This window comes from Nelumbo lutea, chromosome 1, assembly GCF_056320005.1.
Source record: "Nelumbo lutea isolate HS-2025 chromosome 1, American lotus-T2T, whole genome shotgun sequence".
Lineage (NCBI taxonomy): Eukaryota > Viridiplantae > Streptophyta > Magnoliopsida > Proteales > Nelumbonaceae > Nelumbo > Nelumbo lutea.
In genome coordinates this window covers 147,932,134-148,071,799 of record NC_142684.1, presented here as the reverse complement: position 1 = coordinate 148,071,799, position 139,666 = coordinate 147,932,134, and the positions used below count along the sequence as shown (strand labels likewise).

Here is a 139,666-nt window from a genome sequence, read left to right as displayed (position 1 = left end):
TCGACCCATACCCTTGAACATTTTTCACTTAGTTTAGGGATATTTTTGGAATAAACAATCATGGGTTCATGCCCTTCAACATTTTCCACTTAGTTTAGGTGATCATGATACTATTTTCAGATGGCAAAACAAATAGTTCTTAATTAAAGATCAGTTAAGTAAATAGGTTCAAGGTTCAAAATTTCGATATGTTGGTATGGGCGTATTTGGTGAATCGATTCAGCTTTTTAGTGTTTTTTTTTTCACAATTGGTTTAGGGGAGCCGGTTTAGGCCTCCTCCACACCTTGAACCAGTCAGACCCCCAATACACCCATTGTAGGGGTGTATCAGAGGGGTCTCGGAACGATACGTATCGGCCGATACGGGCCGATACATGTCGATACTTTGAACCTTGAATAGGTTGCACACTATAATGGGTGTTTTAGTAAAATGCAAAATATAGGGTTGGTTTAAGTAAATCTACAAAACTATAGGGGATGTTCTAGTAAATGACCCTATTATTTTTTTAAGAGAACTAATATTATATTTCATGAAAAGAGAAACTAAGGGGATATTCGAAAGCATGGCTTTGTTTTGTTTTTATTTCAAAACAAAACCAAGCACCCCCCTAAAATGATAACTCTATCGAATCAACATGCATAGGATCAGGCAAAACCAAGGTTTAAAATTTTGTCACGTATTGGCTGATATGTATCGGTTTTTCAACTTACCGGCATGAGAGAGTCCTAAATTGAAGGTACCATCTCTTTTCGTCGTGCTAAAACAGTATCGGCCCGTTTTGGTATGTTTCGGCCAATACGCAATGATTTCACTATTACAAATAGAATAGCCTTCGAAAAGGGACTACTAAACCCATTTCGGAAGTCCTCTTTTTTCCCCAAACCCTCCAGAAACTTTCTTTACATTCTAAGAGACTCAAATCTAGAAAAAACTCATTTCAAGGTTGTTTAAAAAGTAGAGAAAATATGATGTTTTTTCAAAATTTTTTACAATTTCAGCCAATGTTTTTGGGTTCTTTTTAGTTTGGATGCTTGAAAACGTCTTTATGTATATTGATCTACTATTCTTGTGCAAAAAGTCCCACTTGTTTTGCTGCTATATGTAAATCTTTGTAAATATTTGAAGAAATTTCAGAATAATAAAAAATCTGAAAAATAATGAAATTTTTAGGTTTTTCTTTTGATCTACCTCTAAAAGTTGATTATGTTGTAGATCTATGAACAATCTACCATGTCGATAGATCAATTGAATTTTTTCTAAATAATTGATTTTTTATTTTTAAAATTTTCAAAATAAATAAAATATATATAATTTTAATTTCTTCAATTTTATGTGATCTTATAGGCTGAGTATCTTGTAGAACTATGGATGATCCACCATGTCCATAGATCAATTGGATTTTTTTATAAATAATTAATTTTTATATATTTTTTATTTTTGGAATAAAAAATATTTATAATATCTTTAATTTTATGTAATTTAACCTTATAGGTTGAGTATGTTGTAAATCTATGGATGATCTACCATGTCCATAGATCAAATTCATTCAATTTTTCTGTTACATATTTACTTTTCTTAATTCTAATTTAAATTTTAAAATAAAACATAAAAAATAATTATTTGAATAAAAATAAATAATTTTTTAGTTTTTATAAAATTAGAATGAAACATGCAAAATAATTATTTGATCTATTATGTCCATAAATCCATTCAATTTTTTTTATTACATATTTACTTTTCCTGATTTTAATTTAATTTTTAGAATAAAACAAGCAAAATAATTATTTGAATAAAAATAAATAACTATTCAGTTTTTAGAAAATAGAACATACAAAATAATTACTTGATATATTATGTCCATACATCCATTCAATTTTTCTGTTACATATTTATTTTTCTTAATTATAAGTTAATATTTAGAATAAAACATCCAAAATAATTATTTGAATCAAAATAAATAATTATTCAGTTCTTAGAAAATTAGAATGAAACATGAAAAATAATTACTTGATCTATTATTATGTCCATAAATCCATTCAAATTTTCTGTTACATATTTACTTTTCTTAATTTTAAGTTAATATTTAGAATAAAACATCTAAAATAATTATTTGAATAAAATAAAATAATTATTCAGTTTTTAGAAAATTATAATGAAACATGCAAAATAGTTTGATCTATTATGTCCATAAATCCATTCAATTTTTCTATTACATATTTACTTTTCTTAATTTTAATTTAGTATTTAAAATAAAACATCCAAAACAATTATTTGAATAAAAATAAATAATTATTTAGTTTTTAGAAAATTAGAATGAAACATGCAAAATAATTACTCCATAAAAACCCATTCAGTTTTGCTATTAATATTTACTTTTCTTAATTTATTTTTATTTTTAGAATAAAACAAGCAAACACATTAGAACTGAATTGAGTACTCTATTAAATAGTATGTTTTTGTTCCTGTATACTGATTATAATATGTTTTTGTCATAAAACCCACTAAAACGCATTATTTTTATGCATAAATAGCCCATTTATGCCTTATATTTAGTGATATTGATGCTTATTTATGATTAATTAGAATATTTATAACATTTCCATATGTTTCCATGCATATCTTAATTTTTCATTCATATCCATATGTACCCAAGGCATATTTCAATAAGTTTCTTAAATTTGCCTTTCTAATACTTCAAACCTTGGGCAGAACATCAATTAACCAAGGAAACTTCAGAGACCCACTCTTCTAGGACAATGTTAAGTAGCTTAAGATATACAAGAAAATTGTCAAATTCAAAATCTTATTCCTCTAGGACAATGTTACGTAACTTTTCAGATTCTAAACATAACAAGTTGATACATGGATTACAATTGTATTTGTACCAAGAAATTACATAGAATAGGTGATTAAGTGCAAAATGGAAAGTTCTGCATAAAAACCTAACAAAAAAATCTGTGAAATAGATTAGGCTTACATGTGAAAATGACATTTTATATATGTGGGATTTATTAAAATTAGTTTACATATAAATATAAACATATTTAATATTATAAAGTATACTCAAAATTAAGAAATCTTATATATTAACAATCTTTTTAAGTCATTTTATTTTATAATCCATATATCACTAAAGTATACTTCAGCACTCCCAAGTTCCAACTGTTTAATTACCCCTGAAAAGTTGGCCTAAAGCGTAATTTTAATTTTTAGCTAAGAGAACCTTATTAAATGATCAGAAGAAAAAATACAAGGAAAATAACTTTAGTGGCCAAAATCATTTTGATTGTAAGGCACTTATGCTATAAAGTATAACCTTTTGATGTGTTATGGCTTTCCAACTTTTTTTTTCCTTTAGGCTGCAATTGTGAACTTCATGTTCCACCTCTTCTACTTTGCTTTGTTTTGATGTTAATGCTTAAAAGGAGATAAAATATCTCAAATATTTCTGTCTGAAAGGTTTTATGCCCACTTTGCATTAGAAAAAATGGAGCCTTGAGGATTGCTATTGTCGACCTTTCTCTGCAATTACATTTCTATCTCCTGTCACCATAGGTTGAGAGATACTGGAGGTACACCATGGATTCTCTACTTCATTCATAGACAAGTACATAGAAGAACACGTGGCAAGGGTTTTATGGTTAAAAATTTCCCTACTCCATCTGCATGCAATGGAGATCCTTAAAAAGGGCAAGTTACTAAGCCACCCTTCTGCAAAGCCATCGTTGATTAGAAGTTAAAGAAACATGAATGGAAATGAATCAGCCAAAATAAGAATACTCTTTTCTGATTTAGAAAAGTAGAACGAGAATAGTCTTTTGTTTTAGTTGCTTGTGTCAATGCATGTGCATGAGTGCAAGAAGCAGAGGGGCTTTACAGTAGTTTTCACCAGTTAGAATAGAAAGCACAATACGTTCAGATTGCTGTTTGTCCAACATCCACTCAAGAAAACACAGGATGAGAAGCATGGAGATGATTGGGGGTTCACGAAGAAAAAAATGCATTGGTTAAGTATACTAATTCTAAACCAACCCGCAAACAGAAAAATTATCAATCCATCAGTAATTCAAAGACCAATATTAAATCTTATACAAATCATCAAATAGATGTTCTAGCAAAACCTCATTTTCAACATCACAACAAAACCCAACCTGAAGGAAATTATGTATAAATCAATAACCCAAAGACCAACATGAGGCCTTATTCAATTAATTAAATTGCACATATACAAACCATCCAACAGACGTTCTAGCAAACCCTCAGTTTCAACATCACAACCGAACCCAACATGAAGGAAATTATGTATAAACCAATAACCCAATGACCAACATGAGACCTTATTCAATTCATTCAATTGCACATACAGAGAAATAAAAAATTTCATAATTATTATATATAATCAATAAGTTAGTATACTATATACCAGTCTGATGCATAGCAATTAATAAATAGACAACTTAATAAGTTCTATTCATATCCATCCAGCCAATAAAACACCATTCCATCTACCTAATTATTAATCACGGACAGTACATATTAATTTGTTACCAATTGCAATTAGACCATGAACAAAAAGCTGGAATTAGTCAAGTCAACTCAGAGTAGAAAAGGGCAGTAGGATCTAATGGAGTTTAACACCTAGAAGCAAGAGTAATTATATCCAAGACAAACACCTCAAATAGAATTAAGCTTGGCTAACTAATCTCAACAAACAGAAGAGTTGAACGAAGCCCAAGTCAAAAAGATAGAATTTTATTTTCACTGAAGTAGGGCCTTTAACTCCAACAGATGAATCTTGTTTGTAAAACCTAATTCAATTAATAAGGTCTTTGTTGGAAAACCTAGTTCAATTAAAAGGCCCTTTTTCCAAAAGACCAACTCATCAGCAGAACAAAAAGGTCTACGAGGAAATTGCAAATGAAAGTATGAAACGCAACAACCAACCATCAAATTGATGGTTGGTGACAAGGGAAAAAATTAAAATCCTTATTTTTGTAACAACTAATGAGTGGAGTTCGCATCGGATCTATAAAAGAAGGATTCACTTCAAAGTGTTTAATTCTTAATTACAGATTTAACCTAACCATGGCTTCCCATAGAAAACCCAAATAAAGAATAAAAGAATTGCAAGGAAAACTAAAAGGGAAAAAGGAACAAACACAATTTCTATTCAAGGCAGGAAACTGAAACCGGACTATTTTTACCTCCATCGTTCAGATAGAGCCTAGTATCAACAATTCAACACGGGAACAAAATGTTGTGATATAAACAGAAGGTTTCAAGAAATCAAACACCAAACTGAAAGCTTGAGTAGAACTAGAAAGAGTTTCCAGGCTAAAGAAAATTTTAGTACAAAACCGATCTTACAGTATACAACTTCTAATCTGAATACAGAAAGGCCGAATGTTAGGTTATTCATTTCAGATGTACTTGTTATTTTTGTTTTTTCTTTTATGCGCATGTCAATCGTTTAAAAGAATATGATTTATTGCAGCAATCCTTCAATGGAGGCGAATCTACAGAAAAAATGGGATTCATTGCACATTTTTAACTATTTATTTAATGAACAACAAGGAGATCAGTACTCAATACATCCATTAGAGGATCGAGCGAGTCTGACACCGGACTAGAAGGATTCGAGCTCAAAAAGAAAATAGACTTAGCAGCAACAAGCTTCTTCCTCTGCGGACACCTAGGACTGTGTATTCTCCTACCGAAACAAGGGAAGCCATCGATCGTCGAGATCTGAGCTTGGATGCTGCTTCCAGTCGACACCGACGACGATAAAGACGAAGTGAATCGGTAGGTAGAGATTTGAGCTTGTAAATCGAGTCGTTGGCATCTGGCACTTATTCTAGAATCCCTGATTTGAGCGAGTGCTCCTGGTTTTAGGTATCTATAGAAACCCTCGTCTCCCTTCGCTGCTGATCTGGAGAGGCTTCGAACCCTCCGATTCATGACGACTGAGATGTGCCAGAGAAGAGCAGACTGGGAAAAAGGAGAGAAAGCCGCGCAGGAGAGAGAGAGAGAGAGAGAGAGAGAGGAATGCAAGATCAGATTGCGGATGGGTTTTTAAGGACGAAGATAGAGGCGGGAAAGAAATGGAGGGAAGAGAGAGAGGGAGAGGGAGAAATAAATAAGAAATGGAATATATGAATTTCAAAAGAAATAAAGACTTTGGATTTTAGAAGGCGGGATTGTTAGGGCTTGAACACGTGACACCTCTCTTCTCCTACTTGTGTGTTGGGGGAGGGGGACACGAGTCACGTGATTCTTTCAGGTGAGAGTAGATTAACTTTTAGGGCGTACTGGCTTATTACTTAATAAATAAAATACTTACCGTTCGATCATAATCCCGTGCAATACGAACCGCAGAGATCAATTAACTTTTAGGGCGTACTGGCTTTCTTTCGATCCGGTGCTTTTGCATACAGCCATACACTAGCGGGGCCCGTGCGATGCACGGGATGTATCAAATAAAGTGAAATAATAAATATTTTTAAAATAATTAAATATCAATAAATATATAAAATTAGGTTATAATTATAATTAAATTAGTCTTAGTTAACTTTTTTAGTCATTAACTAAATTAATGCAAGTCCAAACTCAGGGTTTAAGACTTCGGATTAGGCTTAGATTGATCCTCATTCTAATTCAATTGACCGAAGTTGCATGCATTCTAATATTCGTAATTAGATTGGACCAAGGTCATCAAACCAAGTGCAACTCATGTATGTATTATTTTTAAGTTTTTTTAACTATTTTAAGATAATATTGAAACCAAAGGAACTATGAGGGATGGACCACCCATATTGTATAACACGATGAACCAAAAAATTATAAATTTCGGGCTAAATTTTTTATAGTGTATTAGTAGTTTTTAAGATTATTTGGCCTAGCCTAGCTGACACCTTAAGTGTAATAATATTTGTATAGGCTTACATGATTGACCATGTTAATTATAAAACTATGAAGTTTTTACAAATTAAAAATTTTATTTAATTCTAGTCTAATATAAATATATATAAATAAATATATATATATATATATATAAAATTTGTTATCCACATATTATATAATAATATTTACCATACATGTATATAACTTCCAAGTTGAGCTTATTAGATGTTGTTTAGCTTGGGCCCTATCTGCTAAATCCATTATTAGATTCCAAAAGTTCGATACCTAATTAGACTTCAAATCTGATTATCCCTATAATGTGTGGGCTTGGTTTACATCTAAGCTAAACCTAAATAAAAAAATAATAATTGCTTGAGCCTGAAAATTTATAAATCTAATTGGATTAGGTTAAGTTATAACCGATTTGTTACTTTTTTATTATTAATTTCAATTATCATATCAATACTACTTTTCAATAGTTGTTAGATAAAACCTAGGGGTTAGCATTTGGTTTATTCAGTTAAAAATCGAACCGAATAAACTGAAATTTTAAAAATTGAACTAAAAAAATAAAACCAAAGCTGAAACTGAAAACTTTGGTTATTTCGATTAAAACTGAATTTTAATTATACTCTATTATATATAATAAAATATAATATATATATTATGATATCAAATATCATTATATTATAAATTAATATGTATAATATATATTATATTATATGTTACATATTATATATAATATATTACATATAATAATAGAAAGTTTGACTAAATTGGTTAACCAAATTTCTAATTATAAAAACTAAAACCAAAAACTGATTTAACCAAAAATCAAAAAATCAAACCGAAAAAAAAGAAACCAAAATTTTTTATTTGGTTTTTAGTTTTAACCGAATGGTGCTCACCCCTAATAAAACCTATTAAAATTTAATTATCCTATCAATAATATATACTTGGATGTGGTGTAGATCTAAGCTAAACTTAACTTAGAAGAAAATATTTGCTTGAGCCAAGGTTGAACTAAGTTATAAATGGTCATCCCTAAGTAGCAGGAGTCTTATGACATTATACAAATGGTTTAATTTTTATTTTTTATAATATTTTACATTTTATATTTATTTTAATTATACTACTTAACTATATTTCATTTTTTTAATTTATGAACTACTAATTAATTTTTATTAATTTCACAACTTTTAATAATTGTTAGATAAAAAATGTTGAATTTTAATATTTTTATTAATTCTAGTAATTTTATTAATTATAGTTATTAGGCTTCAAATTATATATAGATTGCATGTTATATGTTTCTAGATGAACCAGGATCATTTTAATATTGTATTATTAATAAATAAAATATTTTAATAAATATAGTTAATTATATAAAGATACTATAACCATTATTAATATTCTAATAAAATACTGTTTTGAAAAATAATGTATTTATTAAAATAATGCTAATTATTAAAATATTGTAATTATTAAAATACTATATTTATTGAATATATGGATAATTAATTAAATACTATTAATTAGTAAGTACTGCAATTAGTTAAGTAATATTAATTAATAAATATTGTAATTAACTAAATACTATTAATTATTAAATATTGTATTTGTTAAAATACTATTAATTCACGGTTAATTAATAAATACAAGTGATTAATTAATAAATGCATTACTTATTAATGTAATTATTAATACTATTTTAATAGAAATTGAATTTGATGTTGCATGATCTAACACTCCTAACTGGCTGAAACCTGGCTCCTAGTTGTGACAGACGATACCTGAGATGAAGAGGAACGTGAAGGATTCCCGGGGAGCTCTCCCGCGGGAACACTCCGATGGCTAAGTTAGAATTATGAGGAAAACTCAAGGAAAGAACAGAGAGAGTTAAGAGTGCTGAAAGTGCTAGCTTCAATACCTTTGCTTCGCGAGGGTCGGGATCCTCTTATACCGGAGCTCAGTCACATCAAGCGTAACCGCCACTGCCCTAGTCGTTACTGCTAGTTGAGATGGCGGGTGCAGGCTGCTGCTACAGGGTATGGACCCATCAGGTGTGCCATGCTTTTCAGAGATGGCAGGCATGACGCCGCCTGGTGAGAGACGTGGGCGTTGCCACTAGATCCGGTAGGTATGGATGTCAGGCGGATCTTCCTTACAAGTTGTCGAGCTACTTTGCATCGAACCGCCTAGGGTTGAGTTACCTTGCACCGAGGTGCCGAGGTACCCCGAGGTGCTCACATTGGAGGTGAACCTTAAGCAAGTAAGAACAAGAGTGTCGTCGGTGTTGTCTTGAGGCGTTTCTCCCTCGGGACACTTAGCCAAAAGTCGGGGTGCTCCCTTCTTAGGAAGGAAGAGCTCAGAACCTCTTAGGAGGAGCTCGGGTCTCAAGGGTAGCTTGGGTCCCTTTGCACGGAAAGAGCTCGGGGCGCTCCACCCTTAGGGCTTGGGGTGAGTTGGGCCTTGCTTCTCGACGAGTTGTCACACCCGTTGAGTCATTCGGCCAGGCTTTGGCGAGCTTGCTACGCCGAGTTGCGGCTAAGCTGTCGTGCTGAGTTGCCACTTATGCCAGGTCATGTCCACGTGTCCTCGTGCTATGAGGTTAGGCCAAATCACCCTACATCAGAATTCATTAAAATGCTATTAATTATTAAAAATACTATAATTATTAAAATACTATTACCTACTAAAATATTGTATTTATTTAAAATATAGTAAATTTTTGGAAACTATCATATTTTCAGAAATATTGGTAATTTATTGGCTAAAACTAATTAAATGTAATTTTTTGGTAATTTAATATAACTTTTTGGTAATTAAATGTGATTTTATGCTATGTATAGCTTAAATTATAATTACTATTAATTACATTTTAAAAATAATTATTGCTATTTATATTATTGTTAATAATTAAAAAGAATTATTTTTCATTATTATTCAATATTTTTTACAATAAAATACAATTAATTTAATTAAGTTTTAGGTTTTTCATAATTTTTGGAATTTTTAATTAATTTTTGGTATTTTCTTCATTGCTATTCAGTATTTTTTGCATAAGAGTATTTTTTTTAATAATTCTCAGTATTTTTAGCATTTACTTTTGCATATTAGTCACTACAAAATTAATTTGCGTTTGCTTTTAGTAAAAATAAATTAAATAACTAAATAAATAAATACAATAGTTAATAAAAAATACAGTTAGTTTTCAATAATTTATGGCTTGGGTATTTTTTAATAATAAAATCCTATTATTTGTACTTTGAAATTAATTTTTAGTAAGTACCCTTATTAATATAAAATACTGTTAACTTTTAATAATTTTTAATTATTTTCAGTATTTTAATTACGTTTATTTATTTTTTAATTTTCCGTATTTTTAATTCATTGTTGGTATTTTTTCATTATTATTCAGTAATTTTTTGCAATAAAGTATTAATAAAATGGGTTCTACATTTTAAAATTTCATTAATTTTTATCATTTTTAATGATTTCATTAGGCAAAATAATGGTCTCAAATCATAAAAGTTATTAATTAATTAAAAATGAAATAATACAAAGTTATCTAATAATATTATTAAATTTCTTATTTTTATTTGTGTTTATTAAGTTTGGTTTTTAAGTGGAATTGAAACACATTTTTAATATTTACTAAGTTTTTTTAATATTTATTTTAAGTGAAAGTCTAGTGGATTTTTAAATTAATAATTTTTTTATTGTTTAACCTCAAGCTATTTATATTGTTAGTATTTTGTGTTTTTTAAATTTAATAATGGCATACATTAAAATAAGAGGCTTTGGAAAACCCAAAGCCCTCTCTCTCTCTCTCTCTCTCTCTCTCTCTTTCTTAAATGTAATAATAACATGTATTAAAATAAGTGGCCATAGAAAACCCAAATCTCTCTCTCTAATAGTGTATAGTTTTATTGATCAAATCAAAATAGACAATGATTATTTTTTTATATTTTTAAACATAAAAATAAAATATATATATCAATTCCCATCATCATCTAGGTTTGGAGTTTCAGGTATGGAGGCAGGTGAAATCCCGTTAGGGCAAAATATATTATATGATATTAACATTACTAAAACTAAAAATAGATTTTCCCTTGATGGATCCAACTACTAATGGTTTGAACTTAGTTTGGATAAATAACTTTGTTGGAGTCTTGAAACTGAGCAGGTTGATGTACAAGTTTTGATGAATATTAATGGATGTTAATGCTAAGAGTAGAGGTAGTCAGTTGTTAGAAACAATAGGGGTAGCGCTAGACAATAGTCAAACAGTAAGGGCATATACTTAGTCGATTAGCTAAACCATAAGGTAGTTTAAGAAATTTATCCTATAACTTTTGATATTCTAGTGTCAGCATAATTAAAATTTGTTTAGTGTATGAAATATTGTATGGATGCATCATCCTGAGGTTTATCATACTCATATATCAAAAATTCACTACAGTTGTAAGAGTGCTTACAAAAAATCTTACAACTGTTAGAAATGCACATTAAATGCATTCCGTTTTATTTCTACAACCATTAAACTTCTAAAGAAACAATAACACATTTATTCTTGTTAGATTGTTGATATATCAACCTCCCACACAACACATCATAATTGCGCATTACAAAGATCTTTCATACTTTCATATTGTCATTCATGGGGAGATGTTCCCAAGGAATGACTACAATGTATTTTAGCATTGATGTGGGGAGCAAATCCAAATTAATTTGAACTATTAGCTAAGTAATGCTCGTCCAAAAAATGCCTTGTGAGTACAAGGCTTTTAGAACTGACCCGAACAACGAACCAGTCAAGGGTCCGGTTCCTGGGTCAAACGGTTTGACCCATTCGAATCGAATGGTCAGCCTATTCTTGTAAAAAAATAAAAATAAATAGCGGTTCGAATGCCCGATTCAGTGGTTTGCTGACCAAATCAAGGTTTTTTTTTGTTTTTTTGGAAAAATTCTGGTTTTGGGGAAAATGAAAGCCTGACCAGTTTTCGTTTTTTCGGTCCAACCGTTTGGTCCGGTCCAGTTTTGAAAACCATGTGTGAATATGTAGTGCCATTCGATGGATATGATTTTGTTTATGAAATTTCATCATAGACCATTCATTTGTTTACTTTCAACATTTCATGAGAAAATAGTAACTTTGTCTTCTATGAACACATCATTCCTTATATATAAATAAGAAAAAGAGGAATTGTTAGCATAATTAATGTCGTTATCAGTTATTTTTAGGGGCATTCTTGATTCGAACTAAAATTAAAATGTTGAACATAACGAAGTCATAAACATTAATGCAACACGCCAACACCTCTTACCCTTAAAGAAGTTTTCCACTTATTGTATTGAATGGGATGAATGTTTTCATTCACCTTGAAATAGAAATTAAATCGAATTACATAGAACGTGGTGAAGTTTATTTTATCCAATACATTTAATGCGGTAAAAGATATACTAATTATATATTTATGTTTATTAAGCTTTTCAATTAAATAATTCGGATTAACATTTTGGCAATGTTAATCCCATTAATATTTTCGATGATTTTAGTTGTTAAGTTTTCATGATTAAAATTTATGCAAATCCAAAATTAACCCCGAACTCACCATAAATCAAAGTGATGTAGTAAACCTCAAATTGGTTTCATAACTCATCTTTAATCTATTTAATTACCTTTTGTCTCTCTTCTTCATTTTCATTGTCTTTTCCAAAAGAGGGGCATCTAGAAACATAAAAGTTTAGTAATAAAAATTAACAATGAGATACTAATTAAATACTATAGGTATATTTTTATTTAACTTTTAATAATTTAGTAACAGAACAAAAACTAATGTTTGTTTAATGATAAATCTCAATTTGTTATTATTCATAGTGTATGGATATATGCATCATCATGAGGTTTATCATACTCATATTTCAGAAACTAAGTGCAGTTGTAAAAGTGTTCATAAATAAATAAAGAAAGAAAATACCTACTAACTTATAAGAGGATGTACATTATATGTATTCCATTTTATTTCTATAACTATTAAACATCCAAATAATTTACTAACTTATTTTTTCTTGTTAAATCATTGAAAAAATACCTATAATTATTTTTTCTTGTCAAATCACGGTCCACGAATGGGGTGGATCCTTTAAGAATGCACACACACAACAATGACAATATTGGTATTACTATACCTGATATAAATTGTGTTGGATCCCAAGGCTGGAAGATGTATAAAGTTTTTTAAACCCAATTTTACCCTTCCCCCCTCTCCTCCTCCTTCTCCTTCTTCTTCTTCCTTTAAGCAGTGGCAAACCAAGATGACTTGGTCCTTAACCAATGGCGGTGATAGATCCCTCCACCTCTGACCCCTCACTCACTCACTCACTCATCCTTCTCTCTCTCTCTCTCTCTCTCTCCCCCTTGTTTCATCACCACCGCTGCAACTCGAGTTGCAATAGCGAACCCCTCCACCTACGGCCCCTCTCTTACTCACTCTTTCTCACACACTCTCACTCACTCACCCTTATCAATCAAAATCACCATCATCACTGCAATTTCTAGCAGTGGTGATAATCTTCTTCCTCCACCCTTTCACTTCTTTGTTCTCCCTCTCCACCTCCTCTGTATTCAATCCCATCTCAGATCTAAGAGATAAGTTACTTGATTTGATCATGCAATATCTACATCTAGGGTAACTGAATCATGAGACTTTTTTGTAACCGAACCAGTACTATCAGTTTTTGAAAAATTGGTAACCGAAACTGAACCGAAGCCAATCGGTTAACCAATTGACCGGTTTGATTCATCAGTTTTTTGGTTTTTAATTTTTATAATATATTAAAAAATATATAATAAAAATTATAAATATATATAATATACATAATATATAGAATATATAGAAATATATGTATACCGGTCGATTCGCTTAACCACCGATTTTCTATATTGGTTAACTGAAATCGAACAGATACGTTCGGTTTTTTAAAAACACCAAACTGATCGGTTTAGTTAACCGATTTTTCAGTTCGATTTTGGTCATTTTTTTTGTTCACCCCTATCTACCTCGGAGAAAGGGATCGATAGAGAAGAGCTTCATCGTTATCTTTGGATTCCATTCTTATATCTCCAGGATAACTGAAGTTCAACAAGAATTTATACACATTCGTTTATCTCTAGGATCCACTGGTTAGAAGAATTTTGAGCAGCCCAAACCATTTGACCTTGTAAAAAAATCATACACGTGTTAGCTAAGGCATTTGAGTCAAACTAAGTGGGTATGAAAAGCCTAATTTTTTTCATGTGTACAAATTTTGGATCATGAAGATAACACAATGATACATCCATTGCAATTGGTTCAATTAATAGAACGAAAATCACACCCATTTTCGAATCTAGGGGCGAAGAAGGCAGAGAGGGTGAAGGGGGCTTTCTCTTGGGAGGTGATGGAGTCATTAGACGTGGTGGTGGTGACGGTGGTTGAGGAGGTGGAAGTAAAGTTGCAACAAGGTCTGGCAATTTCGATTTTAAGCTTCTTAAGCTTAAGCTAATTACTGAAGGACTATTAGACATAGATGGAGTATGTGAGGTCGAACCCGAAGATGAATATGATGGCGTACTCAAATTTGAGCTTCCGCTCCCAAAATCCCCACCGACCGGCTTTCTCTTGGGAGATGGATCAATAGTTAATCATCGGTTTCCAAGTGGTCGACCTAAAAAAGGCTAATTGATTTGGTTGTGCAATACCCACCTCGGAGAAAGGGATTTCATTTGCTAGAGGACGGTGAGTCTGAGCCACGTAGACATAGAAAATGAGGTGGCTAGCCTATCGGGACCCAACAGTGTCAGTATTGGAGGCGGGGTGATTAGACCTGGCGGTGAAGATCAGATTGAGGAACTTCCAATTGGACTTAAGGGCAAAATGGACATTTCAACCCTTTCATCAATATTTTAACAACAATAGTAATTTTCCGAAATAATAAGGATAGCTTTAGACAATAGTGAAACGGTAAGGTGATATTTAGTCAATTAACTAAACCATAAGGGTAGTTTAAGAAATTTACCCAAAATTTATACGAAGATAAGACCATAAGAGAAAAAAAATAATTCTCTAGGTACAACTAAAGTTTCACTGCAAAACATGTTTTGGAGTCAGATGGGCCTGTTGTATGCAGGCTTGGGAGGAATTTTGTTTCACTAAAAACCAAACCAAGAACTCAAGAAGCATCCATCTATTTTAACCATGTTACATCATGGAATGCATATTAGTTTAGCCTACCATATACTCCAAATCACTACTATATAAGTGGTACAAAATCATCTGGCATTTTCTAACAATCTTCATCACATTTTGATAAAAAAAATCATGAGAATTAAATCAAATTCTAACAAGGATTCTATATAAAATTGAGAGTTGAAGAATGTTGAACTATTAACATATGACTCAAGGAGTCCATGAAGCAAAGAACTCCAATATGATACAAGCATTATGAATATAAGAAATAACACAATATGTAATGGTACATCCTTTTGCCTTCTATGAATATAAAGTCATTATCCAAGTATGAATCACTTAAATTAAACTAATTGCAAATTAGATAATCACAAATTAAAGATGATAAGATTTGGATTTTGAAATTGAATAATATAAATCTTATAACATTGAAACATTTTCATGGTAATCATTTTATCGAATCATAGTATTCAAATAACAAAATTATGTTGTAGTAGAATTTTATAATCGACATGAGATATAGAATATACATATATAATCAAAATTAAATGTTGTACATTTTCGCTAGCATCCCATTCTGGACAAAATATAAATTAGCACAAAATTTTTTCCCTAAATTATGAATAACAAAATTATGTAATAAATACTTTAGTGGAGAATGTGAAGAAAATGAAAAGGCCTTCGAAACAACACAAAATCTACTCTATATATGTTATGCCAAAGTGTAGAGTCTAAATAAACTAGAAACTATGTAACATCATTTTAATAAAAGGTGGAAAATGTAACATCATTTTAATAAACTAGAATGTCAAAAGTTATATAGGAATATACTTAAAATATTTAATTAGTATCTGAATATTCATTTATATTTTCATACTTTGTGTTTATATTTTCAAATTTTCATACTTTATGTCGAGTTTAAGCCTAATTTTGGATTCACGTAAATTCATATCATGAAAATATAATATCTAAAACCACTTAAAGTATTAACGGAATTGACATAGGCAAGTAGTTAATCAAAATAATTTAACACAAGAATGTAATAAATGCAAACACATAATTAATAGATCACTTGCTACATCAAATTTACTGGGTCATTACTTTACCATATTTTCCATTTTTGGATTTTGTTTCTATTTTTAGTGCAATGAGTGAAAACAAATCTCTTTTTTGATACAATAACTCGAGAACTTCTATAAGAGTAAGGGATGTTATATTGTTGTTTGTGTGTGTGTTTTTTTTTTTTTTTTTTTATATTCAATATTGTAACTATAACTTGAATTAATCGCTCTTAAAAAACAAATTAGTAGTAAGACTAATTGTGCCAATAACTCTGTTTTTTGATATGGAACGAAACATTCATATAAGACAAAATTAGTCATTCTTATGAATCGTCAAAGTAAATGATGAATGGTCTATAATGAAATTTAAGAACCATAATCAAATTACCTTTCAATGATATCATCTTTCTCCTCAAGGCATTTTTTGGAGGTGTAAGACTTATTTAATTTCCAAAGACAAACTCGAATTTGCTCCCCACATCACAATACAATCATGCATTTAAAACTTTTCCCCATGACTGACAACATAAGTGCATGAGAGAAATACATAGTTGCAAATGTGTTGTGGAATTGGTGTGGGGATCACTTCATTAGGAGAAAATCCAAGTTTCCCTAAAACTAATTATGGATTGTAGTTACTCAAATTTGTAATCAAAATAGCTATTTTTCATTTTTGAGTTACAAAATCTTTTTTAAAGTATGAATCATCACCTAAATCAAAAGTAATTGCAAATTAGATAACCATAAAACTAGGATTCTAAGATATGGGTTTTATAATTCAACATTGCAAGTCCTATGACATTGGGACATTTTGGTTGCAATCATTTTACCAAATCACAAAATTAGGTTGTTGTGAAATTTTAAAATCAATATAAGATAGAATATGCATGCGCAGTCCAAGTTAAATGTTTTATATTTTCTTGAGCATCCCATTTACAATTTCAAAACAGCATAATATTTTTGCAACTATGTTATGCTAAATTTTGAGTCTAAATAGGCTAGAAAATGTAAATGATAAGTTTTATTTTTGCAATTTTTTGAAATTGCAAAGATTAATACTATCCTGGGATTATAATGCTTTGATAATTTGGTGAAATTGATTTTGTTATATGGTAAATTTTACATAACTGGATCCAATTGATAAATTCTACAAAAAATCCAATTGGTAGAGTTGATGCAATAATAGCCATCACAAGTCATAGCATAAATTTCCTGTGATTGCTAAAAGTCACTTATCTATCACCTACAAGATTTAGTTTATCAAGCAAGATTTGATAAAAAGGTAGGTACTGTGCATTTTTTAGGGATGCATAAAAATCACCGATACAGTTAAATGTGGAGGTGTTGAAATAATAAGAAAAATGTAAAATTTCTTAAAGAATGACTAAAAATTTTAAAATTTACATTACTTCATATGTTGTATCAGAGAAGAAATGTATGGTAAGGTGAAGTTCAATTTTAATTCCACAGTAACCTCTTGAACTTTAGGTTTGAGGTTTCTTCTCCCATGATTCGACCTATCCGCTTTTCTACTTCATTTTTTATCTAATAAAAGATAATTATACGGAATAATCTTAATTGCCACAGTGACAAGCCTTATAGCAATGATAAAGTACAAAAAGAATATTAGTGCACAAAGGTTTTGGACCAAGTTTTCTTCGTGGATCTAGCAAGAATAAATATATTATTGTTTCTCTGGAGGTTTAATGGTTGTAGAAATAAAACGGAATGCATTTAATGTTCATTTTCTTATAATTGTATGCTTTTTTATGGGCACTCTTACAACTATAGTGAATTTTTGATGTACGAGTATGATAAACCTCAGGATGATGCATTCATACAATATTTCATACACTAACAACAATAATGGGAGATATGCTGTTAAACAAATGTTAGTTCTGTTGACACCGGAACATCAAAAGTTGTATATAAATATACTTAAAATATTTAATTAGTATTTTAATGTTTATTTCTATTGCCAAACTTTTGTGTTTCTAAATGCCTCCTTTCCTTAAGAACGCAATGAAAATGAAGAAGTGAGACACAAGTAGTTAAACAGACTAATTATGAGTCAAGGAACCCATTTCAGCTTTACCATATTATTTGATTTATGCCGAGTTTGAGCCTAATTTTGGATTCACATAAATTCTTATAATGAAAATATGATACCTAAATCCACTTAAAATATTAATGGGATTTACATTAACAAGAAGTTAATGTTTATCTACAACTATACACATTACATTAGGAGGTCACCAAGGACAACTGAATTAGTTTCAGAGCCGACTTTTCTGCAAGTACACTACAACCAGATCTTGGTATCACAAATATTTTAAATTATATATTTTTCTACTTAAGTTGTTATATTATATATATCGAGATAAGACCATCAGAGAAAAAAATGAGTTCTCTGGTTACAACTAAAGCTTCATTTTGAAACATGTTATGGAGCCATATGAGCCTGTTGTATATAGGCTTAGGAAGAATTTTGTTTTATTGAAAAATCAAACGAAGAAGCATCCATCTAACTTAACTATGTTGCATCATGGACTGCATATCAGTTTTGCCTAACATATACCCAAAACACTGCTACATGAGTAGAACAAAATCATCTGGCATTTTCTAACATTCCTATGTTCTTGTAGATAGAATGATTATGATTCTAGGAAACAAGAATCCTCGTCACATTTTGATAAAAAAAATCATGAGAATTACATCAAATTCCAACAAGGATTCTATATAAAATTGAGATTGAACAATGCCGAACTATTATTTCCACCCAAATATTAACAGATAACTTTAGTAGTCCATGGAGCAAAGAACTCCAATATGATACAAGTATTATGAATATAAGAACACAATTTGACATGGAACATCCTTTTGATCCAAATCCACATTGTGATTCTCATTATAAGGGAAGCATGCACACAGCCGTGGATTAAAACTAAGAAGCTGTCTATTCTAAATAAGTCTTCTTAAACAGGCATATCTGAATGAATTAGAAAATAACCACAAAAATATAGGGATAACAGAAGAGTAAAAGAGAATAACAATGAAGGGAAGGGGTCGAAGAACCAGACTCAAATCAAACTACGCAAGGGCTTCAGCTCCTGCAACAATCTCCAATATCTCACCCGTGATTTTGGCCTGGCGTTCCCGATTGTAGGCAATTGAGAGATTCTTCTTCAACTCGACTGCATTGTCAGTGGCATTGCTCATTGCACTCATCCTCGCTGCAAGCTCACTTGCCAATGATTCTTGCAACGCCCTCAAAATCTGGCTGTTTAGATAGAGAGGCAGAAGTGCATCAAGGATCTGAACTGGGTCCTGCTCGAATTGCAGAATGGGTGAGAATTCCGGAGTTGGGGTTCGCACAACGTCCCTCTCCACTGTCAGTTTTCCTTCCTTGGTTGTCAATCTGAACAATTCATCCTCCGCAGCATCCACACAATTACCATTAATATCACAAATCTCTCCCTTGGGTGAAAGAGGAAGCAATGTGTGGATCACAGGATCAGACTTGACCAAGGACACGAATTTGGTGTATAAGAGCTCCACCTTATCGACCTCCTCACTTATAAAGAGTGAGAAAACATCATCGGCGATGGCCTGAGCTTCCTTCGCCGTAGGAAGGCTCCCACCTTCAAGAAACCTATCAACAGGAATATAGGGCCTGCGGAGGAAATAGGAGTTACCCTTTTTACCCACACTTATAACAGTGTAATCTAGGCCGAGATCCTTCAATTGTGCAATCCGGGACTCTGCCTTTTTGATAATTGCGTTGTTGAAGCCACCACAGAGACCCCGATCGCCGGTGACAACAACCAATGCGACCTTTTTAACAGTGCGGACCTTAGTTAGAGGAACATCGATGTCTTCAGTCTGGAGTTGCTCGTTTATGTTGTACAGAACCTCAACGAGTGTCTCGGAGAAAGGCCGGCCATTGACGACGGCTTCTTGGGCTCTTCGGACCTTAGCGGCAGCGACAAGCTTCATTGCCTCTGTGATCTTTTGTGTGTTCTTCACGGAATCAATACGCTCGCGAAGCTCGCGGAGACCACATTGGATTGGGTTCGTCGACGATGAGCGAGAGGGGATACTGGTTGCTGAATTGTGTGAAGGGAGACGAAATGGGTTGAGAAGAGATCGAAAGGAGATTGAGGAAGGGTCGGAGAGTGAGGGCTTGGAGGAGACCCACATCGTTAGATTGGAGCAAGACATGGTCAGGATGAATTTTCTTAGCTCTGCAGAGATCTATCTACAGAGGGAAGAGGGAAGAGAGAGAAGAAGTTCTGTGGGTGTTGTATGTTTATTTCTTCTATTTCTTTTCGTTTTGGGGGGCGAAAAAAGGTGTGGAGGGAAACGGTAGATTGAGGGATTGGGCGAGGTTTGGATTGGGTTTGGGGATAAGGATTTTGACCGTTGGAGATTGTGGTGTGAAGCGTCTCAACTCAAAGGCCATATATATATGATGAAATGATGAATTGTGGCTTTCTCCGTTTTATGTTTCTGCTGAAGGGAGAGATTAGGACTAGGGCAAATTTCGACCAACTGATGGAGGCTGAGTTGCAATTTGCAAACTCTCTTCGCTGATTGTGTGATTATGGTAAAAAACAAACGAAAAGGGAGTGGGGGTTACGAGTATGGGAGAAAAACGATCAGATACATTACTGAAATGGCAAACCCTTCAAGTCAAATACACAGGGATATTTTTTACTTTTAACACCTGTAAATACGGCCGCCAATCAACTAGGAATCCAATCATCCAATTAATAATCAACTAATGGTGTGGTGGCTGAGTCGGTAAGATCTCATGACTCATTCTAACAGTAGAGACTTGATCAAATCCCACTCCAACCTGGGTAGGTCTATCAATCATATCCGAAAATTTGAGGCCAGATCCGACATTCGATCTAATTATTTTGAATTTGGATTGGATGATATATTTATCTAATCACATTGGATTCGGATTTGACTTCCTCCTATCCAATTAAAATTTGAATCGGATTATATTTTAATATTTATTGATTTTAATATATAAAATTTATATAACTATATTATTTGAATCTAAGGTTTTTAAATTTGATAAGATTTCTAATTGGATAGGGATATAGATTTTCAATAATCTGATCGAATTCGGATTTTGCTGCATTTGATTCGATTACAGCCCTAGTTGGGGGTTTAAGAGGATGAGGGATGGGGTACCCCCCCCTCCCTTGTATAGTTCCCTGAAAAAAAAACTGATTATCTCGAATTAGGATGATGTATTTATATAATTGGATTAGATTTGGATTTGATTCACTCCTATCCAATTAAAATTCGAATTTGATTATATTCTAATATTTATTGAATTTAATATATAAATTTTATATAATTATATTATTTGAATTTGAGGTCTTCAAATTTGATCAAATTTTGGATCTTACATTGGATTCGGGTGTAGGTTTTCAATAATTGGATTGGGTTTGGATTTTTCTGCATTTGATCCAATACAACCCTAGTTGGGGGGTTAGGAGGATGGGGGATGGGTTACCCCTCCTGTTGTGTAGCCCCATGAAGCAAAAAAAAAAAAAAAAAAAAAAAAACCATCTGACTAATAATTCCATCGATCTCACTAAAATCCAAGTCTAATAAGAAATATATAGATATTAATAATTGATAAATTTAACATTTGAATTTTGTACATTTGTTATACATATATAAGTTAAAATTTATTATTATTTTTAAAATTTTGGTCATTTTAAACATGATAAGATTCCATATATTGAATTTGGGTTGGATGCATATCTTAAGGTTTATCATTCAGGTGCAAATGCACTTGGGTTTGATTCGAACATGATCCATGATGTAGGGTGATTTGGCCCGACCTAATAATAGGGGGATACGTGGACACGACCTAACTAGCAGGATGACATCTCAGTTCGATGCACCAAGTCTGCAATGGATCGAGCTTGAATAACCAAACCACCTTGGGGAAAGTCCACCTCGGGACGAGTTCACCTTGGTGCACGGTCGCATCAGGACCACCTCGGTCCCAAGGCACTTCGGCATTCGTACCAAGTCGGATCCAAAGGGCACTAGCTCGGGTAATACTGGCCGACCACTGCATGGCAACCCCGAAGATCTCGCCACCAGATTTTGCGCCTCACGAGATCACGCCTCGTAACATCTAACATTATCTCCCCCGTCCGATTCGGGCGGAAGTGATGAATCTTATCAGTTGGCAATGTTTGAAAGAATGGTAGGATCCATCTAATGGACGCCAAGAAAGGTGCGGAATGGGGGGCGAATTTCAAAAAAAATTTCCTACCTTCTTCCAACTGGGAATCATATTCCCTAAATTTAGAATACATTATTCAATGATCCTACTTGAACCATTAACAAACCAGATCTGAACCAAAAGAAAACATGAAGGATTATACCTGATCCGGAGAAATAATATCTCCCAAAGTTGGTGTTCACGCCCAAAGAAGTAACCAAGATCCGCTCCTGTTGAAGATGACACAGCTGTAGGTGGAACGGAACCAGCAGGGTGCGTTCTACACATTGGATTCTTCACAAGAACCCTCTGGAAACCTTGAACACCGAATCCTAGTGTCTTTCTTGCAAGACTATTGTCAAAAACTACTTTCTTGACATCCTGTTGCTGCAAAGATCCAATCTTCCAACAGGTAGTGGTGGCGGCTGAAGGAGGAGAAGTCCAGAGACGAAGATGGCAGAACTATCTCTTCTCCCTGGAGTCTGTGAGAGATCAAATCTCATATTGCAGGATGAGTTTCTTGCTTACTCAAACCCCCTAGTTCGAAATCTGATATTTCTGCTAGGGTTTTCTCCTCTTTCTTCTTGATTAAGAAACCTCCCAATATTTTGGGAGTTATCCCAATCCAAATCAGTATTTGGATAGAGGTTAATCTTAATCCTATCTGTAGATTAAGTTAATTAACTCTTGATCTTATCAGGAGGTTACTATATTCAAATCTAATTTGAATTTGGTCTCTTAGAGTGGATAAGGTCAAAGACCCAATCCTTTTACTAACACTAATCTCATATTCGCCCCATGAACTGGTGATCATATCAGCCCAGTTCAAAATGGGCTTTTGGTCCATTAAGTGTTCAGTGTTTAACTAGTTTCCAGCCTGCTACCCAGTTGGGCTTCTTTGTATGGCGTGGGACCCAAGCATTGATCTACACACTAGCCACATGGGTTCGGCCCAGCCTTTATTACAAGGCCCAGCCGAATTCACTGAAAGACTCAGTGACCCCCTTGAGCCCATCACATGGACGAGTTCACCTGGGACGAGCTCGAATAACCAAACCACCTCGGGGCAAGTCCACCTTGGGACGAGTTCACCTCGGTGCACAATTGCATCAGGACCACCTCGGTCCCAAGGCACTTCGGCATTCGTACCAGGTTGGATCCAAAGGGCACTAGCTCGGGTAATACTGACTGACCACTGGATGGCAACCCCGAAGATCTTGCCACCAGATTCTACGCCTCACGAGATCACGCCTCGTAATAGCTAACATTATCTCCCCCGTTCAATTCGGGCGGAAGTGATGAATCTTATCATTTGGCAGCGTTATCCCCAATTAACGTGGAAACGGATCTCATCGTGACGAGAATCCCGTAACCGCTCCTCGAAACCCGCAAAGGCTCCACCTCCCGGGGGTGAAAGGCACACGTAATCTCTGCTCTCTAGCTCTCTTGCATTCTAAGCTATTATCAACTCGCAACCAAGTACTAACTTAAGCATCGAAGCGACCTCACCGGGTAAGCAACCCCGGGTTCTCTGATTCACTTTTTGCAGATCAACCGAGTCCGTCGTCTATTGGAAGCTAGATCACCTCCAGTTGGGAGCAGTCGGATTACGCTACATCAATCCAATTACAACCTTACTTGTAAAGTAGCAATAGACTTGTTCATTGGTCGGGTCAGGCCAGTTTTAGGTTTGGCTTTATCTTTATATTAACGTAAAACATTCAGGCCTAAGCCCGAGCTCGACCCTCATATAAGGGCCAAAGCCCAACTAGAAAATTGGGAAATCGATTTTTTTTCTTTTTTTCTTAATAAGAAACTAACTTATTTAAATTAAAAAGTTTAAAAATAATGAAAAATCTCATTACAACTTGAACAAAAGAGAAGAGAAACAAAGAATATAATATAGAATAAATTTCGTAAAATACCCTTATGGTTTAGTTTATTGACTAGGTATACCCCTACTGTTTGACTATTTTCTAATGCTACCTCTATTGTTTCGGAAAATTATAGTTGTCATTACAATATTGAAGAAAGGGCTGAAATGTCCATTTTGCCCTTAAGTCAAATTGGAAGTTCCTTTCTTCTCATGGAATAAGCTCCCGTAGAGAGGGAGAGAGAGAGAGGCCTGGCTTGAAGAAGCTCCCCCGATACATCTTCAAGGTTCTGGGCAGGTTCACACCAATCTGAGTATCTACATCAAAGTGGCACTCGGTTCCTTGCAGATCTAAGCATCTCGGAGAGTACCAGTAGGTCAACGGAGAGTACCTACATCGAAGTGACGGATGACGGATACACTTCGATGTGGGTTCCTTACAGATCTGATAGATACTCAACAGATATGGGTTTCCTGCTAAAAATCTCATGGTTGCGTGGTCGTAGGAAGAGACAATAAAGGAAAAGGAAGCTTTTGTTCTCTACTGCTGCAACGAGTTGCAGGGCAAGAGAGGGACCCATGATTTCGAAAGAGTAGCAAGAGATTGTTGGTTACTTGAACGAATCTGGAAACTTCTCACATAGGTGGAGGATCTCCATCTTCTTATGGATCTGGGTGATTTTCTATGCTTGAAGAACCAACTCGGAATCAAAACATCGGCAGAATCTGAAGCCTTTTGCTTCTGGTCCAAGGCACTTATTGAAATCACCAAATCTTTGGAGGATCTGAAACACAAGGTCCGACGATCTTAGACGTGGAGGATGGAGAGCTTTGGAGGATTTGAGGCACATGCTTGGACCGTCAACTATGGAAAATAGGTTAAGGTTAACTTGCTTACCTCTAGTCAGTGGTTCATGGCTCACAACCGTCGAATGTTGCAATGGTCACCGGCGTTCGAAGAGCTTTAGCAAGACGGAGAGAATGGTCATTTCCTAAATCGTATGAATTTTAATTTCTCACGTTATCCTGGATTTCTCGTGTCGTTGCAAGGGAACCATAGTTCAAGTTCTTCTATTCTAATGAATAGGGGAGCCGGTGTTTTAACTAGGTTTGGGTCTGTTCCTCGTATTGGTGAAACCCCTCCATTTTTTAGCATGAGCCGATTCTCCTATTTTGTTACTCTGTGCCTGAAACCAACAACAACGGGGAAGAAAAAGAAGGGGATAGAGAGAGAGAGAGGGCGGAGGTGTTGGGGGGGACCAGTCAACTCGATTTGTTGATGGTGAAGAAGAAGAGAAAGAATAAGAAGTGAGAGGGGGAGGGAGCTGGTTAAAATTGGGTTTAAAAAAATTATATTCCACGTGTACGAGTTTTGACGGAAAATTAACATATTCTAACATAAGGGTAGACAATATTCAATCATTAAGTATTTATTTAGTCAATTAACTAAACCATAAGGGTAGTTTATGAAATTTACCCTATCATATATTATATATATTTTTATTATATAAAGTATATTTTTTTGTTATGGTCATATACTAAAACACCCCTTATAATTTGCAACCTATTTAATTAATAGATCTTTCATTAAGAACTATTTGTTTTGCCACATGAAAATAATAACATGAACACCTAAGCTAAGTGGAAAATGTTTAAGAGCATGGGCCCAAGGTTTTTGTTTCAAAAGCACCCCTAGACTCAGTACAAAATGTCCAAGGGTATGGATCCATTGTTGTTTATTCCAAAAGCACCCCTAACACTTTTGTGTAGAAAATTAAATTGACCAAATAGAGAAAAATGGAGTGGTTTTCTATGTTTTACTAGGGACAAAAATGATATTTTTGTTTTTAGCTTCTTTTGATTAAATTTATTTGAACGGATGTTAGTATTAAAAGTGTGATTTTTCACTTTCATATAATAAAAGGTTGATTAAGTAAATTGATTGCAAACTATAGTGGATATTTTAGTAAAACATAAACTATAAGGTAGGTTTTAGTAAATTTATAAAAATATAGGGGTGTTTTAGTAAATGACCCCTTTTATTATAATCTGTTTTCAAGTCAGGCTCGTGCCAGCCTTTTTTTAGAAAACTCGAGTCCGACCCAAACAAAATGTTGGGTTTGGTGTTTGAACCGAGCCCGATCCCACGGGTCTAAACTCATGTTCAATCTTGACATAGAATGGGTCGAGTTTAAACTCATAAACAGGTCTATGCAATACTTAGCTAAAAATAGTTAATTAACGTGTAATAGGTGTATTATTTTCACAACATCTGGAAACATCTTAAATTATGATTTTTATAGTGTGTGACTAATTTGGGTATCTATTTATTTATCTATCTATATATAATTAGGACTTATAAAAAACATGGATTTAAAAATTCAATAAGTTTGATTATATATTTAAAATTTTAAAAGTTTATTCATATTCTTACATATGCATAATAAAAAAGCCAGAGTCTAAATCTCCTGCCCACGTCTACCCACAACACACTACCCCCGTGAATTGGGAACATGTTTCCCTGCATAATACTATGCAGTGGATGAGATGTTCTCCATGTATAACTGCGATAAACGTGGGCAGAATTCTCATGGGCAAGAGGTCAGACTCAAAAAGCCATGTCGAAACCAAGGACACAAATTAATATGAAAGTGGACTGGATATTTAAGCTTATTTTTATCGCAAATGCCATGAACATTGAGGGCGTGCAATACTAAAGTGGATTGGAATCAACCCATAACTATAAATTACCATATTACCATAGGGATGTTTGACATTTGAATGGAAGATTATGAGCATTTGACTAATCGAGGCAAAGTTATCAATAGAGTGTAGTGCGGACCCATTGGCATAACGTTAACCATTTATCCATGAACATGTGCCTCTTCGTTAGTAAGAATGCCATAGTTTATGACCAACTTGACTATGAGTAGATTACCAATCGAGGGCTGGTTCGTTGGTGTGTTACTGGTTTGTTCCAGCGTTGATGTGAAATTAAACCCCGCAATCAATACTTTGGGAAAAAAGGAATTAGGGGGAAATTTTTAATGGTGCATAGCACTAAATACCCCCCCACAAAAAAAAGATTGAGTAGAATGATACTCTATGAAGTAAATCCATAAATAATACAAAATCACAATAAATAAATCAGTTTCATCTTTGACCTAACAATAACATATCTTTTATTTTTTTAGCCAAAGGGACTACACAATGGGAGTAGCCCATCCCCCAAACCCATAACTAGGGGTGCTCGCGGTAGCCTAATTTCCAAACCGAATTGATAGTACCGGTTTTTGAAAAATTGGTAACCAAAACCAAACCGAAGTTGATAGATTAACCGGTTGATCGATTCAGTTCGTTGGTTTTTTAGTTTTTTATAAGATATGTTATAAATAAATATATAAATATATAATAAAATATTAGAAGTACATATAAAATTATATTATATTTAATAAATAATATATTATAATATATATATATATATATATATATATATTTGTATATATAATGCATATATGCTCATGTATAATATATAGATAATATATATATATATATATATATATATATATTATAAATATATATACCAATTGGTTCGATTAACCATCGGTTTTTTTATTGGTTAACGGAAAATGAATCGATCAATTTGGTTAATCATAATTTTCGGTTTGGTCTTATTGGTTTGGTTTGGTTTTTCAATTTTTATTGATCACCCATACCCATACCCCTCCCCCACCCCTACAGCTGGGTTTCAATCCCAAGTCTCAACTACAGCCAACATGAGATGAGACCTTACCAATTGGCACCTTGCAACAGTAGCATACCTTTTATTAAAGCAACCAATTGAGCTATTTTAGTTTATCTCTGTGTATTAATCTATGAATATTGAGGGTTATAATAATTAGGTTTCTTATAATTATCCTATACCTCTTTAGTTACCAATGGAGATGTTAGATTTTTGAGTTCAAAATCATTGACCTTTGCTTGATTAAGGCGAAATTGCCAATAGGATATACAACGAATATCCAAATCCATTGGCACAATGTAAAGAGCTTAGCTATACATCCTCAAGTTTCCACCAGTGCCTCCTCTCAGCAAAAAGATGCCTTATGACCAACTTAACTACAAGTAGATTGATAATATTAAAAAAATACAACAAAGTATTCTGTTTCAATTTTGACCTAATAATAGTGTATCTTCTGTCAAATCACCTAATTAACCAGGCTATTTAAGGTGATGTTTGGAACCGTGGCCGTCTTAAAAAAAATGGTGCCACACCGGATCCACATAGGCGTTTCAACAAACATTCATGTATCTCATTGTTTGGTTCAGTCGATTATTAAAAAATCGGGCATGCCTTGAAAATCAGGACCCCACCAATGCATAAAACATCAAATTTGGCATTTCATGCATTGGTGAACCATTTCTCCCAACGGTTGACTGATGTGTATCCTATTTGGTGCTTACCTGTCAGCACATACATGAAAAACGGTGATGAGAATCACCTTACCATATAGCATAGTGTTGCTCACTGCCTACGTGGCGGAAGCATTTTTTTCTTTTGTGAAAAACGGGTCTTGGAAGTATGGGCGTTTTTTCTTGAAAATCAGTCCCAAAAAGCGCCCATTCTCCCAAACACCAGGTATAAATTAAAAATATATCCACAAGTTTGAACTTATGCCTCCTCATTGCAATAGGATGTCTTACTACCAACTTGGCTACAAGTAAATAAGTGTTCTACGAGGTAAGTAATAAAAATTTGCACTAGATGAATCAGCTTTATCTTCTATTAAATCAACTAGATAGGCTATTTAGGTTTTATCTTCATCATCAATGTCAATGTCATGAACAACGATGATTATAATAATTAGGTGTGTTGGAATCAGCTTAAAACTCTAAAGTTACCAATAATTAAGTGGGTGTTTGGCATCGATGCTGTTTTCTAAGAAAACGACACCACATAGGCATCACATCAGAAAAGACAGTGCTTCAGAAAACGGCCTCTTATTAGGTACCATTTTTTTCAGAAAAAACGTTGCTTCAGACCACGCCTTGGAAATCACAGGAAATTGTGGTATGAAGCAATGCCAAATTCGATGTTTTCTCATAAAACAACCTGTTGCTGCTAGCGGTGCAATGATGTGGCACCAATGTGAGATCCTCTTGGAGGTTGGATAATATGACCAATAGTGAAAATAGTTATACAACACTAGTACCAAATAAAACTAATGTTGTTTTTCCATAAAACACCCATGTGGCAGCACCATTTTTATGAAAAAACGGTGTGGTGTTCCCAGAACCGATGCCAAACACCTACTAAGATGTTAGACTATCGAGTTGGAAATTATGGACCTTTACCTGATTAAGGCAAAATTACCAATAAGGTGCACACCAGCCCACCTAAGATAATGTAGAGAGAACCATATATCCACAACCTTGAATCTATGCCTCATCATCGAAGGAAATGCCTTGTGACCAAAAAATTAACTTTAAGTAGATTGGTACTTTGAGCAAAATAATAATATTCACAAGAGATGAATCGGTTTCATCTTCAAACTAACCGTATCATATCTTTTATTAAATCAACTAGTAGGATTTTTTAATTTTATCATTGTCTCGAATTGTGTGAATATTGAGGATAATTAACCCATAACCTTGAAGCTACCAAGAGAGAGTGTCAGACTATTGAGTTGGAAATTGTGGACATTTGCTTAATTAAGACAGATGTAAATGGGTGTGATGGAGCGCAATCTGACCGGTCTTAGCTGTTAACAATTTCGTCTCTGACTGGAGTGACGGGGAGTCTGAAACAGAGAAGATGAGGGAACTTCGGGGGGAACCCGGTGAGATAACTTCGAAGCTCAAGTTAGTATTCTCTCAAAGGCAAAGTAAAGACCAGATGACGCAAAGTTCACATACCTTGTTGCTGGGGGTAGGGGGCCTTTTATAACCACTTCGCGCACTCACTCCGAAGCCCCTATCAGGTGGGGTATGATCTTGCTTCTGTCAGTTCGGGTGTTGTTCTTTCTGCTGGGACAGAACCGCCATTGCTCTTTGTCGGAGCCGTCTCTGTAACTCGAGATGGCAGTGTCAGGAGGCGGTGGCAGGTGACCATTTGGAGTGCGGCTGTCAAGCGTTAGATCCCAAGTAAGTCAGGTGCACCGCCCTTGGGTACAGACTTCCTCGATGTCAGGCATGGTACGGTTTGTTTGGTTTTGGCATCTTGGGGGCGATGTGGTGGAGTGGTGAGCGAGGCGAAGTCTTGAGTTCGGAGGTATGTCCTATATTGCTATAGGACAGGCCAATTCGGCGAGGTGTGTCCCGAACTATTATAAGGCAGGCCAGTTCGGCAAGGTGTGTCCCAAACTGTTACATGCAGGCCAGTTCGGGTTATTGTCTGGCTTGGGGCTGAAGGGAGAGTTCGGTCCGCTGGTTTCTCCCCTTGGTGCTCGCGCCTTAGGCGTGCTTTTGGGTCAAGCTGTTGCCTTTACCATGTGTTGCGTAACTGTGAGGTCAGGCCAAATCTTCCTTCATCAATTGCCCCCCACTCCTCGCGCCAAGGGTCTTGCCCTGGCGCGGGGAGTTTGCGAGGTGGTAGGTGGATTTGTCCCGTTCTTCGAATCTTGACAGCGTGAGGTGCTTTGCCAGGGTTCTTCAGTTTTCTGGAGCGTTCGAAAAGGTGGGAGACGTGCCTACTGGTTATAAATGTTGATAGACGTGGTAGCGCGCGTTTATTTTAAATTTCAAAAAATCGCGCCGTTGGGACGTGACAGCGGGTCTTTTAATTTTGAAAACAGTGCGCCACTGCAGTTTTGAGGAGACGTGTGCCGGTAGTTGTCAGTTGCAGAGAGACGTGTGCGGCGTGCTGTTAGTTTTGGAAAGACGTGCGCTGGTGCGCCGTCGGTTTCAGAAAGACATGCATTGACATTTTGTTCATTTTGGAGAGACGTGCGCCAATCACGTCTCGATCTCAGGGGATGTGCGGTCAGCGCGAATGCGGGCCGTCGGATTGGCTTTGATCTGCACTGTTGGTTCTTGGTTACTGTAGCTATAAATAGTAGGGGTCCCCAATCGATTTGTCACTTCTGCGGTTTGCTTCTTGAGCTCACGTCCAACTTTTCAGCTCGTGTCCAGGCCTTTCAGTTCGCGTCTAGGCTTGTTAATTCGCCTTCAAGGTTTTTGGCTTATTCTAGTTTCTAGAGCCTTCAAAAACTTTCTTCCGGTGAGTACCTTCCTGAATCCACATTTTCTCCTCGATGTCTAGCTTTGATAGTTCAAGCGATTCTTCAAGTAGGACTGATGTAAGTTCTACGAACCGAGCCGTATCCCCCGATTGCCTTAGTGATCCTGAGGTGGAACTTGAGGATGACCTCGAACCTGTAGGCCGAGCTGCTTCGAGCAGTTTGGCGTCTACCTCTCGTCAAGGTCGGATGCTAGACAGGTTTGGTCCTTCGACCATGACACCCGAGGGGCTCCAATCTCTACTTATCTCTTACAATCTGCCTGGGGGGTACACCTATTTCATTTCTTCAGGTAGCTTTCCTTGGGAAAACGGTCCTGATGAGATTGTGATTTTTCGAGAGCAGCTCGCTGCGGGGCTGCGACTGCCTTTCCACCCCCTTCTCGTCGAGGTCATAAACCACTTCGACGCTACCATTGGCCAGCTTCATCCGAACTCTATTCGGAAGCTGGTGGGGACAGTCTCCCTTTTTTGCGAATAGAACTTCCCTTTAGACTTGGAGATATTCTCCTCTATTTTAATGCTCAAAAAACAAGCGTGTTCTCTTCCCAGGGGAAGACGGGCGTATTACCTGTCTCCTCACCAAGGTTTCAAGCTTCTGCACGAACTTCCTAACAAGGTCCCGGCGTGGAAGCGAGATTACTTCAGGGTGCGAAGTGCACAAGGGTGGCCTTTGCAGACCGGGTGGGGGAAGGTCGCTCCTGATTCTGGTGTCACTCTCGATAAAGAGACAGTGAAGGGCCTCCTGCAATGGGCACGGCAAGGTTTAAAGTGCCATCAGTACTTAACGGAGGCCAAGCTTATTGCGGCTAACCTGAGTTCGGGTAGGTTTCTTAGCTCAGGTTTCTTGTTTGCTTTGTTCCTTCATTTTTTCTAATGCCAAACTCTTTTCTATAGGTGTGATGGACGCAAAGAGGACTCGTGGGGGGCGCATGTTCCAAGGCATGAAGAGGAGGAAGCGGGTTGCCAAGCGAACTCGTACCGAGCTGCCCCAGGATGAGGAGCCTCAAGTTCCAGGCCACACGCCGGAGGATCTGCCGAGGGAGCCCGAGGTGGCTCCGATGCATGAAGTGGCAGGGGCCCCTTACACCGAGACCACTCACACAGGTGCTCTTGTCTACTCGAGTGCTCCTACTTATTCTGGGTCCGCTCATACGCGGGCTGGGCCCTCGGGCTCGAGAGCTCAAAGGGAGTTCAGGAGCGTGTTGTCGCCGAACTACGCTCTTCAGAAGAGTAGGGAGGCTACTTTCCCCGAGGAGATCGTGGCGTGGACCGATCTTCCCTTGAATCAGGTCGCCTGCCGGCCATAACTCATGCTATGGTGGTAAGTCAGATTTCGTCTGCCTTCATTTTCTATCCTTCTTGCTGTTGTCGCTCACTTGTTTCTTTTGGTGGGTGAACTCTTCTATTCACACGTTACCAGCCCAGGTGGAGAGGAGCTCGCGATAGGCATGAGCTGTTGAGGCGACTGCTCATGCTGTCGAAGAGGCTTTTCGTGCCACTGAGGCGAATACCCAAGCTGCTGAAGTGGCCGCTCATGCTGCCGAAGAGGCAGCTCGCATTGCTATGGCCAGGCAGGCGATGTCTCAGTGGGATGCCGAGGCCATGGGGGTAGTCGTGAAGCATATGGCGGATCTGAGGTTGGACCTGCAACATCAGGTTGAATATCTTCAGGAGGACATCAGGGAGAAAACGCTGATCTTTTCCCAAGGTATTTTAGATGCCAAGAAGAAGGCCGTTGAAGACTACATTGCCTCGCCACATTTTGACAACCTGATGATGGATTCTTACAGAAGGGGGTTAAAACTATGGCGGTGGATGATCTGGAACACGTATCCCAACCTCGACGTTAGTGTCATATCCACTTCGTGTATAACTCAGGAAATGGCCAATGTTGCCGATGGCAAGCCGGATTCTGAGGGCAAGGCAGGGCCTTCGGGTGTTATTGAAGTGCCTTCTGATGGGGAAGAAGTAGCTCCGGGCTTGTATTTTTTTGTTGGTACTCTTCCTTTTCTTGCAATGAAATAGACAATCTTTTTGGTTAAGTGTTCTTTTTTCCGAACTGATAACATGCCTGATCTATTTCTTACCCGGGTCATTGTACTCGCGCGACCTGTTTCGGTGTTTAATACTTAGTCTCTGCTTCGCTTTATTCTTTTGATTGATATTTTTTCGAGCTGATAATATGCCCGACTTTTCTTGGCTCTGCATCTTGGCCCTAAGGCTCTTGTAGCGATTTCGTCCACTTCACTTTGCAGTTTATAGGTAGCATCGCCTTAAGTTAACAATGTTCCATGCTCAGGGTACTTGTTTGCCTTCTAAGGTTTCGAGCTCGTATTCCCCCCGAGTGCTCTCTTTACTTTATAAAGCCCTTCCCAATTTGTTCCAAGTTTGCCCACGCCAGTTTCAGGCACCATAATCTTACAGAGAACCAGGTCGCCGACTCGGAAGCTTCACTGCTTTACTCTGGCATTGTAGTACCGAGCTACCTGCTGCTGGTAGGCCGCTGTCCAGATGTGCGCGAGGTCTCTTACCTCGCCCAGTAGGTCAAGGTTGGTACGTAACTCATCTCCATTCGTCTGATCGTCATATGTTTCTAGTCGCAATGTTGGTACTTCGATTTCTGCCGGGATTACTGCTTCAGTGCCGTAGGTGAGGTTGAAGGGGGTTTCTCCCGTGGCGGTTTTTTCTATAGTTCGGTGAGCCCATAAAACACTTGGTAGCTCTTCCGCCCACAACCCCTTAGCTCAATTTAGACGTGCTTTCAGTTCGCACAGGATGGCTCTATTCATTACTTTTGTCTGACCGTTTGCCTGCGGGTGCACGACCGATGTGAAGTTCTGCCGAATCCCCATATTCTGGCACCACTCTTGTAACCTGATATCCTCGAATTGCTTTCCGTTGTCAGAGATCAGTACCCGAGGTAACCCGAAGTGACATACTATGTTCTTCCAAAAGAAGTTCAGTATGTTTCAGGCTGTAACTATTGCTAGAGGTTCGGCTTCTATCCACTTTGTGAAGTAATCTACTGCCACCACTAGGAATTTTCTCCCAGCTGTTGCTGGCGGGAATGGCCCCAGGTGGTCGATGCCCCATTGTGCAAAGGGCCATGGGCTGGTGAAGTATTTGAGGCCGGAAGCAGGCTGATGGTGGATATTGGCATGCTTCTAACACTTGTCGCATTTTCTGACGAGCTCGACGGCTTCTGCCTTCATCGTTGGCCAGTAGTATCCTTGTCGAAGTGCTTTTTGTGTGAGTGCTCTGCCCCCTAGGTGTCTTCCGCACAGACCTTCATGAGTGTCATGGAGTACGAGCTCGACTTCGGCAGGTCGCAGACAATGCAAGTAGGGGAGCGTGTAGGACCGTCGGTACAACCGTCGTCAATTTTGATGTATTTGGTTGTCTGGCGATGCACCCTCTTAGCCGCATTGCGGTCTACAGGGAAGGTTCCATCTAGCAAGAAGCTCGTGAGTGGGTCAATCCAGCTCAGCTCTGCTTCGAGAATGGGAGCGACCTCCTCTGCCCCACCAAGAATACTAGGCCGAGGTAAGTCCTCTATGTACACGGTTCTCATGTTATTGTGACTTGTGCTGGCTAACCGGGAAAGAGCGTCGGCCTCAGTGTTCTTTGACCTCGGGATTTGCCTGATGAAGTGTGACTGGAAGTTGAGCAAGGCCTCTTTTACTTTTGCTAAGTATGCGATCATGGAGAGTTCGCGTGCTTCATACTCGCCCGTAAACTGGTTGACCACGAGCTAGGAATCGCTGCAGATGACTATGTGCTTTGCTCTTACCTTTTGCGCTAGGTTCAGTCCAGTTATTAGTGCTTCGTATTCTGCCTCGTTGTTAGATGCCGCGAACTCAAAGCGTAGTGCGTATTTCAATTTTGTGCCACTTGGGCCGCATAAGACTATTCCAGCCCCGCTGCCTTGTTGGTTCGAGGAACCATCTACGTGAAGGATCCAGGGCTCCTCATCCTAGTTCACGTTTGGCCTGACCAGGAGAGATGCCACACTAGCTGCTACTTCACGGGGTTCGGACTCTATTGGCTTGGAAGCTCCAGGTTCGCCCAAACTTGTGACCTCGGGCTTAACCTATTGGGCTTCGAGGCTAAAAGTGCACTCGACGATAAAATCTGCTAAGGCTTGAGCCTTAATTGCGGTCTGTGGTTTGTACTGGAGATCATACTCGCTGAGTTCGATGGCCCACTTCATCAGCCAATCGGAGACCTCGGGCTTCAGCAAGACTTGTCTTAGGGGTTTGTCGGTTAAGACGACGACAATGTGAGCTTGGAAGTATGGGCAGAGTTTTCAAGCTGAAATCACCAGTGCATACGCTATTTTTTCTATCTATGGGTATCTCGTCTCTGCTCCCTGCAGAATTTTACTAACGTAATAGTCAGGCCGCTTGACCCAATCTACTTCCTTTATTAGTACCGAACTGACTACCTCGTCGCTCGTCGAGAGGTACAGTTCTAAGACCTCGCCCTCCTCGGGTCTAGCTAAGCTTGGCACAGTGGCGAGGTAGGTTTTTAGCTCGTCGAACGCGATCTGGCAATCTCGGGTCCATTCGAACCCTTTGCCCTTGACTGCCTTAAAGAAAGGAAGGCATCGATTTGCCGATTTGGACATAAAGCGGCTCAGAGCGGCTATGCGGCCGTTTAGCCTCTGAACCTCTTTTACTTTCCGGGGTGGTCTCATATCAAGGGTGGCCTTAATTTTGTCCGGGTTGGCCTCAATACCGCGTCAGTTGACAATGTACCCCAGAAACTTACCCGAGGTGACATCGAAGACACACTTGTTTGGGTTTAGTCTCATTCTATATTGACGCAGAATTTGGAAGATAGAATCCAAGTCTTTTATTAATTCCTGTGAGAACTGTGTTTTGATGAACATGTCATCTACATAACATTCTATTTTCGTGCCGATTAAGGGTTGAAAAAACTTATTTACAAATCTTTGAAAGGTCGCCCCAGCATTCTTTAGTTCGAAGGGCATGACCTTGTAACAGTACAGGCCGAACTCGATTATGAAGCTGGTTTTTTCTTCATCGGACTGGTTCATCTTGATTTGGTTGTAGCCTGAGTACACATCCAGGAAGCTTAGCAGCTCATGTCCCAAGGTTGCGTCCACTAGGCGGTCAATTCGGGGCAGGGGGAAGCAGTCTTTTGGGCAAGCTCGGTTCAGGTCGGTGTAGTCGACGCACATGCGCCACTTGCTGTTAGCTTTTCTCACTAGCACTGGGTTGGCTACCCAGCTTGGGTAATGAACTTCCCTTATGAAGTCCGCGGCGAGGAGCTTTTCGACTTCTTTGTCGACTGCCCTCTAGTGCTCCGGGGATAAGTTGTGTTTCTTCTGTCTAATGGGTCTGACTACAGGGTTAGTGTTAAGTTTGTGAGTTATAAGGCCAGGGTCAATACCGGGCATATCCGCCGCAAACCATGCAAAAATATCTAAATTTTGAAGTAAGAAACTCACCGGTTCAGTTCGTAGAGGCTCCTTAACGGAAGCACCAATCTGTAGCGTTCACACTGGATCTGTAGCCGAGGTCGGGACTACGACTGTTTCCTCAGTGGGCGAAGCTCGTTCTTCGCCCTACTCCGCAGGCCGCTCCAGTTCGAGGTCGTCGACTGCCTTGGTTTTTCCCTTTAGGGCAGCAACATAGCATTTGTGGGACTCAAGTTGGTCGCCCCGCGCTACCCCCACACCGAAGTCCGTGGGGAACTTCATTGCCAGATAATAGGTGGAGACCACTGCACCAAAATGTGCATAATTGGCCGCCCTATTATGGCATTGTATGGGGAGGGGGTCGCGACCACCAGGAAATCGTGGTCGAGTCTTACCGTGCACGGCCATGTGCTGACTTCCACAGGTACTGTTATCTTCCCCAAGGGCCTGACTTCCTCTTCGCTGAAGCCCACTAGAGGAGTGTGCATGGGCTTCAACTCACTTTTCTGCAACTGTAATTGGTCGAACGCCAATTTGAAGAGAATGTCCGCCGAACTGCCTAAGTCCACAAGTACGTACCAGACTTCGAAGTCGTTGATCCTTAGTTTTATGACGAGTGCGTTGTCGTGGGGATAGTGAACACCTCGCGTGTCGTCTTCTGTGAAAAAGATCGGTTCTTCTGTCTTCGGCCTCTTTGGAGGGTTCTGCTCCACTCGGGCCGCCTCGCGAACTGACGTCCGTGCTGCTGCCGAAGTGCAACCTGCTACTCGACTCGGGGGCATCCTTTCCGTGTTCCCCTTGCCGACCTGCTTTATTACTATTGTCATTATGTACAAAATTTCTTAAGTACCCGCGACGGATGAGTCCCTCTATCTTATTACATTGCTCGGTACTATGACCGTGATCTTTATGAAAACTACTGTATAGATTTTTGTTCCTTTCGTTTGGGTTGCTTTTTAGGCGAGGTGGCCACTTTATGTAGAGGGCGTCCTTGATCGTCATCAAGATCTCGGTCCGCCTTGTGTTCAACGGCGTGTAATCCGTTCGAACTGCTAAGGGAGCTCAGGACGGCTGACTTGGCTTCGCCTCTCGGGTCTGGCTTCTTCTATCGCCTGGGTTGGAGGGCTCTCCTTCTCTTTTTCTTTTTTCAATCCCTCCTTCAGTTCTTTGGTTGATCTCTTCCTCTGTTCTCATGAACTTGTCCGCAAGCTTGAGGAAGTCAGCCACGGTTGCTGGCTAGCTGGCCACCATGTGCCATTTGAATTCTTTGTGCGTTACCCCTCTTTTGGCCGCTGCGAGCTGTACCATAGGGTCTAACCGTGAGATCTGCAAGCATGCTTCATTGAACCGCTTGATATAGCTCCGGATGGGTGCTCCTTCTCTTTGGATTACCCCGAAGATACTTTCCTCGGTTCTGGGGCACCGCTTGCTGATAACGAAGTGTGCGGTAAATATCTGCACGAATTGGGCCCAGGTTCTTATTGACCTGGAAGCTAGGTTCCGGTACCAGGTGCGGACCACCCCCTGAAGGTGGTGGTGAAGGCCATGCACATGCATGACTCGCTGGCCCTAGTGAGGTGCATTTGTGACTGGAATGCGTCGACGTGGTAGTTGGGGTCAAAGGACCCATCATACATGTCCAGAGATGGAAGTTTGAAGTCTCTGGGCAAGGGGACTACCAGAAGTTCTGATGAAAGGGGGGAAGGAACTGAGAGAATTGGGATGGTTTTTACGTCGTCCGAGCTCGTCTCTTCCTTGCCTCTGAGCTCGGCTAGGACATGGGTAGCAGTTCGGCAACTTCGTCGGCGCCTTCTTTGAGCAGGCCTGGTGCTGGCGCTGCTGGCCTCTGTGTTGCCGAGCTTGATGGGCCCGGAATGCTGGCCTGCTGCTAGGGAACTGAACTGGTTCTCTATGAGTGGGAACTCGGGCTTGGAGTGCCGAGGTGACTTTGTGGGCGAGGTTCCTGACCCACCTGCGAACTGCGAGGCGGGGGTGATTTTTCTTTGCTTTCGGCCTAGGGATGAGGCCTGGCTATTAGGGGGGTTCTGGGACTGGGAAGCTTCTCCTCGATGAGGTCGTCCACCTTGAGGGGAGGCCTTAACCGGCTTCGAAATAGGGTGCCGGGGGGGAGAGTAGTGACTGGTTTAGGTGTAGCTGAGAGAACTGCTGCTGGTAATGGTGCTGGGAGAGGTTGTGCAGTACCTGGTGTTGTTGGAGTTGGTGTTGCTGGAATTGTTGCATTTGGGCTTGCATTGCCCACATGCATTGCATTAGATCATCCAACTGGTTCTGGCGGGTTGCCAATGGGACAACAGTTGGTTCAGCGAAGTTCGTTTCATCAGGGAGTGGAAGAGGGATGTTCAACGAAGGAGGGTTCAGAGGCGCCACTGCTTGTGGCACATTCAAACTAGGGATCCCATCCACTGAAAGAGGGATGGTGAACTGCCCAATGCACACCGCAGGAACATGGAGTTGCTCTCCGGTGGTGGTTGTTTCTGTTCCACGCCCGGCACTGTTGGAGGAGGCCATGGGTGTTGAAGTTTTTGAAAGAAGGGTAGGTAAGAGAGATTTAGAGGGAGGCTTTTAGAAGCGTTCCCACAGACAGCGCCAATTGATGGAGCGCAATCCAGCCAGTCTTAGCTGTCAATGATTTCGCCTCTAACTGGAGTGGCGGGGAGCCTGAAAAGGAGAAGATGAGGGAACTTCGGGGGGAACCCGGTGATATAACTCCGAAGCTCAAGTTAGTATTCTCTCAAAGGCAAAGTAAAGACCAGATGGCGCAAAGTTCACATACCTTGTTGCTGAGGGTAGGGGGCCTTTTATAACCACTTTGCGCACTCACTTTGAAGCCCTTGTCAGGTGGGGTATGATTACCCTTGCTTCTGTCAATTCGGGTGTTGTCCTTTCTGCTGGGACAGAACCGCCACTGCTCTTTGTCGGAGCCATCTCTATAACTGGAGATGGCGGTGTCAGGAGGCGGTGGTAGGTGACCGTTTGGAGTGTGGCCGTCAAGCGTCAGATTCCAAGTCAGTCAGGTGCGCCGCCCTTGGGTACGGACTTCCTCGGTGTCAGGCATGGTATGGTTTGTTTGGTTTTGGCATCCTGGGGGTGATGTGGTGGAGTGGTGAGCGAGGCGAAGTCTTTAGTTCGGAGGTATGTCTTGTATTGCTATAGGGCAGGCCAGTTCGGCGAGGTGTGTCCCGAACTGCTATAAGGCAGGCCAGTTCGGCGAGGTGTGTCCCAAACTGTTATATGCAGGCCAGTTTGGGTTACTGTCTGGCTTGGGGCCGAAGGGAGATTTCGGGCTCCTAGTAGGGAGTTCGGACCGCTAGTAGGGGAGTTCGGTCCGCTGGTTTCTCCCCTTGGTGCTCGCGCCTTAGGCATGCTTTTGTGCCGAGCTATTGCCTTTGCCACGTGTTGCGTAACTGTGAGGTCGGGCCAAATCTTCCTTCATCAGGGTGCAAATTGGGCCCATTGCACAATTTAAAGAGCTTAGCCATATATTCACAAATTTGAATTGGTGTCTTCATTGCAAGGATGCCTTACAACCAAGTTGACTAAGAGTAAATTGGTACTCTATGATGGAATTAATAAAAAATCACAACAGATGAATTAGTTCAATCCTTGACCTAACTTTAATATATAATCACCCAGTTGTGCTATTTAGCTTAACTTCATTACTGCTACGAATGGTGTGAAAATTGAGGGTTATAATAATGAGACGTAGTCTTTTGCTCCATATTTTTCTAAATGAGACTCTTCTTATTGATTCTTATTGATTGTAATTCTGAGCTTTATTTTTAATGAATTTTGTTTGTCATCCTTTTGACACAGACATGCTTCAAAAAAAAAAAAAAAAGAAAAACTATGACACTATCAATATAAAAGGCATATTATTAAGTTGGAAATAATTATAGACATTTGCGAGCTAGTTAACAATAGGGTACATACTAGACTTACCGATACAATGTAAAGAGCTTAACCATATATCAACAAGTTCGAATTCATGCCTCTTCATTGCAAGAAAAACTATGACACTATCAATATAAAAGGCAGATTATTAAGTTGGAAATAATTATAGACATTTGCTAGCTAGTTAACAATAGGGTACATACTAGACTTATCGATACAATGTAAAGAGCTTAACCATATATCAACAAGTTCGAATTCATGCCTCTTCATTGCAAGAGATTCAGTATAACCAACTTGACTATGACAAGATGGATACTCTATGAGGTAAATAATAAAAGATTACAATAAGGCTATGTTTGGTTTGAAAGAAAAGGTAAGAAAAGGAAGGAAAACCTTTACAAACCTTGTATAGGTTTTCCTGTCTTTCCCTTCCTTTCTCTACCTTTTCCTTCAAACCAAACATAGTCTAAAGGAATTGATTTTATTTGACATAATAGATATTATTGAAGCATTCCAAAGAAGCTATTAAAAACCAACAATGGACTGACTTTCTTTTTATTTTTTTGGTACCAAAAGAAAAACATCCATTTAAAAAACCAACAATGAAACATCAATAAGCTATTTGATCTTTTTGAAGGAAATTCTCCAGCCAAGCCAAGGAGGAGGTAAAGAAACACAACCGTGCCAATCTTTATTCCAAGCACATGATGAAAAACCTCTAGCTAGTGACTTAATATCAAGGACAATTGAAGAGATCTCACTCAACTTTGGATCCAGCAAGGAGGTAACTGCTTCCAAAAGTTTTTTAGAATCCTTTCCTCTATCACCAAAGAAGTACACCAAAGAGTTTCTAGTAGTCCTCTTCTCAAAGCTAAAGCTTCTAGAGTTGGCATAGAATAAGGGGGGGTTTCAAACCACCTGCAGAAATCAAGGAGCCTAAGGAAGTTCTGATAAAAAAAACCAATTAATTGAGGTCCTATTTTGAGAGAGGGATAAAGAGGCATCCATATTTACTTTCACCTAGTTAGTGGGAGGTGGGAATATCCAATTTTGACTATTCCCTCCACCATCTTTTTGTTTTCTCTACCATCTCAGAGGGGGATTTGATTCTTATCAAAGAACCAATCATTTATGGATTTCCAAATTAGCAATCATTTATGAAAGTGCCCTTTTTAGTCCAGCCCCAAGCAATCTTATCCCTTCTCATAAACCAACTTAAAGGAATGCGTAGAATTGCTTTAATTTCTTCCTTTGAAAAAATAATTGTTAATAGTCTAAAGTCCAGGATCTTGTGTTTTGGTTTATGACCTCTTTCACTTTAGTTAGATGACAATCAGCTAGTCGTGGGAATTTGATCTTTAAATTTGAAAGGTTGGCAACCCAAGGGTCCACCCGGATATTAATCATAGAGCCATCACCAATTCGCCAAACAATGCCTTTAAGTAGGAGATCCCTTCCAAGCACCAAACTTTTCTCACTTCAGGAAAGCCTAGAACCTAAGGAAGTAGCAAGGAAATAAGTTCATAGGAAATAAATATTCTTAAAAATTTTGGCTCACATTTCGTCTTGATTATGGATAAGATTATATTCCATTGTGCTTTTGCAAGTATAGCCTCATTAAAACTTTTCATCTGCCTAAAGCCAAGACCTCCTTCAACCATAGATTTGTAGAGATTTGGACCATGCAATCCAATGGATCTTGTGTTCCTCTTTCCTTTGACCCCACATAAATTTTTGTTTGAACACTAACAATCACATCTGAAAATATCTCTGACTTGTTCCTTCCAACTTGACCTGGCAAGCTCAAATATTTCGAGTAAGGGTCGCCATAAGGAATCTTGAGGATACGAGACATCGTTTTCTTTAGTCTGCTGGGGGTATTTGTGCTAAAGTACACAACAGATTTGGAGAAGTTAATCTTTAGGCCAGAGCTATTTGAGAAAAAGTTGATAGACATTGTGGTATTGATTTAAGTATACTCTTATAAAAATAATACAATTATTTGCATATAATAAACAAGAAATTACTGGGCCTCTTTGACTTAATCTAATTCCAAAAATATTGTGTTGAGCAATTTAGAAGAATTGCTTCTTCAAAAAGACCTATCAAACTTTGCATGGAAATAAAACCTTGTCTGAGCCCGTTAGTTGGTCTGATAAAACCTTTAACATGTGCCATTTAGAAGAATAGAATAAGTAACTGAAAAGAAGCATGCCATCATTAGATTTATTCAGTGAGGTGCAAAACCTGAGTTCAGATCTGCCCCCCACAATGTCCCACAACACATCTCCACCGTGTATTGGGAACATCTCCCAATGATGGTATTAGAAATGATGATATCATCATCGGGAGATGTTCCGAACTTGTGGGGCACCCCATGTGGGGTGCAGATGTGAACTTGCAGAACCCATAACTTCCAAAGATAGGCGTGAGAAACCCCAACTAACACTATCATAAGCTTTCTGGACATCCAACTTGATCGTCATTGTGAAAGGCTTGCCTTTTGATTTTTTTTTATTCAAATAGTGGAAGGTCTCATGTGAGATACAGATGTTATTTGAGATATTCCTTCATTAAGAAATGCCCAAAGGTCTTCTATGGAATTACTAGAACAAATTTCAAATAATTAGCTTGAACCTAGAGAAAATTCTATAAATGACATTACATAGGGAAATAGGCCTGAATTGATCCATGCAATGATGTCTTTTTGTCTTTGGAGGCAAAGCAAAGTATAATGAATTTCTTTAGGCTTTATAGATTTATCAAACATGAAATTACACATTTCAATGATATCCTATATGATAACTTGCCAATATTTTTGAAAAAGAATGGCCATTCAATCCACCAGGTCTCGGGGATTTTTGAGGGCCTATGTTAAAAGTTGCCTTCTTGATTTCTTTATTTCTTTATCTTGAAGAGGGGCACAAAGAGCAACAATATGATCTTTAAAGATCGATTTCTTAGTTACTATCAAAATATCATTCATAAGGTGAACTTGATGTTAATTATATATCTTCAAAAAATGATCAGTAAAGGCTTTTGTTATTCCCTGCTCAACCTGTTACTTTCCTTGATTGTCTTTTTATTTTTTTTTTAAATGGCTTGAATTTTATAGATTTTGCTTGCTTAGAACCTTATTGTCATAGCATGAAAAAAATCAGGTGTTGCGATCCCCCTTTTTTTAACCACGGCCAAAAAGGTTCCTCTTGCTTCCATGTTACATGGAGCTCTTTTGGTAGTTTATTTATCACTTCTTTGCTTCAATGGCTAACAAACAAGTGATTTTGGGCATGCAAGTGATTTGTATACATGGGGACCACAACACTAGTGCTTTAAGACTTAAATTGGGCATGAAACTGAAAAGTCTTCCGGGTCATGGGCCAAATGGGTTGATTGTGAGTGGCAAAAAAAAAATATAAAATGGATTTTTTAATTTACAATATAAATGTTAGTGGTGCTAGATGCTTAAGGTATTTTAGCATAAATGACCAATGTTCAAATCTCATCTTTTGTGTTTTATTACAAATATATACATACTTAATCCCTCTGTATGTATATTAAAGATACATAAGTCAGCATAAAATTAATGATGGCTTAATGGTTTGATGTCAATATACAATTATGAGATCTCAATTTTAAGCCTTTTCATTTGCTTTTAAGATATATGTGCATTTAGTGAGTCGAGCAAGTAGTTGAAACCGGTTGTTTTGTTGAAACCCTATTGGTTTTTAATGGTTCCACTGGGTTTTGACTGGTTCTTCTAGTTTTTTAAAAAAAGAAAACGAAGATTTAAAAGATTGGATTCCCTTTGGATTATTGGGTTGAGTGGCTTGACGGTCTAGTTTGAGTCTTAACAAATTGGTGCAAATAGTAGATCCTAAGAGGGCTTTTGGTGTTGATTGTTTAAGCAGTTTTTGATAAGATACCTAGGATAACTTCATCGAAAAGTTGATTTTCAACTCATGTATGTAGGGAAAATAGTTACAAAAAGTTGGAGGATAAGCTTTGAGGCATATCTAAAGAAACTGTCTTTAGAATATTATTTGCCCCACTCAATTTCATTAAGTTTGTTGTTGGGTTATTTGCAAATTTGTTCCCATGACACAATAGAACATCGAGTGAGGAAACTTTAAATAGCAAAATTGAAGAACTGGAGCACCACCAAATTCCAGATCATCATCACTGTCATCGTCCAGGACTGGTCGTCATAGCGCAGTATGGACGGGTGGTCTGTTGTGGTCATCTCCCTTGATTTGCTGTGGATGTTCCCGGTTCCGTGGAGCAACCTCCCGTAACAAGGTTCGTAGTTGTTCAGCCATCTCTGGCAACTGCTGCTCGATGTTACATGTGGTTGTACGCTGTTCTTCGATTGCTCTCCAAACAGCTGGAAACCCCTGATCTCCGTCACGGGGTGGGTTGCGACTGCTACCGTCTGGGTTGGACATGATTGGGCGAATTCCCTACTCTGATACCACTTGATGCAGCGTGGAAGCAATGAGAAACCAGGCTGGCTATGCAAGCACCAGGCGATCGCTAGCTTCTAGCGAAGAACACCGAATTCTCTAGGAGAGAGAAAAGGTGGCGAAAATAGGAAGAAGAGAACTTGAAGAAATTCTGAAAATATGAAGTATGAATTGATGAATAATTTTGGGAAAATAGCAGTATTTATAGTACATTTGGAAATTATAAAAGAACTAGGAAATAACAATTGGGATAGATCTAAATATCTAATTTGATAGGATCGAACCCTCCCTGGTTTGATCTCCATCGTCTGATCTCCCTAGATGCACGAATCTTGGGTTAACTTGCTAATCTTGATGCTTCTTGGAGTCTTTCTTGATAATCTTGGAAGAGTCTTGTTTTATCTTACTAATCTTTGGAAGAGTCTTGCTTTATCTTGATAATCTTGGAAGAGTCTTGGATCCCTTACTTATCTTGAATTCTTGGACTTAACTTTATCTTGAATTGACCTTATCCTAGGAGCTGCCGCCCCTAGGGGTGAGATGGGCCTTGTGATGGGCCTCCATCATTCTCCCCCACTTGGAGAGAACTCGACCCTGAGTCGTGGCTAGGATAGGCAAGTGTTATTTCCGGCAGGTACCGATGAAGGTCTTGGATATACCCATATGATTTGGTAAATCCACTACATAGGCATTGCCATCAATCTTCTTCATGATCTTATATGGACCATACTTCCGAGGCTTCAACTTGCTGTAAGTACCTACGGGAATCCTTTCCTTCCTTAAGAAAACCATAACCTCATCACCTACATCAAACACTTGGGGTCGGCGGTGCTTGTTTGCGGCCATCTTGTACTTGGCATTGGATTGCTCTAGCTTCTGCTTCATGGCCTCTTGGACGAACTGGATTTGTTCTGCCATCTGCTCTGCTGAGATACTGTCGTTGGGTACTTTGGGTAGATTCACTAAATCTAGTGCATGGTTAGGGACCTTTATGTATACGATGGAGAATGGGGATCTGCCTGTATAACTATGCACTACATTGTTATAGGCGAAGTCAACCTGTGCAATGGCAAAGTCCCACTATTTAGGCCTCTCCCGGCATATGCTGTGGATTAAATTTTCTAAGGTCCGGTTTACCACTTCTGTCTGTCCATTTGTCTACGGATGGATGTACTGCTAAAATTAAGTGATGAATCAAACAACCTCCACAAGGTTATCCAAAAGTGACTGAGGAACCGTGTGTCACGATCTGAAGTGATGGTCTTGGGCACCCCATGCAAACAGACAATCTCCTAAAAAACAATCTGGTTGTTGTGGATGCATCTGTTGTTTTCTTGCATGGGAGGAAATGAGCCATTTTTGAGAATCTGTCAACCACCACAAAGACGGAGTCCATGTTTCTCTGGGCCTTTGGCAAGCCTAGCACAAAATCCATGGACAAGTTTTCCCATATAGCAGTAGGAACGAGTAGGGGCATATAGAGACCTGTGTTCTGGGTTTGTCCCTTAGCTGTCTGACAAACATAGCACCTGTTTACAATGGTAGACACGTTCCTAGTCTTGAAGGCTGTCTTCTATTCATCTCTTGGATGGACCCTGATTTGATGATATCCACTCCTGAGATCAATTTTTGAGAAAACTACAACTCCACTCAGTTGGTCCAGCATGTCGTCTAGCCTAGGAATGGAAAATTTGTACCCAATAGTAATCTTGTTAATGGCTCCACTGTCGACACACATTCTCCAACTGCCATCCTTCTTAGGTGTAAGTAAGGCAGGTCTGCACAAGAACTCATGCTGATTTGACTGTGTTCCTTTTTCAATAAGTCTTCTACCTTTTCCCATAAGATTTCATTCTCCTTAAGACTCATCCTGTAATGTGGGAGGTTAGGTAGACTAGCACTTAGAACAAAATCAATATGGTGTTGTATATCTCTCATGGAAGGGAGTTCATTTGGTAATTCCTCTGGAACTACATCATTGAATTCATCCAATAGTCCCTGTACTTCAGCTGGAATTTTATTTTCATCATTAACATCTTCTTCTTTTACTACTAACAAATGTATTTCATGAGTATCCTTACATTCGATAACAAATTCAGCATGATGATGGGTGATGGTAAGGAAATTCTTCTCATGTGCCTTTGGAGTATTTGTAATATGAGTATCCTTACATTCTTTAACAAATTTAGCATGATGATGGTTGATGGTAAGGAAATTCTTCTCATGTGCCTTTGGAGTATTTGTAATATTTTTTTCTACTATGGGTAACAAAGTATAACATGTACCCTCTTTTTCAAGTTGGTAGGTATTTTTCCTACCCATGTGCCTTGCATCTGTATCAAACTGCCAAGGCCTCCCTAACAAGATATGGCAAACATTCATATCTACAATATCACAATATATTTCATCATGGTACTTACTAATAGAAAAATGTACCTTGTAGCGTTCTTCCACCCGTACGCCGCCTCCTTCCTTAATCCACCCAATTGTGTATGGGTTGGGATGTTTTTCAGGAATTAGCTGTAATTATTGAATGACATCCCTGCAAATAATATTTTCTTAACTGTCACTGTCAATAATTAAATTAAATAATTTTCCCTTGACAGTACATCTGGTACGAAATAATCTATGCCTTTGAGAAGTATCCTTATTTTTCTAGGACAACATTAATTTTCTTACCACACAAGTATACTCATCATGTTCATATGGACCCTCTTCATCCTCCCCATCAGGTCCACAGTATACTTCCTCCTCAATATCTTCTTCCTCCTCCTTTTCTACCATATTGACTGCCTTCCTCCTAGGACAGTCATTGGATCTATGTCCCACCTCATTACATTTAAAACATTTAATAGAAGCAGGCCTTGCATAAGGGTTACTGGGTTTAGGAGGGTTGGAAAGATTACCTCGAGTATGTCCTCCTATAATAACCTTACCGGCGTTAGTTGTATTTGCTGGGTGAGAAGGTTGAACAGTCATGACGGATTTGTTTTTATCGACAGTTGTCGATTTGTTGTCGCTTCCGCTATATCGGCAATAATTATCACTACATGCCTTGTCTTGGAACATTAATTCTGCTTTCAAGGCTAGGTTCCTTGCTTCCTGCACACTGAGAACCATCTGTACACCAATTTTATCTCTGCGGACGATCTCAACCCGCTTAGATAATGGGCTACCTGCTGGTTATCACTTTCAGACAACTTGTTTCTTTTTGCTAATCTTAAAAATTCTGATGTGTACTCATTAACACTACGTGAACCCTACGCACACCTCTAATAAGATTCAAACATATATTGTTCATAGTCAGGAGGTAAAAATCTACCTCTGATTAATTGTTTCATGCGCCTCCAGGTTCGAATAGGACCCCTTCCTTCTCTCATCCGGGTCTCTCTCATCCATTCCCACCAAACAGATGCGCCTCCCTTTAATCGGAAAGTTACCAGTTTTGCCCTTCGTTCCTCTGGTATCTCCATGTAATCAAAGAACCTATCGACTTCTATGATCCAATCCAGAAGTCCCTCTATGCCAAAATCTCCACTAAAAGTAGGAATATCTACCTTGAGTTTAAATTCATCATTATTCCTACGGGGATTGAGATTACCTTGATTGTGCCAATTTCTACCATTTCTGCCATTGCCGGGAAGAACTGGATCACCACCAAATTCCAGATCATCATCATTGTCATCATCCAGGACTAGTTGTCGTAGAGCAGTATGGACAAGTGGTCTGTTGTGGTCGTCTCCCTCGATTTGCTATGGATGTTCCCGGTTCCGTGGAGCAACCTCTCGTAAGAAGGTTCGCAGTTGTTCAACCATCTCTGTCAACTGCTGCTCGACGTTACGTGTGGTTGTACGTTGTTCTTCTATTACTCTCCAAACAGTTGGAAACCCCTGATCTTCATCACGGGGTTGGTTGCGATTGCTACCATCTAGGTTGGACATGACTGGGCGAATTCCCTGCTCTAATACCACCTGACGCAATGTGGAAGCAATGAGAAACTGGGTTGGCTATGCAAGCACTAGGTGATCGCTAGCTTCTAGCAAAGAACATCGAATTCTCTAGGAGAGAGAAAAGGTGGCGAAAATATGGAGAAGAGAACTTGAAGAAATTCTGAAAATATGAAGTATGAATTGATGAATAATTTTGGGAAGATAGCAGTATTTATAGTACATTTGGAAATTGTAAAAGAACTAGGAAATAACAACTGGGATAGATCTAAATATCGAATCTGATAGGATCAAACCCTCCCTGGTTTGATCTCCACCTCTGATCTCCCTAGATGCATGAATCTTGGATTATCTTGCTAATCTTGATGCTTCTTGGAGTCTTTCTTGATAATCTTGGAAGAGTCTTGTTTTATCTTACTAATCTTTGGAAGAGTCTTGCTTTATCTTGATAATCTTGGAAGAGTCTTGGATCCCTTGCTTATCTTTAATTCTTGGACTTAACTTTATCTTGAATTGACCTTATCCTAGGAGCTGCCGCCCCTAGGGGTGAGATGGGCCATGTGATTGGCCTCCATTAGATAGTCTTCTGGGGGGGTCAGATGCCGGTTCTACAAACTGAGCTGTTGCCCCTACAGCCTTAGTGAGTCCGAGGCGGGGGCCGAAGTAGAGCTTGAGAAGAGCTCGAGTTCGAGCCCATAGGTTGAGTCACCTCGAGTAGCTTGGCATCCACTTCTCGTCGAGGTCGGGTGCTAGATAAGTTTGGGCCTTCCACCAAGACACCCAAGAGGCTTTGGTTCCTTATCGTTCAGTACAACCTGCCCAGGGAATATACTTATATTTTACCCTCGGGCGACTTTCCTTGGGAGCACGGTCCGGACGAGATCATGATATTCCAGGAGCAGCTTGTTGTCGGGCTGCACCTTCCCTTCAATCCCCTTATCGTCGAGGTCATGAACCACTTCGACGTCACTGTAGGTCAGTTTCACCCGAACTCCATCCGCAACCATGTCGGGACCATCTCCCTTTGCTGCGAACACTGCCTTCCCTTGGACCTGGAAATATTTTCCGCCATTCTCATGCTTAAGAAACAAGCGGGTCCCCTGCTCGAGCGTAGGAGGGCCTACTACTTGTCACCTCGTCCGAGGTTCAAGCTCTTACACGATCTTCCAAATAAGGTCCCAACAAGGAAGCGAGACTATTTCATGGTTCGAAGTGCTACGGGGTGGTCGTTTCCTACTGAGTGGGGATTGACTGTTCCTGACCCCAGTGTCACGTTAGACGAAGATACGGTGAAGGGCCTCTAGGATTGGGCTCGGCTTGGGCTCAAATGCGAAGTCTACCTGACAGACGACAAGCTTATTCAAGCCGGTCTGAGTTCAGGTAGGTTTCTTGCTCAAGACCAAGTCTACTTTGCTTTTGTTTTTAATCTTCGTCTTTTGACATTGAGCTCCTTTTTGCAGGTGTTATGGAGGTAGAGAAGATTTGAGGCACGAGTCTGTTCGACGGTATGAAAAGGAGGAAGCAAGTCCATGCCGATCCTTCCCGGGTTGCGGAGCCCGAAGCACTGAGAATGGGGCCTCCTGGGGAGCCCGAGGTGGCCCCTCCAATTCAGGAAGTGGCAGGGATCCCCTATGCCAATACTGCTTATACCTGGGCTGTGCCTTTAGGCTCAAGAAGCTATGATGAGGTTGGGAGCGTGCTGATGTCGAGCTACGCTCTCCAAAAAAGTGAGAAGGCTACTTGCCCTGAAGAGGTCGCGGCGTGGGCTGATCTTCCTACAAATCTCATATGCGCTCATGCTGCCTCTTACGCCATGGTGGTAAGTTTGAGTAGTATTATTTTTATTTTTTTATTTTTTTTTCCGAGCTGATTTGTTCTCGTTCTTGTAGGTGAACTCCTCTATCAACACTTTGGCAATTCAGGCGGAGAGGGGCTTGAAGCGAGCACAAGTTGCCGAAGTGGCTTCCCGTGCTGTGCGAGTCGAGCTAGCGAGGTCTCGGAGGGACAAAGAGGCTTTTGGAACAGTGGTGAGACACATGGTGGACCTGAAGTTGGACCTGGAGCATCAGGTCGAGTACCTTCAGGATGATATCAGGGAGAAGACTGAGATCTTCTCTCAAGCCATCGAGGAGGCAAAGGTGAAATCCGTCGATGATTACATCACTTCGTCGTGCTTTAATGACATGATGGTGGGCTCATACAGAAGGGGTTTCAAGTTGAGCCGATGGATGATAAGGAATACGTACCCCAAGCTCGATATTAGCACCATAACTACTTCGCACATCACTTAGGAGATGGCTGCCGCAACTGATGATGACGGGGATTCCGAAGACGAAGCGGGACCTTCGAGCATTATCGAAGTCCCTTCTAAAGGCGAGGGAGATGTACCTTCGGTCTCGTGAGCTCGTTGCTATTGTGTTTTTTGTTTTTCGTTTTTTGTTTTTGTTTTTTTTTTGAAGTGTAAACAATATAATTTGCAATGAATAGTCCCCCTTTTTTGGCAAAGTGTTGGGCAGTCATTTTCTCTTTTCGTCGAGATGACTATGTTGCTGAACTACTAGACTTAGGCCCCGAGGCGAGTTAGCATAGTAAGGCTATACGCCCGACCTGTTCTCTGCCCAGGTTAGTTAACATAAGTTGAATTGGGCCCTGGCTATGCACTTGGGGATCCCTACTCGTGCAGCTTGCTTCGTTGATGAGGTGCCGAAGTCATCTTTATCTTGGTATTCTGGCCCTTATGGTGCCGATGTCCTTGTTAGCTCGACATTCTGGGCCTTAGGGTATTGAGGCCTTTGTTAGCTCAGCATTCTGGCCCTTAGGCTCTGGTAGTGGCTCATGGTCTGCTTAGTTTGGTCATTTATAGGTAAAATCGTCTTAAGTTGATGATGTTCAATGCCCGGGGTATCTGTTTACCTTCCAGGGTCTCGAGCTCATATGCTCCCCCGAGTGCTCTCTTTACTCGCTAGGGTCCTTCCCAGTTCAGCCCGAGTTTGCCAACATCGGGCTCAAGTACCATGACCTTGCGGAGAACTAGATCGCCAACTCGAAAGTTTTATCTCTTAACTCTGGCGTTATAGTACTGAGCTATCTTTTGCTGGTACATTGTGGTTCTGATGTATACGAAGTCCCTCACCTCGTCAAGTAGGTCGAGGTTGGTACGTAGCTCATCGTTATTAGTATTGTCGTTGTATGCTTCCGATTGAAATGAGGGGATTTTGATTTTGGCTGGGATGACTGCCTCCGTGCCATAGGTGAGGTTGAAGGGAGTTTCTCCGGTGGCAGTCTTCTCTGTAGTTCGATATGCCCATAGGACGTTGGGTAGCTCGTCTGCCCATAACCCTTTAGCTCGGTCTAGCTTGGCTTTTAGTCCGCGGAGAATAGCTCTGTTCATGACTTCTGCCTGACCGTTTGCTTGCGGGTGCACAACCAACGTGAAGTTTTGCTGGATCCCCATGTGTTGGCACCACTCTTGGAATTTGATGTCCTCGAACTGCTTGCCATTGTTGGAGTTTAGCACCCGAGGTAGCCCGAAGCGGCACACTATGTTCTTCTAGAAGAAGTTCTGGACGTTCTGGGCTATAATGGTTACGAGAGTTTCAACTTCAACCCACTTGGTGAAGTAGTCTACTGCCACTAGTAGGAACTTCCTTCCTCCTGTTGCTAGTGGGAATTGCCCGAGTAGGTCAATACCCCATTGTGCGAAGGGCCATGGGCTAGTGAGGTACTTAAGGTCGGCGGAGGGCAGGTGGTGAATATTGGTGTGCTTTTGGCACTTCTCGCACTTCCTGACTAGCCCGACAACGTCTGCTTTCATTGTTGGCCAATAGTACCCCTGTCGTAGTGCCTTCTGAGCAATAGCCCTGCTGCCTAGGTGTCCGCCACATAGGCCTTCATGAATGTCGTGGAGTACGAGCTCGGCTTTGAGAGGTCGCAAGCAGCGTAGGTAGGGGAGCGTGTAGGATTTTCGTTACAGTCGTCCGTCTATCAAGATGTACTTGACTGCTTAGCGCTCTACCCTCCTGGAGGCATTGCGTTCTGAGGGGAGGGTTCCATGTAGCAGGAAGCTCGCGAATGGATCAATCCAGCTCTGTTCTGCTTGGGCAACAGGAGCAACCTCCTCTGCCCCCCGGAGAATGCTAGGCCGAGGTAAGTCCTCTATGTACATAGTTCTCATGGTGTTGTCACTGGTGTTGGCTAGCCGGGACAGGGCGTCAGCCTCAGTGTTCTCTGACCTCGGGATTTGCTTGATGAAGTGTGACTGGTAGCTAAGCATAGCCTCTTTTACCTTTGCCAAGTAGGCGATCAGAGTTGGCTCGCGTGCTTCATATTCCCCTGTAACTTGGTTGATCACGAGCTGGGAATTGTTGCAGATAACTATGTATTTTGCCTTTACCTCTTGCGCCAAAGCTTGCCCGGCTATCAACGCCTCGTATTCTGTCTCATTGTTGGATGCCGCGAACTCAAAGTGTAGCGCGTACTCCAGTTTCATGTCATTTGGACCATGGAGAACTACACCGGCTCCGCTACCCTACTGATTTGAGGATCCATCTACGTGAAGGATCCAAGGCTCTTCATCCCAGTTCACGCTCGGCCTAACCAGGAGAGATACCGAACTGGGTGTGACCTCACGGGGCTCGGACTCAACCGGCCTGGGAGCACTGAGTTCATCCAAACTGGGGGTCTCGTGCTCAACCAGGCTGATGACCTTGGAGCTGAACGTGCATTCAGCAACAAAATCCGCTAAGGCTTGAGCTTTGATAGCGGTTTGTGGCTTGTACTAGAGGTCATACTCATTGAGTTCGATGGCCCACTTCGTCAATTGACTGGAGACTTCAGGCCTGAGTAATACTTGCCTCAAGGGTTTGTCGGTGAGGACGATAATGGTATGGGCTTGGAAATACGGATGGAGTTCGCGGGCCGCAATGACCAGCGCATAGGCTAGCTTTTCTATCTCCGGATATCTTGTTTCTGTTCCCTGCAATATTTTACTAACATAATAGTTCGGTCGTTGGACCCGATCTGCTTCCTTTACCAGTACTGAACTGACCACTTCATCACTTACTGAGAGGTACAATTCTAAAATATCGCCCTCTTCGGGCCGGGTCAGTACTGGGATACTAGCGAGGTATCTCTTGAGCTCGTCAAATGTGAGTTGGCATTTCGGGTTCCACTCGAACCCTTTGCCTTTTATTGCCTTGAAGAAGGGCAGGCAACGGTCTGTTGACTTAGACATGAAACGACTCAAAGTGGCTATTCTTTCGTTCAGCTTCTGAACCTCTTTCGCTTTTTGGGGTGGTCTCATATCTAGGATGGGTTTTATCTTGTCTAGGTTGGCCTTGATACCGTGCTAGTTGACAATGTACCCTAGGAACTTACCGGAGGTGACACCGAAGACACACTTGTTTGGGTTTAGTTTCATGCTAAATTGACGCAGAATTTGAAAGACAGAATGTAAGTCTTATATTAGTTCATGCGAAAATTATGTCTTGACGATCATGTTGTCTACATAACATTCTATCTTTGTGCTAATTAAGGGCTGGAACAGCTTATTCACAAGCCTTTGAAAGGTTACCCCAGCATTTTTCAGTCCGAAGGGCATAACCTTGTAGCAGTACAAGCCGAACTCGATTATGAAGGTGGGTTTTTCCTCGTCGGACGGGTCCATCCTGATTTGGTTGTAGCCCGAGTAGGCATCTAGGAAGCTTAGCAACTCATGTCCCGAGGTGGCGTCCACTAGGTGTCAATCCTGGGGAGGGGGAAGCAATCTTTTGGGCAAGCTTGGTTCAAGTCGGTGTAGTCGACGCACATGCACCACTTGCCGTTTGCCTTTTTTACTAGAATGGGGTTGACTACCCAGCTCGGGTAATGAACTTCCCTTATGAAGTCTGCTGCGAGGAGCTTCTCGACCTCCTCATCGACCGCCCTCCAACGTTTTGGGACTAAGGTGCGTTTCTCCTGTCTAATGGGTCTGACTACAAGGTCAATATTGAGCTTGTGAGTTATGAGCATAGGGTCTATGCCGGGCATTTCTACCGCAGACCAAGCGAAAACATCTAAGTTACTGAGTAAGAAGCGTACCAATTCGGATCACAAGGGTTCTTCCAGGGATGCTCTGACCTGAAGTAATCTGGTGGGGTCTTTTGCTGAGACAGAGATGGGAACAGTTTCCTCCGTTGGCGCAGCTCGCTCCTCGTTCTGTTCCATTGGTTGCTCCAGTTCGAGGTCGTCGGTTACCTTGGCCTTTCCCTTGAGGGCGGCAACGTAGCACTTACGGGACTCAAGCTGATCACCCCGCACTACCCCGATGCTGAAGTCCGTTGGGAACTTCATGGCCAAATAGTAAGTGGACACTACGACTTTTAAAGCGTGAGTGATCGACCGACCTACTATGGCATTGTAGGGGGAGGGGGTCGCGACCACCAAGAAATCGTGATTGAGTCTTACCGTGCTAGGCCACGTATCGACTTTCACAGGTACTCTGACTTTTCCCAGAGGTCTGACCTCTTCTCCGCTGAAGCCGACCAACGGGGTGTTCGCAGGCTTCAAGTCACTCTCTCGGAACTGGAGCTTGTCGAAGGCCGTTTTGAAAAGGATGTCTGTTGAACTACCGGAGTCAATGAATACCCGCTAGACTTCGAAGTCGTTGATCTTCATCTTTATGACAAGTGTGTCATCGTGGGGGTAGTGGACTCCGCGCGCATAGTCTTCGGTGAGGAATATGGGGTCTTCCGTCCTAGGCCGCTTTGGGGGATTTTGTTCTTCTCTGGCGGCCTCCCAGGTTGATGCCTGAGCTACTACCGAGGTGCATTCTGCTACGATCGATCCTCCAATGATCACATGGATTGTTCCCCGAATTGGTCTTTCCTCTGGGGGCTGCTTCTGTGGTTCGGCTGGCCGGCTGCTGGACTCGGGAGCATCTCTGCTGTGCTCTCTCTGCCGACCTATCTTATTACTATTACTGTTATTATTATTATGTTGTACAAAATTTCTTAGGTACCCGGGACAGATAAGTTCTTCTATCTCATCGCGGAGATTATTACAATGTTTGGTGCTATGACCGTGGTCTCTTTGAAAACTGCAGTACAAGTTTTTATTCCTTTCGTTCGAGTTTCCCTTCAGACGAGGTGGCTACTTTACGTACGGGGCATCTTTGGTCATCATTAAGATCTCGGTCCACTTCACGTTTAAGGGCGTGTAGTCCGTCTGACCTGCTAAGGGAGCTCGGAATGGTTGGCTTGGCTTTGTCCCTTGAGGTGGGTCTTTCTTTCTCCTATCATCTCGGTTGGAGGGTTTGCCTTCCCTCTTCCTTTTGTCGATCCCGCTTTCAGTCCTTTAGTTGATCTCCTCTTCTGTTCTTATGAATTTGTCTGCGAGCTTGAGGAATTCAGCTACAGTTGCGGGCTGGTTGACTACCATGTGCCACCTGAACTCCTTGTGTGTCACACCCCTCTTGGCTACCGCGAGCTGTACCGCGGGGTCTAGGTGTGGTATCTGCAAGCACGCATCATTGAACCGTTTGACATAGCCCTGAATGGGCTCTCCTTCCCTCTGGACTATTCCGAGGAGGCTCTCCTCGGTTCGGGGGCACCGCTTGCTAGTAATGAAGTGTGCGGTGAAGACTTGCACGAACTGTGTCCAGCTCCTTATCGACTCGGGAGCCAGGTTCCTATACCAGGTGCGGGCCACTACCCTAAAGGTGGTAGTGAAGGTCACACACATGCAGGATTTGCTGGGCCTCGCCAGGTGCATTTGGTACTGGAAAGCATCGACGTGGTCGTTGGGGTCAAAGGACCCATCATACTTGTCTAGGGGAGGAAGTTTGAAATCTTTGGGCATGAGAACTGCAAGGAGTTCTGATGACAAGGGGGAAGGAACTGAAAGAATAGGGACAACTTTTACCTCGTCCGAGCTTGTTTCTTTACCTCAGAGCTTGCGTAGGACGCGAGTGGTAGTTCGGCGACTTCGTCAGCGTCTTCACCGCTAAGAAGGCCTACTATTGGTGCTACTTGCCTCGGTGTTGCCGAGTTCGATCGGCCCGGACTGTTGGTAGTCCGTGGCTAGGACTGATCCACCAGCGAGCTACGAGGCGGGGGTGATTGGTCTTTCCCTCCTGCTCGGGGATGAGGCCTGGCTTCTAGAGGGGTTCTGAAGCTGGGAGGCTTCCCCTCGGTGAAGGCGCCCGCCCTGAGGGGAGGGCTTGACCGGCTTCAGAGCAGGGTGTCGAGGTGGGAGCTGTGGTTGGTTGAGAGGCAGTTGGGGGAACTGTTGTTGGTAGTGGTGCGGTACTTGCTGCTGATGGAGATGATGTTGCTGGAACTATTGCATTTGGGCTTGCATTGCCCGCATGCACTACATCGAGTCATCAAATTGGTTCTGGCTAGTTGCCAGAGGGATAGCAGTTGGTTCAGCGAAAGTTGTCTCGATAGGGAGGGGAAGGGGAATATTCATAGGTGCCACCATGCTTGGTGCATTGAGGCTAGGGATTCCGTCCGTCGAGAGGGGAACGGTGAACTGTCCGATGCATACAGTGGCGGGCTGAGGGTGTTCCCCTACAGCATTCAAGTCCGCATTGTACCTGTTGCTACTGGAGGAAGCCATGGAAGCTAAGGTTTCTTTGAGAGAGAGAGAGAGAGAGAGAGTTAGAGGTTAGGGGAGGCTTTTTGAAGTCTTCCCATAGACGGCACCAAATGATGATGCGCAATCCGGTCGGTCCTAGCTGCCGGTTACGTCGCCTTTGACGAGATTGGAGGTGCCTGAAACAAGGAAGAAATTGGAGACTTCCAGGGAGGAACCCGATTGGAACACTTTGAAGCTTAAGTCAGTGCTCTAGAGAAGGCAAGGGAAAATGAGAGACTTCAAGACCAGAGAAACACAAAAATCACATACCTCCTTCTTTGGGAGATGGGGGCCTTTTATAATCACCTTGTGCACTCACTCCCATACCTCTGCCAGACGGGCATCATCACCTCCGCTAGATCGGGTGTCATCATCCCTGCCAGACGCCAGTTCGGGTGTCATAACCTCCGTCAGTTGCCAGTTCGGGTGTCATAACCACCATTGTCAGTTGCTAGTTCGGGTGTCATAACCTCCACTGTCCTTGTCAGGGCCATCTCTGCCACGTCTAAGATGGCGGTGGCAGCTGGCCGTTGGAGGGCGGTTGTCATGTGTTGGATCCCTAATCAGTCAGGTGCGCCGCCTCCGTGTACGGGCTTCCTAGGTGTCATGTACGGTTGTTCAGTCAGGTGACTTGGAGCCGAAGTATGCGAGGTGAAGTCTTGAGTTCGGAGAGAAGTGTGGCCTGAGCTGCCTCGGTGTGGGTCAGCTCGGGTTTTTGCCCTTTGCACTCCTTGTAAGGCTCGGGACCTCTAAGGGAAAGCTCGAATTCTTCCTTGGGGAGCTCGGGACTCCTTTCCCTGGAGCTCGGGTTATGGGCCCGCTGTCATACCGAGCTGGCGCTTCTGCTAGGTCACTCTCGGTTGCTTCCACGTGTCGCATGGCCAAAGGGTCGGGCCAAATCTCCCTCCATTAGAACCCAAACCAGATCAAACCGTTTTGTTGTTGTTTGGTGCAGTTTTTAATACAGTTTGGGAAGCTTTGAACCATTATTTGATTTTATTAGGATTAACCGAGTTAGAAAGCCCAAATAACACCTCTAAAAATTAAAACTTATTTTTATTTTATTATTCATTATAAGATAAAAGAGGTTTTTATATATTTATAATTTTATACGTTCAATTTAGATATTATATATTATATATAATATTTATACATCATTTAAATATACATGTATATTTATAGATTTATATTATATATAATTTTGATTTATGTTTTACGGTTTTATTCGGTTTATAAAGTCCAAAAAGCGAAATTGAAACTGCAAATCACAATTTAACAAAATATGAAATCAAACCAAATCATTTTTAACGTGCAGATCGAACCAAACCTTAAATTTTTTCTTGAATTCGATTTTGCGGTTTGAACCAAACAGTGAACACCCCAAACCAATTTGAGCTCTCGGGATTTCTCACTAAACATTGCCTTCTAGGCTGTTTATGTGGGGCTTACCTTGGAAAGCCAGGCGCGCTGCTCTTCAGCAGCTTTCAGATGAAGGCGGAGGCTTTGTAAAGAGAGCCGCTTCTAAAGACCCGAATCATTTCCATATGAACACAGTTTGTAGAAGGCAAGGCATTTGCTCTGTTTGTAATTCATGAAGGGGACGCCCTTTTAAACAGTGTACTTCACCGTTTAATTTAATTGGTCAAACATTTCACCGTTTCTCCTGTAATTCGAGCGAGATTAGAAATTATTTGATCTCCTGAAGAATTCTAGATAAGGGCGATATGTCGAAACTGTTCGCAAAGATATCTGGTTTTTTCAGCTCGCGAACTCTGGTTGGGGTCGACAAGGCCGGCAATCGATATTTTACCAGAAAAGAAGAGATCGATGGAATCAGTGAGTGAACTCAAATTTCCTTCTCTCTCTCTTCCTTGAACACCTTGTAGGTTATTATGCTTGTTTTATTTATTTACTTATTTTTCACATTTCCTGGTGCTGCTTGTTGTTAACTCGTATTCTATTTGAGTGTTCCTACTTCATAATCTATGGACATTTTATGCTCATTGGTTGATTTCACGAGGCCAGAAGACACTCTTCTCCGACATGATTCTCAGACCTGTCGAACGCTGTTGGGTTAATTCAACAGGTCCCACTGAGACTGGGAAGGGGTAGCAATAGTAAGGCCAACATGGTGTTCCTTTGTGAACGGTGAAGTCATTGCGCCAAATTGGTTTATCTGGCAATAACTATTTGATGATTAAAAGTAGCATTTCCATGCATTTGTTGAAACCGTTCTCGTTGAACAAACAAAATTACATTGTTGTATTTTGAATTGGTGTGCCTGTACATTTCTTATTGTCAAAAATCGTAATTGGGAACTTAACTTTATGCTGTGTGGTCACTAGTGAAAGAGAAAAGATGGGTGATATTCAAAGGAGAGACGGATCCAACTTCTATTCCGGGTACGGTTTTAGTGTAAATACATTTACTTATATTGTTTTGGAAATATGCCTGTTCATTCTTTTAGTTAACTTTATTATGCTGAGAAATCTACATTGTTGGATTAATTTGTTCAATCTGATATTTTTGTCTTCAACTATTAACAAGATGTATATTTCTTGAATGAAATTCTGAAACATGGGATAGAATGGAATGTATGGCTCTAGATAGGAATGGCTGGACACCCAATCACCGTTTCTGATCCTTTCCCCGACATAGTTGTAAGAAGGAAATAGCAACAATGATGATCTGAAGTATATTTGATTTGATGGATAAGTTGAACCCACTTCAGTGACAAAATGGCTTATTTTTCTCATCCATTAATTATTTTTCATGTTTGGTGACTGTAGTTGAGTGGATATGCTGGTTGAATGGGCAAAGGAAGAAAGCTCCTACTCCTGAGGTAACATGGCTATATGTGTTTTATCTTTTTCTTTGCTTCCAGTGAATTAACTTCCATATAATGTTTTCCCAATTTGCTTGGGGAGGGGATTCTCCACTCACATACACATATATACACGTATGTCCATGAACTAAATAGGCTTGTACCCGATGAAGATCCTTAGTTAACCTGTTTTTGTCTTTCTGAGGAGCATTTCAAATCTTTTCTCTTCCAGCATGGCTTTTTAATAAATTTTCACTGATAAAAATAAAGAATGCATTAAATAGACGAATAAAAACACAAGAAGAATATAGAAATTGAATCCAATATTACATCAAATAAAGTGGTTAAAATACAGAAAATGAGAAAATACAAGCTGAAGTTCCAAGATTCTCAAGAATAAGTACAAATAGCTATTCCATGACAAAGGGATCCCAAGCCATATCAGATCTCCCAAATCAACTCCTTGCCAAATTGTCAGAAGATGAGCTAATTGGTCACTGGCTTCATCTAACCAAGTTCTTTACTTTGGAAGTAAAGTGTCTAGCTTTTGTTATGTGATGCTGCAATGGCTAGGGTCCAGTTGATTCATCCGTCACCATAGAATGAGTACCTGACTGAATAATTAGTTTTTTTTTCCTGTAAATGAGTTTAATTATACATCGCTTGTAGGAAATTCTAAACTACACATACATCAGTTGCAGCTTAAACTTTGAAACAGGATAATATTGGAAAGCATACCGTAAGTTCTTGGGTAGAAAATAGTTGGAGGATATTGCTTCTCTTCTTGACTTCCTAAAGGATGTTTATCTTTTTCTATCTACTCTCAACCGATGTGTAAGGCAGTGGGATGTCAGTGGTCTGTAGAGTTCTGAAAGTTGGAGTAACACCACTGCAAAGGGGTTTGAATCTTTGAGAGCTTCGGTTGATGAAGATTACAGATCTTTGCAACTTAGAAGTAATAGGAGAAAGAGAAAGGGAGGGTGAGCTCTATAGAGGAGTTGCAGAAGGGTTACAGAATGAGGAAATTAGGGTTTCTTGAGGAGGAAGATGAAGTCCTCCAAAAAGGAAGTGTGCTCTGGAGAGCTAAAGTTTGGAAGGCTCTAGGGAGAGTTGATAATGGGGAGTGTAGTGCATTGCTGAGTTACTGGGTTGATCTGTTGTTTGTTGTCTCCATCCCCTTGTTAGGTGTCCTGCTACTCTTTTATAGACGATTGTCATGCAAATCATGCCTGATTCGGGAATATTCTTGTCAGAAAGGTGTCTTAGTTATGCCAGCTCGGTGCAGGTGGTTACAAGAGTGTTAAGAAACTCGGTACCAAGCAGAGAACTTTCCCTGAATACTCACATGTCGTCCTGCCACACGTCCCCACCTTGTGCTTTGCTTCACTCGCTATAGTGTTTATAGTAATTTTCTTTGCATGCCTTTAAGAGCTTAGATGAGAGTTTGCAGGGTCCTTTTATCAATGGATGGTGTTGGGCATGTCCATGCTTACACGATGCATTTAGTTATGCCAGCTTGGTGCAGGTTGTTACAGGAGTGTAAAGAAACTCGGTACAAAGCAGAGAACTTTTCCTGAGTACTCATGTGTCGTCCTGCCACATGTCCCCACCTTGTTCTTTGCTTCGCTCGTTGTAGTGTTTATAGTAATTTGCTTCACATGCCTTTAAGAGCTTAGGTGGGAGTTTTGTAGGGTGCTTTTGTCAATGGATGGTGTTGGGCATGCCCATGCTTACACGATGCATTTGGTCCCCATCTCCCTTTAGTTAATTTACATTTAAATTGCTTTTGTATGCATAAACTCCAATCCCAATTACAGTACATTCTTATGGAGAAGTCTTTGACACATAGAGTTTGTTTTTTCACATGTGAAGCTTTTTTCCTGGACAAATTAACACTTGTTAGTCATTGCAGGATCAATGTTTTAAAAGTGAAAGGCGCAAGGGCCATTTTGTGCCTGAGGCGCAAGGCGCAAGGCGAGGCGCATGCCTTTTTGAGGCAAGGCGCACAGTTTTTTGAAAAATCAAAAACAAATGGAAAACTTGAAGGGTATAATTAAAAGACATATTCCTAAACTTCAAATTAAATTAAATGATTAACAAACAACCTATTAATATGTCAAATAACAACCAAAAATCTGAAATAATCAAGTTCTCAAGTACTCACCAATGACCAATCAACATTACGTTCAAGACTCCAAGCAAGCTACAAGCCATTAATGCAATACAATTAACAATCACATATCGTTAGAGTCATGTCATAGTCATACTATCATAGGCAATTTTCTTTCAAAAAAAAAAAAAGAGACAGACAATTTTCTTTCAAAAAGAGACATAGATTATAGACATAGAGTCATAGACAGTTTTCTACCCAAAAAATGAGTGATAGTAAATTTTCTACAAAACAAAAGTCAGACAAATTTCTATACAAAAAAGGGTCTAAGATTTCAGCCATTCTTCAAGACTCAATCAGCATCCTCTTCATCTTCACTTGGAAGTTCAACTTCATCTTCATTGTCATCTGACTTGTAGTCATCAAAATCCTCTTCCATTTCTTCTTCAACTTCAACATCAACTTCTTCCTCTTCTTCATCTTCCAATTGAAGTTGTCTTGGTCTTTTTCTACTAGATTTTGTTGCTCTTGCTTGTGAAGTTGAAGCTCTAGACCTTGTATACCTTAGTGGCTCTTCAGCTCCAGAAGCATGAGCAACATCTCCCCATGTTAGTGTATCATCATCAAACACCAAATCAGCTTCTGCACCATCCTCATCAAGTCCTACCTCCTCCATTAACCATTCATTACTCTCATCTATATCTTTTAATGAAATGGGGTCATTGGTGCTACGTGAGTCAAAGCTTTCTTTAAGCATCTGATTGAACTTAACAAATACCAAGTCATTCAATCGCTTCTGATCCAACCGATTTCATTTCTTAGTATGAATCTGTTAATTCAAAAAATTGAACAAGTGTAAATTTAAGATAGTTTATAAAAAAATGGAAGTATTCTAGTGTAGCAGTTTGGCATACATGCTCAAATACACTCCAATTTTGCTCACACCCCGATGCACTACATGTCAAACTTAGAACTTTCACTGCAATCTTTTGTAGATTCGGGGTAGAAGCACCAAATATGGTCCACCAATCATCTAAAAAAATATAAATATTAACTGAATTAGTGATCATTAGACTAACTAAAAATATTAAGAGAATCAAATATTATATTAATTATTAAATCAATGTTATTTACCTGGTGCTTTAATCTTCCTCTGGGAAATAGCCATATCAAAACCAAAAGTGCCTTCTGCATTCTTGTACTTGGATATTTCATCAGTGATTACACTTCTCTTGCTCTTGTCCTTCTCAATCATCTCAATTACTTTTAAAAGCCCCTTCATAACCTCTTCATCTATTTCAATTCTCTCTTGATCATCATAATAAAATTGGGGGTTCAAAAAGTAACGAGCTGCATGTAATGGTTGGTGGATTTGGCATTCCCACCTCTTATCATTAATTTAAAAAATGTCTTCATATTTTTCTTTCCTTCCACCAAATGCCTTGTCAATGGCCTCCTTTGCTTGGTCCATAGCCTCATAAATATAACCTATGGAAGGTTTGTTTTCACAATCCACCAACCTTAATACACAAACAAGGGGGCCACACACTTTAAAAGTAAAGATGACATTATTCCAAAATGTGGGCATCATGATTGTCTCCCCTATTCTTTTCCCTTTTGCTTCTTTTATCCATTTTCTATCATTCCATTCCTTTGAGTTGAACAAATCTCTCAAATTCTTCTTTTATGTGTATATATTCTCCAATGTGAGAAAGGAAGTAGCAAAACGGGTTTTTGCTGGCCTAATCAATTCTCTCTGATTTGTGAACTTCCTCATCAGGTTCAATAAATCTGGATGGTTATAGATATACCCCATAAGTGCAATTGCCTTCTCAATTGTTCTCTTCACAGTAGGCAACTTTCCAATGTCTCCCAATATCAAGTCCAAACAATGGGCAACACACGGTGTCCATGTCAGATGAGGATGCTTTGCCATAAAAAAACTTCCCTACGAATACAAGAAAACAATTCAAGAAATAAGAATTAAGAAATGTGACTCTAACATGTCAAAAGACTAGAGGAAAGTTAAATAGAAATAATAACAAAGTATAAAATTCACCGGTTAGGAGATAAGTTGATGCGTCGTCAGTAATAACTTGGAGAACAATTTTCTTACCAATTCTCTCCACCATCTTGTCAAGCAATATAAATAACCTCTCAGCTGTTTTTACTTCACTTGAAACATCAATGCTCTCTATAAACATTGTCCCCGCACGGCTATTGACCAAAAAAATTATGAGGGTCCTATCCTTTCTATCCGTCCACCCATCAGACATAAGAGATCAACCCCATTTTTCCCAAGACTCCTTATGGTGTTGAAGCAATGTTTTTGTATAATCAACCTCCTTCAAGAAAGGAACTCACAACTCATGGTAACTTGGGATTTTTAATCCTGAACCAAATTGCCCTATTGATTCTACCTTTGCTTCAAAACTTTTCAAGCGTACGGTATTCAAGGGAATACTAGCTTGATAAAACCATCTAGCAATGCATATGCACACTTGCTCTCTCCCTTCTTTATTATACGCACCACTAATAGTATCTTTTTCTGTTCTCTTCTCAAACTCACAATTTCTTCTGGGCTTGGAGTAGGAAAAAAAATTATCCAAAGGCCCCTTTTGCCTTCTTATGGGGGGCTGTTTAGAACTTCTTTTTGAACCTGAAGCAGAAGGAATGTGATCACCACCACCAAGCACTTCCACCTTGTCCCCCATCTCATCTTCATCTTCAATTATACTTTCAAAATCATCAAGTTGCAGCGGCGATTTCTTCCTCCAAACACAACTCTCCAGCTGTAGGCTCGATGATAAGCTCTAGTTTGGGGCTTGCTTGGGTGTCGAGACCGGTTTCCTACTCTACTAGTCCAGAGAAGCTGAATCCAAGGTACAATAGAACAAAGAACATAGATGAAACATTAGATTCTGGGTGGATAAGTTTAGAGGACAGTACGAAAGGAGAGAACTCTGAAGGCTTTAGCCTTGGAAGTATTCAAAGCAAGTGCCACTCTCGGCTTGGGGAAGAAGCGGAAGATGGCTTGAAACTACTATTTGATGACGATCTCTCTACTACACATCCTAGACTCTCAGTCCAGCTTGACAAAGGGGAAGGGAGATTAGGCACCATTTTGGGGGAAGTAAAATCTAAGACAAAGAATAGCGGAGATTTGCGTTCAGAACAAGACCAAATATAGGATATTAGTAGGGGCTATAAAGTCAACCCAGAACCTCTTAGTGGAGCTACAAACTGCCCTGTTCCCACAGCTAACTATCTAGAGGGTGATTCTGAAGGTAGCACCTCTGACTTTAGCCAATGATTGGGGTTAAAGGGGCGCCAAATCCTCCGGTAAATCCTACATGTTTACAAAAGTCTCTTTTGAACTCGATTTTTGTTTCTACTAATGTTTCTTCTATTTCTGTGTATGTTGTGCTTACAAGGTAGACTAACCCAACCTTGCAGTCTGCCAATCAGAATGATCAAATGCAGGAAACAGAGGTGATTGGAGATTTATTTTCAGAAATTGTAGATGTGGAAATCGGGGATAGAATTTGGGAGCTGATTATGGAACTGTTTAGAATTCAGGTGGAGGAAGAGATGGCCGAACAGATTGGAATGGATGAGGAGGGTGACACTCCTAATCCTATTGTTGAAGAGGAAGTAACGGGTGATGGAAGATTAAATGCAGAAGCTGGCTCAAAAAAAAACAAAAGGGGAAAACAAAGAAAAAGGGTCCAAATAGAAAGAAAGAGGGGGAAGAGAAGCTAGAGGAGCCTAGATCTAAAAGAGCTGGTGTAAAAAGCAGAGAAAGAAAAAATTAAGTGAGGTGGATTATGATAAAGGGAGTGTTTGGAAAAAAGGGAGAAGAAGAAGCGGTGAGTGGTTTGTTTGGTTAAAGGGTATTTTGTCGCGGTCTCCATGAAATTGATTAGCTAGAATGTAAGAGGGTTAGGAAGCTCAAGAAAAAGAGGAGTGATTAGGAATCTGTTGAGAAGAGAAAAACCAGATATTGTGTTGATTCGAGAATCTAAGTTGTCTGAGTTAGATAGGAATTGGGTAAGAAGTATTTGGTCAGCAAGAGACATAAGTTGGGCATACGCATAGTCTTGGGGAGCTTCAGGGGGAATTATAACTTTGTGGAAAAATGCAGAGATGGAGTGTACTGAGGAGTTAATTGGGAAGTATTCAGTGTCCATTAAGTTGAAGAGGAGGATGGATGACTGGGAATGGGTTTTAACTAATGTGTATGGACCCACCTCTTATAAGGAAAGGGAGGGACTTTTGGGAGGAGTTAGCAGTAGTGAGAGGTCTATGGGAGGGCCCCTGGTGTTTGGGAGGAGATTTTAATGTCATAAGATTTTTGAGTGAATTAAACAACCCAAATCACTAGGTTACAACGAGTATGAGGAAGTTTAACCTCTTCATAGAGACCTTTGAGTTGCGGGATTTACTTATTCAGAGGGCAAAGTATACTTGGTCAAATTTTCAAGAGGTTCCCACTTGCTGTAAGTTAGACAAATTCCTATTCACAACTGATTGGGAAGTGGCTTGGCGGGGATTAGTAGTTACTGCACTGCCAAGACCTGTTTCAATCACTACCCAATAAGTTTGACCCAAGAGAGATTGGGGGGTGGCCCCTGCCCTTTTAGATTTGAGAATATGTGGCTTCTGCACCTTGAATTCTTGCTAAAGGTGGAGTGGTGGGAAGTGGATTTCAGATGCAAGGGTTATAGATTCTATAAGAAATTTCAGTTGCTGAAAGCAAGAATTAAGTTGTGGAATAAAGAGAGTTTTGGAAAGATTGAAGAAAGAAAACAGGAAATTCTCAGTATAATAGAGGAGCTAGATGGTGAGGAAGCTGAGAGAAGTTTGAGTTCAGAAGAGAGGAAAGAGAGATGGGGGTTGAAGAAGGATTTGGAAGACATTCTAAGAAAAAAGGAGGATACTTGGAGACAAAAATCTAGATGTCAATGGCTCAAGGAAGGGGATGGCAATACCCGTTTTTTCCATATGTTGGCAAATGGGAGAAAGAGGAAAAACTCAGTGTTGAAATTGGAATGGAATGGGCAAGTGTTGACAAGAGATGAGGACATAGCCCAAGCCTTTGTGAATCACTTCAAACCACTCTATGAGGGTCCAAGGAGGTCAAGAGAAAACCTAGAGGTCCTGGACTGGAGGGTTGGGAATAGAGAGTTGTTGGATTCCTTGGAAAGGAAATTTGAGAGTCAGGAAGTGAAAATTGCAGTCTTCTCGATGGAGAGATCTAAAGCCCCAGGACCTAATGGTTTTACGATGGCTTTCTATCAAGATTGTTGGGAAATAATTGGGGGTGACTTGATGGAGGTGTTTGATGAGTTCTATGAGAGGGGCAAATTTAACTTAGGTGCAAATGCAACTTTCATCGCTTTGATACCAAAGAAAGTGGATGCAATCCATCCGAAGGAATTTAGGCCCATAAGTCTGATAGGAAGCATGTACAAAATCATTTCCAAGGTTTTAACCCTAAGAATAAAATATGTTCTTCCCTCGATGATTTCTCCAATCAAGGGGCTTTTGTGTTTGGGAGATAAATAATGAATCAAATTCTCATTGCCAATGAATGTGTAAAGTTTAGAAGAAGGAAAAAACAAAAGGGACCGTCTTGCAAGTTGGACTTAGAGAAAGCCTATGACATGGTGGATTGGGAGTTTTTGTTGGAAATTCTTAAGCATAGGGGTTTCAGAGAGAGATGGTGTAAATGGGTGAAGGGTTGCATTTCTTCATGTCATTTTTCAATTCTGGTAAATGGAGTAGCAAGAGATTTTTTTCCTGCCAAAAGGGGCCTAAGACAAGGAGATCTTCTATCTCCCTTCCTTTTTACTCTGGTAATTGATGTGTTGAGTGAGTTGATCATAAAGGCAGATGCCAACAGTATGGTTAGTGGTTGGAGTGTTGGAAGGGATGAAGTGGCAGTTACACACCTACAATTTGTAGATGATATTATTTTGTTTTGTGAAGGGAAAACAAAAGAACTCATGAACCTAAAAAGGATAGTCCATAAATTTGAGAGGATCTCCAACCTTAAGATTAATTGGGGCAAGAGTTGTGTGGCAGGAGTAAATTTAGGGAGTGAAGAGGTGATTCGACTAGCTGGACTATTGGGGTGTGAAGTAGGGGATTGGCCACTACAATATTTGGGACTACCTTTGGGAGGAAATCCTAATATGGATGGTTTCTGGTATCTAGTGATTGAGAGATTTAGAAAGAGACTTGCGAATTGGAAGAGAAACTACATTTCTTTGGGAGGTAGGATAACCCTAATAAAGTCAACTTTGGCTAACTTACCGGTGTACTTCCTATTTACCTTAAGGATACCGGTGAAAGTGGCAAACCAGCTAGAGAAGATTATTAGGAACTTCCTTTGGGAACCAGGAGGCACCAAAAGAGGCCACCTAGTGAAATGGGAGGTGGTTTCTAGAAGTAGAGATGAAGGGAGCCTATGAATAGGAAATCTTAGGCTAAGAAACACAACATTATTGGGGAAATGATTATGGAGATTGCCATTGGAACAAGATAGACTTTGGCATAGAGTGATTATTAGCATTCATGGATTGGTAGACAATGGTTGGGATGCAGGAGTCGACCCCAAGGCTTCTCGATGCTCTCCCTAGAAAGCTATTCATGGTATTTTACCTTCATTCCTTCCTTACGTCAAATTTGATGCTTGTGCAGGAAATAAAGTGTTGTTTTGGTAAGATGCTTGGGTTGGAGACATTCCCCTTAATGAAAGGTTCCCTTCTATTTATTCACTTTTTGAAAATAAAAGAAAAGTGATCTCTTAAGTTTTTACTGATAACTCTTGGGACTTGGGTTTGAGGAGAGGTCTAAGGGAGTCGGAAATGATAATGGTGGATGAATTAATTAACCTTCTAGGGTCAACCTACCCGGATCAATCTTGTTTGGACAGTAGAATTTGGAAACCTTCCCCATTTGGCGTGTTCACTTGTTCTTCCTTTTTTGATGTCCTCATTCAATCATCAAACCTTGTAAGGAGCTTTCCTTCAAAGGAGATTTGGTGTCAGCCCGTACCCCCCAAAATTCAGGCTTTTTGTTGGGAGGTGGTTCTCCAAAAAATCAATACTCTAGATATGTATGCCTATCACCCCATGTTTGTAGCCTCTGCTTGGGATCTAGTGAGACAATCACACCCCTATTAATTTCTTGCCCGTTTGTGTGTTTTATTTGGACCTGGTTCTCTTTTATCTTTGGTTGTAGGTGGACACCTCCCCCAAATGTGGCAAGCCTTTTTGACCCAAGCTTTTTAAGGTACTGAAGAGACATGGAAGATAATGTGGAGAGCCACAAGAGCAGCTATCTTATGGTCAGTTTGGGAAGAAAGGAACAATAAAATCTTTAAAGGAGTGGAGAAATCCAAGGAGGCAATTGTAGAAAGGATAATTATTATGACTGTTCAATGGTTGAAAACTTTGGATTTGTTTAAAGACTTCTCAGCTGAAGACATTTACAGGAATTGGGAAGTGGTGGCATCTACAACTTCCATGAAACCTATTGTGCAGGAATTGTGGTCCCCACCAACACAACAAAGAGTGAAATTGAACTTCAATGGGAGTTCAAGAGGTAACCCGGGCCCTTTAGGTATGGGGGTATTCAGAGATGAAAACAGCAAAATTGTGGCTTTGTTTTCAGGACCAATAGGAGTGGGGGACTCATTGAGAGCGGAGGTGATGGCCTTGCTTCAAGGTGTAAGATATGCCAAACAATTGGGGTTACACCAAATTGAGACTCTAAATTGTTGATTGAGTGGCTGCAATCTAGTAAGTTGGGAGCCTGGATTTATAGACAGCCCATAAGGGAAATCCTCAGCATAACAAGGGGGATCGGTGAATGCTTCAAATGGACAAGGAGATCAGCTAATGGTTTAGCTGACACGTTGGTTAAACAAGGGACTGTGAGGGAGAGAATGTTCTGGGCAGTTTTGTAAGAAAGATTACTAGGGGCTCAACACCTACTTAGGGGTTGACAGTTGTACTTAAATCTGAAAAGTTATTCTTAAGTTATATTAATGAAGTTACCGTTTCCAATAAAAAAATCAGGAATTCTGCTCTCTTGACTTCCAACTATGTCCTCTTTCATTGATTTTTTTTTTTCTCTTCATGTATGCTAATATCTCTTGTTTCACATCTTTTGGGCATTTAGGACAGACTTTCACATTTCTTCTTCCACCAATTAAATGCTCTTTTGCTCTATTGATCCCTCCATTTGTCACTTTGTCACAAAATTTGCAAGTGACAGAATTTATATTCTTTGGATCTTGCAAATAACAATATTTCCAGCCCGGATATTTCCTATTGCTTTCTTGAGTATTGTCGGACTTATCTCTCATCTCTTTGCTTTGCTTCGCAAAATTTACTATTGGCAGATAACAAATTGCAATTTGCAACTATCAATACTCATATTTGTGAATCTATGTTTGAACATAAATAAATTATTCTACTTGATAATAACACAAATAAATAAAATATTCTATTTGATAATGAGAAAAACTGAACTGTTTTAATGAGAAAAAACTGAAAAAAAATGAGGCAAAGCCATTGTTTTTGTGTAAGAACTAAGAAGCAAGACTGCAATTCTGCAAGTATGCAAGTATGCAAGTCCTTGTAGAAACTATAAAGAAGAATGGGCAGTTTTAATGATAAAAACTAAAAAACAATGGGGTGGAGACCCTGTTTTTAATGAGAAAAACTGAAAAAAAGGGGCAGATCCCCTGTTTTTATGATAAAAACTGAAAAACTATCTGTTTTAATGAGAAAAACTAAAACAAATGGGGTGGATCCCCTGTTTTTATGATAACAACTGAAAAACAGTGGGGCAGAGCCTCTGTTTTAATGAAATTTGAAAAAAATTGGGGTGGAATCGGCTCCCCTGTTTTTATGATAAAAACTGAAAAAACAAATGGGGGCGTAGCCCCTGTTTTGTGCAAGAAACAAGACTGCAAGACTGCAAGTCTATGTAGAAAGAAGAAGAAGAAGAAGAGAAAGGGTGGAGCCCCTGTTTTACTGAGAAAACTGAAAAAAAAAGGGGGTGGAGCCCCTGTTTTTGTGCAGGTTGTGTATGAAGAAGAATAATGGAGCTCCACCCCTGATTTAACATTAAAAACAAAAAGAGACAGGGGCGGAGCCCCTGTTTTATTGAGAAAACCAAAAAAATAAATGGGGCGGAGCCCCTGTTTTTATGCAGGTTTTGTACGAAGAAGATGAAGAAGAAGGCTGAGTTGCTTCACAGCTTGGTTGGATTGCTCAAAAAATGGGGCAGAGCCTCTGTTTTCTCAGCCTTGACTGCCACAGGAAGAAGAAGAAAATAAAATATATACATACCTGTAGCTTTGTTTGATTCAGGCTTGGAGTCTTGGAGGAACTTGAGCTTGAACTAGATCTGGATGAGCTTCAGCTTCCTCTGGTAGTCTGGTTTGGAGTCTTACTTTTGGACGTAGGAACTCTTCCCTCCAGACCTTTTTTCTTCTTTTTTTTTTCCTTCTTTTGGTTGTTTTGGCAAAGACCCTGTCGATTCAGCTTCCTTTTCTCCCAAGTTTCCTATTTTGTATTTTTTTTTAATATATTTTCGAAATTTGTTTAGGTTGGAGTGTTTAGACATCATGCTAGACAATTTTGTATGCCCTTAGCTTCAATCAGAATGATGTACTTTATGAGTTTATTGTAAATGAATATTTGATTCATGTTCCCTTGGTATGTTTCTGTGAAATACCCTTAAACTGGACACTTAATGAGACTCGTGTTAGTTTAGAATGTTCATAGGCAGTGGGTCGGTCTGGGGAGACCTGTCCTGATAAGGCTGACACTGTGGTGCCACCAAGTCGGTTGGGGTGGCCTGTCTCAGCTGCTAGGGTGAGACCCTAGGCACATACAGTGTAGGATAAATTGAATCTTTGAACTAGACTAGATTTCCATTATTGCTCTGGACCTTGGAGATTAATGGGCAAAACTGGAATGTTACACCCGACCCCTAGACTCGATTATGATACTGCACTGGGTGTTGGATTGGGCTGTCTTTGATGTACTAATCAGTGAGATCCTTAGCGGGGGTCAAAACCTGGGTATGTTGGGATAGTCTGAGAATTCATCTGAGTGGGTGATCGTAGTGACAGGATCAACCCCTTTGTCGGACAAAGGTAATGATCGGGGATGCACTCTCACTGATGGAAACCAAGACTGCCGGCAGCCGATTTCAATCGTTGAGATTTGTTTTGCAAAATATATTTTAAATGAGATATAAAAGTATATATATTATGGTTTCTAAAATGTTTGCAAAATGTTTTAATTCCCGGGATCCATATAAGTAGAGAGTGCAACACTGTTCCTTGCAGTCGAAGGAGAGGTCTTATCTTGTTGGGCAGTGTATGATCATTATGGGCTGAGAGGTTGTGTGTAAGACCATTGAGGGTAGTACCTGATGGGATAATCTTGCATCTGCCCACAGTCACTGGGTGTTACAAGGTGGCTTGGCTCAAGAACCACTTAGAGTAAGTGTTGGGCCCATAGAGCCCATTTGATGGGTTTCACGGGGTGCACTGTCTATAACAATGTATTCGGCCAGGCCTTGTAACAAAGGTTGGGCCAAACCCATGTGGCTGATGTGTAGATCAATGCTTAGGTCCCATGCCATACAAGGAAGGCCAACTGGGCAACAGTTAGGAAGTTTAAGTGAGCACATAAGCTTAATGGGCCTAAAGCCCATTTCGAACTGGGCTATTTAATTAGTTAATTATGGGGCGAATTCTGAGATGGATAAGCAGATAGGATAGGGTCTTGACCCTATCTACTCAGAGAGTTCATATCTAAATGTGATTCAGATCTAGGAACCTCCTAATGAAATTAGGAGAAAGCTAATCTAATCTATAGATAAGATAAGGGTTTATCCTTATCACCTAAAGAGATGGCTGATCCAAAAATGATTTGGATAAGTAGCTCCTAATTGGATTAGGAGCTGATCTTTTAGGTTAGCAAAAGAAGGAGGGGGCGACAGCCTTTAGAAGACACATAATCAGATCCTCTTCATAGCTGAAATCACAGAAGAAAGAATTAAGCAACCCTGTAGAATTCTTTTTGCCGCCTCCTTGTTTTTGCTGCCCTATTTGCCAGTTCGATCTCCAGTTGTGGGAGAAGTCAAGATTCGATCTTGACTTCAGTTCTTTGAGAAAGAATTGATTGGAAGCTGTGATCACGTGCCATTCTGCTGTTTCTTGCGAATGACAAAATTCTTGGAGAAGAATACTGCTGATTCTACTCCATCCTACACTGTGCCATTTTCAGTGGGAGCAGTCTTTGAATCCTTCCTTGGGCGTGAACACCTTCTTTGGGGGATATTATTTCTCTGTATCAGGTATAATCCTCTCCTACTCCTTTTGGTTCAGATCTGGTTCAGTTTATGGTTCAAGAATGATCCTTGAAAATATGATTTTCTAAATAGGGAATGCGATTCCTAGTTGAAGGGAGAAAATTATTTTTGAAATTCGCCCCCTTTATTCCGCAAGATTTGGGCGTTCGCACGATGGATCTTTCATCCCTTCACATCATCCAGACGCTTGCCTGGGCAGCCTGTTGCTTGGCCTGAGGTGCAAAGGCGAGCGCCTGTCCAATGGTTGTGCACCTTAGCCTTGCCTCTGCGCCTAGGTGCACCTTTTTAAAACACTGTACAGGATAATAGATTATGGTGATCCCACATCTCCCCTTGGTGTGTATCATGTGCTTACAAGATGGGGAATCAGCTGGTCACCTCTTTCTTCACTGTGCAGTCAATACTATTAGCAATTCTTTTTGGATTTGGATATAGTCAGCCAACACTTGTTAGCAGTTCTTTTTGGTTTTGGATATAGTTAGTCAATAAAGGGGCCAAAGGCTTAGATCAAGAGAGAGGCTATATTGGAAGGACATCATGTGAGTGTGTGCATGAAGAAAGAAATGGAAAGATTTCTGAGATAAAGAGGCATGCACATAGGAATCAAGGAATCACTTATTATCATGCACTGTGATTAGTTACTGAGAAGAGAGTTCAGAGGTATAACCTATGATGACATGAGAAGAAATCTCCAGGAAATCCTGCAGTCCTTCCTGAAACATCAGCTCCCCCGTGTGTGTGCGCATGTGGCCTAATGTGAAGTCAAAAGTCTATTAAAGAAATCCTGGGTCAGCTGACAGGTGGAGTTCTTATCAAAGCTGATGAGGATATTCTCTGATTACACAGAAGCAGAAGGTAGAGCCCTTCTTATGGGAGCTTACTTAGTTAAACAGCTTCAGCTCTAATAGATTATTGTAAAATGAGACTCCACAAACAATACTAGGGGGTGCCAATCAGTGGGTGCTGGGCTATGACAATTGACATATTCCCTTATATATCAGGGGGTTTTCACCTTGTCCCTTTCTCCACAGATTAGCTGGATTAGAGAATGATCTGAAACTGGTCTGGGCATTATCATTTGCTTAAAATCTAGGAATAACATCCCAGTTTGTGGTAACCAAAAATCTGTTCAATCTAACTAAAGTGGGTGCATCTTGGTTATTTGTCCAAGTGAAATTACCACTCACAAGAGGAAGATCAAGTAGTTCCAAATTATTGACAAAATCATCAAAGAGATTCATAGACCTTGTCCTTCTACTTCTAGTGTTCTTCTCCTCAATTGATAGGGTGACATTAAAATCCCCTTCTATTGCCCAGGGGCAAGTAGAAGAGCCTCACACAACTGCTATTTCCTCCCAAAAAGCATTCCTTTGGTTTGTTTCTAATGGCCCATATACATTTGTTACCTGACACACACTTTCCATTAGCAAGCTCCAACAAAAGAGAAATAGAAAACTCCCCAATTCTATGGGACAGAACCCTACACACCGAAGGATCCCACAAAATTACTAAACCACCTGCACTGCCCCTAGCCGGCTTTGTTCTCCATCTCACCTGGCTCTTACCCCAAATACTTCGGATTATTGAAGCATCCAAGATTTCTAGCTTGGTTTTTTGCAGCAAAACAATATTTGGTTTGGATCTTTTCAGCACATCACACACCACCAACCTCCTCCTTATTGACCCTAAACCTCTGACATTCCAAGACAATTTTTTTTTAACTCCATTTAAACTTATCTGGCTGCATAGACAAACACAACCTACTCTTCTCAATTCTTTTTGTTCCCCCTTGATCCCCCTTCACCACCCGTCTTGTCATTCAGTCCCCAGGTAAGCCTCACCATTTCCCTACTCTTTTTCGTAGAAGTACCCCCTTCTTTGTTGCCATTTTCCCCCTCTCCATAAGGATCCTTTGCTCCATCCCCTCCAAATAAGTAATGGTCTCCTCTTTCGTACCCTCCAGCAAAACCCCTAAGAACTTCCCTAGGCCAATCATCTTCGAAGAGACCAAAGTGGAAGAAGGAGGAGGTTTAGAAGACTTACCTCCCTGCGACAACGGTCGTACTGCTTTTATCCCTTATTGTTGATCGACAGATTGGAGTTCTCTCCAAGGGGTATAACTGCAGGTTGTCTGGTTGCTCTTGTTAGAGAGTTCTCCATTTGCTGATCGACACTTGAAAAAACATTTTGGTTGTCATTCACGACAACAGCTAAGGGGGTTACTTCCGCAGGGTCATCCACCTCTTGTACCAAAGGATAATGAGGGGACTTCAACTGCATCATCTCCAAAGACTGAGAGAATCGAACCGGAAGGGGGGGGATACCATTGCCTTTGTTTTTTCATCTCCTCGCTATTGAAAGAAGTGCACCTCCGTTCATTAGACTCTATAGGTGTTTCCTTTCTCTTCGGAGGTTGTCTCTGCCACCCAGGACTTGGGTGAACTAGGTTTAAATTTGGTCTGCCCAACCTAGGCCTAAGTTCACTTTGGGCTTTTTTTGCTTGTTGCATTTCCTTACCTCGCATCGGACTAACGTCCAAATGGGTCAACTGCAACTCATGTGGGTTTGCTCGCATACCCGAATCTGTAACTTCAATAGGACTCGAGGCTGACATGCATTCTAATTCTCCTGTTTTCATCAACACTTCTCCCCCTTTGAATGCCACTTGCATTTCCACAACACATTCTTTAATTAACTTCTTCAAGTGGTCTATCGCCACTACACCCCCTTGACCCTCTTTTAAAATTTGAAATTCCCCCTTATGATTACCCCAACTCTCCCATCTTGGCCGTCCATCCTCTTACAGAATGAATGGCTCAAAGCTCTCTCATCTGTGTTGCCATCATCCCCTTCCCTGGTCACCTACGCAAGAGAGTTCTCTGGCTGGCGATGTTGCGGACGAGGATAGTTGGAGCCTTGGAGGTTCTCTTTTTCTGAAAATTTTTTGATTGCCGACTCTCCCCTTCTTCTTCTAGCACAAGAGTCTTCGAGATCATCGAGCCCACTTCCCCTCTTTTTTTAGTTGATTCATCTTCCACAAACCGCGGGTTCCATTTACTAGCACTCGGAAGGTGTTCTAGCTATATTGTGATCGAAAAAAGGATCTTCCCCATTACGATACCTACTTTCTCTGGAATGGACCTTCCTTGTCTCACCTTCATACCGATCCACTCACAAGTTTGGAGTTTCGGTGGAGAGTCGTCCGTCTCTAAGAAACCCCTGCATCTATCTCCAATCATTTTTATCACACTTGGACACCAAAGTATTAGAGGGAGACCAAATATTCTTATCCAAATGGAGTCACTCTAGTTGGAATATGACTTTGATTCAGGATAGAAATAGCCAACACTTTCCCCCCACCAGTCGAGCAACAGTGAGTTCCTACCCATTTGCCAAGGGCCATTTCTGAGGACCCTGTTTGCTTCAGTCTTTGACGGGAAGATGAACAAGAATAGTTCATCCGCCATTTTTTTCACTTTATCACCTCCCACTTCCCTCCAAGTTCTGGTTGTCCAACTTTCAACTTCTCTAATCCCGGTTCCCCACCGAAACCTTCCCACTAGACAACCCTGCAAAAACAACTTTCTATCTTCCACCCCCTGGGTCTCCGTCACAACCACCAGACTGTCCCCAACTTTTCTCAGTTCCAAGGCTCCATAATCCTACCATGCTCTAGCCACAATTGCTGCTTTACTATAGAAGTCTTTCCTGATTCTCGCGTCTGATCTGCCTCTGTAATATCAGTTCGTAGCCTCCCATCTCCTTCTCCCCATCGGAGACCTCCTTGGAAATCCCCTACAAAACATCAATGTGTCACACACCACAGTTCTCTCCCTTCACCGACATTCTGTAAAACCTCACTGGAGTTCACTCATATCATTTCTCTCATTTCATCGGAGTGTCCACCCTTCACCGACATTCAACAAGAAAACTCAAAGTATTTGGGGGATCTGCTTCAGCCACACCATCTATTAGCGGTTCCTCTAGGGGGCAATTGGGCCTGTGTACCCCATGGTCATAACCCCCGTTTTCTGAGATTTCTCCAAATTGCGGATAAACTTTTTCTTGTTTTTTCTTTTTCCTCGATTTATAACTCTTTCTTTTAAATTAATAAAATTATGTTGTTACTCGTAAAAAAATCTATTGGGGTCCAAACCACATCGTTTCCATTTGTTTCATATTACTATCCCATAACAACTTATTTATCTTCAGCTATCACAAAAAAAGAAAGGGGAATAACTCCATAGGCATACTCTATTGCACTAAGGATCCTTCAAGAAATGTGAGCCATTTTTCCAATTGACCCTGATTAGCTTATGCTGCATTTCAAACCTTGTCTTTGTATCAACTCTTGCTTGAACTAGTATTTTGTTTTGACTACTTTGCTCTTGTTTTCTAATATTGTTGTTCGTTCCAATTTGTAGGAAATGCTCGAACTGGAGACAAGGCGTGAACGTGTCAAACTTAATGTTGCCCGTAAGCATCCTTTCTTATTAACTTTCCACTTCTCGTATAATTGGTTGCTTGGTGATTTCAAGTTCATATTCCCTGTACCAAATGGTTACGTATTTTCTAGGTGATCCTATTCCATGAAAACTAAGACTTTGATGTGATCTATAACTTTCCTAGAATAGTCCAAGAGCTTGTAGGTAGGATGCAAACCACACATTACAATCGTTGTAGCATCTTTTGCATGGAAAGAACAAAATCCACACAACAACAACAAAAATTATTTGTGTGTTCGTTTTCATATTAACTGTTGCTGCCAACAAAAACAATACTGATATTGACAACAACAACAAAATCTAGAAATTTCTTCATAAGCTAAACAGAAAGTCATTATGGCCATATGTTCCTACTAGTCACCAAACAACATTTTATGTGTTCCTTCTCATTAATTTTTGTTGTCTTTTTGACTCGATATGTAATATTTTTTAGGAGCACCCATGGAGATATATAATTAATTACCCAGAACAGAAGAAAGAAAGAATTAAAGATAATAATAAGGGTCTTATTGGATGTTGAAAGCATAATTTGTAGTGAAAGAAAATGGGCTTATTTGTGAGCCCATAATATCAGATAAACTTAAAAATAGCTTATAACCCAATTAGGCGGGGGTATCTAGTGAGCTAACTAAAGCTCATCTAGACTAAATGAGGTGTCCCATTGTTAAGTCCTTAAGTTTGCTGGACCGGGAGCAGGATATTAAGATACTCCCAGTCACAGCTTAAAAAAATAATAATAAAGAAGAAAAAAGGGGCTTTCTTATAACCTCCCTCAGTCCTCTGTTTGAAGTTTTGAGTCTTTTTGAACGGCAATCAAGGTGAGAACTCAAAACAGAGTACCATTTAGCAGAGACGGTGTCGACTGACCAACAAGGCAAGGCCAATCACGATTCAGTGGATCACGACCGAAGAATTTGCAATTTTGAACTTCAAAGATTCATATTTCATAACTTATCTATTGGATTGCGTCAAGTGTGTTCTCTAAATAGCTAAGAGCTACCTTGGCTGCTCCTTGGAAGGTCATTCATGAAATTCTTCCTACCTTTCTACCATATCAGGTTCAAGAATAGGCCTATTTCCAAAAGACTATTTTGAAAGATTATTAAATGAACATTTAGAGGACGCTAATGGAGGAGAGACTGGTAAGGCGCCCCCAATTGCCTAGCCTCACCTTGGCGCCTTGAAAACTATGGTTTTCAGGTGGCTTGACACCTATGGTGTAATCATGCCGGCGAAGATCTACTAGCTGTCGGTGGGTTTAACTCTGAAAGTTGCCACTTTGTGCAAGAAGAATCCAAAAGGTGCATGAAGGGGAAGGTAGAAATGGAGTTTGTGCGGGCAGGTCAGTGGAGGAGATCCTTGAAGATAGAAGCAAAAAATTTCCTGTTCGAAGAGATGAGAATCAAGGGTAAGGTAAGCCTGAAGGTAAGGGAAGAGAAAAAGGGTACAATATTGCTGGAAGGATTAGAAGTGATCGAGTGGCTAAGAGAGTTCATAGCTGGAGCCTGTTCAAAAGGTAAGCAGATAAACTGGCAGGATTTTAGTACATTAGAAGGGAGAAGATATGTTGTTGAATGTAAGAGGAATAGAAAAGGTTTCTTCATAGCTTTGGCTGAATTTTTTGGTAAGGGACGAAGGCAACTAGTGTGTCTACCAGCAGGAAAACAGAACCAAGGATGGGGGGAAGTTGACTGGTTGTTCAAAGAGTTTTTAGCTCAAAGAGTAGCAAATGATAAAAAAGCCTCCATAAGGGAGGAGAAGGCATATCTCAGCAACAGCAGGGTAGAACAAGGGCCAGTGGTCATGGCAAAAACAAAAGGCCAATGCAGAATGGTGGGAGGTCTAGAGAGAGAAGAGTGGGATAGTAAGTTTGTGATACAAGCCAAGGAAAAGGTTAATGATTGGAGGAGGGTAGCTGACTTACTGGAAGCTAGGTTGAAGCTGAAGAGTGTCTTCACAGTAACCCCCTTCGATAATTGTAAAGCCCTCCTAGATCCAATAGAGAATGAATTGGAAATATCAGCTATCAATGTTCAGGCTGATTTCAGATCATTCACAGTCTTTAAATGGAATCCAATATCCCACTCCAAGGATTTATTTGTCGAAGATGGTGTGGTAGTGCGTGTAATAGGCTTGCCATTTCATCTATGGAAACAAGAAGTAGCAGAGTCTATAGCAGTATTGTGTGGAGGAATCTTGAAAGGAGCTTTCTAGGGAGATCTTTATTCAGTAGCAATTCTGCTAAGTGGTGTGAAGCCAGAAGACATTCCATGAAAGGTAGAGGTACGAACAGAGGGGAGTTTTGTCTCTGTGTGGCTAGCATCCTCCATTGAAGCAGGGCTGTGGAAGGAGGCTCGTATGGTAGGAGGGGAGAAGGAGGAAGAAGAAGCATTACGTGGACTTGTGAGATTGGTTAATTCAAATGGGAAGGAATGTTTCACTAAAAAGGGCCAACAAATTCTGGGAAGCCAAAAAGCTTTAAGGCAGATGGAAGGTCAAACCTGTAGAAAGCAAGAAAAGGCTATGACAAATGGCAGATCTTTTGCGCAGGTGGTGTTAGGGGAAATAGACAAAAATTTACCAGTGTCTAAAGGGAGAGGGCTGAACCAGCAACCTCAGACAGGGAGGGTTGTTGGTTTGACCATTAAAACAGGGGGGTGTGATTTGTTAAGAGGTCACGTGGGAGGAAAAGACTTAGAAAATGGCCCCAATCGAGTGGATCCCTTTTCTGGTAGGCTGGAGAAGGCAACTCAAGTAAAGGCTTTAAAGCTGGGTTCTTATATTACAAGTTTTGAGCCCAAGGCCCATTATCACAAGACAGATGGGCCAAGGGACCCTTTAAGTAAGCACGTGACTGGGAGGAGGGATGAGCTAATAGACGAGATTAAGCGCCTATCTTCTTCTACCCCGAATCCCTCCTTTCGATTGAACAGTTCAGGCGCAAAATCTCAAGACTCTCAGTCTCGAGGCTCTCTACAGTGGGTCCCATCCAACCTGGCAAACCGTCTCTCACCAGATAGGCACAACCCGAGATACTTGAAGCCTAGTAATTTGAACAGAACAGGGTTTGAAGATTGGTTGAGTGAACAAAACAACAGTGACGATTCTGATAGAGACGAAACTTTAAGTTTGGGAAGTCTGTCTCCGAAAAACAACAATGATTTACTTGAAATAGAAAGTTTGCATACAGAGCTGTTGTTTTTTAGAGGAAGAGATTGAAGAGGCAGGTGGCGGGAAGACTAGAAATGGTGAAGAAAATGGTCCTAAAGCTGTGAAAACTCCTCTTCCCTTCGTCGAGGGAGCTGACCCTGAGTCTAATGAATTACAGGATGTTGGTGGAGAGGGACAAGAATCAGCCATGAGGATGGATGTGGGTATTCCAGTGTCAGAAACACAGAGAAAGGCTTTCCAAGTGGGTAGGTCGTCAAGAAGTGATTCTTTCACTATGTCTACTTCACAACTTTGTCCAAAAAGGGGAAAGGCCTTAAAACCATTTTTCGCCTATCAGCAACTCAATTCCAGTGATTCTAGCCCTACCCCCGTCCTACCAGGTATGGGTGTCAATTCTTTTTTAGGTACTGACTTGTCTGCTATGCCTGTAACAGATATTCCAGCTTCCCATCCAAGAGGTTCTGATGCAAGAGAGAGGGTGATAGTGGAAGGAGGACAGAGGGTGATGGAAGGAAGTAGTAAGGGGGAGGCGGACAGAATTTGGGAGTTGATCTGTACAATGATGGAGGAACTTAAAAAAAAGGAAGGATTCTTAGAGAGATGTTGTAGCCAAAATAAGTGTGAGCAGGGTAAAATTCTTCCTCAGACATTGGCTGGAAAGGATGGAGAAAAGAAAAAGGATGATTGTTGTATTAGGAAGGGGGGGGGGGCAGAAAGGAACAAAGAAGAAAAAAAGATCTGAAGTGGAAAGGCTAATCTCAGACATTGAGGGGGATTTAGAATTCAGTGGTAGAGGGGATAGGAGGAAGGGCCTAAAATGAGGAGATTATGGCCTTTTCATGGGTTTTTTTTTGCTATTTTGTCTCGATGAAAATTATTAGCTGGAATGTAAGAGGGTTAGGGAGTGCAAGAAAGAGAAGGGTGATCAAAGACCTACCCTGAAGGGAAAAACCCGATATTGTGCTGTTACAAGAATCCAAAATGATGGAATCAGATGGGAGATGGGTGAGGAGTTTTTGGAGGTTTAGAGGTTTAGGTTGGAGCTCGTCTCCTTCTTGGGGAGCCTCGGGGGGGGGGGGATCGTAACACTGTGAAGGGAGGATGTGGTGGAAATAGTGGAAGAATTGATAGGCAGATTCTCAGTTTCCATTAAGTGTATGAATGTAGAGAATGGGTGTGTATGGGCCTTAACCAATGTTTATGGCCCTAATTCCTATAGAGAGAGGAATGAGATGTGGGAGGAACTATATGCAATCAAGGGGCTATGGGATGGCCCTTGGTGCCTAGGTGGGGATTTTAATGTCATTAGATTCTCTAATGAAACCAGTAATCCCCAACAGGTAATTACAACAAGCATGAGGAAATTTAATGGTTTTATTGAAAAATGTGAACTGAATGTAATACCTCTGCTGCAAGCCAGTTACACTTGGTCCAACCTTCAGGAAACCCCTTTGTGTTTGAAGTGGGACAGGTTCTTATTTAACCTTGCTTGGGAGAATAGTTTGGAAAACTTGGTTGCTAGAGCATTACTCAGGGTCACCTCCGATCACTGTCCTATCCAGATAGGTACTAAGTTTTTTCCTATAGGACACAAACCTTTTAGATTCGAAAATATGTGGCTTACCCATCCAGATTTTGTGAAAAAAGTGAAGGAATGGTGGGGTGAGGAGGAGAGGGGGGTAAGATGGAAGGGGATCAAGTTTCATAAGAAATTAAAAAGATTGAGAGACAAAATAAAAGAGTGGAATAGAGATCATTTTGGTAGAATTGAGGAGCAAAAATTGTGCCTAATCTCTCGAATAGAAAACTTGGATGTAAAGTAATCTCAAAATGGGTTGACCGAGGAGGACGGAGTGTTAAGGAGACAATTGAAAAAGGATTTGGAAGAGGTGTTACTGAGGGAAGAAATCAGTTGGAGACAAAAATCTAGACACAAGTGGATTAAGGAGGGCGATGGGAACACTAGATTTTTCCATGATATGGCAAATGGGAGACGAAGAAAGAATCTTGTGACCAAGCTAGAGATAGGAGAGGAGGTGATTACCAACCAGGATGACGTAGCCAGAAAATTTGTGGACCACTTCAAATCGATTTATAGAAGATTTTTGAATGAGAGAACAGTTGTGGAAAGGGTGGAATGGCCAAGAATTGATGACGGAGTGGCAAGGTGGCTGGAAAGGGATTTCGAGGAAGAAGAGATTAAGAAAGTTGTCTTTCTAATGGATAGATCCAAGGCTCCAGGTCCAGATGGCTTTACAATGGGTTTTTATCAAGACTGTTGGGAGGTGTTGAAAGAGAATTTAGTTGAAGTCTTTAAAGAATTTGCAAACAATCACATTATAAGCCCTAGAATTAATGCCACGTTTTTGGGCTTGATACCTAAGAAGAATGATGCCAACCACCCAAAAGATTATAGGCCTATTAGTCTGGTGACAAGCATCTATAAAATTCTGGCTAAAGTGCTCTCGTTGAGGATCAAAACAGTCCTCCCTTCTATCATTAGTGAAACCCGGGGGGCTTTCATTCAAGGGCGACAAATAACAGATCAGATCTTAATTGCAAATGAGTGTGTGGAGGAAATGAAAAGGTCTAGTAAGAGAGGTTTCATTTGTAAATTGGATCTTGAAAATGCCTATGATTTGGTGGACTGGAAGTTTCTATTAAAGGTTATGCGAAACTGTGGATTTGGGGACAAGTGGTGTAATTGGATTTTTGGGTGTATCAGTACTTGTCACTACTCTATTTTGGTAAATGGTATGGTGAGGGACTTTTTTCCAGCTTGCAGGGGTGTCGGGCAAGGGGATCCACTCTCACCCTTCCTTTTTACCTTAGTAGCTGATGTGATTAGTAGGGTCATTACTAAGGCTGACAGTGAAGATGCCATTAGGGGTTGGAGAATAGGGAGACACCAAGTCCCCGTCACCCACCTTCAGTTTGTAGATGGCCTAATGATCTTTTGTGAAGGAGGTTTTAGCGAAAAGGTAGCAAACCTAAAGGAGCTAATCAAAGGATTTGAAAGTATTTATAATTTGAGAATAAATTTGGAAAAGAGCCACATAGCGGGTATAAATTTGGAGGTAGGGGAGGTCGAGGCTATTGCGGAGTGTCTTGAGTGTTCCACCTCTGCTTGGCCTATGTCATATTTAGGGCTTCCTTTAGGGGCAAATCCTAGGGAGAGTAGATTTTGGACCCCAGTGATAGAAAAGTTTGAGAAGAGATTAGCCTCATGGAAGAGAAATTATGTCTCTTTAGGAGGGAGAATTACCCTTAATAAGAACTACCTTGGCTAACTTACCTACCTATTTTTTGTCTGTTTTTAGGATACCAGTTAGGGAAGCTAGGAAACTGGAGAAGTTGATGAGAGGTTTCTTATGGGAGCCAGGATAAGAAAAAAATGATCACTTGGTTAATTGGAAAATTGTGTGCAGAAGTAAAGAAGAGGGGGGTTTGGGACTTGGGAGGGTAACTAGAAAAAATCAAGCTCTGTTAGGGAAATGGTTGTGCGATGGCCATTGGAAAGAGAGAGGTTGTGGCATGTGGTGGTGGGAAGCATTCATGGGAGGTTAGAGAATGGATGGGATACTAGTGTATCCAGGCAAGCTAACCTGGCAGCACCTTGGAAGGCCATTCACAACACCCTTCCTCAATTCCTCAATTTTATCAGGTATGAATCTTGTTTTGGCAACACTGTTCATTTTTGGGAGGATATTTGGGTAGGAGATGCACCTTTAAAGGATCTGTTCCCTTCACTATTTTCTGTTTCTTTGTACAAAAAGGAGGTGGTCTCAAAATTTGTATCACCTTTGGGAACACCCTTAGATCCTACTTGGGATTTTGGGTTTCGTAGAGGACTTAGGGATGATGAAATTGAATCTCTTTCTGTTTTGCTTGGTTGTCTTAATCAGGTTTGTTTGGATCCCTCCAAGCCAGATAAGAGGGTATGGACTCCTAGACCCAATGGAACCTTTACTTGTGCTTCTTTCTTCAAGTCTATCTCTCAACTTTCTACTTACCAACCCTTTCCGTCAAAAGAAATTTGGTGCAGGCCAGTTCCCCAAAAAATTATGGCGTTTTGTTGGGAAGTATTCCATGGGAAAGTAAACACTCTAGATAACCTACAAAAGAGAAGACCTTTCCTCTGTATTTCTCCTAATTGGTGTATCCTCTGTAGAGCTCACGGTAGGATTGTTACCACCTATTAATATCTTGTCCCTTTTCTACAAACCTTTGGGCTTGGCTACTTTCGTTGTTTGGGAGTAGTTGGAGTCTACCAGCAGAAGTTCACATGCTCTTCAACCATTCTACCTTTTATTGGCCTACAACAATAGGGAGAATTATGTGGAGATGTGCTCGTGCTGCCTTGATTTGGACTCTTTGGGAAGAAAGGAATATTAGAATTTTTCAAGAAAAGGAAAGGAGCAGTCAGGAATTGAAAGGTTGTGTTAAATAAGACCTTGGAAATTTTTCATCAATTCTCCTTTAATGACCTTTGGAGAAATCGGTCAGCAGTAGCGAGGTGTTCATCTCTAAAGGACAAATCAATTACAAGCTGGTCTCCTCCATCCGAAGGCTCACTGAAGTTGAACTTTGATGGAAGTAGCATGGGTAATCCAGGAATATCCGGAAGGGGGGTGCTTTGAGAAATGAGAAGGGAGATATTTTGTTGCTCTACTCAGGTCCCTTGGGAATTGGGGACTCCATTAGGGCAGAACTTTTAGCTGCTGTACAAGGGGTGCAATTTGCAAACCATTTGGGGGTACAACACCTAACAATCGAGGGGGACTCCAAAGTGGTGGTGGGTTGGTTGAAAAATCCTGAAGAGGCTATGTGGCGTTACAAGAATGAAATGAAGAAATTTAGTTGGTTGACAAGGAATATGTTGGTCACTGTACAGTGGGTGGGGAGATCAGCAAATACTTTGTCAGATGTGTTATCTAAGAAAGGGGTAAATAGGGAAGAATTGTTTTGGGCTCAATTGTGATTCTTGCTTTTCTTTCCTAGTTTACTTGTAAGATTCAAGGAGGGGCTGCAGCTCGCGCCTCTCCCTGGGATGTTGTATGAACTTACTCTAAATCTGCTTCTGAATTAATAAATTTATTATCATTCATAAAAAAAAAAACATTTTATTAAATGTAGAGAAGATGGGCCAAATGGCCCATAGGCTATTTATCCTTTTTTATCTTTTATGTTCTTTGTTGTAATGGGCCTTATTCTGGGTCTATTCTTTCTATGTTATGTTCTTTTAATTTCTTGCCCAACTAAGGGTCTCTTTGTAAATTATCAAAGTTTAACTTAATAAAATAGTGTTAGGGGTGTAAGAGTGGAGATTAAGGTTCGAAACTCTCTTACTCTGAACCCCTATTGCCGCCATCTTCTTCTTCATCTTCTCTTCCTTGGAAGAATGATTTCTATTATTTTATTTTGATTTCTGCATCTGTTCTAAACAGTCCTTTATTCTCAAAAGACTGTTTTTCTTCTTTAAAGAAAGGGGTCTACAATCTAGTTTAGTGAGCAACAGGCCCCAAGTTATTTGGGCTTATTTGTAATGCAATAAGCATTTAATGGGCCTGCAGTAGAGCCCATTTAGTGGAATAGCAGGCCCTAAAAGAATAAACCCATTTTGATTAATTAATTGTGAGGTGTCTCACTTATTTATGAGGGGATGCCACTTGTCCTACTCTAACAAGAGGACTATTTTCCCTCCTTTAACCACTTGAAGTGGGGGGACACATGTCAACCTAGGGGAGAGAGTTATTTTCCCTCCTCTAACCACTTTAAGTGGGGGGACACATGTCACCCTAGGGAGAAGGATTTATTTTCCCTCCTTTAACCACTTGAAGTGGGGGGACACATGTCATCCTAAGGGAGAGAGATTTATTTTCCCTCCTCTAACCACTTTAAGTGGGGGGACACTTGTCACCTTAGGAAGGAAGAGTTTTCTTTTCCCTCCTTAACCCATTTTAAGTGGGGTGACACTTGGTACTCTAAGAAGAGAGGATTGGGGAGTTACTTAACCACCTCCCTTCTCTATATAAACCCCTCTCCTACAAGGAGAAGGGGCTAATGCCTTTTTGTTGGCTATTACTAATTGATTTGCATGATTTCTTGCATTAAGAAACAAGTGGGAAGAGAAAAGAGAAGAAGATTGGTGTTGGAGAGCATAAAAGAAAAAGGAAGAAGAAGGTAGGGAATTTGGTTTTCTTCCTATACCTCTTCAATATGATACTCCTTGTGCTTCCCACATGAGATGGAAGACCATATTTTATCTATTCCTCTCACTCGTTTCTTTCTTCCTTTTCATTTTCTTTTCTCCCTTGTTTCTTATTGAAATACATATAAGGAGACAACCATCTATAGCCTTATTCGTGAAACTTGGCTGATTATGGTTCCTTACAACCTCTTAACTTATGTGTGAGGGGAAAAATCATCTACAGCCTTGTTCATGAAACTTGGCTGATTATGGTTCTGTTAGACAGTTTTTGTATGCCCTTAGCTTCAATCTGATTTGATGTACTTTTGTTATTTAGTGGAAATAAATAAAGTGCATGTTTGATTCATGTTGTTTGGTTTAATTCTGTGTAAAACCCTAAAACTGGACATTTATAGAGACTCGTGTTAGTTTTAAATGTTCACAGCCGTTGGATAAGTCTGGGGAGATTTATCCTGCCAAGGCTGATACTGGTGTGCCACCAAGTGTTGGGATGGCTTGTCTCAGCCACCAGGGTAAGACCCGAGGCACATGCAGTATGGGATTACTTGAATCCTTGAACCGGACCAGATTTCCAGTCTTGCCCTGGACCTTGGAGATAGATGGGCGAAACTGGAAAGTTATACCTGACCCCTAGACTCGATTATGACACTTCACTAGGTGTTGGATCAGGCTGCCTTTGATATGCCAATCAGTGAGATCCTTAGCGGGGATCAAAACCTAGGTATGTTGGGGCAATTTGAGAATTCATCTGAGTGGGTGATCATAGTGACAGAATCAGTCACTTTGTCGGACAAAGGGTAATGATCGGGACTGCACTCTCTCTGATGGAAACCAAACTGCCGGCAGTTGATTTCAATCGTTGGAATTTTGTTTTGCAAAATTAATATATTTATATATGTATGTACGGTTTCAAATTGTTTGCAAATGGTTTTAATTCTCGGGATCCATGTGAGAGGAGAGTGCGGCACTGTTCCTTGCAGCCGAGGGAGAGGTCCTCTCTTGTCGGGCAGTGCTTGATCATTAAGGGCTAAGAGGTTAAGTGTAAGACCATTGAGGATAATACCTGATGGGCTAATCTTGCACCTGCCCACAGTCCCTGGGTTTTTATAAGATGGCTTGGCCCAGGGACCACTTAATGTAAGTGTTGGGCCCATAGGGTCCATATGATGGACTCAAGGGGTTCATTGAGTTTTTCAGTGAATTCGGCTGGGCCTTGTATTAAAGGCTGGGCCGAACCCATGTGGCTGGTGTGTAGATCAATGCTTGGGTCCCACGCCATACAAAGAAGCTCAACTGGGCAGCAGATTGGAAAGTAATTAGACACTGAACACTTAATGGGCCAGAAGCCCATTTCGAGGTGGGCTGATATGATCACCCATCCTTGGGGCGAATATGAGATTAATGTTAGTAAAAGGATTGGGCTTTTAGCCTTATCCACTCTTGGAGACCAAATTCAAATTAGATTTGAATCTGGTAACCTCCTGATAAGATCAGGAGTAAGCTAACTTTATCTGCAGATAGGATTAAGATTATTCCCTATCCAAATACTGATTTGGATTGGGATAACTCCTAATTAGGAGGTTTCTTAATCAAGAAGAAAGGAGGAGAAACCCTAACAAAAAGAAAGAGAGAAATACAACAGATTTCGAACCAAGAAAAATCGCAAGAAAGGTTCTTGCGAATTGAGATCAGATCTCATACTCCAGAAAAAGAAAAAAGAAGCAGTTCAGCTTTTTCGCCTTTGGAGTTCTCCTCCTGCCGCCGCCATCTGTTTTTGCAAGATTAGATCTTTGCAGAAAAAGAAAGTCAAGAAATCTGTTCTTGACATCAGTCTTGCAAGAAAGACTGAAAAAGATTCAGTGTTTAGTACTTCCAGAGGATTCTTGTGAAGGATCCAGTGTGTAGGACGCACCCTGCTAGTTCTGTTCCATCCACAGTTGTGTCATCTTCAGCAGGAACGGATCTTGGAGCATTCTTTGGGCATGAACACCAACTTTGGGAGATAGTGCTTCTCCGGATCAGGTATATTCCTCCCATTTGTCTTTTGGTACAGATCTGGTTTGATTATGGTTCAAGTAGGATCCTTGAATATTGTATTCTAAATTTAGGGAATATGATTCCCAGTTGGGAGAAGGTAGGAAAATTTTTGAAATTCGCCCACCCATTCCGCAACCTTTATGGCATCCATTAGATGGATCCTACCATTCTTTCAGGTTCCTCACAGCATGATAATGCACACCACAATTTAAAGGCCATTTGAAGCCTTATTGATGAAACATGCTTTTTATGATACCTATTTACTTGTTATGCATACAATGTTCCTTTCTTTATATGCTGGTTTTCTCTCAAACAAAGAGGGAATATATACCAGAATTTTCAAAGGAAAATTCTGTAGAAAATTCATACTTAGTTTAGTCTTTATTCATTGGTACTTCTGAATCAGAATCAAAAGGTCTTCTCTGCCTCTAGCAGAGATGTAATTAAGGGAATATCTACATGATTTCTCGAATGGGGTTTACCCAAATAACAAAAAAAACCCAATTATTAGTTTAATTGGGTGAATTGTGTTATGTGAGAAATTATACTAAGAAAAAAGATTTCCACTAACACCCATATGGGTGTTTCTTCTCTTTAAGTGGGAAGGCTAGGAATCTTTCATAGGGGGAGGGGTTAATTGCATAACCACCTCAATCCCTATTTAAGCTCCTTAGTGGGAGTCTTCAGCCCTCCTTTGGAGAAATTGTGTCTTAGGGAACAACACTCCTAGAGAGTCCTAAGAAAATCCAAAGTGAAGAGAGAATACAAAGAGAAGTTTCGTGAAGAAAGGGAGAGAAAGAGAAGAGAAGAATGAAACCCCAAGTAGGTGAAGGGAAGTCTTCTCTGCAAATGTCTCTTGCACACATCTTTTATTTTCACAATTGCATATTATTCTCCTTCTCTCTTTCATTATTTGTTTTTTGAAATGAAAAGGGAAAAGGAAACCATGTAAGACTAGGTGTTTCTACTTTGGTTGGTTATGGTTCTTCTACCAAAACAGGTTATGGATTAAGCCATCTACAGCCTTGTTCCCAAGGGCTGATTATGGCTCCCTTCAAATGCAGATGAACAAAGGAGGGATAAAAATCGTCTATAGTTAGATATGCAATCTGACTCACTGTGGTTTCCTCCCCATATACAAAGACCAGAAGATAGATATGCCATCTGCAATTGGAATTTTGTCCAATTGATTATGGCTTATTGTGAAAAAGGAAAAGAGTGAGAAAGAAATGATTGTACCAAACAAAAGAGAGAGAAATATGATGTTGTAAAGTTTCCGTATTGTATTTTTTCTTTCTCATTCTTGTAAACTTGAAATATCTAAAGAAATGCAAATGGAAATTTCTTTTTTTTAGGATTCCCTATTTTTCTTTTTATTTGTTCTATATGTTCATATCTCCAAGTAAGAATCAAAAGGTGTTCTCTATATGATTCCTTGAATGGACCTCACCCTAAATAAATAAAAGCTCAATCATTTCATTGAGTGGATTATGTTGTATGGGAACTTCTTAAAAATTTCACACCACACTGTCGGCTAATGCCTACGTTAAGTCTCCACTTTTACTTACATAGCAGGGTTTTAAATATAATTTCTTTAGCTAGATTTTGACCTTATTGTAATACCTTACCTTTGAACTGGTTGGAAATTCAAGATTTTACACTTAATCTATGAAAATATTGAAACTGGAATAGGTTTATCTTTTCTGATTTTTATCTGCTTCTTTCCTATTTCCCATTATCTGATTTTCTATCTTCCTAATTCTTCTCTACTTATCAATGCTTTTAAAACCAGCCCAGAGGCTGAACCGTTTTTGCCTCTGGGTTGCGGGTCTCCAGTCAGACCCTGATTTGAGGCCAGAAAAGGTTTTTATTGACAAAAATAGCATCTTGGAATGCATAGATCTCGAAAAGTTATTTAAAATCAACATAAAGATCACCCCAATCAGACAACCGAGTGCAAAATTGTGGTCTGGAAGTTTGCTTATACATGTAGTGTGTAACCTGTGACCCAGTGTCCAGGTTGAACGGGTAAACAGTTCAATTGCCTAGGTTGAACGGATTTTGACCACGTCAATGGCTTTTCGTAAAATCCTGGGTTCTAGGAAAACCAGACCTGGAAATAAGGTCGGGTGACAGTTTGAACAGTTTGAATGCTTGGGTCAATGGTGGGTTGAAAACATTGCTAATTATCATCCTATTTCATCAAAATTTCTGCCAACCCTTGAAACCAGAATGTTAAAACCCCGTTTAATGCAGTAATTATAAAATAAAAATCAAGAACTAAAATTTCTGCACTCTTGCTGTAAAAGAAAGTTATCCTTTTTTCTTTTTTTCTGAGAAAAGACAAAGGAACTATGCATATTAGGGTGGTGCTTCATGCTATTTTAGTCATAGTGTTCTTTTCAGTGCTTAAGGTGCATTAGGGCTTTTGTACAGCTTTTCTCTATATAGGTCATATATGTCATCTTTATATATCCCCATTTTCTTCTTTGGTCTGAATCGTCTGATATAGAAAATTTAATAAAGCACTTCAATTTTTTCAAGGAAAAAATATAATATAAGCATATCTTTTGTAAGATCCCTATATGATGAGTTGTTTTTGCATGAGGATTGGAATATGATCTTACAAAGAAATAAGCAAAACAAAATAAGATCCTCTATGAAATTAGTCATTTTGAACAAAACAGGTCATTAGACAATGTTAGACCTGGCTATTGAGGGTCTTGGGAGGGGTGTACTGGATATGAGATTAACCTTTGTCTTTTTTTTTTCTTTCTTTTATTTTTTTTGGGGGGGTGTCCGCTCTCAGACTCAAACACGCCTTCATGCTTTTTTTTGGTTGATAGAAAATTGATTATTTTGATTAATTACATGTAAACACAGTACATCTTGATGACCTTGACGTCATCCACAAGAAATTAACTGTATTACAAAGATGCCCAAAACAATTGCTTTCTTGTTACTCCTTGTTTTGTGAAGGAGTCAGCTAACCCGTTTGCACTTCTTCTAACCTATTTGAATTCATTAACCAGCTCTCATGCTTGTCAGCATGAGATTTTACAATTGCACCAGGCTATGGCCCCTCGATATCCAGGAAGAAGCCAAATCTTCAAAAGAGACAGGGTGGAATTCTCTTAGTTCTTTGTGAACAGATCCAAGAATACAACATGCCTATCATGCTCCTTATAGCATCTTCTGTAGTTCTATTATTGATACTGAAATAAAAATGTGGTTGTTTCTTTCGTACAGGCTGCCCACATAACCACAAAAGGGATGATCACCCACCAAACCATTTTTTATTACTTTTTTTTCGACTGCCAAGTTGCCCATATAAACTTAAAAGGAAGTAGTTAAGTCTGATTTGAGTTTAGTTGAGACATATAACGTCTCCAAGTTCCATGAGGTGAAGCACTATAAGTGCTCAAAACACTATGGGAATGTGTCCACAGAAAGGAAGAGAATTGGCAATGAAGAAACAAGTATCTTACAGTAAAAGAAATCTCTATTAAACTAGGGTTCTTTCGAGACTTAGCCCCACTTAATTGCTACCCTTTATTAATCATAACAATGTCTAATGTGAGCCCTCCTAATTGATGTAAAGTTAAAATGTTTAAGTAATTTGAAGGAACTCACCAATAACTTGTGAAGAAGTTTAAATTATCACCCAAATAGTTTCAAACAGAACTTTTTTTTTTTTTTTTTGATAATCAGTTTAAAACAGAACTATTGCAGAACTAATTCCTTTATTGGAAATGGCAGAAAATGGATCCTATTTTCCTTCCTCTCACTTTTTTTTGGCTGCTATATTGGGGTTTGTTCATCCCATGGATGAGATCTTGGATTACAGTTTCCATATCCCATTTAGGTTTTGTGATGACTGATGAGTGGACTGAGATTGCTGATTGGCTTTCTTATCGGATAGATTTATGAATCAGTTTTTTTTTTTTTTAATCAATGGTGAAATCCCTGAGCTTCTTTTCTAGTTTACTACATGTGAAATATCAGCGCTCTGAAAAGCTGGTATCAGCTCAAAACTCCATTGGTTGAATGGTTGACCAAGATGGTTTTGGTACCTTTTGTAATTAATTCCTCTTATCTTTGATGCCTATCTAGATATTTTATGGTCAGATAAGTTCCTATTTGATATGCCTATTTTGGTATCTCATAGCCAGAGGAACTTCTACTTGATATATATTGTTTTGAACAGGGTTTTGGTTTGTTGTTTATCAGGTTGTTTGATTCTGGTTCCAATTTGTGTATGGTTGCCCACAGAATTTGTCTATGTAAGAATTCATGCATAGACCTTGTTTGGATATAGGAGGCATTGCTTGGTGCAATAGTAAAATCTTGGGAGAACAAGCATGAAAATATGGTTTTGATTCTGAGAGCTTTCATTTTGTGCAAAAAATGCCAAAGGTTAGGTCCATATCCAGTCCACCCCTCCAAGACCCTAGATAGTTGGAAGATTGGGTAATGAACCTTTTTATCTTGTTTAGATATATTGTCCTTGAAATACCTGCAGTCTTCCATGATGGTCCGTTTGACTTAATGAATCTCATTTTTGTTTGACTAGAATATGGAATATTACACTTTCTTTATCATTGTGAACAATGCTAATTAGATCATACAGATGATGAGCTTAGCTGAACCACTATTTGATGGAATCCATGTATGATGTAGGACACCTGTTAAGTTAGTTTCCATCAGCTCTTGGATCTATTTTGGTAAATACACAAAATAAGCTGCTGATTCACATATTAAACTTTCATATCAGTTTACACAAAAAAACCTGCTGATTCACATATTAAACTTTCATATCAGTTTACTTGGCGGATAATTGTATCATTAGAAAATGGGGTTAACTAGCTTGGGCTAGCCTAAATCGGGGGAGGGGGGGGGGTTGCTAGGAACATTCATCTTGTACATTATTCTCTTTTTTTCACACATTTTAATAAAATTATGCTCTTATCAACAATAAAGAATTTAATTTCAGTTTTGGATGTTGTGGTCTGAATTTTATTCCAAAAAATTCACTTCTAAGCTTATAGTAGTACTGAAAAAAAGGCATTTTATCTCTGGTTTCAGTTGTTCTGCAATAGTCTTTTATCTTTTCACAATTTGGTTAAAATGTTTCTTATGTGAAATTCTGTTACAGTGTTTTCAGCTTCACTATCATTCTTATAATTCATGTTTTTTGTTTAATTGTTTCTTGTGTGAGAATGATGTATTGTCCCTTTAAGTTAGATAGCATTGTTACCATTTTCATAATGATCATACTAAAATTTCCTTCTATTTTTGAAGTTCTTAAAAAAGAAGAAGAGGAACGGAAAGCTAAAGAGGGTGGTGCTCTTCGAGTGAAGACTGGTTAGTCACCTGAAAAATCTTGGTAACTGCATTTTGCTTTCAAAATCTCCTTCTATTGTTTAATTTATTGTCTTTGTATATAAACTAGGTAAAGTTGGAGGTCCGGATTTGAAAAGTTTCATTCGACAATTTCCAACTGCTTCCACAGAAGGTACATCTAAATTCTTTTGTGAAAATATTGAACAGTGAAATCATGTCTCTTCTCCTCAAGCCCATAAATTACATGTATCAGAGACAAATTATGAAAACATAATAACAAACTGAAACCCCAATTTTTTTTTTATTGCTTAAAACTCCAAACTTCTTTCAACCCGATAAGGCAACAACAAGATAAGAAGGGTCTCACATACAACTATGCTTCGAAAATGATTCTTGACAAGATCATTCACCAAAACGTTAGCTGACCTAGGCTCTCATTTGGCAATGATTTTGAGTCTGGTTGCTAATATCCAATGGTTCTAATTAATCCCTGTTGACCTCTACACTTGATAATCATCTAGCAATGATAAATGTGGTAGTCAACCCTCTACAACAGGGCCATCAAAACTGAGGGACACAAAATTCATGATCCACCTGAACTGGAATCTTGTTTATAATGATGTTTCTATGGTGTTGAAATCCTGCTAATTACTTGTGAATCCACTTCTACAATCCTGAACTAGCAAAAGTTTATAAAGTTGATGCTAGGATCTGACTCTGACCAATAACTTGCATGGGTTTCTAATGCTCTATAACAATACAAACTGTTGTGACATCAAGAACTACATCATTATGGATTATTATATCTGATTCTGAGAACTTGCATTCGTGGTAGTTTATTACCATTAATCTAGTATGAGGTTTGAGTTCCTCATCAGAACCCTAAGCTTTGATCATGGCTCCTATGTTTCTTGTATTCTCTAAGCTTTGTCTAATGAAAATATAAGGTGACCATTCACCATCAGTCATGGTCTTAGACCCTCTATGTATCATGAAACCAATTTCCTAAGTTTGAAGTATTGTTTTTTTCCCATTTGTCATATTCACAGATTGGATTCTCTCATCAGATTGGTACTGACAAAAATTTCTATATGATCTTCACATTTGAAGGTGGCAGACATGAAGATATTTCTAATGCAATGGAGGACATGAGGTTGGTACTATTTTCTTCTGATTAGTTTAATAGATAAAATAAATTTTTGAGAATCTGTGTGCTAAGCATTCAGTTAAGGCACTAGGTGCATCGTCTTGGATGTTATTTGTGTAGGATTTTGTTTCCTTTTCCCACATGAGGTGGTGGTAGTGGTTGTATTGGGTTATTGGGAACAGTGATAGGAACAGAATGTCCAACTCTTTTCTTCTTAATGAACTTGCTCACATACAAGGAAAAAACAAAGGAAAATTCTTAGAGTTTAATATGTTATTCATTTATTCTATCTTTATTTTTTCATTTTTCTGAACCATTGACTTCATTTTCAATAACTACAGTAATTAGATCTTTCACATTTCCTCTTGCTTGAGTTTTCTTTTTTTGTGTTTTGCTTTCTCTGTCCCGGTAAGGCAGCAGAATTGTTGGGGAATTCCCCAATCCCTAATCTGCATTTGGAAGTCCCAAATAAGGGTGGGAGGAATGGAAAAGTTGAAAGCTCAATGTAAAGTTTCTTTTTAGGCTTTCATACAATGTAAATTACCATTTGTTAGATTTGCACATGGGAAGTTCCTAAATGAAACAGTTTACATTGAATAATTATGTTTATGGAAAAATACAATAGAGGAAAATCTTTTGTATATTTGATTTCCAGAAAAATTATATGGTCACTTTTGGCCCCAAAATAGGTATTTGACACTTTGTTTAAGTAATTATTGCATGTCTTTGACATGTTCTTATATAAAACATGTATAATCTAGCAAGTATATGCATATGAAGAAATATACTCTGTATACTAAATACGATATTGCAGATTTTTTTTGAAAACCTTGTATTGTTTGGCTATGACATAATTTTTTTGAAAAAATTGTTATTTTCCTAGATTTTTGAAAATCAAGCCATTTCATAATGCTTAAAAATACAAAAATTATTATGATTATTTATTGTGGCCGGGATAGTGTCATTGATGAGAATAATGGCTGATGATTCTGGTAGTTTATTGAGAGATGACTGTAGTGTGGGCAAGTTCAATGTATTTCTGGCTGGATCAACAAGTGAAGAGTATGCATAGAGATGAATCCTTTTTTAAATGATGTTGCTGTTGTTGAAACTATCCGATGGCATCTTGGTATTGCAGGAACTCCCAAGAGACAGAGGAAGAGAAAATAGTCCCACCTCAAGTGAAACAGCAGCCAGTGTAAGTTTTACTAGTAAAACACATAGAGAGATTCCTTTGTACTTTAATTGTCCAAACGTCCTATTCTTGACTCTATAAAGTCTAAACCACCTATAGAATCAAGTGAATAATTGACTAAGATATGGTATTATCCCTACAACATCTGTTTGATAAAAACACACTATTCCTGTTCTTACAACTTAAAAGCAGTAGCTGCTACATCTTATCCGTGCTCTATTATTTTAATCTTACCAGTGAACAGCGTTTTATAACATACATTGCAAAACTCTGTTTCAGGCCTTCTGAACCAACAGGATCTGGCCCAACTTTCAAGCCAGGAACATGGCAACCACCGACATGAGAATCAAGTGCTTGCATGCATTGGTACTTAATCAGTGTTTTCTCTTGTAAGTTGTGACGGGCACATTTTTTTCGCCAGTGTCAGTTTTGCACTCTCTCGCATCTAATGACTGTATTCAGTTTATCCCAGCGATGCAACAATCACCTTGTCTAACCGAATGCTGCTACATGCTGCATGAAGGAGCATGAGGTAGTAACTGAATCATCACCCTCTGGTTGGCACACACAAACACACAGACACACACACACACCAGATGGTTCATTTATGCTGCTTGAGGTGTTACGTGGTGGAGGTGCTGGACCACCAAAAAAAGGCGGAAAAAAAACTAACCATGTAGCTGCTGTTTTTTGCAAGGTTCAAAGTACTTTTTTTAGGTTTTATTAATTTTTTTTCGAAATTGGTTCAGAGGGGTTGGTTTAAGCGGCTACCCTCTGAACCAGTGACCCAATACAACCCCTGTAGGGGCATATCAGAAAGCCATCGGCACGATAGGTATCAATCGATACTTTGAACCTTGGTTTTTTGGACCCGTTTTCTCAGCATTGTGATCTAGACAGCTCCTGTTATTTGAAAATGTAGATTCCTTTCTATTTCAAAAGAGAGCTTCTTGGTTGTCTTGAGAAGAGTGAAAGTATTTCACTCGTTAGTGGGCTTGGGCTCTTTTTATGCTCTTCTTTTATTTATCAATTCCGTTATTAGTTGGTTATGGTTCTACATATATGGCGCTGAGTCGCAGGCTTGTAATTTCCGTTTTCTTAAAGTATAAAGTGGTGGGTGTTCTCTTGGAACCCCAAGAATCAATTCTCTCTCAAGTCGCAACTCTCTTCTTTTTTTTTATCTCTTCTTCATTGTTGAAACCTAAATTATACCTGTTTACATCAAAAGCTTTATGTATATTAGGATAATGAGCCTGTATTTTGGTTTAAATAAGGAAGACTAGTTGTGCTTTGGCTTGTGTCTTTCTGTGTCCGTCATCATCATCGTCATCATGCCATGTTAGTGGCTTTATGGTAGTACTATTTTAATCAGCCATGTGTATGATAAACAGTTTGTTTTGCCTGTTTTGCCCAAAGCAGAGATATTAGGCAGATCTGGCCTGACTCTACCTGTTTTTAACCAAAAATGAATGATTTTGACAACTGATATTTTCCAACACTTGCCACCATCATCGACAAATCTGAGCAACATGCCAACTAGCATGTGCAGATGCCAGATACATATACCGACTGATTCCAGAATTAAGGTTCAAATCAATACAAAAATTGCTGTCTTAATCACTGAGGTGGTTCCACACTCCACACTTCCAGACCATTAAGAGGGTGTTCCATAATGCGAATTTTTTGTTTTCATTTATTTCTGCAATTGCCACATCAGCACAAACAAGGTGGATGTGTTTTACAGTTCATGTTTTTGAAGCCATCAACATTATGGTTAAGAAAAACAAATTTTAAAGTACTATGATTTGTGAAAATTGATGAAAGATCATTAGATGAAAACATGTTTTTCAAACAAGAAATTCAATAACATGTTTTTGGTTTGGAAATGAAGCAACACATACAACCAACAACACGTATACTCTTAAGCCTGTTTTTGGTTTGGAAATGAATTCAAAGGAACCTTCCTTCTCACTCTTAAGCCTGTTTATTTTTTGGTAAGTTATTTACTTAGGTAAATGCAATTTACTTGGGTGAGTTTTTCCCTTTACTTGGGTAAGTGCATTTATGCATGTTCTTTTATTTTTCAAGTAAATAAGGTAATGACCATTTTAGTCATAAAAAATTAATATTATTAGGGGTATTTTTGTCCTATTCAAGTGTGGGCAACTTTACCCCCAAATGGGAAAGTTATTTACACACCTAGGAGCAAGGTTGTAAATTTTGTAACGTATTGGCTTGCACCAACTAATACATATCATTTTGAAAGAGTTTCAATACACGGAACATGTATAATTAGATGGTTTTGTGTTTTTTCATTCGTATCAAATCGTTTTGGGTATGTGTTGGCCAATACAACTTGAAACAGGTTGATATGCACAAGGTTCAAAATTTCACAACATATCAGACCGTTCGGCTGATATGTATCATTCCAGTACAAGTCTGATACACGGAACATATAGAACTTATTTGTAGCGTTCCTTTTTGTATGTATTGGTCTGTATCAGACTATTTCAGGTTTGTATGATATGGTTCTGAAACAGTTCGATACAAGTCCCCTTCTCTTTCATTAATTTTCTCTTTTTCTTAGCATATGCTTATCAATAACTGTTAGAATTAATTATTAAAATTTATATGTTAATAAATAGTAAGATAAATTATATTGATTATTTTAAAACTAATGTATATCAATATACATTTTAGTTTTTTTTGTTGTTTTTTCACATTTTAGTTATTCCATCATTTGTTAATAGTTGTTAAGTGTGTCCTAACTCCCAATGTCTCGAATTTTATGTAGACCATTAAATTATAGTTATTTTTACTTTTAAATAACTTATTAACAATCATATAAAACTTATAACTATCGTTATTAATATATTTTTTTAAGATTTATTTGAGTTTTTAAACATATTTATGCGTGTCTTGATTTTTCGTCTGTATCCATACATATTCAAAGCGTATCTCGATGTCTTTTAAAATTATCTTTTCGATACACCTTATGTTTTTGATACTTTAAACCTTGCCTAGGAGATGGGTATCCCTTACACACTTAGAGATGGTTATGGTAAGTGATGCCCAGGAAAATAAACTTTCCCTATTCCCCACATAAATCTAAAAAAAGAACATGGGATTCTTGGTCAATGGGAACCAAAATCCCATTGACCAACTTTCCTCCCTCTCAAAATCCACAAAAAAAAATGCCCCCTTAAGGCCCCTATTACATCAAATATTGATATCATGGTTTTCAAAACTGGACTGGATGGTCAGACTGGAAAAACCAAGAACCGATTAGGTGGTTGATTCCATTTTACCCCAGAATCATTTTTTTTTTTTTGCCAAAAACCGTTGATTTGATCAACAAACCACTAACTTGAGTGATTGAACCGTTCGAACTGTTGATTTAGTCAACAAACCACTTTTTATTTTATTCTTTTATATTTTTTTGTCATAACAGGCCATCCGTTCGATTTGAACGGTTGAACTGTTTGACCCGAGAACTGGACCCCTGACTGGTTTGTTGTCCGATTCAGTTTTAAAAACCTTGATTGAAATTATAAGTTACAACCATTGCCTCTGCACAAGAGAGCTCGGAATAGCAACCCTGTTGACTGCATCACTCCTCACAAAGTCGGCAAAAATATCAAAGTGCCCATGAAAATAAGAGGTGCTGTGTGTACATTTTTTTTCACCCAATCAACAGACTTTACCAATAAATAAATAAATAACAGACTTAGTAGAGTCATTAAATAACTTCTCACTTCTTGGCTAGAAACAGCCAATGAAGCAACAAACTTACACTGTTCAGGCACGTATAACCCATTATTTTCACTAGCTATGTCCACACTGAACAATATACATTCTCTTCTCCTCACTCCCCAAGGCTATGCAAACCCCAAGGGCTATTAAACATCACAGCCCTAGAAAAAGGACAAAAGCATGACAAATGAGTAATAGTTTCTACATTCTCATCGCCAAAAAAAATGCAATAATATCTTTCCCATACAAAATATCCTTGGTAATTTTCAAGCCCCCACACCATGTTAATGCACTTAAAGACGTTATTGTTCAAACCAATTCCAATTCCAATGCAACAAGCGAATAAATTCAATGGATTTCTCCATGGTTTTTAAAATCGAAACGGTCAGGGGTCTGGCTATCGATTCGAATGGTTTGACCATTCGACTCGAACGACTGGCCTGTTTCTGACAAAAAAATTAAAAAATTAAAAAATTTGAAAAATGGTCAAAACCGTTCGAACGATTAACTGGCCGGTTCAGTGGTTTGCTGACCAAAATCAATGGTTTTGGGGAAAAAGCGGTTTTGGGGGAAAATGGTGACCGGTTTCCGGTTTTTCCGGTCCGATCCGTTTTTGAAAACCAAGGATTTCTCTATTAAGGAGGGGCCGAGTGGGAATAGAAAGGGCAAGGGGGTCAGTTTTTATTTTCTATTTTGGGTGCAATTCCATCTTAGAAAAAAAAACCAAAAAAGAAAAAAAAAAACATGAAAACTAGAGGCAGGCAATGATTCAAGTCATGTACATTTTGCCACCTTTTAAGTATGGATTCAACTATGATACTGGAAAAACTTATGACCAATAAACCAGTGTCATACAAATGGTACCCAATCAAGTGGCATTTATCAAACTTTATGGGGTTTTTGATCGGTAAGTCTTTCTAGTATCTTGTCTTTTTGGAAGCATAATTTTTTAGCCATTTTATAGTCCATCCCCCTCAAAATTGTTTTATTAATTCCCTAAATGTATTTATCTCCATCCCTATAAACATCATCCCCATGGGAATCGCATTTGGAATTTTGAGGGGGAACTGAACTCAAAATACCCCTAAATTTTTCCCAAAGTATCGAATCACAAATTCATTCTTCATTGAATACGTAGCCTATTATACACAGCCTTGTACACAGCAAATCCCGATTCCTTCATATGACTTGACACTGGTGTATTCGTTGTGGTTGGATAGGAATAGACCTGTTCATGGGCCGGGCTCAAGCCTAACTTTTGCCAAAAATTGAATGAGCCTGGCCCAAAACCCAGACCTGATATAGTGTAAAATCAGGCCCGAAGCCCGGCCTGTGAACAGGTCTGGATAGGAAGCCCATGACCCATTACATACAGCCTGGAAGTAGCAGAATCTGGTGCGCTCTATGCACGTCTCTAAATGGACTGACGGGTCGACCCAGTTCCAAGTTCCAACCCGACTCAATCCTCTTTCAGGCCTTCTACTTTTCCCCGGCCAGCCATGAGCCAACCAACCAGTGGGGTCACAAAGAAAGGCATCTTTGACAGTCCAAATAAAAATTTAGACCGTCCATTTATTAAGCAAGTAGGAGAGAATAAAATGAGGAGCCACATAGAGGTGGGCCCCTCGTTAGCACCAAAATAACAAGTCAACCCCCATTTTCTGACGTGGATCCAGTCCACTCATCAAACATGCACCATTTTTTTTTATAACCTGCCTTTTCATTATTCCAATAATGAATGATTGGTAATTAATTTAAACTTTTCTAAACAAAGTCTAGCTACAATAATTCCATCGTTCACCCATATTTAATCACTTCACTTCCAACTCCCAACTCCCAACTCCCAAGCGTGGCTTTGGTGATTCGCCTAGGCTAGAATGGTCAAAGTTTCATGGAGTTATACGGTACCGAACGACTCTCCTGATCATCCTATTTGATTAATGTGGGTGGGGCTCAACCCCAAAACTTAACCGTCAATCTACACAACCGGATCGAGACCATACCAATCCGGGTCGGGTATGTCCGAGGATCGCGTACCGGGTGATATCGATACACGCAACGCAAATAATAATAAATTAAATAAATAATAAAAAATCTAGAGGGAGAAAAGCACAGTCAAACAAGACGGGAGGGAGAGGCGTCTAATGCGGGGACACCCTGAAGTTTTCGGGCGGCTTACGGGGGGTGTAAAAGAGGTGGCCCCCATTTAGATTACAACAGCAGCAAACACGGTCACGCCACGTGTTATTGATTGATCAGAATAGGACCTGGTGGAGGTGGACAGAATGGAAGCAACTTCCTAGGCAACAGTGAAGGAAACAAAAAGCAAAACATTGAATGGAGAATCGCCAGTTGCCATTTCGCTTCGGCAACTTTCCTTTTAGAAAACGCCTCAACCCCTCCATGAGTTTTCTAGAAGCGGCTCTCAAGTCTCAACCCTGTCTGTGTCAGTGTTCTCCACACGCGCTCGCGTTTCTCTCTCTCCATTTTAGACTGATTAATTAGAAATAATTAAAACGGAAAGAGAATAAAAGGAAATGATACAGCGGAATTTAATAATATAATATTAAAAGGACGTAGCGGAGCAGAACACAAGTTCTTGACCGCCGTGAGTCGATCGTCATTTGCAGATTGAAGCGCTCGAGCATTGTGTCTGTTCGAGGCTTCGAGCTTTTGTTTTGGTTCCAACTTCCAAATTTGAGGGAGGCTTTATTGTCTTCTTGACTTTTTCTCTCTGCCGCGGCGGACGCCTCTCGGCTCTCGCAACCCTATCTTCTTCTTTTCTTCTTCTTCTTCTTCTTCCCTTTCATGCACTATCCTCATTTATGCAATGGCTTCTTCGTCAGCTGCGCTGCTCAGAGCTTCTAGGGCTCGCTTGTCTTCCTCCTTATCCTCTTTGTCTTCTTTGTCTAGAACATCCCTCGCTTCACCTCCTCACTCTCCTCTCATCAACTATCGATCACTGAGTTTCTCCTCTGCTTTTCGATCCCTGCGGTCCTCGCCTCCTAGGTGGAGCCACGGTTATGATTGGAGGTCGCCTCTTAGTCTTAGGGCTCAGATCAGGACTGCTGCTCCTGTGATCGAACGTTTCCAGCGCAAGATTGCTACGATGGGTATGAACTCGCCATTTTTGCACCAGAGTATTTTCACTTTTTTTTTTTTGCATTTTGATTCTGGAAAAAAAAAGGACTTGTCTCTTGAATTAGCCCATCTTTCGTGGATTGTTTCTATAGTAAGATGCAAATCATTTTTAATGATTGATTAGTCCAAGTGCTCTTGTTTATCATTGATGAATTCGCCTTGATCGCTTCGGTATTCATCGTCTCTGTATACTAAAGACGTTGAGTGGTATTTGTGTCCGAATTGCTAAAGTGGGCGTTTTAATTGATCGATCATGTTTGGTTAATGTGTTTTGATTGGAGGAAATTTGTACTCTTGCACCAAACAGTGGTTTTGAATTAAGTAGTCTTCCCTTTTTCATGTCCTAACTACGAGATTCAAGTTTTTTGCGAGTAGAACTTTTTTTATTGCGAATTTAACATCTTTTTCGGTAGGAAGTTCTCGATTCCTGTATTGAGTATTTCTACTGGGAGTCTTGCAATTAGATAAATTCCATTGTGGTTCATTACTCATTTCTTAATTTATGGGTGCCGGAGGTATTAGCTTTAAGTTCTGATTGTGTGTTTTTCTGGTTCAGCTTCTGAGAATGCCTTCAAAGGTATATTGACCAGTCTTCCCAAGCCTGGGGGTGGCGAGTTTGGAAAGTTTTACAGTTTGCCCGCTCTAAATGATCCAAGAATCGGTAGGTATTGTCTGATTTTTGGTTCATAGAACTGCATGTGCACTAACTGACCATCTTCTACATGTATTGGGTAGAATTCTTAGTATGTTTAAATTTTCTTTAATTTGTTAATTTGGGAGCTGAAGTTGTGGCATTATTTTGGAGATCCATATTTCTTTTTCTCTGAATGAAGAATGCTCCTGTTACCCCCTCCCCTTTTAGGCATTAAAGCATGCCTTCCATGTCTTGTAGTTATTGCAGTTATAAAATGTAATCAGATAGTCGTTTTTCTGCAATCAGATTCTTGAATACTATTATTACTCAACATTCTCACAATTTGGCACTAAATAAATTTGTGTTTTCCTTTGTATGGCAGATAAGTTGCCATACTCTATCAGGATTCTTCTTGAGTCAGCCATTCGTAATTGTGATAACTTCCAAGTAACCAAGGAAGATGTTGAGAAAATTATTGATTGGGAGAACACTTCCCCGAAGCAAGTTGAGATCCCCTTCAAGCCTGCTCGTGTTCTTTTGCAGGTGGGATAATTAAAAAGCTAATATTGCAGTTACTTTTAACTATGACATTTCTTCTAATTTCTGCAACTCTGTTTTGTTGGTCAGGATTTCACTGGTGTACCAGCTGTGGTTGACCTGGCTAGCATGAGGGATTCCATGAACAAACTTGGCGGTGATTCCAACAAGATCAACCCTTTGGTGCGTTTTGTTTTCCATAACATGTTCATAGCCTTAAATAAATATGAATATAGTTCTTCTAGCAAAGGACATCCAACATGCTTCTTATCAAGAAGGCTGAAAGAAAATGAAAAACTGTGAAGTTATTCATAAGGTTTCATATTTCTCCATCTGTATGTGTGTTGGATAAAAGAACATGCTTTTGTACAAATCATTGCTTTCTTTTTCCTACTTGGTAAAATCAATTACTCTTTTTTTTATTTGCATGTGATGCACATAACTTGTTTCTGATAGAACTGAGAGTTCTTTTTATTTTCCTGGGGCAACCTTTTTTTTCTTTTTGTTTCTCTTTCCCCAATGCGTGTGCCTCTTTATACCTGGGCTAATTGATTTTATTTAAGTACTACACTGTATTTATGAATTTCTTTTATATTTTCTTGGAGCTTTAATTGTATTTTCCCTATTATTTTTTCCTCTTTTCCCCTCTTGCTCGGTCTTCTAAAACCATATCTTGCATCCAGGTTCCAGTGGATCTCGTTATTGATCATTCAGTCCAGGTCGATGTTGCTAGATCAGAAAATGCAGTGCAGGCAAATATGGATTTAGAATTCCAAAGAAACAAGGAAAGGTTTGCTTTTCTTAAGTGGGGATCTTCTGCATTTCACAACATGCTTGTTGTTCCACCAGGTTCTGGCATAGTGCACCAGGTAAGGGGATTTTACATCATATGTACGTAGTGTTTTTACATGCAATAGGTTCCACTTTTAGGTTCCTCGTGGGGCTTTCTATTTATGTATCTAAAATGTCATCATATCGAAATTCAGGATCATGCTGGATTTCTTTCTAAATGTTATTTTTTTCTGCCTTATTCTTTAGAGTAAATCACTCTGACAAAATCTCAGGTTAATCTGGAATACCTTGGGCGTGTTGTATTCAACACTGATGGCGTACTTTACCCTGATAGTGTGGTTGGAACTGATTCCCATACAACTATGATTGATGGGTTAGGAGTTGCTGGCTGGGGAGTGGGAGGAATTGAAGCAGAGGCAGCTATGCTTGGCCAGGTAAAGTATGTTGTGGAATTATTATTATTTGTTCTTTTGATGAGATTCTGATAAAGGTAACAACTTTACTCAGAACAGCAACTAAGGTTGCATTTGATAACACTTTTCAGACATTTAATGTCTGGAAAACTTGCGTTCAGAGGTATGGGTGTTCAGTGTAATTCTGGATCTTCTCATTGGACTGGAAGTATGTTCATTTATTTATGGACTTTGACAGAGGACCAGTTCATAAAGCATTCATATGTTATATCATGTGACCAATATCTGCAGTTAACATGGACATATTTAATGGAAGTTCCATTCTTTGTATCTTTATATCCAGTAGATTCTCTGTTCTTTTTTTTTACTAGTATAGATTCTCTGTTCTTTCCAGGCTGGAGTATACTGAAATTGTATTTTGTAGTTCTTCTTGTTTAATGCCATAAGCTTACGTGAATGCCTAGAAAATATGAATATATAATCATTGAATGTCTCATGTTTATAAGGCTATTGTGTGTGGCTTTGTTTTACTAATCTTTTTTCTTCTGGTAAAAACTTTGTTTTAATAATCTTACTGTGCTTGTTTGAGCAATCTTGCTCCACTTATTTCACCATACCTGTTTGTGCATTGTTGCTATCAAATTGATGTTTATGAAACAGAAGCGTGTTCACAATTTGACTTAATGAAACCAGTTATATTTTCTCAGAAAAAGTTTCACAATGTATGTAAATGAACTTGCATCTGAAACTTTAGTTATTCAATATTGGCAGCCCATGAGCATGGTGTTACCTGGTGTTGTTGGGTTCAAGCTTTCTGGGAAATTGCACAATGGTGTCACAGCTACCGACTTGGTGTTGACTGTGACACAAATGTTGAGGAAGCATGGTGTTGTTGGAAAGTTCGTGGAGTTCTATGGTAATTTTAATATTATTTGAAAATAAATGGAATTAAAGATTAAAGTAGACTCATTTGAGCTACCATTTATATCATTTCATTTGCATCAAATGGTCTAAAATTATTGTGTTTACTCTAGGTGAGGGTATGGGTGAATTATCATTGGCTGACAGGGCCACCATTGCCAACATGTCTCCTGAGTATGGAGCAACCATGGGCTTCTTTCCTGTAGATCATGTGACTTTGCAATACCTTAAGTTGACTGGAAGAAGTGATGAAACAGTGAGTATTTGAAACTCCCCCATCCACACATTAATACATACATAAAGTGAAAAGAGGAGTGGAATTATAAATTGAAGTTCTTACAGCAGTGAGCCTTGCTTCTTTTATGCATTAGGTGGCAATGATAGAAGCCTATCTACGTGCAAACAAAATGTTTGTTGACTACAATGAGGTAGAACTCTTTATCTTACTTCTGAATACTCAATTATTACTTTTAAGTATGAGATGTAACAGAGTTTCTTTCTTGATCCAGCCTCAGCAAGAAAGGGTGTACTCATCCTACCTGGAACTAGATCTTGCAGATGTTGAACCTTGTATTTCAGGACCAAAACGGTATGTTATATTCTAATCTACTAAGGCAAAGTGATTTCAGTAATTTCCATCCTGGTATCTTCAATTCATGGGAAATTTCAATTTTCTTCTCTGCAGTCCTCATGACCGAGTTCCCTTGAAAGAAATGAAAGCTGATTGGCATGCTTGTCTAGATAACCAAGTTGGATTCAAGGTCAGCTGCAACCCACATTTCCAAATATATCTACATATTAATGCTTTATGATCTAGTTGGCTTCTTTTTTTTTTTTTTGAGGTTGGTATTTCCAACCCTTTCATGTCACCCACTCCTTTTTTCAGTGGGTAGACTTGAAAATGGTATATCATTTTGACTTAGGTATAAGCCAGTCTAAAGCGTCTTAGCAAGTAATACAAACAATAAGCAGAATATATGGAATTTTTTTCTTATTTTGTAGTTTAGCCTCATCGCCAGTTTAGTGTCACTCCAAGCAAAAAGCTCTTTGTGGTTTACTCGTGATCTTTTTGTCCATTAAATTCATTGCCCACCTTCTAAACATAAATTTTCTGCAGGGTTTTGCTGTACCAAAGGATTCACAGGACAAGGTTGCAAAGTTTTCATTCCATGGACAGCCTGCAGAGCTCAAGCATGGTAGTGTTGTGATAGCAGCCATAACCAGCTGCACTAATACTTCTAATCCCAGTGTCATGCTTGGGGCTGGCCTTGTTGCCAAAAAGGCCTGTGAACTTGGTTTGGAGGTCAGTAACTGTTCATGTTCAATATTCAGGTTAACCATAAGTTAGCCCTCTGATAAAGGTTTACTTGCTTGGATTTTCCCTAATGATTGTTTAAATGGTTGTTCACCAGGTTAAACCATGGATTAAAACAAGTCTTGCCCCAGGATCAGGAGTAGTCACAAAATATTTGCTCCAGAGGTATTGGCATCTGGCATAAACCAACATAAACTTTTTGAAACAAATATTTATCATCTATTTTACATTTATCATGGTACATCTTTTAAGCACTTAATTGTGGCCTTCGGCTGTTATATGCAGTGGACTTAAAAAATATTTGGATCAGCAAGGCTTTCATATTGTTGGCTATGGATGCACAACTTGTATCGGGAATTCTGGAGAACTTAATGAATCAGTTGCTTCTGCAATTTCAGAGAATGGTACTTTAGTTTTCTTTCTTTGATATGTTATAAAGAGGATATTTCCTGGTGCATGGTATAATATTGGGCTAACTAGCATGAGAATATGGGTTCAAGTCTGAGAGTGGCCACTTTGTGTGGGGGAAAAAGTTAAAGGTTAGTATCCAGTCCATCCTTCCCAAGACCCTGGACAGCTGGGACCAATCTTGGGTAATGATCCCTTTTTTTAGATATCTAGTAACTGCAAAATCTAAAGCTAAGCCAGAACATAATTCCAGTGTAATGATAAAAACTCTTAGTGCATAATGTTATCACTTTACAGGTTTTTAACTTCCCTTTTACAATTGTCTAGTGCTTTCTCAATTTTATATGTATTTTGGTTTATCACATAATCTTTTAATGGGTTGTTATTTAAATTTTGTTTCTGGTTCTTCTGCAGATATCATTGCTGCAGCTGTGCTTTCTGGAAACCGTAACTTTGAGGGCCGTGTGCATCCCTTGACAAGGGCTAACTATCTTGCTTCACCTCCTTTAGTTGTTGCTTATGCCCTTGCTGGCACGGTATGTAAACAAATATTGTTAAGAATATGGCCTTGTGTTAATTTTTTCATTGCCCAGATAATATTAACTATGAGCATGATAAGATGTAAATCACTCCAGAGTTAAAGAACAAAATGTGGTTGAGATAGAATTATCATGTTTGAATTTCATTACTTTCCTTCCTTAAAAATTCTCATTCACATACTTGGACATTTATTGTGTTCTTGTGGAGCCATTTAGTTGATCAAATTGGATTGCCTGACAATTCCCTTGTTCTCTAGATCTTGAATTCTTGGTTCACAACCCAGTCAACGAGTAGAACAAGAACTTCTAGAAACTTATGCTACATTATATATATATATATATATATATATATATATATATATATATATATATTTGATCAATAACACTTTCATTAATTCATCAATAGAAGATTTACAAAAGGAAGACAAACATGCTTATCTTCCAAGAGCAACAAAGAACCTCAAGAAAAGGAAAAAAAGAAAAAGAAAAGAAAGAAAGAAAGAAAACACACTACAGTTACAACTTATGCCACATATTATTAATTGACACTGTTTAATTTGTGCCGAGACCTTTCTTGACTTGTGGAACAGATAAGATGGGTGGTAGGTTTGGTGCAGGATGATTCTTGGGCATGTTGTTTACTTTGAAGAATTTAAGTGTTGGAGTTCTTTTGCATATTTGTTTCATGCTCTTGGGTTTTTTTTTTTTTTTTGGGGGGGGGTGTGTAAAAGACTTAAACCTCCCCTGAAGTTTTTGACAAATAATTACACCTTTCCTAGGATTTCTAATAGGACTTAAACCTCCCCTAGTGGAATATGATGCCGTTATGTTTAACAGAACCCATGAAAAGACATTTTTCCTCTTCGTTATTTTTAATTTTTCAAATAAAACCACAAAACCATAGCGTATAGGAAAACACAAGAGTCTTGATCCTTCAACTTCAAGGTTGCAACGCCTACACATTGGGTTGATCGAGGAAGTTCTCAATCATCCAATGAAAGCCCGTCAGATTTATAAAACTGGAAAAGAGTAATTCCTTGCAAACTACTTCTGGAAAACTCATTGGTTGTGAAGTGGGTTAGCACTGCTTGGGATTATTCTCCTCTCATACAGAGTATGTTCACTCTTTCTTTCTAAGCTATACTCACCAAATCCTGTGGTGAAAGTTGATGGAGCTGTTGTTTTTCCTCAATATCTTGACTCTCGTGGAATATTCTTGGGTTTTCTTATAAGAACTAAGAACAAATTTATGTTCAATAGTAATGAAACAAGAGAAATTACAATCACTAATCTATGTTTTAGAAAAGGACAACACAAATACCATAATGTATAACTAGGTAAAACAAAACGTGGTGTGATTCTCCCTTTCCTGTAATTTTGTATGCACAGGGCATGCATGGATGAGAGATGAGAAAGGAAAATTCAATAAACTAAGGGAAAAGAAAAAGAAAGAGAGGTGAGATGTTAGTAGCTACGAGACTGCCAGATTACAATTGGGGCTTGGTTTTGAGTAAGAAGCAAAATTGGGTTTTTCTAAAATTATACCAGCATATGAATATCATGTTCAAACAGATCTTGATGGTTTCATAACAGAGGGGAGATGTTTGTCTCATGACATCACCCAACAAGGGAAGTTTTAGTCCTTTATGAAAATAGAGGGGAGGCTTCAGTGTTTACGATAAATATGAAGGAAGGTTTAAGTCTTTTACCCTTGTTTTGGATGTTGCATAGGGCTCCATGTATATACTTTGAAAAGTTATGTTTAGAATTGAGATCTCTGCCCACTGATCTTTTGTGGGGATGTAACGATTTGGAAGTACGGGTGTTGGCAGCAATTTTTCTAATTTTTGGATAATCACTTGGATATGCAACATTTACACATTCTGGCATTTGTTTGTTTGCTAGTCAGGATTAGTTTTTGCTTCTTTGGAATCCATTATTCCAATTTTGTTTGGAAGATTTATTTGAAGATTGAAATTTGAGCCATGCTGATCAGATGATGTAACATGTCTGTTTGACAAAGAAATTCAAACTTTCAGACTGCATGTATTAGTTTTTGCTTCTTTGGAATCCATTTTTCCAATTTTGCTTGGAAGATTTATTTGAAGATTGAAATTTGAGCCATGCTGATCAGATGATGTTATATATCTGTTTGACAAAGAAATTCAAACATTCAGACTGCATGTATTTGTATTTATTCATTTCCATGACGTTCACAGCTAATCTTGTTAATGAAATTCCATTCAGGTTGACATTGATTTCGATAAGGAACCAATTGGAACGGGGAAGGATGGCAAGAGTGTATTCTTCAAGGATATTTGGCCATCCACTGAGGAAATTGCAGAGGTATGATCTGTTAATTTTGGAGATAATTTAGTGAGAGATACTGACGCTATGTTCCTGTATATTCAACACTGATTAACCTGATTAAATGCTTTTTCAGGTTGTTCAATCATGTGTATTGCCTGATATGTTTAAGAGTACTTACGAGTCTATCACAAAGGGAAATCCTATGTGGAATCAACTGTCAGTCCCAGCCAACAGCCTGTACTCATGGGATCCCAGTTCCACTTATATTCATGAGCCCCCATACTTCAAGAACATGACTCTGGAGCCACCTGGTTCCCATGGAGTGAAGGATGCCTACTGTTTGCTCAACTTTGGTGACAGTATTACAACTGATCACATCTCCCCTGCAGGGAGCATCCACAAGGACAGTCCTGCTGCCAAATTTCTTCTTGAGCATGGAGTTGACCGCAGGGACTTCAACTCTTATGGAAGCCGTCGTGGCAATGATGAAGTGATGGCTAGGGGCACCTTTGCCAATATTCGTCTTGTCAACAAACTCTTGAATGGAGAAGTTGGCCCTAAGACAATTCACATTCCAACTGGGGAGAAACTATACGTCTTTGATGCAGCAATGGTGAGTTTAGTAATAACAGACCTTTGCATGTTCCTTTTTCTTCCACAATGATTCCTTTGTTCTTTTCCATTCTGTTTATTTTTGGCTAGTCAATACAGCCCAAGCATAAGCTGTTGATTTCTATTGTCAACCTTTTTCATTGCTGTGCATTCCGTTTTGAGGGATATAAATTGGTTTCATAATATCTCTCCTTTTTTTATGACAGTTTGTTATTTACTAACTCTGTTTCATCAACGTGGTATTTCTAGAGGTATAAGGCTGCTGGGCAGGACACGATTGTTCTGGCTGGAGCAGAGTATGGAAGTGGAAGCTCTCGAGATTGGGCTGCTAAAGGACCCATGTTGCTGGTAAGTAGTTTTGCCTCTTGACAAAGTAACTTCTTTCCTTCCATATTGTCTATTTTGGGTGATCAGATCAGTGTTTCTTCTGTTTTACTTTATTCTTAATACCCTCTCTGCATCAGGGCGTTAAAGCAGTGATTGCCAAGAGCTTTGAGAGAATCCACCGCAGTAATTTGGTGGGGATGGGTATAATTCCCATCTGTTTCAAACCTGGTGAGGATGCAGACACACTGGGTCTTACAGGTCAGGAGCGCTACACCATTGACCTTCCTAGCAAAGTTAGTGAGATAAGACCTGGTCAGGATGTTACTGTTGTGACCGACACCGGCAAATCTTTCACTTGCACAGTCCGCTTTGATACAGAGGTACTTTGTTTTTTTGCTTAATCTTTGAATGGTAATTGGAATAATATCTTTGCATCTAATTAGATGAGCTTTTTTTTTTTTTTTCAAAACTACTGCTTCTGAAATACATATATACTTACCTCATTTTCCTTCTGAATTCTAATCAGCTAGCATTGTAATACCTGCGTGTTCAACATCCACAGATTTTTTTTTTTAATCATGTCGATTAATTTTGCTTCTGCTTTGTACACTTGCCAGGTAGAATTGGCATACTTCAACCATGGAGGCATTCTACCATATGTCATCCGTAACCTCATGAAGCATTAAGTGGTCGAGTTATTGAATCATCGATTTCCCTGCAGTGTAAACTTCATCGTGGGAAGCGAGAAAGGCCAGAGTGTGCATCTCTAGGCACCATTATTCATCTAGGGAACTTATTTTACCACACGCCCTGCCGTGTGTTGTCTAAACCCTTCCCTCTTCTTCCATGGAATAAGAAATTTTGAATAATTTTTTTTTTTAAAAAAAGGAATAGTTAGATATATATATATATATATTCAGCACCTTCAGGGGTATCCCAAAATTGTTTTATTTAGTGTTGGAAATTGGAATCGCTACTTCAAGGCGATGCGAGATGGCAACTGGAGTTCGTACTGTCAAAGAACATTATTCATCATTTGCTTTCTGCAACTAAATTGATCCCGCATGTATGTCTTTTTACATCATGGCCTTGTTAGTAACTTATTACGAGATAATAGCCTTGAGTTGCTTGTCTGGACAATCTTTTCTGAAGGCGCGCGTTCTCGCATGTGAAAGAAGGGTGAATAATACGACAATGGATCTGGATTATGTGTTTGGTATAGTTTCGTTTATTAAATAATCATTTGTATTTGATTGTCTTCAAAACGGAGAAAATTACTTGATAAACTGTTTATTGACAACTACTTGTCATCAGGTATCACATTAGCTGAACAGTGAATAAATGTTTAATCATTGGAGAAAAATTTAAAATGAAGTCTTTCTCCAATGGTTGATAGGCACATAAATCAAAACAGACGTGAATATCTTTACGTGAAACAGTATAATGGGATAAATGCTGATTTGGTACACTGTTTATCAAATAAACAGAAATCATACAAAACACAGCCCACGTGAAACAATTTGTCTCGTTTACCCGTTTACCATCAGTGCATTTATTACTTTTTTCTTCCCACACTTTGTCTCGTTTACCCTTTATCAATGCATTTATTACCCTTTTCTTCCCACTTGCAGTCACGACATGAGTCATAAACGATTCCCTCTCAGGATATAAGCAGCTACAGAGTATAGGCATGCGTAGGATTCCTCTTCTTTTGTTCAGTCTTCAGAGTTTTATTTTCATCTTTCGTCGGGTCCCTAGTTTCTCCTTTTCACCTGCAAAGGCTCTTTTACTGTTTTACAGGAGTTCACGAGTCCATTAAATCTCCAACGAAACACTAGCTTGCCAAGGGTAAATTTTTTAAACTATTCTTATAGTTTAGTGAATTGATTAAATTTACCTTTACCGTTTGAAAATTGACTAATGCTATTCTTATTTTTTCTGACAATTGATTAATATTTTTCTTTACCGTTAGAATCCCTTAGTTTCCCCTAACAAAAAAAGATAAAAAGACTATTTTAGATATGTTTCTCTCAATCCTTATTTCTCTCTCTTTCTTTTTCCCCATTGGCCTCTCCCTCTCTCTCTCCTTTTTCCCATCATTGTTGGGTTCATGTATAGACAGAGCACAGGAAATTTGTCGTTGTTTTGCTCTGTGTTTTGGCCGGACCAAGCAATGGAGAGTAGCGGTGGATCTGTCAGCTTTTGGAGAGCTTCAGCAAGACAAATAGGGGAGGTCCGCTACTGCTCGATCTGCCGCTTGGTCCGGCCAAAACGCGCAGGAAAAAAAAAAAAAAAGACAAGGGCAGATCAATTGGTGTTCTCTACTGGTGGTTTCCACTGTTGCCGGTGTTTTTAGTGAGCACGTTGCCGCAATCTCCATTTCTACCGAAGAAAGGGCATTTCTCATGTATTGTGGTTGTAATTGATCCATTGTCGAGCTTTTGTTTTCCGATCTTGATTGAAGCATTGATTCAGGTAAACAAGACACCCTCCTTAGATCTTCTTAATCTTGTGAAATCTCCGAGATGTTCAAAACCCAGAACATTTTTAATAGTAACCGAAGATGTTAGGATTAGGTCTTCTGTTAAATCCTATCAACGTAGTCAATCGATGATAGATGGTGTTAGACTAAAGTGGGATGAGTCGGTCTCCTTTCTCGTTGAAGACAGAATCCAGTTGTAAGGTTGACCCAAAAGCTTTGAAGCGATGGGTTGTCGCTTTTTGTATCAGGTTCGATCTTGAACAGGGTCAGGTCATTGAGGAGTGTTACCCACTGGATGAGAGGCTAAAGCGAGGAGGAGAGCAGAAGTTTGTGGTCATTTTGTCTTGTTGTCCGTTCTCGAGTGTGTTCAGGTCCTCTGTTTTTTGACATTGGTAAGAGAGCTCTGGACCATATTGCTTCTTGCGTCTCAGCATGGTCTGCTCCTGTACCAGGTAAACTAATGGAACTTCTTATAGGGAATGCTACACTCAAAGTAAACCTGTCGCCTGCACATATCTTGCCATTGGAGTGGGGGGTCGTGTTTGATGAGTCTTTCTCCTCTATGGCTCCTTTTCTTCCTACAAACCAGTCAGTCTCGCAGGGTCTTCCAAGAGAAGAGAACAAATGAAAGGCAGCATGCCAGGCACAAACAGAGATAGAGAGAGAGAGAGAAACGTTCTCTAATTTCGTTCCTTCCCGTGTTGATACATTGATGCAGATGCAGGTCTACGTGCCAGAGATAATCAATTTCGACCCCCCCCCCCTCTCTCTCTCTCTCGAGCTGATACCAGCTCTCCAAAAGGAAAAAACGAAAAGGGTATTTTCGAACATAAAAGAGTAAATTGGGTATTTTGAAGTTATAACAATCGGTGAGCAGTTTATGATGGAACGTTAAAGATAAGGAAAGTATTAATAAGTTGTCAGAAACAGAGTAATGGTACCTGATCAATTTGATAAACTATAAGGATAGTTTAAAAAATTTATCCTAAGATTTAATAGTTTGACATATTATGAATTTATTTCAATCATCAATCTGTCCGTGGGGTGGGGTCGCTAAAGAATGCTCCCTTGGACAAGTTATGAAACCTTACCATTTTAGATCTCGCAAAAAGTGGCCATTAATAGAATTTTTTTTTTATATTTCAGAAACCTAACTGGAATTAAATAATAAATTTATGCAAATCTTGGATATTTATGTTTCTTTTTGTCTCTTATTTGGAAAATGGCAAGAACCGTAATAGCAATCAAGGTTCAAAATATTAATATGCCCAATACGTCAATAGGGGCATATTGGGCAAATTGATATTGCATTTTGTGCCTTTTTTTTATTTTTTTCGCAACCGATTCAGGGGAGGCAATTTAGGGCTTCTCCACCTCCTGAACTAGTCAGACTCCCAATACACCCACTGTAGGGGTATATTGAAAGGGTTCCAGAATGATACATATCAGCTGATACGAGTCATTACATAGCAATACTTCGAACCTCGATGGTAATGACGCATGTAAAAGAATTCGGTTTTGTTCTCGGTAACGGGGTGTTGGATAATGTTTCTGTTTCCAGTCCATGGATTTAAGCGATCCAGAGGAATGCTCTGATACTTATGCTTTAATCCTCCAAAACTTCGAAAGTTTGATGAAGTTAAATTGGGGTTTCAAATTCATGCCCATATGATTGTTTCAGGAGTGGAGCTCTGTGCATTTCTTGGGAACTAAATGTTTTCAGCTGGACTTCATTGACCGGGTTGTATCGTACGTTAGGTGACTATGAAGAGACAACAAGGTTGAATTGTAGACAGCCGGATCACTACATCTTTCCCACAGTAGAAGAATTATCAAGTGGGAAGGTTGTGTATGATTACATGCTGAGAATTGAGTTTGAGGCAACATTTTTCCATCATTGGGGAAGACAATGTCGTTGCCGGAAAAGAGTGATTTAAACTGCCATTGTTGTAATCCTTTTTTCAGTAATTCAATCCATAACAAAAGGGGTTTAGACCGCCGTTATTGCCAGAGAAGACGAATAATTCTTGCTGTTGCCAGAAAAGAAAACCAAGGTTAAATACTCAAAAATTAAAAAAAAAAAGAAAGTTTTGGTATTTTAAAAAAAATTAAATCCCACATGTCATCACATATACAAATAATTGAAATATACTGTTAACAGCGAGTATTAAATTGGCAATTTTGGGGAGTTCAGATATTACAATGGTGCATTTTTTAAGTTTAAATACTAAAGTGAAACTAGACCCAAGGTATTAATCTGCAATTTACAAGCAATGTTTAAAGTATCGAAAACGTCAAATGTATCAAAAAGGCAATTTTAAGAGACATCGAGATACGTCTTGGATACGTATGTGTATCGGAGAAAAACCAAGATATGCATAGATACGCTTTGAAACACTATAAATACTTTAATAGATCATAAAAATACATATCAACACTAAATATAAGACCTAAATGAAGTATATATACATTAAACTAATATATTTTAATGGTTTTACAAAGAAATATATTGTAGTTAATTATAATTTCATTAAAAATCCTATACTTAACTATAATTTATAAATTATAATTCTTAAGTTTTAATGTTTAATGGGATGGGAAAAAACCAACTCTCTTATCCAACCATAAAATATGCATTAACACAACTTCTAGGTAAAAATATACTTAATAGTTATTTATTATTTAAATAATAATTATTTATTATTTATTTAAAAAAATATAAAAAAATAAATAAACATTATATAACATATTCAAAAAATAGTTATTAAAGAAGAAATTTCAATTTCCTTGTGGAATATATGATAAATCATCCATAGAATTATGATATATTCAATCATTGTGAACAAATGATAAAATATAATTAATTATTATTTATTTTTATTCTAAAAATATAAAAAATAAAAAATATATATTAAAGAAAAAATTTCAATTGCTCTATGGATAAGATAGATAAATCTATAGATCTAAAACATATTTAGTCTTTATATGCATAGAAAAAATTATATTTTCAAATTTTTTGTTAAATTATATTTTCCCTGAATATCTCATGAAATTTCCATAAATCTATAGATAACACAAAAAAAAATGTGATTTTGGATGTAAGAAATGCAGATTAGCATAAATTTATACATTCAAGAAAAAAGAAATCATAAGATATTATAAAAAGTTGAAAAAAAAATACCTATTCTTTACCATATTTTTTCAAAATTTGAAAAATCTTAAAAAAAATGATTCACACTTGTTTCTTGCAAAATTTTGCAAATCTAGCACTCTAGGAATGAGATTTGGAGTTTTAGAGTCATTTGGGGGTGAAAGAATTTTACTTTTCCCCTTTATTTATTTTTTATTTTTGATTTTTGGCCATATCTTTTTCGTCGATACCGGTACACATGAAAAAAAACAATATACACGATTTCCATGTGTATCCTGTATCAAGCGTATTGTATCGAAATTTGAAACCTTGTTTACAAGTATACCGAATTTCAGTGAAATGTTGAAATTGTTTGACAAGTCAACTTTGGCTGAGAGTAAAAAGAGCAACCAATTACTATAGGATCAAATGGAATGATAATAATGTTTAACATGGTATATATTTATTAAGAGAATCTATAGACACAATAAGTTAAATAATCGCCCTTTTTGTGTGCCACTATGATAAGATGGAATAGCTTCATTCTAGCCTTACAATACATACATGGGCAAGTGCTGTGTGTGTTAGAAATTTCCTGTCCTAGTTCATGAGTCCCTAGGGAGGAGATACCTCAAAAAGAGGTTGGTGTCGTTCTCTTCAAGGCCCACCCAACACGCCACCTGGCCCACCTCCAAGTAAAATTGAACTTTAAACCCTGTGCAGAAGCTTTAACAACAAAAACAAAAGCATACCTAGAATCACAAATCACAATTACAAGGAAAATATGTTTAATGATAAATATATAAAGAAAATGAAGTTATCTGTCTGAATGTAGGAGTAACTTCAATAGCTGATAAAATGAGATAGATTAAGATGGTTTGGACACGTGCATAGAAGACCGTCAATTGCACCAGTTAGAATAATTGATTTGTTACACATTGAAGGAACTAGAAGGGCTAGGGGTATACTAAAAAAGATATGGGTAAAAATAGTAAGAAATGATTTAAGCACTAATAGTTTAACAGTATATGGCTTTGAATAGAATGGACTGGCAAAACAGGATTCATTTAGCCGACCCCATATAATTGGGATAAGGCATGGATGGTGATGATGATAAATGTATAAAGAAAATAAAATATAAGTTTTTCATTCCTTAGTCCATCAATAAAAGAAAAAAAAAATTGAGAATCACATTACCAGCATACTCCAAAACCAATGCAAATGATCAGGCCGGAAAACTGTTTGACATTTTTCACCAGACTGATGAGCTGTGTCTGCATTGAATTTCTGATTAGGCTTTTAAGATCCTGAGAGAGATGCTTAACTTTTACTCAGTCATGACATGATATACCACATTTGAAAAGCAAGAAAGTAGCCTTTTGGGAACACTCCCCAGAACCAAATGAACTTAAAGCACAGTTTGGGAAGCAAATACAAATGTGCACTGTGCAAAACCTTGTCTATGGCATTTCTGAACCTTATACTTGCACTGTACATATTTGTATTTACACTCTTCCCAAACCGAGCCTAAGTTGCAAATCGTCTCCTTTTGGAAACAAGAAATTAAGTGTACAAGATTAGTCAAGCCTCCCAAATAGATATCAAGTGCATATGGGACATGCATAAACAACATCAATATTCAATAATAAGAAACCCATCACCTGCTACTTGTGAATGTATGATAGGGACAAATGAAGGTATTCACTTTGAGCAAAGGATTAACAATGCGAATTCCATAACAAAGCACTGAAGTAGATTGCAATGGAAAATCCAATTTAAATTTGAGCAACCTGGTGATACAGGATGTGCATGGCTTCTTACATGGTTGGTGGGTATTAATATCCTGGACTGGATTAGAAAGTAAAGAAAGAGCAATGATATTTGATAACTGTAAGGCCAGGTTAAGGGCAAATGATCTAAATTGGAATTCCTGGATCCAACAGCTAAGTAAAACTTAATAGAAAATAAATAGATAAAAAATACTATGACAGGATATCAAATTCTGTCACTCAAGAAACACATCCAACAAATGAGTGTGGCAGAATCATACATGCTGTGATGGATGAGTGGATTAACTAGAAAAGATAGGATAAAAAATGAAGTCATTCAAATTTCAAAGGAACCTAGGAGTAGCTCCAATAAGTGATAATGAGAGAAAGTAGACTAAGACGGTTTGGTCACGTGTATGGAAGACCATCAACTAAACCCATAAAAAGTGATCTGTTGCAAGTTGAGAAGACTAGAAGGACTAGGGGTAGACCAAAAAGGACATGAATCGAAGTAGCAAGAAATTATTTGAGTGCCCATAATTTAATAATGAATATGGTGTTAAACAGAACGGAATGGCAAAACAGGATTCATGATGACAATGATGATGGGACAATAGAGAGAGAAACAGGAGGAATTAATGGAACTAAAAACTAGACTGAATTAGTGAATTCTACGAGCTGACTTGAGACAAAGACTGACATAGGGAATGCCAACTCACTACAATACTGGCAAAATATACCAAATCTGAGAAGAGGGCTGGAGGTTGGAAATCCTTTGTCCTGATTAAGACTCTGCAATGAGCTATCTCCCTTATTAAAAGCATTTGTCAGCTGTGGGTGTGTGTATAGATAGATAGGTAGATATAAAGAACTTTGCAGATTTGTTGTGGCAAAATGTTAAAAACTTGCTCATGGTCACCATGTTTGAAATTTCCTCCTAGGTGGTGAAAGACTAAAAATATTGTACATCATATAGCCAAATGGAAGTCAAGTGGGAGTAGAGAGATTGCCATACCCTTTCAAGCTTCAAAATATGCACCTTCTTGCAGAACAAGTTTGCTCACAAGGGTCTTGTATGTGAAAATATCAGGAACTACCCCTGTAAGCACCATAAAGTCGTGCAACTCGATCACTTGATTAGCACTGCAATTTTTATTAAGTTCAGTAACAAGAGTTGTATATGTAATACAATCAGGAACTAGACCCTTCTGAGTCATTAACTTCACAAACTCCTTTGCTTGTTGAAAGCAACCATGCTTGCACAAGAAGTTGATCAACACATTATAAGTGACTGTGTTTGGTGAAATTCCAATCCTTTTCATCTCGAGATATAGAGAACATGCTTCATCACTCTTCCTGCTACTACAATACCCATTTAACAAAGTGTTATAAGTTATAACATCAAGGGGTATATTCCTCTTCTTCATTTCCTCCACCAAAAGCCTTGCTCTATCAACATGAGCATCATTGCACAAACCACTGACAATGCAATTGTATGTTACCAAATTTGGTCTTTGCCCTTCTTTTACCATCATACCATAAATATGGATTGCATTATCTATCTTCCCTTCTTTGCAGTAACTATCGATCAGAGTGCTATATGTGACTAGGTCAGGAAGCAGTCCAAGAACAAACATATTCCCCAGCAACTGTCTTGCTCCATCATTGTTTCTGCTTTTGCATAGATAATTAATAAGAATGTTATGCATAAATGTATCTTCAAGAATGTTATTTACAAGAATCTGTTTGTGATATTTAAGAGCTTCTCTCAGGTACCCATTTCTGCATAGACCCTCTGTTAGAATAGAATAAGTCAACTGATCAGGAGAAACATGTTTTTCAATCATGTCAGAAAATAGCACAAAAGCTTCTTCAAGATCCCCCTCCTTGCAAAGCCAATGAATGACAGAATTATAAATAACAGAATTAGGCGTCAAACCTTTCTCCACCATTTCATCACACAATCTGAAAGCCTCTTCTAGATTCCCTTCACTTGCATATGCATTAATCAAAATTGCATAGGTCCTTACATTTGGATCAATCCCCATCTCAATCATGTCTGCCCGAACTTCTTCTGCAATTGCCACTTTCCCAGCTTTACAGAAACCATTTATGAGAGAGTTATAAGCGACTGAGTTAGGTCTGATACCCTCCCCTGACATGACACCCATCTTCTTCATAATCTCATTGGCAAGTTCGACATTTCCCTTCTTGCAAGCCCCATCTATCAGCATGTTCAAAGTAACAACATTGGGAAAAATTCCCCTCTTCAACATCTGATAAAATACAGAAATTGCTTCTTTCAGTTTACATTCATCACAAAGAGCATAGATAACCAAATTATGGGTATTCACATTTTCAACATACCCACTTGAGACCAATTCCCTGTACATATTCCAAAATTCTCCACCCTCATTCAACTTCAGGAGATGATCCAAGAAGTTGTTCCAAGCGTGAATAGTGATCCTGCAACCATCCATCCTTAGCTTATTGATTACCTCATAAGCATCCCTGGTGTACCCTAGTTGGGTACAAGCCCTAACTAACGCATCGAAAACAGCCACACTCGATGTACAGGTTTTATAACCACCAACCAAGGCTTCTAAAAGTTCCAGCGGCTGGATTCCCTTTTTCAGCATCAGGTATCTCATGAGAGACAAGGCATCGTCGAACCACCTTGCATTGACCAGTATATGAACAACGGTACAGTAAGATTCCAAACAGTGTGAAAAACTCTTTTTCTCTCTGACCCAATTGAAGAAATCCAAAGCTAACCGTGGAGAGGTCTGGAACTCTAGAACAACCCGACTTACCAACGAATTTGTCAAATTTGAAGTTATCTTCTCTAAGAATCCCCATCTCTGTCGTCTTAAATGAACACAAATGGCATTAAAAATAATATTCTCACCACCTGGATTGGAGAACCGCTTCCCGGCATGAAAGTTTCTGAATGAACAGTAACTTCTTCTCGTCAATAAACAGAAACGTGCAACCATAGAATGACCCTTACCTGGTTTTATGACAACCTAGTTCACCAATCGTCCCGATCCTGCAATTGACGGTCGAAACAGAAAAAAAAAAAAAAAAAAACAAACAAATGAGCAAACGCATAGGAGAAGCCGGAAGCGGTTCTCATACTTCACTATATTCTACCGATTGAATACAAAAGCTAGGATACATAGACCAGTGAAAAAACGTATGTGCTTAACATTTTAACTATTAGAATTCGAAGTATATAAAAACGAGATTGGAAGCTCTGTCTACCAGTGAAGCTATTCAAAGAAGAAAATCAAGGGTTTCATACCAGTCCGCGCCCATTGCCGGTCCCGCTCTGCAAAGGCGACTATATACAGAGATTTAAAACTGAAGCAGATTCGAACCGGTTCACGATTTCAGACCACCGTATTCGAGACGGGTCAACCTGCGATCTCACATCTCACCGTATTCGAGCCGACCCCGCTCCGTTCAGGCCCTCTCTTTTCAAATCGGATTAAGAACTCCCCTGTCAGTTAGGGTGTCAATGGACCCGATTTTGGGTTGCACACTTTCACCCATCCAAATCAAATGAGATTTAGATGGATTGGACGGTTTAAAAGATTGTATTGGATTGGACCGGTTCAAACTTAGTATATATTTGGCTCCGTTTACGTTTATTACGGTGCCACATAGGTGCCTCGTCAGCAAATGCCACATTAATTATATTTGTGTGTATTTGCAAATTTTAGTTTCTGTATGCCTCTCCTGTTTTATTTTGGAGTTTCTTAAAATGGATAGGTGTTTATTGGCATTTTGCTGATGTGGTGCTTAGACCTGTTCATGGGTCGGGCTCAGGTTGGGCTTTCACTCTGTATTAACAGATTTTTTTAAGGCATGAGCCCGAGCCCGCCCTGACCATCGAGCCTACAATTTGGGCCCGAGCCCGGCCCTCATAAAAAGCTCGAAGCCCGGGCCTGGGCCCAAGCCCAAAATTTAGCCCATGTTGTTACTACCGTTGAAGCGGCTGAATAGAGAGAGAGAGAGTGAAAGAGAAACTATAAAGAAAAAATATAAAAAATGTATATATTAAATTATAAATATACATATTTCAATAAATATTGTATTATTTATATATTTCATATAATATATAAAATACATATTATGTATTTTATAAAATATATAATGCTAAATCGGGCCAGGCTTTTTTGACAAATCCCGAGCCCGGCCCGTAACACAATCGGGCTTACTGTATTAGGCCCGAGGTCAGGCCCGCGGGCCTACTTACATGACCAAGCCTGACCGAGGTGCGGGCCAGACCATCAGGCTACCCGACCCATGAACAGATCTAGTAGTGCTTAATGGTGCCTATGTATCATAAATGTCCTCATTAATTGTTTTTCTTAATTTTACAGCCACACAAATACAAAATATTTACATGATAAACATAAAAATGATTCATACAAATAGTGGACCGAATTTTGGACAAATACCATGAGTCGAAACGTCCGACCGTTCTCAAATAATTCAAAATGAGTGACTCAGAAAATTGATTGATTTCTGCACAAACCCTAAATAACGAAAAGGAAATGAGATTCTACACAACGCGACAAGAGCTGCTGGGGAGCTTATTTTGCCATTGATCTAAAAAGTATAGTCATCGCAGGTAGAGCAATGCAAGAGAGGAAGAAAAGTTGCAGCCTGCAGGTTAAAGTTTTAAGTTCAAACTATAAAAAGTAAAAATCTCTTAAATACAGGAAATAGACTTGGAGAATTCGGGTCAATGGACAAAGGTGATGTAATTTCTATTCGATTGTTCTTCAAAATTTCAAATTTTTGGGTCAACAGTAATGTTGAAAATAGGGGTGGCAATTTTCCTCGTCTCCAACAGGTACCCAGCTCCCCGACTCGGGTCAGGGATGGGAGATACCGTGGCGAGGTTGGGGTTGGGGATGGGGAATGCAATCCCTGCCCCAACCCATCCCTGATTAATATTATATAATATTATATTATATTATATTTAATATAATATTATATATTATATAAGTATAATAATTATTAATTTATTTATAAAACTGTAAAAACTAAAAGTCTAAAACATAATTCGAAGAAATCAAGAAAACTTGAAAAGTTAGAAAACCCTTAACCCTCGACTAAACCAGTTACCGGTCTTCATTCTTCTATCTTCGACAAAGAAGAATACTCAAGAGAGGCAACTGAACCACAAAACCAGTAAACATAGCTTCATCTTAGTCATTGAATCGCCAATCACCGCCGCTGACTGTTGCCACTGCCCACTCACCCATCAGACATCGAATAGAGGAGAGGCTAGAGAATTGAGGAAGAGACTTCGTCTTTCTCACCGATTTGTAGACCGCCGACCGTCGTCGCCGTCGCTGTCACCCTTTGGACTCTCTCTCATCAGTCATCATCGACATAAACTCTCCCATGTCCCAACGGTCCTCTCTCTCTCTCTCTCTCTCTCTCTCTCTTAGTTTCGAGGATTTAGGCCTCCAACGGGGAATTCATCCCCGTTGAAGTTGAGGATGGAGGGGGGATTCCTTTCCCCGTCAGGGATCGGGGATGGGGATGGGGGGTGATTTGGGGGTCGGGGTCGGGGATGGGGAATGTACTCCCCGCCCTGTTGCCATTCCTAATTGAAAACATTGATAAAACGATTCAACTATTCGGGTCAGCAGTGAAACTGAAAACATTGATAAAACTCCCAATTCCCAAAAGATAAGAAATTTGCTCGGACAATATGGGATTGTGATTTGAATTCCGAAATTTGGAGTTTTCAGCATCAACGGTGATGTTGAGCTCAACATATCGGTTGCAAAACTGATTCATGTGATGATGAATTTATTTTTTTGCATTTATATATTTTTGTGAAATTTCTAATATTTGTGTACTTTCTTAATATTTTCTAGGTTTTTTGTGTGAAATTTGATGTTTTATTTATTTATTTTGGATAGAATCCGAGATAATCCTATCCATTTGCATTTCAATGAGATCAACTCTGGACTCGGTTTGTATAAATTGGGTTCGGTCCATTTGTAAATAAATCCATGTTGGGTCAGGTCAGACTGGACCAAATCTAATCCTTTTTTTTTTTTGAAAGTTAAAGGTAATTGTATTAAAAGCAAAAAGATACAAAATTTTGGATGGGAAGAAGAAAAGAGGGGTAGTGAGAGAGAGAGAAATATGTTCTTGCTGAGAGGTTTTACACCATTTTATAAGTTCATGAGCAGGAACACTAAAAGTACGATTAATATATACAAAACTCGAACTAGAGAAAGACAACAATAAGTTTAGAGTTGTAGTAAGAAGTTCTAAAATATGCTAAGATAGATCTTGTTGCTTTTTAAGAGCTTTCACAACTAATTGAGAATCTGAGTACAGGATCAGTGTGTGCTTGTTCAGCTATCTCGCGGTCAGAAGTTCTTGATATAAAGTAAAAAGTTCCCCTTCTTCTATTGATGATAAGGTTCTTCCTCTTGTAATGTAGAGACACTCCAAATGATTTGTTAAACAAATAACTCCATAAGAAAATAAAGAAACTGAAATTTTACCAGCATCTGTGAAGATAATACAATTTACATTTTCTTTGAGAGTTAAAAACGGTTTTGGAGGAGGAGGATGAATTGAGTTAGAAATATCATATTTAACAGGTATTTGGTTGCAAATAGAATTTGTTTTGTGGATAATCCAAGTATTGGAAACATTTGAGTTTTTAAGAACTTTTTCATTTCTTGCAAACCAAATGTAATATAAAGCAATTGCATACCAATTAAGAGCCATGACCAAATCTTGTGGATTAGGCAATTTCTGAGATAAGGGAACAATGCAATCAGACCAATGTTGAGTGGATGAAGCATTTAGATTGATGTTCCAAGGGGAGGTGAAAAGAATTGTTTGAGTAAAGGAACAAGATAGGAAAAGATGAATTGTTGATTCTGGCTGAGAATGACAAAAGACATAAGATTGATCTTGATTAGTATTGAAAATTTTCGATTTAACAGGAATGTAATAAAAATTTACACGCCAAAGAAAGAGTTGATAATGAGGACAAGTTAGGCGCCAAAGCCATTTAATACAAGATTGAGTATTTGGAGTTAGAGAAGGTAAAATGGCCTATATTAAATTTTTATAGGTAGTTGAGTTCGAAAATTTTTCAGTAGGGTGTTTAGTCCAAACCCAAGTTATAGGGGTATTCATAGGTAAGATAGGGGTTCTCAAAATGATAGAGGTTTGAGAATCATCAAAAACTGAGGAAATAGTTGAGACATTCCAAGTTCCATGAAGAATTAAATCATTAAACCTTAGATTGGAAACTTCATTGTAAAGGGGCCTCTAGATCATATGAAAAAACTAATTTGTTTGAATCCAAGGGATTTGTGAGATGGAATAAGTGGATTCTTATGAAACCAAATAACCTACTTCATGGAAGAGGAGCTGGAGATTGGGAGCTAAGGACTTCCAAAAGTATGAACTGGTTCAGGAAATCTTATGGGGGAAAATTTCATCTCGTGGGAGATACTTGGATTTCCAAATTTGAGCCCACCATTTATTTTGCTTATTAAGGTATTTCCAAGCAAGTTTCTTCAAAAAGACTAAATTGACTAGCTTAATTTCTCGAAAGCCTAGGTCACCACAAGATTTGGGGAGAGTAAGCTTAGTCCAAGCACACTAGTTGTAAGGATGGGAGTTGGAGGCTATTTTACCCCACCAAAAATTTTTAATGATCAAATTTATGGCAGAGATAGTTTTGTGGGGTAATTAGATTAAGGTCATCACATGATTAGGGATGGTTTGGAGAACATATTGAATAAGGACCCTTTTGCTAGCCTGACTAATTGAAGTAGCTTTCCAATTATTGAGTTTGTGTTTTAAGTTGTTTAAAAGAAAGGAAAGCTGATGACGTTTTGAATGACCCTAGATCAAAGGAAGCCCTAGATATCTAGAATTTTCGGGGAGATTTTTCATGTGAAGTTGCCCCCTAATCATATGCTGGTGACGAGGGTGAATATTTCTACTAAAGTAGATTCCAGATTTTTCAAGATTAATGAGTTGCCTCAAAGATACTTGAAAAAGATTTAAGATATCCTTAAGATTCTCTAACTCGTCTCTATGGCATCTAAGAAATAAGAGAATATCATTGGCAAAAAGTATATGAGAAATAGAGGGGGCCCTAGTAGAAAGTTTAATGCCTTGAATTTGATTTTCAGATTCTGCTTTATGAATGAGTCGAGTAAGGCATTCCATGGCTAGGATAAAAGGTAGGGGGATTAAGGATCCCCTTGTCTTAGACTTCGAGAAGGAATGATTTTACCCTCTGAAGTACCATTTACGAGAAAAGAATAAGAGACAGAAGAAAGACATTCAAAAATAATCTTATAGAAATCAGAAGAAAAACCTAGGGCTTTGAGAACTTCAAGAATAAAGGGCCATTCCATTCTATTGTAGGCTTTCGCCATATTTAGCTTAATGGTTATGTAGTCAGTACCCCTTTTGTGATGTTTCATGAAATGTTCCATTTCATGGGCAATAATAGTATTATCTGTCATTTGTCTACCCGGGATAAAGGTTGATTGGTTGGGAGAAATGCGTTTATCAAGGACAGTACGGAGCCTATTAGCTAGAATTTTTTAGAGGATTTTATAGAGAACATTGCAAAGACTGATGGGGCGAAAGTATTATACCTTAGTATAGTTTTCCTTTTTTGGAATAAGGAAAATAAAGCTATGATTTAGTCTTTTTAGGAGTTTCTTGTTTTGGAAGAATTCTTGAGCAAAGTTGATAATTTTAGTGCCCATTTTTTACCAATATTCTTTATAGACTAAGGCAGGAATACCATCCAGACCAGTGGATTTAAGACTGTCTATACTAAAAAGAGCTAACTTGATTTCTTCTTCAGAAGGGATGGCAGTCAAAAAATTATTATCTTCAATTGTGATAGTAGGGACAATAACTTCCAATATAAAGAAAAGATATGAGGAATCTTGGTGGGTGAAAATATCCGAGAAGTCAGAGAGAAAAGTATTGGCAATTTCTTTATGGTCTATGATCCAAGAGCCTTGGGTATCTTTGATCCCTTGAATTTCATTCCTTTTCTGGCGACAAATAGCATTCTTGTAAAAATAATGAGTATTTTTGTCTCCCAAAGTCTGCTAGAGTTGTCTAGATTTTTGTCTCCAAAAATTTTTTAATTGGATCTGGATTTCATCATACTGTTTATACATATTAGAAAGTAGATCCTTGTTCCAGGGATTAGAATGTTCAATTTGGATAATTTGGGACTCCAAGTGGCGTATCTTAACTTAAGGATCAGTATACTTCAATTTCCACCAATTAATTAAGTTGTGTTTTATCTGATCTAGTTTAGTGGAAATTCGGAATGCTACATAACCTGAGGCAAGAGAATTCCAACCTTTAATAATTTTAGAATGGCAGGATTCTTCTAAAAGCCACATCTCATAAAATCTAAAGGGTTTTGGATATTGGGTTCCTTTAGGGGTGGAGTTTAGAATCAGGGGGTGATAATCTGAACCCCATCGAGTTGTCAGAGATAAGGATGCATGAGGAAAGGTCGAGTTCCAATCTGGGGTTGCTAGGCATCTATCTAGGGTACGGTTTATTGGGCCCACGGTTCTTTTATTTAACCAACTTAGATGACCTCCTTGGATATTAATTTCCACTAGATTTTGATTCAGAATTAAGTGGCAATATTGAGAGGAGGTAAGACGAGAAGTCTCTGTAGAGGTTGAAGGATCTTGAATGTTCACGTGACTTGCCTCATTAAAATCTCCAATTAACAAGTATGGTAAGTCTAAGTTTTACAGGTCAAGGTGCAAATTAGACCAAAAATTATTTCTGTGAGATTTCACCGAAGGTCCATAGATATAGCCTAACAGCCAATAATCTAAAGCAGGAGGAGAAGATATTTTGAAAAAGACATACCTAGATTTGGTGACGAAAAGGGATGCAGACATTATGTTCCAAAAGATAGCTATTCCCCCTACTCTACCTTTAGGAGGAATAAAAAAAGAGTTAGTAAAGTTAAGGTGGTTTGCAAAGGTTGGGTTCAGAGGATTAGGAGGAGCTGGAGAGGGGGGGAAAGAAGAAGAGAGTGGTGGTTCAAAGGCTGCCGAAGGTTGAGGATTTTGAGTTGGATTGGGAATGTGAATAAAATCACAGAAGGATGGATGATGCCAATTGTGTCGAATATGGATCTCAGCATGGAGCCAAGGACCGGGGAGGTATGTGGAACAACTATTGAAGTATTGTTCATAAGTTTGGCTAGTGAAGTAGGGGAGGGGTTGAGAGCAACGCCAGTACATATGGCCTACCTTCTTCCCACAGAGATAACAAGTGTTGGGGAGATCCCCATATCAGTAAACAACCTAGTGTGTAGCATTGAAAAAGGAGCCAGTCTTCAAGGACTGGTCCATAGTAACTAAAACCTTTGTTCTGGTGTAGTTTTGAACAATTGTAATTTTGCGAGTGGGTCCTATACGCTCAAACATAGGACGGCCAACATCTATTGAGAGGATTTCATACGGGATGTCATGTAATTGGACCCAAACTTCAATCTGGTTGAGATGCCATTCATACTAGGGTCGTCCTGGTACCTAGGGTTTTAGGATTATCCATTGACCATCTAACATTCAGGGTTCATTATCCCAGATACAAACAAAATCTTTTTCATGACGGAAACGAAGTCAAAAATGACCTCGTTGGAAGGGGGCAATAAGGAGATGGTTGACATCAAGATGCCACATATTATAGAGACTTTCTTCCAGTACCAAGAACTAGTTTGTTAAGCGGGGAAAGATGTGACATATAAAGGAAAACTGCCAATCCTCACGAAGTTTTTCAGGGATATGGGGACGTATGTCAATGAAGTCGATTCCAGGGATGAGATTTGCTTAGAGCATGTTTTGGAAGGCTTTGTTCAGGGTGTCAATATCTTCCATAGGTGGGGTAAGGATGTTGAGAAGGATAGACCAAGAGAAGGAAAGAGGAAGAAAGATAGGGTAGTGAGGGGTAAGCAGTGGAGGAGAAGGAGAAGGCAGAAGAAAGGAAGTGAAGTAGAGAAAGAAAAAATGATTACCGGATCTACGAGGCCCAAGATGATGATAGTATAGCACAAGTGGCATGCGTAGGCTAATACAAGCCAGGTAGGAAAAGGTTAAAGTAATTAAAAGAAGGGACAAATGAAAAGACACTCGAGAGAAGAGAAAGGAGAAGGGAAACTAAAGAGGGACTTGGTCCGAAAAGCAAACTAGAAAACTAACTAGATAAGAAACTAGAAAGAAACTAAAATAAAGCAAAGAAAACCCAGTGGGAAGAGAAATAAAGAAATAAAGAAATAAGCACTAGTAAGAAAAAATCGAATATTAACAGAAAGAAATAACTAGAACAATAATAGTAAATAGCAAGAACATCAAGGGGATAATAGAAGCATATTAGAAATACTTCCTGAAAAATGAACTTCCAAGGATATTGTTTAAGTGCATAGCTCCATTTTTTCAAAAGTTATTTTTTTGGGTAAATTATAAAGCCCCTTGTAATATGGGGTCAGTGACAAATACTCCTATACTTTCATTTGCCACAAAGACCTCCCTAAACTTTTATGTTGTGACAAAAACCGCTCTCCATTATTGTTCTGAGTTAATTTCGGAAAAGGTTTTGGTTGGATTGTTCAAAGCTTTTTAAATCATTGTCCTTTTACCCTTTCATTCATAATAACACAACAATTCTTTAAAGTATTAGTTCTGATATGGTTAAAATTATTACTATGGCACACATGTACATTCTTCACTTCTATGTGATGGTGAAAAAAATATATTATATGTAAGATTATTTTCTATATGGCAATGATGTACCAAACAACTCTTTACTACCGAATCTGCTCCTAACACAGGTCGTCCCAAGCCATGCCTCCCTCCCTTGGATATTTTGGGAGGTTGGCCCGACTTGAGCCCATGCAGGCTCATGTCAGGTCGGGTCAGTCTGGTCCGTGGGTTAAGCCTTGGGCTAGGTCGAGCCAAAGTTATTTATTTAAAAAAATTGAATTATTGAAAAAAAAACTTAAAAGTTAAATTTTATATGAATTTTGATATATACAATAATTAAATAAGATAGCATAATAAAATTGAAAAAAAAATATTCATTTTATTAATATATTATATATTATATATTATACAATTATAATGTATAATAAATATATATATATATATATATATATATATATATATATATATATATATATATAAAAATGGGTCGGGTCGGGCCAGCCCACAGGCCACAGGCAACACGACACAATAGTGCGGGCCGTGCTAGCCCGGCCTACTGGCCTGAAACCCCAAGCCCAGCATAGCCCATCGGCCCATACAATCTTGTCGGGCCAGGCTGGCTCAAAATCATGTCGGGTTGTATTAGGCCACAAGAGGCACGACCCAATTTACACCGCTAGTTATTATTCATGGGAGATGTTCTCACTACATGGTAGGGGTAACCGAACCGTGGGGCATTTTTTGGAATCAAACCGGTACTATCGGTTTTTGGAAAATTGGTAACCGGAACCGAACCAAAACCAATCGGTTAACCGGTTGATCGGTTTGGTTAACTATCAATTTGATTCGTCAGTTTTTTGATTTTTTAATTTTTATAATATATATTATAAATATATATAATACATATTTATTAATTTATAATATATAGAAATATATGTATACCGACCGATTCGGTTAACTGTTGGTTTTCTATATTGGTTAACTGAAAATGAACCGATACCTTTGGTCTTTTAGAAACACCAAACCGAAACCGAATCGACCAATTCAGTTAACTAATTTTTTTATTTAATTTCGGTCGATTCGGGTTTTTTTTCTTTTTTTTTTCTTTTTTGCTCACCCCTACTGTACATTGGGATGTGAATGTGAGATCAATGTGAGCCACGCTCTGTGAAAAGCTGATCCGGTCTCATGAGATACTGGCAACAACTTCCGGTGAAGAACAACGTAAGGTTATTATCAAATGGTTCTCCGACGGTATGTTTACGTAAGGCCGTAAGGGTTTAGGAGAAAATCAGGAAATGGGCGATAAATAAACAAAAGGGGGAATCATGCAATTTTGAACCTAATCAATGATATATTTTATTTTATAATTGGGTTTTTTTTTTTTTTTGTTGTTGTTATTTAGGCTGCTGCATAAAAGGGATCGAGAGTTTCAGTTCCCCTAACATAAGAGGGGTAAAGAAATAGTTGAGATATTTTACCCGTTTTGGCTTTTAAGTTAAACAAAAAAGACATAAAACTTACAAATTAGGGAAAAAAAACTATACTTGTAAATAATAGAAAAATACAAAAAGGTTTTCCAATTGGCATCGATCAATCCTCCGGTGTAAATAATCCATGTATATATGATATATCCCACCTTGTATTGAGGTTTTTCTTATTAATAAAAGATGTGTTCATAAAAAAAATACCCATTCCCTTTTTTTGTAAAAATTAATATTATCCATTCAAACTTTCATATTTAATAAAAGATGTGTTCATAAAAAAAGGCTTATTTTGTAGGCCATAATTTTGTTCCTCTTTTTGGCTCAAATTATTTGACATATATTAAAAATATATATATATATATATATATAAATAATAATAGTAATAGTTCAATTATATATTCATTAATATTGATTGCATGTTAAATATAAATTTCAATCAATCATATTAAAATCTGCTTAATTTTCGTTGATTCCCATTTCACAAAGCATATTTTCATGTTTAACAAACTGTAAAACGTACTTACCATTACGTTCAACAAATCTTTTGCTGCAATGAGCGATGCACCATAGGTTTTGCCATAGTGATGGTCCTACCGTCCTGTAGCAATTCCAAGCTATTACATTTCTCACAAGAAAGTGTGAATGTGTGATTTGAGTATCGCCTGCCATCTCTTCCAGTTGACTTCTCAGCCAACATCCGTCGGTGGAGAGCGAATCCTGTGAACCGCTCAATTCACGGCAAGTGTGTACCCTCCAACAGAAGGTGTACACGTCACCCTCTTTAAAATGAATCTCCCGTTAATGTTCCAACTCTGTTAATGAAATGAATTTGGTTGAACCGGATAGACAAGGACAAAAAAATGAAAAGAATCCATTCATTCGAACTCCCTCCCATTTTCTCCTCAAGCCCTAACCATGTACTACACCACAGGTGATTCCACTGCACAACTGACATCAAACAGCATAGAGTCCACCGGCGGCAAAAAAATCAACCGGTGGTACTCATTACATTACCGCTCCTTGAAGCACCTCCACCAACAGATTCCAACGCAAAGCCTTGGTCAACGATCCCAAATCTTGCCTTCAAACTTCGAAGAACCCCCACCCTGCAATAAATGTTTAAAACCAGAAGATGGGTCATCTATGTCGCCCATGATCCATCGGAAAAGCAATTGTCCTTGGCTGAGCAAAGCTACAAATTCCGACAATATATTCTTCCAATCCTCCATTCTATAGCCACATTTTCTACTCCGGTGACGCTACCGTTAACAATCTCTGTGCAGTTGGAATAGATTGAAGCTCTAAGGCCCATTAGTCCTTCCAGGAACCACCATCCCCAACACAACTGTCCGGTTTAGCTATTGCAGCCGAGCTGCCACCACGCCGGCGGCTGTGTCGTTTAAGCCACCACCTCCACCCAAAGAAGAAGACATGGGGTTGAGGTAGATGTAAGAGAGCTTGGACTTCTTCTCGTATCCAAAACCAAAGTAGGCTCACTGCCCAGACTTACAGTCCTTCCACTTCCCTCCAAAGAGAAATCTCTGAAACTTCTAATGCCCCCTTTCCCTACGAATTAAAGATCATTTCCCTCGTTTAAAAATCTAAATAAAATACCCATAAACCAAAGCTTTCCAAAAAAAACTAAAAAAAGGCCCAAATTCATACAAAGGAATAAGAAGACAAGAACAAAAGGAATACTAATATTACAGTAGAGAAGGGCTTTCAGATGTATTCAATAATAGCTGCACAAACTGGCCCTAAAAACAATTGCGTCAGCCATTTAAAGAAACTATAAACTTCTCCTTTTCAAAGCCTGCGATTGTCCCTAGATGGTTGGATGCATGGATTCTTTTAATTTTTTGTATTTTTCTGTCCGATTCAACCGGATTCATCCCTCCCGTTTCTCCTGAGCGCACGGCAGATAAAATTTTGGCCGGCGAAACCACCTTGGCCATCATAATTCATAACCTACCTAATCCAGAAGTCAAGAAATATCCAAACGCTCTCAACCGAACTAATTCCTTCTTTTATCGTACACAGCATGCCAGAGTTTTATTGTACACACCAAAACCATAAACATACAAGCAAATGACACCCTCCCAATTCAGTTCTCAACTGAAAAAGAAACCATGACCAAATATATACAAGTTAATTTATCAGCTTCGACCATGCAGGGACTTGCTCAGCTGTGAGGCCAATGCTATAGACTTTGCATCTGCACTCCTCATTACCCACTCTCTATCTGCACGTCGTTTATGTTGCCTTGCATTCTTTGCCCTCTTTGGTGCTAACCGAGCTTCCCTCTCCACAAATGCAAGCCTAAATCTCTCGGCCATGGGCAGTTCATTGGGGCTGTAAGTTGAAGGCAAAATGGCCCTTGGGGCAGCTACTCTACAAACCTCCCATGTCTTTGGGTCAATGTCTTTGACTATGGGGTCATCCAATGCTATGCCAGGTAATGCTTCATTAGGAACTTCAACCCCTCTGAAGCCTAAGGGTGATGGCTTTGGGTTCACTATAATCCGTGGGCATTCAGCGGCCAAGCTCTCCCTCGAATCATCATCTATCTTTGGCTGCAGAAAGTACACAAAAAATTACAAATGGTGAAGGATGTCAAAAGAAACTATATTAACATCTCAATGGAAGATATTAAAGAGTTAATGATAAAAACACCGAGGAAGAAAAAAAATTGACATTTTAGGCCACAATTTGATCAAACTAGATGATCTTACTCTCTTGCACACACATCGTTTAATGAGGGCTAGTTCTGATATACTTCAATTTGTAGTAGTACACTAAAAGATCCAATTGCTAAACTTCAGTTTTTCTAAGCCTAAAACACTTCCTTCTTCCACTGTAAACTGTAAGACGTTTTCTCAATTAGCTACAAACCAATTTACCTATGCTGACAAGCATATTTCATCTTCATCCTCATACAGTCATACCCAATCCAATTCAGTAGAAATATTACCTAGGAGTATATTCTCTATGAAATGGATCTTTTGCCCTCAATCTTACTACACAATGTAGGGAACACTAAAATGGAATGTCATGAATAGAAAAATACTTATCTCTATAATCTTAATATCAAGCCAAATCTATTCTCCTGATTAAACTGGATAAACTACAGGACCTCATTTGTTCATGCCCTTCTGCATCTCAATTTCTTCCACAATACTTTTCTTCGTTCATCTGTGTTCCCTTGCTATAATGAAACAAATTGTTGCAATTACTGATGAACGTGATATTTGGTCTATGGATAAACAGAGATTGTCATTGTCTGCAACTTGAAAGATCTTTAGAGATCCTTGTGGCCTATGCAGTGTAAAAGTTGTACCGATGCAATCTTAAATGGAGGTTGTATTCCTGGTGTCATACTCATATAGCATATATGAAATTTGATCATTATTATTTTCTGTTTGTTGATTAATGTGTAACTAATGTTGTGAGTTTGTACATGTAAAAACTGTGTTCCTAAGGGTTGATCTAAAATTTGTTTTAGCATTTTTTTTTTTTGGTTTGAAAAGTGAGATATTGTATTAAAATTTGCTTTAGCAAATTGAGTATTCAATTGCTTTGAATCTGGGAAAACGTGATCTATTTAGGGCATACACATGAACGACATTGGTATGTTGCCAACATTGTTCCTAAATGTGTGCTGACCACATTCTGTGAGCCCATATGTTTGGTTGCAATTCAAGGCTTGATGCCAACAAATGGTGTCAGCACATCTTTAGAGGGAAAGAGTTTTTGTCACCTCCCCCCCCCCAAAAAAAAAAAAGGAAAAAAAGAAGTAAAAGGAGGGTGAGAGTGACAAGTAAATTGTGCCATTTTTTTAAGAAAATTGTGCCATATTTATATGTCTCATTTGTCCGAAGTCCAAACATGCACTTGACATCTAAAAATAAATAAAGAAATAAACAGGTAAGAGGCAACTTGTTCGTAAGAATTCCACCTTTTTTCCCCAGGTTACTAATCAAAAGAAAAGTGTTTAAACTTTTTTAAGTATAACAGGAGAAAGGAGGAAAAACAATTCTGTAAATGAGTGCATACCCATACAAGCCAGCGCAGTGACTGTGCCCCATTGGCAATATCCATGCTATCAAGATCCTCCCAACACTCCTCCTCTACATCATTTAGTTTTGGCTTCAAAATACTCAAGCATCTGCGTGCGGTGTAATTACTCCTAGGGCACCCTCTGCAACCATGAACTTTGGTTCATAGCCTGATATGAAGTTTGTATTCCTAGTCAAAAACACACAGCCCAGACTAACTCCCCATGGTAAGATACCAACAAAAGCAGAAAAAATAAAACTTTTCCTTTTCTGATTAATAACAGGACCAACAATGTTTATTACTTAAAAGAAAAAAAAAAAGATATAGATGAATGAGGTATTTGTAAGGGATTCATCCAATTTTAATACTATACGTGGGTTCACAAGATTAAAAAGAAGGGGACCCAGAACCATCCAAATTGATTAATTAATGGCCTGATCTATAATTCATTTCTAGTTTTCTTTTCAAATCAATGAAGCAGTTGAAAGATGCATTAGAATACGAGAACAATCTCACATTTTTGAAATGGCAGAGTTTGGGATCTCAGAGGAAGGTCTAGCTTCAGTATGTGTGATTGGAGGAGAGATCAGGGTCATGGTAGCCAAGGATGGGGTTCGAGACCACGAAACCTTCCTGCACAGATGCCTGATTTTGCGTTTTGCAGGTGATTGCCCTTCAAGTGAAAAGGTAGAACGTTGGACGTCCCTCAGGTGGCGGAACCTGCAGACCCCATCTGTGCAAAGACTCGAAGGGAGCAAGTGGCTCATCATTTTTGCTTCAGAGGAAAAAGCATGTGGAGCTCTTCAATCCCGAAATCTCTGCTTTAACAGGATGCGCTTCTCCTTGATGTGATGGACCCCGTTAGGTTGTTTGCAAAGACAGAGCCACGGCTTCTGCAAGTGGTGGGTCAGAGTATTCAGAGTTCCACTTTCAGTTTGGTGCCCGACAGATTTCAAGGAAATTGGAGATGCAATCAGGGGCTTCATCTCTGTGGATTCGAACAACCTAGCTTGGAAAAATCTCGAAGCCTCCGTATTTTGGTATGGAGCATGGCGGTTCGTGATATACCAAAGTGCTTAGAAATTGTGGTGTCTGGTGTCAGGTATATTGTGCGAATTGCAGTAGAAGATTTGGAGATTCTTGTGGCCTGCCAAGCTCTGAGCTGCAATGAAGGGGTTTCCAATCAGTGGCCACCTGCTGCATCTCCGCAAGCAGGTTCAGAACAAATGATCTTTGGTGTGATGCCAGGGTCTGCTTTTGAAAACATCAAAGGTGATTCACCTAAGCGACGAGGTGAATGCCCATACCTCTCGGAATGATTTATATTCAGAAACGGGTACAGGTGTAGAGTAGAGACAGAAAGCTTGTGGT

The 139,666-nt window shown here is 39.0% G+C and overlaps 6 protein-coding genes and 2 long non-coding RNA genes across 11 annotated transcripts in view; 3 read left to right on the top strand and 5 right to left on the bottom strand.

The window, feature by feature from the left end:
• Nucleotides 1–5,518: 5,518 nt before the first annotated feature.
• On the bottom strand, nt 5,519–6,097 carry LOC148878261 (uncharacterized). The gene has a single exon (XM_088964870.1). It carries the CDS (start codon nt 5,957–5,959, stop codon nt 5,561–5,563), a length of 399 nt encoding a protein of 132 aa, XP_088820996.1. The 5' UTR covers nt 5,960–6,097; the 3' UTR covers nt 5,519–5,560.
• A 12,844-nt stretch (nt 6,098–18,941) lies between these two features.
• On the bottom strand, nt 18,942–21,769 carry LOC148878260 (ATP synthase gamma chain, chloroplastic). The gene has a single exon (XM_088951632.1). The coding sequence runs from the start codon at nt 20,415–20,417 to the stop codon at nt 19,287–19,289; it is 1,131 nt and encodes a 376-aa protein (XP_088807758.1). The 5' UTR covers nt 20,418–21,769; the 3' UTR covers nt 18,942–19,286.
• A 2,598-nt stretch (nt 21,770–24,367) lies between these two features.
• LOC148878259 (uncharacterized) lies at nt 24,368–25,627 on the bottom strand. Its single transcript, XR_016101160.1, has 2 exons — nt 25,227–25,627; nt 24,368–25,113 (listed from the first exon to the last, which is right to left on the bottom strand). It is a non-coding gene; the product is annotated as an uncharacterized LOC148878259 (long non-coding RNA).
• Nucleotides 25,628–59,373: 33,746 nt separating this feature from the next.
• Nucleotides 59,374–99,198, top strand: LOC148878258 (NADH:ubiquinone oxidoreductase, 17.2kDa subunit). Its single transcript, XM_088951620.1, has 10 exons — nt 59,374–59,785; nt 60,295–60,351; nt 60,739–60,791; nt 78,714–78,765; nt 95,515–95,577; nt 95,666–95,728; nt 96,667–96,709; nt 97,842–97,901; nt 98,178–98,287; nt 98,361–99,198. Exons 1-9 carry the CDS (start codon nt 59,674–59,676, stop codon nt 98,239–98,241), a joined length of 567 nt encoding a protein of 188 aa, XP_088807746.1. The 5' UTR covers nt 59,374–59,673; the 3' UTR covers nt 98,242–98,287; nt 98,361–99,198.
• A 4,570-nt stretch (nt 99,199–103,768) lies between these two features.
• Nucleotides 103,769–114,679, top strand: LOC148878257 (aconitate hydratase, cytoplasmic). The gene is made up of 20 exons (XM_088951569.1): nt 103,769–104,764; nt 105,349–105,453; nt 105,809–105,969; nt 106,054–106,146; nt 106,647–106,832; nt 107,028–107,189; nt 107,940–108,084; nt 108,203–108,345; nt 108,461–108,517; nt 108,599–108,678; nt 108,775–108,850; nt 109,207–109,392; nt 109,502–109,569; nt 109,690–109,808; nt 110,227–110,348; nt 112,599–112,697; nt 112,795–113,274; nt 113,523–113,621; nt 113,738–113,980; nt 114,218–114,679. The coding sequence occupies exons 1-20, from the start codon at nt 104,482–104,484 to the stop codon at nt 114,284–114,286; spliced, it is 2,976 nt and encodes a 991-aa protein (XP_088807695.1). The 5' UTR covers nt 103,769–104,481; the 3' UTR covers nt 114,287–114,679.
• A 987-nt stretch (nt 114,680–115,666) lies between these two features.
• Nucleotides 115,667–118,092, top strand: LOC148878256 (uncharacterized). Its single transcript, XR_016105081.1, has 2 exons — nt 115,667–116,075; nt 117,764–118,092. It is a non-coding gene; the product is annotated as an uncharacterized LOC148878256 (long non-coding RNA).
• A 1,512-nt stretch (nt 118,093–119,604) lies between these two features.
• LOC148878255 (Pentatricopeptide repeat (PPR) superfamily protein) lies at nt 119,605–124,094 on the bottom strand. 4 transcript variants are annotated; one of them, XR_016101145.1, is made up of 4 exons: nt 123,795–124,036; nt 121,997–123,657; nt 120,410–120,486; nt 119,605–119,938 (listed from the first exon to the last, which is right to left on the bottom strand). XR_016101145.1 is itself a non-coding variant. In XM_088951557.1 (2 exons), the coding sequence occupies exon 1, from the start codon at nt 123,975–123,977 to the stop codon at nt 122,001–122,003; it is 1,977 nt and encodes a 658-aa protein (XP_088807683.1). In that variant the 5' UTR covers nt 123,978–124,094; the 3' UTR covers nt 119,605–119,938; nt 121,997–122,000. The 4 variants fall into 4 exon arrangements, 1 of the variants encoding a protein (XP_088807683.1); XR_016101137.1 differs by having other exon boundaries at nt 120,410–120,519; nt 121,997–124,094; XR_016101134.1 differs by having other exon boundaries at nt 121,997–124,094.
• A 12,137-nt stretch (nt 124,095–136,231) lies between these two features.
• LOC148878254 (RNI-like superfamily protein) overlaps nt 136,232–139,666 on the bottom strand; it is an 8,353-nt gene continuing 4,918 nt past the window's right edge. Inside the window, exons 4-5 of the mRNA XM_088951543.1 lie at nt 138,293–138,437; nt 136,232–136,812 (exon numbers count right to left, since the gene is read on the bottom strand). Coding sequence (XP_088807669.1) covers nt 136,396–136,812; nt 138,293–138,437 — 562 coding nt within the window. The 3' untranslated portion in view covers nt 136,232–136,395. The remainder of the gene's footprint in view (nt 136,813–138,292; nt 138,438–139,666) is intronic.

Coding starts and splice junctions, on each gene's coding strand:
- LOC148878261 (XM_088964870.1), bottom strand. CDS start 5,959: ATGAATCGGAGGGTTCGAAGCCTCTCCAGATCAGCAGCGAAGGGAGAC.
- LOC148878260 (XM_088951632.1), bottom strand. CDS start 20,417: ATGTCTTGCTCCAATCTAACGATGTGGGTCTCCTCCAAGCCCTCACTC.
- LOC148878258 (XM_088951620.1), top strand. CDS start 59,674: ATGTCGAAACTGTTCGCAAAGATATCTGGTTTTTTCAGCTCGCGAACT. Junction 60,792..78,713: donor AGAAAGCTCCTACTCCTGAG/GTAACATGGCTA, acceptor TCCAATTTGTAG/GAAATGCTCGAACTGGAGAC. Junction 96,710..97,841: donor AATGCAATGGAGGACATGAG/GTTGGTACTATT, acceptor TTGGTATTGCAG/GAACTCCCAAGAGACAGAGG.
- LOC148878257 (XM_088951569.1), top strand. CDS start 104,482: ATGGCTTCTTCGTCAGCTGCGCTGCTCAGAGCTTCTAGGGCTCGCTTG. Junction 106,147..106,646: donor CCAACAAGATCAACCCTTTG/GTGCGTTTTGTT, acceptor TCTTGCATCCAG/GTTCCAGTGGATCTCGTTAT. Junction 108,518..108,598: donor TGTTTGTTGACTACAATGAG/GTAGAACTCTTT, acceptor TTCTTGATCCAG/CCTCAGCAAGAAAGGGTGTA.
- LOC148878255 (XM_088951557.1), bottom strand. CDS start 123,977: ATGGTTGCACGTTTCTGTTTATTGACGAGAAGAAGTTACTGTTCATTC.